Raw genomic sequence first — 144179 nt, 5'->3', positions numbered from 1 at the left:
ATATATATATATATACATATACATACACACACACACACACACACACACAGCTGGATAGCGTAGTGGTTAAACTACACGCCTTTGGATCAGAGGATCGCAAGTTCGATTCCTGCCTGGGGCGTCTGTATCCAGTAAGGGTCCTAAGGCTAGACCCCCTATGCTGAGCAAGCCTACCGCAGACATGAGCGAGACAGATAAATATGAAGGCATGCCGGCTCGGACGTCGCCCGGATCAACAAGGTCCGCGTCAGGTGTTGAGGAACCAGGGCACCCTGACGAAAAGTGGGCTACTGGAACAAGAAGGCATCGGTGGGCAAGGGACGAAAACAGGGCGTTGTTGGAATGCTACTACGCAAGTAACCCCGGCGGAAGGGGCTACATGAATAGGATGAGGGACCTATGGATTCTTCGATACCCAACATCCACAATGACGGCGAAACAACTAGTAGCTCAGTGTTCCAACATTCGAAAGAAGGGACTGCTCTCACAGCTAGAGATTGACGAGGTACAACACAAATGCTACGGCAAGGAGGAGTCAGGACGCCAGGTCAGGGGGGAGATATCATCACCCCCACCCGAGATTGGGTACATAGCCCCAAGTGCGATAGGAGAAGGATCGTTGAGTGCAAGAGGAACTGACCTGAAAAATAGGATCATGGCCAAGCTTGAAACCTGGATCCCCCGTAGCCGGTTACCAAGATTACGTGAAGTACCCTCAGAAGGTCTGCTAGATGATGTTAATGCAGCACTATGGGCAATACCTACAACCACGATTACCGACACTAACAAGCTGATCTACAATACGGCAGCAGTGATCAGTGAGATGCTTGGCTACAAGTTGAACAGCCACAAGGGGCAGTACCCTCCATGGAGAAGGAGGCTAGAGGGCAAGATCAAAGTAGCACGGAGGGAGGTTAGCCAACTAACGGAGTTGCAGAAAGGTGCGACAAATAAGGTGCCTAAGAAATACAGCAAGCTGTCCATACCTGAGGCCTTGGAAACTGCCAAGCAAAGACTCACAGCCTTGGCCAGCCGCTTGAGGAGGTACACCAGAGAGATAGAAGGCAGGAGAATAAACCAGCTGTTCTCCACAGAACCAGCAAAGGTGTACTCTCAGTGGCAAGGGAACAATAAGAGAACAGCACCACCAAGGCTGGAGACGGAGCAATACTGGAAGAGCATATGGGAGAAGGATGCAACCCATAACGGCAATGCTCAGTGGCTAGAGGATCTGAGGGCAGACCACAGCGACCTCCCTGAACAGGGTCCAGTAACCATCACAGTGGCAGATATCCAAGAAAGGGTCTCTAGTATGAAGAGTTGGACAGCACCAGGGCCCGACATGGTTCACGCCTACTGGCTGAAGAAGCTGACTGCACTCCACGAGCGTCTGGCAGCACAAATGAACCAGCTGCTAGTTAACGAAAGACACCCGGAATGGCTAACTGAAGGCCGGACGGTCCTGATCCCCAAGGACCCCAAGAAGGGACCGGTCCCCTCCAACTACCGACCAATAACCTGCCTCAGTACTACATGGAAGCTCCTGTCAGGCATCATATCGGCTAAGATGAACAGGCACATGGGTCAATACATGAGCGGGACACAGAAAGGAATTGGCAAGAATACCAGAGGTGCAAAACACCAGCTACTGGTAGACAGAACAATCAGCCGAGACTGCAAGACCAGACTGACCAACCTGTGCACTGCCTGGATTGATTACAAGAAGGCCTATGACTCAATGCCCCACAGCTGGATACTGGAATGCCTAGAATTGTACAAGATCAATGGGACCCTAAGAGCCTTCATCAGGAACTCAATGGGGATGTGGCGTACAACACTAGAGGCCAACTCCAAGCCCATAGCACAAGTTACCATCAAGTGCGGGATCTACCAAGGAGATGCTCTTTCCCCACTGCTGTTCTGCATAGGCCTGAACCCCCTCAGTGAGATCATTAACAAGACTGGCTACGGATACCAACTACGGAACGGAGCAGTTGTCAGCCACCTCCTGTACATGGATGACATCAAGCTGTATGCCAAGAGTGAACGAGACATCGATTCACTGATCCACACTACCAGGCTATACAGCAATGACATTGGAATGTCGTTCGGACTGGAGAAGTGTAGTCGGATGGTAACAAAGAGAGGGAAGGTAGTCAGAACTGAGGGGATTGAACTACCAGAAGGCAACATTGCAGACATAGAGGACAGTTACAAGTACCTGGGGATCCCGCAGGCAAATGGGAACCATGAAGAGGCCGCTAGAAAGGCTGCAACCACCAAGTACCTGCAGAGGGTCAGGCAAGTCCTGAGGAGTCAGCTGAATGGTAAGAACAAGATCCGGGCCATCAACACATACGCCCTGCCCGTGATCAGGTACCCTGCTGGGGTAATAGGCTGGCCAAAGGAGGAGATAGAAGCCACTGACATAAAGACAAGAAAGCTCCTGACCATGCATGGAGGGTTTCACCCCAAGTCCAGCACCCTGAGGCTGTACGCTAAGCGGAAGGAAGGGGGCCGGGGACTGGTGAGTGTCAGCACCACAGTCCAGGATGAGACAAGGAACATCCAAGAATACATTGGGAAGATGGCCCCAACTGACCGAGTGCTCAGTGAATACCTCAGGCAGCAGAAACCCAAGAAAGAGGAGGGAGACGAGGAACCATCATGGAAGGACAGGCCCCTGCACGGTATGTACCACCGGCAGATAGAGGAGGTGGCTGATATCCAGAAATCCTACCAGTGGCTGGACAAAGCTGGACTGAAAGACAGCACAGAGGCACTAATCATGGCAGCACAAGAACAAGCTCTGAGTACAAGATCCATAGAGGCTGGGGTCTATCACACCAGGCAAGACCCCAGGTGCAGGCTGTGTAAAGATGCCCCAGAAACAATCCAGCACATAACAGCAGGGTGCAAGATGCTAGCAGGCAAGGCATACATGGAACGCCATAACCAAGTGGCCGGCATAGTGTACAGGAACATCTGTGCCGAGTATAACCTAGAAGTCCCGAGGTCAAAATGGGAGATGCCCCCAAGGGTGGTGGAGAATGACCGAGCTAAGATCCTGTGGGACTTCCAGATACAGACGGACAAAATGGTGGTGGCTAACCAACCGGACATAGTGGTGGTAGACAAACAGAAGAAGACGGCCGTAGTGATCGATGTAGCGGTTCCGAATGACAGCAATATCAGGAAGAAGGAACACGAGAAGCTGGAGAAATACCAAGGGCTCAGAGAAGAGCTCGAGAGGATGTGGAGGGTGAAGGTAACGGTGGTCCCCGTGGTAATCGGAGCACTAGGTGCGGTGACTCCCAAGCTAGGCGAGTGGCTCCAGCAGATCCCGGGAACAACATCGGAGATCTCTGTCCAGAAGAGCGCAGTCCTGGGAACAGCTAAGATACTGCGCAGGACCCTCAAGCTCCCAGGCCTCTGGTAGAGGACCCGAGCTTGAAGGATAAACCGCCCGCAGGGGCGTGCTGGGTGTTTTATATATATATATATATATATATATATATATACATATTTATTTATTTATATTTCTTCATACATTCTTATATAGTTCTTCTATATTGTGTATTTTGTTGTACAGTTATTTTATTTTCAACTTTAATTTATATATTTTATCTTATTCTTTCCCAGTTAAATTTACCCTTCATTCTAATTTGTGTTGTACAGTTATTTCATTTTTAACCTTAATTTATATTTTATTCCTTCATAGTTAAATTTACCCTTTTTAATTTTTTATATTTATTTCCTATCTTATTCATAGCCTTTCCTTTTTTTTTCTTTAGGTCACGAGCAGTTGTCTAAGCATTTCACTGCATATCGTACTGTGTATGACTGTGTACGTGACAAGTAACAGGATTACTTTTGGGGGGAAGTAATCAGTAATTAGTTACTGATTACTTTTTTTCAAGTAACTTGACCAACACTGGTCCTCATTAGGATAGGAATTTGTGTTCGTGTGTGGAATTACAAAATTTCCTTAGGGATTAATAAAGTATTCTGATTCTGATCCTGAACTATAGCCCAGAGTAGGATTATATTGTTAACTAGCAATTATGAGACAGTGTGTTTCAGGTCATTTTATGGAGTAAGAAGAAAGTAATATAAATTACTTTCTTTGAATTACTTTCTTTTGAAGTCTAAGTCTTGTAATGTAAGTCTAAACAGATCTTTCAAATCTTGACTCATGTGATGAAGCACATGATACATTTTCAATAAATCTAAAGACGTTTGGCCACTTTATCTCCAAGCCCCTTAGACTACCATGATCATGGTGACTGGGAATACTTCAAAGACACTTGTAGTAGGAAGCACTTTGAGTGCTCAAGTTGTGTAGAAAGGTAACATTTTTATAAGTACCAATATTTTTGGTAGTTACCAAATGAGAAATAACAGCACAAAGACAGAATGACAGATTACAATGCAAAGAATAGTGACTTGGCTCAAAAAATTAAGGCATGGAGAAAAAAGAAAGACTGAGAAAGTAAAAGCTGGGCCTGTGGAGGTGAACTATAGACAAGCCCAATATGATATTTTGTGTTTGTATGCGAGGACAATAGTAAGCAGGGTGTGGTAGGGACAGGAAAGAAACTGTGTATTGTGAATGAAGGAGTGGGTTTCTGTTAACAATATGTGCACTGTGCCTGCCCATCAGGAGGAAACTATCCAGTGATTCAGGATCCAGAATAAGATCCTGAAACTGTTGGGGCTTGAAGGTCATTGTGTGGGTCTACAGAATCCAAATGACCACCTTTTCCCTGCAGTCATGAAAAACAATGGGGTTGACATGGCTCAGTATAAAGGTTGTTTCAGTTCTATGGTGTAAGGTCTAGGTCTGAGATTAAATATGAACTTGAGAGGCAGCCAAGTTTTTAAATTCTGGAGCTGAATGTTAATTGGGGGTGTTTTCAGTCAAATAGAGCAGCCCACATGTTTGATTCTATCGCCTGCAATCTTTTTGTTCCATTTCAAATACACAATTTATTAAAAAGGAAAACTTTCTTAATTTAGATAAATGAGAAATGTTCTCATGAGGACTGTATATTTGACAGGTTTCTAAACATAGGAGGGTATAATGTTTTGATCTTCTGCTGAATACAGAATTTGCTCATTTATGAAGGAATGAACAGTCTGTAATTTTTATGGTTTCATTTTAATAGCGAGAGACTGAATATCAATCCCAAATTTAAGAAAATAGACTGTAGACTGAAAATAGGCTGGAATTGGCAAAAAGATTGGTGACAACTTTCCCTTTGTACTTGACCCTAAAATTCCAGGAAATTTCTCAATATTGTGTCATCAGACACAATATTGTGTCATTCCTCTAGATAGCATTATCTTGGCTTCCAGTCAGGGTTTTAATAGTTTTGCAATTTTCATTAGTTTTTATTTTTATTTAGTTTTGACTTCAGATTTTCAATTTTATATCAGTTTTAATTAGTTTTTACCAATTGTTTGCTACTTTAGTTTAGTTTTTATTTTTTTGAAAATCCTTAGTTTCGATTTAGTTTTGATTAGTTTCAGTTATAGTTTTAGCTGTGTTTGCAATAATTAAGTGTAACAAAAGGTCAACAGGTCGCCTGTCTGTCGCAGGGCTAACACGCAGAGACAGACAACTCACATTTCCACCTATGGGTTCTCAGTGTTGGGGAGTAACGGAATACATGTGCCGCCGTTACGTATTTAAAATACAAAATATGAGTAACTGTATTCCGTTACAGTTACCGTTTAAAAAGGTGGTATTCAGAATACAGTTACTTTGTTGAAATAAATGGATTACACGGCGGTACTTTCCTGTTTCATATTGTCGCGGGTCAGGACTGTTTGGGTTTTGTTTGACAGCTACGTGCTGTTGTTCCAGGCGGCAGCGTTACGGTTGCCATGGTTACAGGGTGACTCTCTCTCTGTGTGTTTCCTGGGTGAGAGAGCGCCTTTTTGTTGTTGTTGTGCTAAGCTAACAGGCAGAATGCTACAAGCATAGCTCTAAAGAATGTAGCATCATGGGCAGTGTAGTCCAGTGTAGCATCACTTTTTGTTTTCTTGCGTGCTCAGTGTGCACAACCTCTGCTATATTTATAGAACCTCTGCTCAATGCAAAAACATGAATAAACTTCCATTTGCACTGCGTCCCCTGGTGGATGTACAAGACATTAACACTGGTTTTCAGAAATGCTGCGAGGGGGCATTAATATTCCTTGTATTGTACAAGTCACAGGTGGGGGATATCATTAAAGTCACAGATCAGCCGGCAATCAGTCAGGAATCCACCAGGCATCTGTCATGGTCCTGTCAGGAATGAGGTGGACATTATAATGTGTGTTATTTATTCTTTTGTATTTATTCTTAATTACACTCTCCGACTCAAAGAACTTAGCAATAGCCAGTTTAGTATCTACTATGTTCTTTTTATTCTTCTTATACTTTATTTATTGTATATGCTGTTGTGAAAAAGACTGCAGTTGAAAAAGGTTTTGTTGTACAAAAATGCAAAATGATAATAAGGAATAAATGATTTTTCTATCTATTTATGTAATTTTTGCAGTTGCTGAATTTGAATATTGAGGTGTTTTTAACAAAACCCCAAGGAGGAGAGTCATCAGCAACGATATTAGAGAAGCAATTGCTCCTGCCCATCAGTGAAGGGGGTTATAAGGTGATTTTCAAGCAATCTGAGGAATGATACAGTGAGAAATATCAGTCACAAGTGGAGAACATTCAAGACAGTTGCCAATCTTCCCATGTGTGGAAGTCTCAGTTATTTTACCTCAAGTTTAAACCGTGGAAGCTGAAGGAAACTGCAAAATATGCAAAGCTACATCTCAGACTTCACAGGCCTCAGTTAGATTTTAAATGTTAAAGTATGATATTAATAGAACTGTGCATAAACAAATGCCCACAAACCTCAATTAACTGAAGCAACATTGTGAATAGTGTGGCCCAATATTTCTCCACAATGATGTGACTGACTGTTAAAGTCATATAGAAAATGGTAACTTTAAGTTATTGCTGGTAAACATGGTTCCACAAGCTACAATGAATCAATTAATGACTCAATCAATGAATCTACGGCGAATCAGATTTTGGCTTAGGTTTTGTTAAATAAACAATGACAGTTTGCTCAAGGCTAGAAGCACACGTACATATTGTTTGGAAAAATGTTAACAGGAATGTACAACTCCTCTCAGAGGTTATATAAAGTAGATTTCTTCATGATTAATGTTATTAACATGATCTAGAGATAGTTGCCAGCAGAGATGGGCAGTAACGCGTTACAAGTAACGCGTTACTGTAATCTGATTACTTTTTTCAAGTAACGAGTAAAGTAAGGGATTACTATTGCAAAATCGGTAATTAGATTACCGTTACTTTCCCGTAGGAACGCTGCGTTACTGCGTTACTAAAACCGTGATTTTTTTTGTGAGAATGTCTCATGACAGTGACGTAAACAAGTGCGACGTTGGTGACAGCAGCTGTGTGCAGATCAACAATGGATAATATATCGAGTGCGGGAGAGAGTATGAGCGTGCAGCGTTTAAAGCGTGGAAGTACTGACCTTACTTTGAGTTTGATTCCATAAAAAGTGACAAAAACATTAGTGTCCATCGTGCGTGGGAAGAAAACTTCTTTTTACAGCGAAAAAAACCCCTAAACTTCCGAGCAAGCACCGAGTAGCTACGACGTGATGGGAAACTCACAGAGACACTCGCGCGGATTCTTCAACTGACCGCAGCACACCTGCACCAGGGTAACCCTCCGCCTACCCTGCTCCTGCTTTACAGGTGAAAATAGAGCAAAAGGACCGCTGAGTCTTTGACTTTATTTATTTTCTGCTGTGTTTTACTTGCATCTGTTTGAAAGAGTGAGTGAAAACACAAAAAATATTTTATTTTATGTGCTGGAATGTGTAGAAAATAGGTTTAAATGTTAAACTAATTTATTCAAGTCAGAGAATGTTGCATATAATTAAATGTTTTGCTTGATGCATAAAGTTAAAAGATTAAAACTAATAAAACAAGTTTTAAAAAGAGACTTTTCCATTTGATTACATTTTGTATGATGGATTATGTAGAAAAAGTAGAATTGGGCTGAGAGATCTATCACTTTATCACCTCTTCAGGTTGTAAATCGTGTTTTTAAAAAGTAACTAAGTAACTAAGTAACTAAGTAATTAATTACTTTTGAAAATAAGTAATCAGTAAAGTAACGGGATTACTTTTTTGGGGGAGTAATCAGTAATTAGTTACTGATTACTTTTTTCAAGTAACTTGACCAACACTGGTTGCCAGTATGCTTAATGATTTGCAGCATATGTAGCAGCCCCTGGCATCAATAATAACAGAAGAGAGTCTCTAATGGGTCTAGCCATTTATTTTCTTCAGCTAACACAGTTCTGAGCAATGTCTGACAGTTCTTTGGACATCGTTTCAACACAGTGAAAACTACAAAATAAAAAATTTATTGCTTCTCATACAGTTTCTGTAGCTGTCACATTAAAATGTAATTATTATGTGATTGCAATGTTCAAAAGTTGGTGTTTAATCTGGTTTCATGTTGTTTTGTCACAACCTACTGGTCGACCTGAGTATGGCGCTTTGTGGTGCTTTGGGGTGATGTGTAATTAAGCGCACATGTTGCCAGAGACTGAGGGCTCGAACCAAATGGGAGTAGGCTGACTTGTGTACAAGGTGAAAATATGGAAAATATGGACCACAATTGCACATGAATGTTGAGTAGAAAGGCGCACACAGTATGTTGGTGCATTTACTTTGTGTGTATGTTTTATTTGAGTTGTAATTTTTATTCTGCTGACATAATATCCGTGTTTTTCATTGATCATTTCAACATAGTTTTTCACGGTGTTTGCTGGTGAAAAGAAGATTAAAATACTGGTTAAACATCAGTTGGAGCATGGCCCTTTATTCTACTTCGAACATGAAAAACCTTCAGGAGCAGTTATAGTCTCTTTAAATTAAGTTGTGAACAATATCACAACATACAAGTATTATACACTCTGTGACTTAAAGCAATACAGGAGTGCAAATAAAGCCTAAAAGATCCAAAAAGAAGTACTCCAGAGTTATTAATGAAGAAAAAATAAAAGGTTTTAAAACTATGTCAAAGTGCATCACAACTTAATTGTGTATGATATGATCATCACGTCACATAGGTCAGAAAGCTAAAATTAGCACATGGATGCATTCAGTGCAAGTACATAAAGAGATTGTTAACAGACATCTTAAAATGCTAACAAAACAACATAACTTATAATATGAACAGAAATAATACTGAATTTTTGTCTTGATCCATGCTCAATCATGCAGGTAAAGTAAGGAAATCCCAAAAAGTTCATTCTGTTCATCTGGACGTAGCCTTTTCAGCATTTCGTCACTCATCCAAGGGACTTCTTCAGTCTCAGTCTGACTGCAGGCTTCCCCCACAGTACCTTTGCGCAATAAATGGTGAACAATGGGCTGTGAGCTCAGTTCCTTGATCATTAATATGCAGATTGTCAAAACCATTGATCAACAAAAACTGATCAAAAACCATTATTCAATGACCATTGATTGTTGATCAGGTGATAAGGTAGTGTGCAAGGTATTTGCATGTCTAATCCAGGGATTATGGTTGTCATGGTATAGTATGTCACGTGGGATTTGCAATTTGTTTGTTGGTCTGTTTAAGAGTGAGTCAGCAAAGCAGTACTCTCCACTTGAGCCTCGTAGTGGCTTAATTGGTATCAAGTCACTACATCTTTGTCAAATAAGTGACATGTTGAAATATTGCAGTTATTTCATTCAGTTTATTTATTATCAGCTCATCTATGTGTCAGTGGATCTCCAACTTCCTAACTGGCAGACCACAGGCAGTAAGGATGGGCGGACATGTCTCAGCCTCCACCACTCTCAGCACTGGAGCCCCCCAGGGGTGTGTTCTGAGCCCCCTGCTGTACTCTTTGTACACATATGACTGTGTGGCCACTACCAGCTCCACCACCATCATCAAGTTTGCTGACGACACCGTCGTGGTGGGCCTGATCTCTGATAACAACAAGACGGCCTACCTGAAGGAGATTAGGAATCTGGAGAACTGGTGCCAGAGGAACAACCTCCTTCTAAACGTCAGTAAGACAAAGGAGCTGATAGTGGACTTCAGCACTAAGCAGGAGAGGAACTACCAGACCCCCGTCATCAACGAGTGCCCAGTGGAGAGAGTGGACAGCTTCAAATACCTCGGAGTTCACATCACGCAGGACCTGTCATGGTCCTGTCACATCAACACCGTGGTGAAAAAGGCCCGACAGCGTCTCTACCACCTCAGACGCTTGAGAGACTTCCAACTGCCCTCCAAGGTGCTCAGGAACTTTTACTCCTGCACCATAGAGAGCATCCTGGCGGGAAACATCTTAACCTGGTTCGGGAACAGCACCATGCAGGACAGACGAGCTCTACAGAGGGTTGTGCGGTCAGCTGAGCGCACCATCCGCTCCGAGCTCCCTGACCTGCACTCAATCTACAGCAGGCGGTGCTGGACCAAGGCCAGGAAGATGGTGAAGGACCTCAGCCATCCCAACAACAGACTGTTCTCTCTGCTGAGGTCAGGAAAGCGATTCCGCTCCCTGAAGACCAACACAGAGAGACTGAGGAGGAGCTTCTTCCCGCAGGCGATACGGTCTCTCAATCACACCACCACACAGTCCTGACCCACACATATGGTTCTTACACACACACTGGACTTTCTGGACTTTGGTTTTGCACAACACTGGTCACTATATTCTTCATTTCCGGTTAATACTTGTACAGCTGCTGTTATTGTGTGTGTGTGTGTATATATATATATATATTTATATATATATATATATATATATATATATATATACATATTTATTTATTTATATTTCTTCATACATTCTTATATAGTTCTTCTATATTGTGTATTTTGTTGTACAGTTATTTTATTTTCAACTTTAATTTATATATTTTATCTTATTCTTTCCCAGTTAAATTTACCCTTCATTCTAATTTGTGTTGTACAGTTATTTCATTTTTAACCTTAATTTATATTTTATTCCTTCCTAGTTAAATTTACCCTTTTTAATTTTTCATATTTATTTCCTATCTTATTCATAGCCTTTCCTTTTTTTTTCTTTAGGTCACGAGCAGTTGTCTAAGCATTTCACTGCATATCGTACTGTGTATGACTGTGTACGTGACAAGTAACAGGATTACTTTTGGGGGGAAGTAATCAGTAATTAGTTACTGATTACTTTTTTTCAAGTAACTTGACCAACACTGGTCCTCATTAGGATAGGAATTTGTGTTCGTGTGTGGAATTACAAAATTTCCTTAGGGATTAATAAAGTATTCTGATTCTGATCCTGAACTATAGCCCAGAGTAGGATTATATTGTTAACTAGCAATTATGAGACAGTGTGTTTCAGGTCATTTTATGGAGTAAGAAGAAAGTAATATAAATTACTTTCTTTGAATTACTTTCTTTTGAAGTCTAAACAGATCTTTCAAATCTTGACTCATGTGATGAAGCACATGATACATTTTCAATAAATCTAAAGACGTTTGGCCACTTTATCTCCAAGCCCCTTAGACTACCATGATCATGGTGACTGGGAATACTTCAAAGACACTTGTAGTAGGAAGCACTTTGAGTGCTCAAGTTGTGTAGAAAGGTAACATTTTTATAAGTACCAATATTTTTGGTAGTTACCAAATGAGAAATAACAGCACAAAGACAGAATGACAGATTACAATGCAAAGAATAGTGACTTGGCTCAAAAAATTAAGGCATGGAGAAAAAAGAAAGACTGAGAAAGTAAAAGCTGGGCCTGTGGAGGTGAACTATAGACAAGCCCAATATGATATTTTGTGTTTGTATGCGAGGACAATAGTAAGCAGGGTGTGGTAGGGACAGGAAAGAAACTGTGTATTGTGAATGAAGGAGTGGGTTTCTGTTAACAATATGTGCACTGTGCCTGCCCATCAGGAGGAAACTATCCAGTGATTCAGGATCCAGAATAAGATCCTGAAACTGTTGGGGCTTGAAGGTCATTGTGTGGGTCTACAGAATCCAAATGACCACCTTTTCCCTGCAGTCATGAAAAACAATGGGGTTGACATGGCTCAGTATAAAGGTTGTTTCAGTTCTATGGTGTAAGGTCTAGGTCTGAGATTAAATATGAACTTGAGAGGCAGCCAAGTTTTTAAATTCTGGAGCTGAATGTTAATTGGGGGTGTTTTCAGTCAAATAGAGCAGCCCACATGTTTGATTCTATCGCCTGCAATCTTTTTGTTCCATTTCAAATACACAATTTATTAAAAAGGAAAACTTTCTTAATTTAGATAAATGAGAAATGTTCTCATGAGGACTGTATATTTGACAGGTTTCTAAACATAGGAGGGTATAATGTTTTGATCTTCTGCTGAATACAGAATTTGCTCATTTATGAAGGAATGAACAGTCTGTAATTTTTATGGTTTCATTTTAATAGCGAGAGACTGAATATCAATCCCAAATTTAAGAAAATAGACTGTAGACTGAAAATAGGCTGGAATTGGCAAAAAGATTGGTGACAACTTTCCCTTTGTACTTGACCCTAAAATTCCAGGAAATTTCTCAATATTGTGTCATCAGACACAATATTGTGTCATTCCTCTAGATAGCATTATCTTGGCTTCCAGTCAGGGTTTTAATAGTTTTGCAATTTTCATTAGTTTTTATTTTTATTTAGTTTTGACTTCAGATTTTCAATTTTATATCAGTTTTAATTAGTTTTTACCAATTGTTTGCTACTTTAGTTTAGTTTTTATTTTTTTGAAAATCCTTAGTTTCGATTTAGTTTTGATTAGTTTCAGTTATAGTTTTAGCTGTGTTTGCAATAATTAAGTGTAACAAAAGGTCAACAGGTCGCCTGTCTGTCGCAGGGCTAACACGCAGAGACAGACAACTCACATTTCCACCTATGGGTTCTCAGTGTTGGGGAGTAACGGAATACATGTGCCGCCGTTACGTATTTAAAATACAAAATATGAGTAACTGTATTCCGTTACAGTTACCGTTTAAAAAGGTGGTATTCAGAATACAGTTACTTTGTTGAAATAAATGGATTACACGGCGGTACTTTCCTGTTTCATATTGTCGCGGGTCAGGACTGTTTGGGTTTTGTTTGACAGCTACGTGCTGTTGTTCCAGGCGGCAGCGTTACGGTTGCCATGGTTACAGGGTGACTCTCTCTCTGTGTGTTTCCTGGGTGAGAGAGCGCCTTTTTGTTGTTGTTGTGCTAAGCTAACAGGCAGAATGCTACAAGCATAGCTCTAAAGAATGTAGCATCATGGGCAGTGTAGTCCGTGCTGCAGGGAGAATGGACTGCCATACACGTTATGTGTCTGTGAGCGAGGAGGGAGAAAAAGGCGAGTGGAAAGGTACGAGTTGTCATCGAGGAAAAACGGGAGCTGGAAGCATGTAAATATAATAATAACCACTGCAGCCAAGAAGAGAGCCTGACGAGCCCAGTTGTAAGTAAGCTATTAAGACTCGACTGTACACCGTGTTCCTGTTTTCCTCCGAAACAATAAGTTCCGTTGGAGCAGCCTTTCAACGCCTCTCTCTGTCAAGAAAAGTTGACCCACACAACAAAGTAAAGCTAGTTTTCGGCTACGGACCCCGCCGTATTAGTCAGAGGTCCCTTTACTACAGTTCGGAGCCGCGGACCTTCAGTAATAGTAATAAATCACACAGCAATAGTACATTCACGTTGTTGTAAAAAGCACGATAATATATTAAGAAATCCAAAGTATTCAGAATACGTTACTGTCATTGAGTAACGTAACGGAATACGTTACAGAATACATTTTGGGGCATGTATTCTGTATTCTGTAACGGAATACATTTTAAAAGTAACCTTCCCAACACCGTGGGTTCTTTAAATAAATAAATAAATACATAAATAAATAAATAAAGGCAGATGAACAACCACTGATACCAGGCAACTTTAAATTTTATATCTTGGCCCCAATGAGACTATTAACTCTTGCAGCACCGGGTGTTCGTAATTTTGGTTCAAGTGAATTGATAAACTTTTTTAAGGCAATTGACTCACACAGTTATGTAGATATCCCCATCCTGTTGTCCCGGGATGCATCACTCTGCCTTGCCTGGGGTTAGCTTCTGTTTTCTGGGAATGCGGGTTGAGTGTGCTCCCTTCTCAAGGTAAGCTAGGTTAGCCTTCTTGTGTGAGCTTTTCAACTGCACTTTAAGGTTTGTGGGATTTTTTCCCTTTAGAAATGTCCCTCATAATTTGTCTCTTTCCACTACAAGACACTTGCTTTATCCAAAACACAGTCATATTCAAAGTAATCCCAAATTGGACTCTGGCGCTTTCTCCCGACTTTCCCTGACATGATTCTGCGCGAGGACGGAGCAGCGACACAGACGACTCGACTAACGTGCTGCCACCTGCTGGCACGATGAGACACAGCAAGAATAAATCTGGAAACTAAACTTCATTTTCACCCTTGACTATTGTAGGACACGCACACATCAATGAAAACTAAACACATTTTTGTTATAAATTCAGTTAATTTTAGTTAGTTTTGTGAACACTCATTACAGTTTTAGTTAGTTTTCCTTTTTTGTTTTTATTTTTATTTCCGTTAACGAAAATGTTTTTTCACTTCTAGTTTTCGTTATTTCGTTAGTTTTCGTTAACGATAATAACCTTGCTTCCAGTAACACTATGAGGAGCCTTGGGGTCATATTTGACCAGGATATGTCCTTCACTGCACAAATTAAGCAAATATGTAGGACTGTGATTTTTAACTTCCATTTATGCAATATCTCTAAAATTGGAAATATCGAATAGAATAGAATAGAATAGAATAGAATAGCATAGAATAATCCTTTAGTTGTCCCACAAGAGAAAATTCACTGTCTCAGAGTGATGGTGAAAAATTATTTTACTGTAATTCCTTATTATCAGGAAGTCCTAAAAACTCGCTGAAAAGCCTTCAGCTGATCCAAAATGCTGCAGCAAGAGTCCTGACAGGGACTAGAAAGAGAGAGCAGATTTCTCCTATATTGGCTTCCCTTCTTTGGCTCCCTGTTAAATTTTGTATGTATGTATTATTGTAGGGTCTACCTTAGAATATAAAGCGCCTTGAGGCGACTGTTGTTGTGATTTGGTGCTGTATAAATAAAATTAAACTGAACTGCACACAAGCAGGCAGCACAGTGACACATTGGTAAGCTCTGTTACTTCTAACAAGACGGTGCTGAGTTCAGTTCCCCCCTCAGGCTGGGTTCTTTCCTCTGTATTTTTTGCATGCAAACCATGTTAGTGTAGGTTTTCTCCAGGTGTTCTAGCTTCTTCCCAGCAGTCCAAAGACATGCATTTAGTGGGGTTAGGTCAGGGGTGAGCTACTCCAGGCCTCGAGGGCCGGTGTCCTGCAGGTTTTAGATGTGTCCTTGATCCAATACAGCTGATTTAAATAGCTAAACGACCTCCTCAACATGTCTTGAAGTTCTCCAGAGGCCTGGTAATGATCTAATCATTTGATAGTTGTGTTGACCCAGGGTGAGATCTAAAATCCCCAGGACACCGGCCCTCGAGGCCTGGAGTTGCCCACCCCTGGATTAGGTTAACTGGAAACTCTAAATTGCCCATAGGTGTGAATGGTTTAAAATGACCATCAATCACTCAGTCTGCAGCTCCGTGCAAGATCATGCCTCATGAGGTAAGGATCAACACAAGAAAGATGGCTGATGAGCCCAAAACTAAACACAAGGAGCTTTTTGATGATCCACTACATCAACACACCTACACCATTACGTATTGGAATTTTGCTGCACCTGCAAGATGTGTACAGGGCCGCCTTATGTTTATAACATCTAAATTATTTAGAGAAAGCTTAGAAGACAATACTGTCATCAAATGAGATCAAAATCATCAATTTGGCATCAGACTGGAAAAGGAGAAATGCTAAACATGAAAGAAAGAACACCATCCCCACTGCCAACCATGGAGGTTGAACTCTGAGGCCATTTTTCTGCTAACGGTACAGGATAACTTTAGTGCATTAAGCACCCAGTAGACTGAGCCATATATTGAAAAATCTTGGATGACAACCTTCTCTAAACCAGAACACTGAATATGGGTTGTAGAGTGAGTGAGTGACAATGACCAACAACAAATAAAAACACGTTTTTCACTCAGTGACATGGAAATCAATTTAGAACTTTTATGTAATGTATTTTTCTGGATTCCTGATTGATATCACCAAATTCAGCAGGAGATCTTGTGCATTTCAGATTCATACAGAGTGTGGGCATGGAGAATTTCAGCTTACCTTGGAGCTTGACTAAGAGTCAGACCAGTTCATGTGCTTTTCTGTGTGTCTATTGTTGACTAGTGGGTAACTGACATTGAGGTGGGGAGCCCACTCACACTTGGAGGTTCTTTGGCATCATGAACCCCTGGGCTCTGTTCTTGGCTCATGCTGTAATGGCCAGCCTCTAGTGGGGTGGCATGCCTGTTGCCTCTAGTTCTTTGGGAATCTTGACCTTTGGCTAAAATGCTTTATCTGGGGCTTCTCTTCTTCTTCTGCTGGGGTGCACAAGCAGTTGTACGGAAAGAAAGTGTTATGAATCTGTACAATATGATCCACATGTGTAAACTAGGATTTCCAAATTTGTATGTAGGATGCATGTTCCCATCACAAAAATTCAAAAGCAATTTGACCACACATAAAATATTCTCTTTCAAAACCCTTTCTGTGCGCACAAATGTCTAAAACTACACGTAACATCCTTCTCACTTACGTGCAAAACCTTAAATGTTGGTGCAACAATCACCTGATAGGTACAGATGTATTTCCTCTGTGCTTCTTATATTTCCTGCTACTCTGTCTTACTTTTCCAGTGTCCTAGCTTGAGTTCCTTGTTCCTAGTTTTTAGTTCAACAAAATTGTTGAACTGTGTGTACAGGGAGTGCAGAATTATTAGGCAAGTTGTATTTTTGAGGAATAATGTTATTATTGAACAACAACCATGTTCTCAATGAACCCAAAAAACTCATTAATATCAAAGCTGAATGTTTGTGGAAGTAGTTTTTAGTTTGTTTTTAGTTTTAGCTATTTTAGGGGGATATCTGTGTGTGCAGGTGACTATTACTGTGCATAATTATTAGGCAACTTAACAAAAAACAAATATATACCCATTTCAATGATTTATTTTTACCAGTGAAACCAATATAACATCTCCACATTCACAAATATACATTTCTGACATTCAAAAACAAAACAAAAACAAATCAGCGACCAATATAGCCACCTTTCTTTGCAAGGACACTCAAAAGCCTGCCATCCATGGATTCTGTCAGTGTTTTGATCTGTTCACCATCAACATTGCGTGCAGCAGCAACCACAGCCTCCCAGACACTGTTCAGAGAGGTGTACTGTTTTCCCTCCTTGTAAATCTCACATTTGATGATGGACCACAGGTTCTCAATGGGGTTCAGATCAGGTGAACAAGGAGGCCATGTCATTAGTTTTTCTTCTTTTATACCCTTTCTTGCCAGCCACGCTGTGGAGTACTTGGACGCGTGTGATGGAGCATTGTCCTGCATGAAAATCATGTTTTTCTTGAAGGATGCAGACTTCTTCCTGTACCACTGCTTGAAGAAGGTGTCTTCCAGAAACTGGCAGTAGGACTGGGAGTTGAGCTTGACTCCATCCTCAACCCGAAAAGGTCCCACAAGCTCATCTTTGATGATACCAGCCCAAACCAGTACTCCACCTCCACCTTGCTGGCGTCTGAGTGGGACTGGAGCTCTCTGCCCTTTACCAATCCAGCCACGGGCCCATCCATCTGGCCCATCAAGACTCACTCTCATTTCATCAGTCCATAAAACCTTAGAAAAACCAGTCTTGAGATATTTCTTGGCCCAGTCTTGACGTTTCAGCTTGTGTGTCTTGTTCAGTGGTGGTCGTCTTTCAGCCTTTCTTACCTTGGCCATGTCTCTGAGTATTGCACACCTTGTGCTTTTGGGCACTCCAGTGATGTTGCAGCTCTGAAATATGGCCAAACTGGTGGCAAGTGGCATCTTGGCAGCTGCACGCTTGACTTTTCTCAGTTCATGGGCAGTTATTTTGCGCCTTGGTTTTTCCACACGCTTCTTGCGACCCTGTTGACTATTTTGAATGAAAAGCTTGATTGTTTGATGATCACGCTTCAGAAGCTTTGCAATTTTGAGACTGCTGCATCCCTCTGCAAGATATCTCACTATTTTTGACTTTTCTGAGCCTGTCAAGTCCTTCTTTTGACCCATTTTGCCAAAGGAAAGGACGTTGCCTAATAATTATGCACACCTGATATAGGGTGTTGGTGTCATTAGACCACACCCCTTCTCATTACAGAGATGCACATCACCTAATATGCTTAATTGGTAGTAGGCTTTCGAGCCTATACAGCTTGGAGTAAGACAACATGCATGAAGAGGATGGTGTGGACAAAATACTCATTTGCCTAATAATTCTGCACTCCCTGTATCTCAGCCTGTTAGAGATGTTTGTTTTATTTCTGAACCTGCACCTCGTAGGGACTGGTTAGCCTCCCCTGCTTGTGAGTTTAGCCACCTGTCTCCACTGCGTGCCCAGGCGTGCCAACCGAGCCTCCTCCATTGCCAGCTGGGAGTTCAGGCAAGTTTATTTTGCCAGCCATGAACTCCACATTGCTGCCTGATAAACGTCCAGAGCAGGCAATGCTGTGCAGCCCCAGCCAATGCATCTTGAGAAAGCTGTGTGCCCTGTGCAGCTCCAGATAACTCCACCAGAGGTCTGCATGTCCAGAGCCTGCATGGCTTGCCAAGTCAGACGTGGCCTGCACGTCCTGCATCTACTAAGCCCCACCGATGCTGGCCATCAATCAGACTACAGCTACGCTAGCGCCAACCACCATCCAAGCCACCTGAAGTTCTCCACCTCTGTCTTCGCCCTTGTCTAGGTCCTGAAGGTTCCTTCTTCACCTCTGCTGTTGACCTCCTGATTTACTGGCTGAGGATCTTCACTGTCTTGGTCAACCTCCATAACTTCTTGCGCCGCCACTTATCACAAGGTCGGCCAACAGAACTGTTGCCACCACCGCTGTCCACGTGGGGGCCCTCCAGAACTGTTTTTTTTTTCTTTGTTGTGGATTTTGTTGTTTGGGTTTTTTGTTTTTTTGTTCTGCATTTGGGTCATCATCCTGCCAGCCACATAGCACCTATGTGACACTCGGTATATTTTGAAGATGGATATGATCCAGGTAATGTGGAATGACAAACTGACACTATCTTACTATTCTCTCATAATAGCAGGCTAACACTAATATTAGCTTGATGGCTTATCCTGAACTCTTTAACAGTTTATTGAAAAATACAGTATATTAAACCTAACAGGCACAATACCTGGGGTGACAAGTTTTTATTTTTTAAATAACCAGAGGAAGCCCAGTGATAGTTTTAAACAGGGACCTGAATGCAAAGTACATTTTTGCAAAGCGGGCAGTGTGAAATTTGTCTGAAAACCTAACGCTGGCATTGGATGTGATCTGTGCGATGGATGTTAAGTGTCGGTTTAGACATTTGTAATAAACAGAAAGGTTTTTGAAAGAGAACATTATTCAATTTGTGAAGCTCAGCTTAATAAATTGTGCGTAAGTAATCATTGTTTATTCAGGCTTTGGTGTATGCATTTGTAAAATACTTTTGCATGTGGTCAAATTGCTTTGCATTGTTGTGTGGATTGGAGCACACATGAGACCTCAAAAGTTACTCACAAATCATTGTACACAATTGTAAATTTTAGTTTACGCTTTTGTATCATTTTGTATGCATTCATAAGATTTCTGAGGCAAATTTCTCTCCATTTCAGTTGTTTTGGGGATGTGTGGCTTCAGGTCTTTAACACTCTTCTTGTACTATTTCCTCTTATTATATTTCTCCTACTTTCTCCCCCTTTCATTTTTCTGTCTGTCTTTTTACCCCTGCCAGTCAGCTCTGACAAGCAGGGGTGACTCAGAAGGTTGATGGTTCAATCCTTGGCTCCAATCTGCATACCTTAGGCAACATACTACCCCCACGTTTCTGTCAATGCATCCATTGTGGTGCAAATATGTATGAATGTTAGAAAGTACTTATGTGGAAAATAAACATAGAAAAAATTGAATGGGTGAATCAGGCAAATTGTACAAAGCGCTCTGAGTGCTCAGCTAGAGTAGAAAAGCACTAAATAAGAATCCATCCACTTACCATATATTTCACATATAACAATAGACCCAGTATGCAGCACTCAGCAGACAGACATGAACTCAAAATTACAGGTTTGTTAGATGTCAAAAGCAGGAGTCAACAAAACAGAAGCAAAAGGCTAACTAACAAAAAAAAAAAGGGGGGGGGGGGGCGAAATTGAACATGACACATGTGTTGTGTATTATGTGAAAAGCTTTTTAATGGTTTAGGAAATCATGAAAAAACAGAAAAGCTGCAACAGGTTAGTGATGATAGAAAACTGACTGAGAAATCTGTCGGTTAGTTGTCCATCAGAGAATTTCTGTACAGTCTGCTTATGACCAAAGAAAAGGAAAAAGGAGATCCAGTGTTCTGCCAGTTCACTTGTGTGGACTTGAGATGTTTTCCTCCTTAATGTCAGAGGTCACTTGCTGCTAAAATTCAAGAAGATCAATCTTCTGAAAATACTGAATTGCCTTGTATTTAAACGTATAAGTATGGTAACAGATGAGAAGCAGAGTGTTCACTAACCCTGTTTCAAAGCAGACTCATAAATAATGCACCCAGGATCAGCTTGCTTTTCTCAGATTACAATACACCTGGTAGTAAGGCTCCAGCCTGTCTGGAACACAGAAAGCACTGCAGTGTCAAAAAGCATATGAATTTAATGAACAAAAAACGAATCTATCCAAGTGACAAACGGCTCCAACCAACAAACTAAACTTGTGTTTAGCTGCTAATCAAACCATGTCTGCATATCAGAATTCTCTCCGAACACTGCAGCAGGTTTTTCTTCTTCAGAAAAGGGTGTCTTTAGCACTAAAGGGATGGGCGCTCCCTTGGGGAAAAGGATAGGCAAGCGTTTCCCTCCTGCAGCAGGAAATGGGCGAAACCTTGCTCGAAATTATGACTACAGCGTTTTGTTGTGTGAAGGAAGTCGCTCCTGATAGCACAGGCTATAGGTTTCCTGTTGTGGACCAGCAGTTTTAGTTTCACCTAGAGTTCTCAAGATAGCTGCAAAATGCTGGGCTAAGAGAAAGCCTTTCAATCTACTACTACCCATGTAAAAGGCTAAAGTGCTACATTTGCAAGTAAAACAATTTTTTTGTTAAGTAGTCCTACTGTTAATTTAAACGTGACTAAATGAATTCATGCAGTCAGTTTCAGATTTAAATGGATATTGGTTTGTAATTGTAGGCCATGTGATTGTTTGAAAAAAATTAACTTAATCACAGAAAAATTAAGAAACAATTACAGCTACAGTGGTGTGAAAAAATCTTTGCCCCCTTCCTGATATAGTATTTCTTTCCTCTGTTTGATATACTTCATGTTTCAGATTGTTTTTAAAGCAGATTTAGATATTAGACAAAGATGACACAAGTAAACGCAAAATGCAGTTTCTAAATGAAGATTATTAAGGGTAAAAAAAATCTAAAGTTTAGACACGCCTTCTTGTTTAATGTTTTTATTTTATTTTCCCTACTTTCTACATTGTAGATAGTCAAAGGAGCTTGCAAAGAAAAGCGTCTGGACTTCTTTAAGTTGCTTGAAGACGTTTCACCTCTCATCCGAGAAGCTTCTTCAGTTCTAAGGTCAAATGGTGGAGAGTCCCAGATATAAACCTAGTGGGAGTTTCCCCCCACAGAGGGACAAAAGGACCCCTGATGATCCCCTAATCGCCTGAGCCAAGGTGTGAAACTGGGTGTGGGTCCCAATCAGCCAGAGTTTCGGGTGAGCTCATTGTCCTACTCCCACTAGGTTTATATCTGGGACTCTCCACCATTTGACCTTAGAACTGAAGAAGCTTCTCGGATGAGAGGTGAAACGTCTTCAAGCAACTTAAAGAAGTCCAGACGCTTTTCTTTGCAAGCTCCTTTGACTACGATGACCTGGATGACTGAGAACCTTCACAGATACATTGTAGATACATACTGAAGACATCAAATATATGAAGCAGGGTATATGGAATTATCTAGCAAAGAAAGATTTGATAAATAACTCTAAATAGATTCCCCAAAGTAGCCACCCTTTGCTTTGTTGACAGCACTGCAAACCCTTGGCCTACTCTCAATAAACCTCATAATGCAGTCACATGAAATGGTTTTCACTTGGTGTGCCTTGTCAGACTTCATTTGTGGAATATCTTGCTCTGTTAATGGGGCTGGAACCATCAGTTGGGTTCTGCAGAAGTCAGGTTTGTACATAGCTGACAGCCCTATCTGACAACTGTTAGCTGATTCTTTATGCCATTATATGAATTCTAAGAAATTTGTTTGGGCCAAGAAACACAAGGAATGGATATTATACCAGTGGAAATCTGTGCTTTGGTCTAATAAGTCCAAATTTGAGATCTTTAAATCCACCCTCTGTCTCTTTGTGCGATGCAGAAAAGGTGAATGGATGGTCTCTACATGGATGGTTCCCATGGAGGAGGAGTTATGGGGGGGGGGGGTGCTTTGCCAGTGACAATGTTGGGGATTTATTCAAAATAGAAGGCAAACTGAACCAGCATGGCTACAGTGACATCCCATCCGCTTTGCGTTTAATTGGACAACCATTTATTTTTCAACAGGACAATGACCCCAAACACACCTCCAGGCTGTGTAAGGGCTATTTGACCAAGAGGGAGAGTGATGGAGTGCTGACCAGATGACCTGGTCTCTACAGTCACCTGAGCTAAACCCAATCAAGATGATTTGAGATGAGACGGGTCGCAGAGTGAAGGGAAAAAAGGCCAACAAGTGCTCAGAACCTCTGGGAACTCCTTCAAGATTGTAGGAAAACCATTTTAGGTGGCTACCTCTCTCATCGAGAAAATAACAACAGAGTGGACAACAGTATTAAAAGCAAAGGCTGAAGAATCAAAAATAAAAAATCCTAAATTTTATTTATAAAGCACCTTTCAAGACACCCAAGGACACTGTACAATAGGATAAAACACACAATAGAACAATGACACAATGAAGCACAATAAAACAAAAGCACAAGATAAAATTAACAAACAGTGGGTTCGCAGTGAATATCCAGATTTGAACAGATGGGTTTTGAGTTGAGATTTAAACTGGGGGAGAGAACCAGTGTTTCTTGTATCTGGAGGTAGACACCCTGGGTTAGCTAAAAGGCTAAAAGCTCTGCTTCCCATGGCGGTGAGGCAGAAGGAAGGCACAGAAAGCTGGATAGAAGAAGAAGATCGAAGTGAGTGGGCAGAAAAGGTAGTGCTTAACAGGTCAGAAAGGTAAGGAGGAGCGAGGTTATGAAGGGCCTTGAAGGTGAGCAGAAGAAGTTTGTATATTATCGGGAACGTCACTGGGAGCCAGTGACGTTCCCGAAGAACAGGTGATGTGCTGGTAGGAGGGGTTCTGGTGATAATGCGAGCAGCAGAGTTCTGAACCAGTTGAAGCTTATGGAGGGATTTTTGGGGGAGACCATGCAGAAGAGAATTGCAGTAGTCAATACGGGAGGTAACAAGACTATGTACAAGAATGGACGTAGACTGGGTGGAAAGAGAAGAACGTAATCTTTTAATGTTGCGTATATGGAAATACGCAGAACGGGTGAGACCAGGGCTGGACTGGGACAAAAAATCAGCCCGGGCATTTTGACTAGAGACCGGCCCACCAGGTATTATAGGAAAAACCATAAAGCCTTTGAATGAAAACAAACGCTGTTGTCACAGTGATGGACACTGTCTTGTTGGTATATATGTATCAGTGTAATAAACTTAAACGGCAATGACTTGTTCACAGAGGTAAATGCATGTTTGGACAAATTAGGGCTGAAATGGGACAATCTGGCAGGTGTAACAACAGATGGTTGTCCAAATCTGACTGGGAAAAATGTACCGGTAGGACTTTTAAAGAGAATGCAGGATAAAGTGACAGAAATTAATCCTGTGCAGAAATTGACATTTTTGCATTGTATTATACATCAGGAAGTGTGAGATAGTGTTAAAGATAGACCACGTTGTTGATGTTGTAACTAAAACAGTTAACTTCATCAGAGCATTAAATCACAGACAATTTATTGCTCTTTTGGAGGAAAATGAGATGGAACATGGGGACATCAGCTACTACCAGATTCAGGATTTCTGTGTGAAGAAAGGACATGCCATCCCAGAGCTTTCAGATGAAGATTGTGTGGCAGACCTCGGGTTTGCTGTGGATGTGACTGCACTAATGAACCAACTAAATGTCAAACTGCAGTGCAGGGGACTTTTTGTGCACGAGATGTACAGTGCAGTAAAGGCTTTCATGAGGAAGTTGCAGCTTATCTCAAGCCAAGTGAAGGACAACTTTCTGACCCACTTGCCAACACTAAAGGAGGCTCTTCCAAATGCCAATCACCTCCACAAGTACTCAGCCATGTTAGAAGCACTGCATGCAGAGTTTTCAAGGTGAATTCAAGATTTCAAAGCTCTTGAAAATGAAATGGACATGGTTTCTTCTCCCTTCACCTGCAGTGTGGATAATGCTTCAAGTGATGTTCAGATGGAACTCATTGGCCTGCAGTCTGACACACTTCTGGCAGAGCACTTCAGGTCAGTCTCACTGCTGGACTTTCATTCCTCCCTCAAAGAAGAGAACTTTCCACACCTGAGGAGTCATGCTCAGAGAATTCTAGTCCTCTTTGGATCGACCTCTGTATGTGAACAGACATTCTCGGTGATGAAGTTCAACAAATCCAAACACGGGTCCTCTGTCACTGAGGACCACCTCTCAGCAGTTCTTCGCATAGCCACCTCAGACATTCAGCCAGATTTCAATGCCCTTGTTCAAACCCAGAACAGGCTGGATTATTCTCACTGAAAAGGAGGAAAACATGACACAAGTCATTGCATTGTTGCATTTCTATAAACATCTTGTTTGTTGAGTTAAACATGTTAAAATAAAATGACATTGATTCGGTGGTTGTTTTTGTTTTATTTGGAATATGCACCACAATTTCACATAGCATAGCCCAATATAAATATTTACTTTATTTTATTTTTATTCTTCTGATTACCAGTACCACCTATTCGTAATATATAATTTAGTGAATTTTACAATTTAAGAAAGTTAAGCAGACTTGGGTTCAAGATGTCGTTGATGTGGCCCTCTGACACAACTTGGGTTTCTCATGTGGCCCCTTGTAAAAATTAATTGCCCACCCCTGGTCTAGGATGACACCAAGGCTCTTAACCTGAGGAGAAGGGAAAACTGAGGCGTTATCGATGGTGAGTGAGAAATGGTTTGCCTTCAAAAGGTTGGATTTGGTGCCAGTAAGGAGGATTTCAGTTTTATCCTCATTGAGCTTTAGAAAATTAGAGCTAAACCAGGATTTTAATTCAGATTCTGTAAGGGAAGAAGGTGGGAGAAGGAATCAAGTCTGCAGGAGAGATATAACTGGGCGTCATCATAAAAACAGTGAAAGTGAAGATCAGATTTGCAGAAAATGGTACTTAGAGGGAGGATGTATATTCTGAAGAGAAAAGGGCCTAAGACTGAACCTTGGGGTACACCAGAAGTGACCGGGAATAGACGAGAGCAGAACGATTTCAGGTGAATAAACTGGGAGCGGTCAAGGAGATATGATTGAAACCAGTCTAGGGGTGTGTCAGAGATGCAGAGAGAGGAAAGTCTGCTTAGAAGGACAGAGTGAGAAATGGTGTCGAAGGCTGAGCTCAGATCCAAAAGGACGAGAATGGTGAGAAGACCAGAGTCAGCTCTGATTAGAGGATCATTAGTGACTGTAAGTAAAGCAGTTTCTGTGCTGTGACATGAGCGAAAACCAGACTGAAACCTCTCATAGATGTTATTATTAACCAGGTGTGAATGAAGATTAACTGCAACTATTTTTTCGAGTATTTTAGAGATGAAGGGTAGATTGGAAATCGGACGGAGGTTGTTAAAGTTGTTAGGATCTAAAGAAGGTTTTTTCAGTATAGGAGTGACTGAAGCAGTCTTGAATAAGGAGGGAACGATACCGGTGGTGAGAGAAGAGTGAATGATAGCAGAGATGAGTGCGAGTAAGGAAGAGAGGCAGGATTTCACAAGCCCTGTAGGCATAGGGTCAAGATGACATGTGGCAGGCTTTGATTTACATATAAACTCAGAAATATCAGATAAATCAGGAAGATGAAACGTGGAAAAGGGCTCAAAATAGAGAAAAGGTTCTGGAGAGGAGGTAGACACAAGATTTGAACTGAGATTGCTGGTGGATGTTATGGATTTTTGTAGAGATGACACTATCTTCTGAGTTATTTCACACTTTTTGCTTCCTACAAATTTCCATATGTGTTCATTCATAGTGTTGATGCCTTCAGTGAGAATCTACAATGTAAATAGTCATGAAAATAAAGAAAAACGAGAAGCTGTGTCCAAACCTTTGACTGGTATAGTGTAGTGGTAATACTACTCGTCTTTGAAACTTGAAATCAGCATTACAGACAATCCCTACTGCGAACACGCCGAAACTAACCACCCAATCTACGCCACTACAGCAGTGATCACATAGATTCTTGGCTATAAGATGAACAGCCCCAAGTAGCAGTACACTCCATGGAGAAGGAGACTAGCGGGCAAGTTAGCTCTCCCTATCGGAGGCCCTGGAATCTGCCAAGCAAAGACTCACAGCCTTGGCCAGTGGCTTAAGGAGGCATAACAGGAGATTAAACCAGGTGTACTCCACTGAACCATCCAAGGTGTACTCTCAGTGGTAGGGGAGAATAACCCCACCAAGGTTGGAGATGACACAATACTGGAAGGATGAAACCCACAACAATTCAATTCAATTTCAATATTTTTATACAGCGCCAAATCACAACAACAGTTGCCTCAAGGTGCTTTATATTGTGAGGTAGACCCTACAATAATACATACAAAACAAAAACCAACAATCATTGACCCCCGATGAGCAAGGAATTTGGCAACAGTGGGAAGGAAAAACTCCTGTTTAACAGGAAGAAACCTCCGGCAGAACCAGGCTCAGGGAGGGGCGGGGCCATCTGCTGCAACCAGTTGGAGTGAAAGAAGGAAGACGGGACAAAAGGCAGGCTGTGGAAGAGAGACAGAGATTAATAACAACACAATGCTCAGTGGCAGTGGATGTAAGAGCAGACCACAGCAACCTCCCTGAACAGGACCCAGTAAGTGTCACAGCGACAGACAGCAAAGATGCTCTACAGTCTGAAGAGTTGGACAGCACCAGGCTACATCATGAGTCACACTTGCTGGCTGAAGAAGCTGACCACACTCCATGAGTCCTGATTCCCAAGGATACCACTAACAGGTTTTTTGCCTCTCTGGTGTTCTCTAAAAAATATATATTCTGATAAAGTTAATAAAGAAATACTTTTTAATCAAGCAGCAGTATCAAGCATCAAGTCAGTTAGAGTCCTGGGATAATTATCTATCCAGTTAAGTAACAAAGGGGTTTGTTAATCAGTTTCAGCTGCTTTGGTGTTAAAGATATTATTACGTTTTTAAAAAGTAAAAAACAAAAAGAAACATCCTGTCTCAGAGTGACGCTGAAAAACTAGTTTGTCTTTTTATTAATTCTCGGCTGGATGACTGTAATTCATTATTATCAGGATTAGGGCTGCACGATATTAGGAAAACCTGCGATGTGCGATAACTGTGATCAATACTGCGATAACGATATGACTTGCGATAAAATAAATAGCAAAACAAACAAACAAAAAAGAATACATAATTTCCGTTTTACTGCAACAGTTTTATTTAAAGAAAGCTGCTGTATTAGCAGTGTAACAACAAACTGCACTTTAACATTGAAACATTGCCCCATAATAAAAAATTCTGAGGCTTGAATCCTGAAAGACATCCTTTCAGAATTCAAGCTTGCCGAACAACCATCCCTATAATTAGTTTTAAATAAACATAACTTAAATTATTCTGCAAATTATCTCAATGCAGCTGTTCATCATTTTACCTCTCACCAAGTAGTTATGATGCCAGTCAAAACTGGAGAGGAAACTTTACTGTAGTGCTGGTGTAGCTTTCAGCTTGGCTCAGTTCAAACCTGACGGTCCAGCGGCATGGTTCGTACATTTGTGGAATGGCGACATGGGAAAAGTCGCTTCGTGAGGGGATGCGGTATCTCCGGTCCACTTTATGTATCAGACTGGTGAAGCCGTCTCTGCTAACTGTAGTTATAGGCATCATGTCTTTGGCCTCTGTTATTTCTTTGTAGCGCTTCGACGTTTTCTCATAAGTTGTTCCACTTGAAAAACTCTGATACAGAGACGGCCGTTGCTGCGGCGCTCTTTGTCTAACATTAGCAACATTAGCTAGCCCGGTCTTTCTGGAACTCTTCAAACAGTTCTCTGTGGTTGTGTTGAAGATGATGGTGGAGTCGTGTTTCCTCTGGTGGTTGCCGAGTGTTCGGCAAGTGTTGCAGAGCACCTGTGTTTGGAGAACGTCGTCTTTACCAAATCCAAAGTACCTCCAAATAAGCGAGGTGCTATTTTTTTTAGCCACGAGTTCATAGTCAGTAGCGTTCTCGTCATGCGTCTCGCTCTCAGCCATTACAACTGTGACTCGTTGCTGCAGCGTTGTTCGCTCCCCACCTGCGTAGGAGGCGGGCCTCTAATCCATTTGATTGGTTAATGCCGTGAAGGGCTCTATTCGACTGGTCTAATGTGTAAAGGGGTTTCTTTGATTGGCAAATTCTTTAAAGCACGTGTGTAAACATTTTAAGGTACTCCATTATCGCAGTTTACGCTGTCTTTTGCGATGGGCCCATCGCGCAGGCTGATATCGTGATGACAATATATTTTCGATTTATTGTGCAGGCCCAATCAGGATGTCCTATAAAACTCCCGCAAAAGCCTTCAGTTGGTCCAAATTGCTGCAGCAAGGTTACTGACAGGGAGAGCATATTTTCCCACACCGACTTTTCTTCACTGATTCCCTATTGAATCCTTAGTTATACTGCAATAGGACTAGGCTAATTTGGGCTTCCCACAATTCACAATTATTTCTTTTTCACTCATACTTTTTTACTCACTATGTGGTTGCAATCTGCATTTAATCATTATTTAATATTAATCTCTGGCTCACTTCCAGTGTGTCTTTTGTCCTGTCTTCCTCCCCTCACCCAAAACAGCTGAGGCAGATAGCCGCCCCTCCCTGAGTCTAATTCTGCCGAAAGTTTCTTCCTTTTAAAATTGAGTTTTTAAGTCCCACTGCCGCCAAAGTGCTTGTTCATTAGAGGTCTTCTGATTGTTGGGACTTTCTCTGTTGTCTCTGTATTATCGTAGGGTCTTTACCTTACAACATAAAGTGCCTTGAGGCAACTGTTGTTTTTATTTGGTGCTATAAATAAAATTGAATTGAACTGAATTTAATTAAAAGGTGAACTAGAGGGGCAATAATTAGACATTTTACAGGTGGAGGCCACTAATAATGCCACGTCAACCAAACCCCCAGACAGTTTTAATTTGTTTGGAATACTAAAAACAAAAAGTTTTATTTCTTGTTATCTATCATCCACCTAGCCCTTACTCAGACTTTTCTAAGGCACATCAACAAATCTACAGCAGAACTGCTGAAAAAGAAGAGGTGTTGAAATGTCCCAGTCAAAGTCAACCTCAACTTGATTGGTATACAATGGTAGAACCTGAACAAATACAATATTAAATGAACCAGACCAAAGTTGTAAAGAGTAATAACCCAAAAATCCTCTACAATGATTTGACAAACTGACAGTTATACAGAAAACAATCACTTGAAGTTATGGTTGGTACAAGTAGTTCCACAAGATATTGAATTATGGTGCAAACTTTGCATTTGAAAAAAAAAACGTGTGCCCCTTCACATTATAGCAGGGTGCAAGATGCCAACAGGCAGGGCCATACATGGAAATATCAACTTCCTCGTTGTATACTACCAATTTTCTGTTCTACAGTTTATCTGAATTATTATGTGAACACTGTTAAACAAAGAGTATACAGAAGGCTTACATGTAAATCAGATATGCATAAGCTCCACTGACAAGTTTGACAGCACTGTTTAGAAGTTTGCCACTGTCAGACAAATGTGCCATGATAGAGGCAATCAGGTTTGGAGCCATTAAATTCCAATAAACAATTGAAAACATTAAAACTACAACTGTTTTTTAATTACCATGAGTACTCAAAGTCACTGAAGTTTTTGGTAGTTCCAAGTTTCAACTATTTATTAACCTGTTTTTAAATAAACGTATGTTTTGTGTTATATTATGCAGTTTATCTTCACATAAGTGTGCGAGGACCTACATTTCCCTGCTTCAAAATATCAGCATCTAAGCTGGTTACTAAGTGAAAAGCTATCAGCATGCCTACCCAGGTCATGTTTTTGCTTTGCTGTACAAATGATTACAAATCAAATTACAGATGAACACGTTTTTGTGATTTTTTTTAACTAAAGTTTCATTTTTAGTGGAATTTTGAATTGAATCCCTGACTTTGGTTTCCACTGACCATTATTATGTCATTTTGTTATCAATGTACAGAAATTTGAATATTTAATTCATCGAGATGCCATAAGTATTAGAGCATATCCTTATTTCTTTGAGTGGGTTAGTTTTAGTCACTAAAGCCTTTTCATAATATTTTCTATGAATACCACAAATACCACATTACAGAAGCAGAAATGTCAGAGATAAAACTGATCAGCCTGATTGGAAACCATGAGAGAAAGAGCCCCGAGCACACATGGTGAATATACTCTGGCTTATGGATCACCTGAATCTGAAAACAAATTAAAAAAAGAGAGAAAACTGTAAAAGGAAGCACTGTGTCAAATAATTTAGGGGTGACTGTCTGGAATGAGTCCAATGCATCGCAGAGTTTGACAGATGAGTGAGTGAACATTTGTCATTGATGCTTTCAAAAAGCAGCAACAAACACACAAACTGTTCAATTCAGGCTAAATGAAACATTCATGAATGTTCATTACAGACACCAAAAGGCCTAAAATAGAACAGGTACTAATGAATTCATGAATGTTTGTTCATCAATAGAAAATATGTCTAATGTTTTTTAAGAAAGATGCTGAAATAGCATTAAAGTTAGTTTGCAGTCTCACACAGATAATATTACACAATTACTTAAGTCAGTTTATCTGTCTTTCACATATTAAACCTGCTTTCATTCATTAATGCAGTCAAAGGGTGAATGTTTCATCTTAGTGATTAAAAACGATCTACCTTGAGTGTAGCCATGGTCAGCTTTACCCTCGGGTAAGCAGCATGTCAGTCTCAAAGTACATACTAGCTTGCTCTTGCCTCCTGTTTCATCACTAATGGAGATCATAATGTACAGACTGAGAAGCTGCAGTCTACAGCTCTCACAGAGATAGCTTGCACAAAAAAGTAACCGAAAATGTTTGGGTTTTTTAGATTAAGTGAATAGCCGGATTTTCAAAAACATTTTAGCCACAACAGCATATAAGAAACATTTTTAATAGATGAAATAAATACTCCATTACATGCATGGTCAAAACACTTGAAAATAATATGGGGAAGTCTGGTAGATAGTGTAAACCCTAGGGCACACACTCACAGCAGCTTTAAAAAAATTCACACACACTGAAAAAAAAATAAAAGCATCTTGACACTCGGCTCACTCTTTCCAATCTCACAAAGCCCATATAATGGAGCAGGTCAGCCAACTATAGGTTCATACTGCGAGGCTACATCCATCATCGAGGCTGGTGTTTTCACTGCAACTGAAAACTGAGGTAAACTTTTCAGGTCTGAAAGCTGCTGTCTGTTGGTGAAAGCACATTGTCTGCTGAGCCCAGTTCATACCCAGAGTGGGTGAAGTGGTCCGTTTTGAGCATGGTTTAAGTTAAGTTACATCCAGCGCAACCTCAAAAACCCTGCAGTGGTTGTTTTAGTGCTTTTCTGCATTCTACACACAAATTTTAACCACAAGAACAGGCCCACACAGTGTTCTTCGGATGTTACTCTACACCTGATGAATAGGGATTAACCCAAAGTGAGTCTCTTTGGTACATGAAACAAGACACTGAACCTACATAGCCCCTTCCTAAACTAATTCACAGAATGGGAGTTGACTGGTGGCAGAGTCCTTGGAGAGGAGCGCTCTCTGAGTGCCTGAGTAAGCAGAGTGCAACCATCGGACACGGCGCACGCCGAGTTACGCAGACGCTCACGGTAGTCTGCCATTTTGGAGCTGCTCTCGGGATGCTGGGCAACATCCCTGAGGCCCTGAGTGAGAAGGACACAGGCAGAAACCACACTCATGGCCCCACCTAACACTGCCGTTTGCACCCCCTTTCCTTCGGCAGAGATGCTCGCAGCTCTTCCCAGGAACTGTGGCTCTGTAGCAAACCCAACAAGGGCGCCGACAGCCTGGACGAGAGCAGCACTGAAGAGGATGCATCGATTCCTGGTCAGCTCACTGGGCTGGGTTTTCACCTCCTTCACACACGCCAGGAAGGCCGTGCCACTTGTGCTCATGCTCTTGACGCTCAGCTTGAACTGCTCTTTTGCAAAGCGATCCCTGGACCTCTCGCTGGCCAGTGATGAGATGTCCGTTAGAGTCTTGAGGTTGGTGGAGATGTTCTGAGAGAGCTCGAGGAGGAGCTGTGGGGTGAGGTCTTGCAGGTGAGTGACTCGGAAAACGCTGCAGCTCTGTTCTACTTCATGTCGACAGCGGGTCACCTTGTAGCGATCCACCAGACCCGGAAGGCATTGTTGAGAGCCAGGCGTCTCCACAGATGCCAGGTAGGCAGCATGAGCTGAGCACTCAGTCAAAGACACCACAAGGTTAGTCATCTCCAGGAGGCGGTCCCCTACTTCCGTGAAGCGACCCATGTTGAGCTGGCTCTGGATGTCATGGGTGAGAATGGAGAGCTCTTTAGTGCGGGCAATGACCGTGTCACGGCACTGGTCGAAGGTGTCAGCCACAGCCACACCTTCAGATGTCATGACAGGCCTGGTCTCACTGGACAGCAGGAGGAGGTCAGCCACGAGCTGCATCTTGCCCTTACATGTGTCACAGATGAAGGAGAGCCGCTTCCTCTGCTGCAAACTGCCACCGGGTGTGCTGGTTGATCCCTCACTTGCTGATTTGCCAGAGCCACCACTAGCCATAATAATGAAGGGAGTCAGAGGAAGGGGGAGAGGGTCAAATGGCTCTTATATAAGGGTTCAGATATCTCGTTTTCTGCTGCTACAATGCATTTTACTGTTTAAGACACTTCTCAAATAAAACTAAACTTTTAAATAAGAACTGGCCAAACAGTCTTCCTTAAGTTCCTTCAGAGTTTAGGTTATTAATTGTAAATTACATGTTAAAACACAAGACACGTACGCTCAGTGTAAACATGCGGAAAGAGCAAAACTCAATTACTACATTTACCCCAAATAGTTAACGCATATGTGTCTGTATAAAAGCCTTAAGAATAGGAGTACATGTGAATATATTCTCAGCATTATCTGCCGTAGTTTGTTAGTAAATCTATTACACAAAACACCCAAGAAAAAGCCCTACAACTTTAAAGTAATCAGTGTAACAAGATATACGCTCTTATTTGGAAATGTTAACTTAAATGCCCTGAACAACATAGTCACTATTCTAAGTATAGTCCCAGATTGTTGTGGAGAAAAGGAATTCACAGGCTTCTAAATTAAAAAATACAAACAAAACACACAAACAGCAGTGCCACCAAGGTGCCTTCTAAACGGGAAAGTACACACTGACAAGCCCCTTGTCATCAAGAACATTCCCAAAGTGAATCTCTGCTGATCAGCAAACGTCAAATTTCCTTCCTTGGTGCTTTTTTTTTTTTCTTTCAAAGAAGACGTCACCTCAGCAATGAACGGGTGCCTTTTGAGTTTTCTCTCTTTCTCGCTCTCTCTGTTTTTTAACTTCAGGATATCATTTTGTGGCCATTCGCGTCACAGCAAATAGCCAGAAAAAGCACCGAGATCTTGGCCGACTTGTTCCCACCGAGTGTGGCGTTCTCATGCTGGTTACAATCGGGGAACCACCCGGCAAGCTGTTCTGGTCAGTGGAAGGACTGGAGTTATCCTCCAACACCATCATTTCACGGGTCCTCCCGAGTAAAATTCACCGAAAATGCCACTGTCCAGGAAGAAGAAGCCTCTCAGTCCACTTTCAACCTCTTCTTTTTCAATCCGAGCGCTGGGTTATAAGATAGCGACTGCTCCGGTCCTCTCGACTCCATATGCATCGTCCGTCAGTCCGCCCTCCACGTCCTCCTCCGCGTCTTAACTCGGGACTCGAGAGTGTGTAGCCCCGCATATCCTCTGTGTGCGCTCACTTTTCATATCCATACCAGCCAGTGTTCTCTGAACATATAAATCACTTGTTTTGTAGGTCCACGACACCGAATCCAAACAGCGCAGCAACAAGAAGTGGCCGTTATTCCCAGCGACTGAAAGTAGAGCTGCGCGCTCCCACTACAGTACTATCAGGAAGCAAGGAGGGTGTGGTCGCTTCTGAACGGCTGCTGGACTGAGCAAACTTGTAGCAACGGAACAATACCGGCAGTCCTCCGCGGTTAAGTAATTTAGCACCGTTTATATTTACTAACCTAATGTAGTTTAACATTAACGGAGTCGCGAAAAAAGTTCGTAGTTATACAGTGACCACAGAGTTCCGCGACCTGTTTTACTCTCAGGACTGGCGACTGCTGCCCTGCCATAAGACACCCCTATAAAGTCAAGTGAGGCGCTAGCGCTAGCATAGCGAGCTTCCGAGACCGGAAGCCTTTTATTAAACAAATAAAAGCACAGCTTTTATGCAACAGCATGCAGCCATGACGGCGAGGCCATGGCGTTTGCACTTGTATGGGATAAATAGCTGATTATTTCCTTTTAAAAAAAAGATGCTTCTTTTATTTTAGTTAAATTACATGTTTTAAGTTGGTTTCAATCAGTGAGTGATTTTAGTTATTTCAATTTATTTCAAGTTATTTTCAATTTTGTATTTAGCATCATTCATCCTAAACACTGAAACTCCTCTGTTGACGCATATTGCTGATTAGTAGAAAGAGGCATTTCACATCTGTTTAATCATAAAAGACAACTGAAAATAAAACATAGCCTCACCAAGGCACAGCAAACTGCACTGAACATATGACAAAAGGCTAATTTCATCATAATGACAAATGCAGACAAACTTTGCTGGGATAGAGAAGGCTCTAAACAAGACGTTTTGAGAAAAATGAACAACATAACTTTTTTAAAAATCAACGATTACAAGGAAACTTTACTGTAAAATTAAGACAGCCTCTGTTGAGGTGCATCGGCCTGTACCTCAACAGCTACAGGCCGATGTCAGAGCCACTGGCCTGTAGCTGTGGAGAGCATCCTCACACAGAACATGACATCGTGGTTTGGGAACAGCTGTGTGAAGGACCAAAAAGCTCTCCAGAGAGTGATCCGTACAGCAGAACGCTGCTGCAGGATTGCTCTCCCCCCGCTTCAGGACACCTACACCAGGAGATGCCGGACTAGAGCAGATACTGAAGGACCCGTCCCATCCTGGCAACAAACTGTTCCAACTTCTGCAATCTGGTAGAAGGTTCCGCATCTTCCGGGCAAGGACAGAGAGACTCAAGAGGAGCTTCTATCCCCAAGCCATCCGTGCCCTAAACACACACACCCGCCCTCTCACATCATCTATAATTGACTGAGACAGGACTCTTCCAGACACTAAACCAAGGCACAATGTACATTTCAATTCCTTTAATTTTAAATATGTTTATATTGTCTATCCTGTAAAATAGTCAGATGTCTATTCATATTAATGTACAGAATTCACCTGCTTGCTGCTACTACTGCACATTCACCCAGTGTATATACTATATGTATATATATATATATATATATTAGGGGTGCAACGATATTCGTATCGATATTGAACCGTTCGATACAGTGCTTTCGGTTCAGTACGCATATGTATCGAACAATACAAAATTTGTAATTTATTTTATCAACTTTCCTTCTGACGATGCTGTCTGTGTTGAGCGCTCAGTGAATCTGTGTTCGACTACTCCGCCTAGGCTGCACTGTCGAGCGCAGATCCACTGAGCGCTCCACACAGACAGCATAGTCAGAAGGAAGAGCGCAGGGCACCTCCCCACCCTCATTCAGATCTGGCGTTTGGAATTATTTTGGTTTTCATGTGACGTATGACCCTGAAGGTAAGCGAGTCATGAACTAAAGTAAAACAGTATGTTGGATGTGCCACGCAATGCTCAATTACATGGGTGGGAACTAGTGTGTTAGCGCAGTTAGCTCGTTAACGTGTTGGCCGTCTAGCCCCATGCACGGGGCGATCGGCGGTAGCTCGTTAACGGAGATTTGCCGTGTTGTGGCGTTAAGGTCATTTCAACGAGATTAACCTGAAAGCACTAGTGGGAACACAACGAATATGACTGCACATTTACTCCGACATCATCCTAGTGCAAAGACAAAAACAACAAGCATGCTACTAACTTTAGCCGAGTCATTTAGACAGCTGTTAGCACATGATTCTCCTTATGCTGCTGAGAATATAGCCCAGAAGAAGCGGATAGTATAGCTTTTATTTTGGAAAGAGACATTTCTCTGTAATAAACTCTCTTTTCCAAAGATGAGTGATTCCTCAATCAGATACAGGGCTCGCAATATCGCTAGCCCGACGTCCTGGGGCTAGCGATTTTTTCAGTCGGGCTACCAAAATCTATCTCTTCCCTGCCCGTCGGGCTATTGTAGGAAGGAAAAATATATGTCAATGCTTTTGCATTCTTTCAGAAATGTAGCTGGGTAATTATGTCATTGGCATCGATGAGCCACTGTCAATATGTGACATATTGAAGTCGCGTTTGAATTTGCGCTTGTTTTTTTGCTTTCACTTTGCAATCGTGTGAACTGTGTATAGAGAGCGACAGCACTGATCTGTGAGTGATGATAATTTGTGCACCAATTCCTCTGACATTGTCTTATTAATCGTTAGCTTACTATGCAAACATGACAAGTGAAATCTCCCGCAGCTTAAACATGTGAGAGGTTGATCGCGCAGAGAATCGCTGAGCTTATGTGAGTCCGTGTGTAAAAGCAGCAGGATATATATTTTAGTTCTGCTGAGCCAAATAAGACAGGTCAGGGTGAAGAAGTGACAGCCAAAGAAAAGCTTACCACAAAACGGAGAAGTTATGACAAATCAGACTATAAGGCAAAAAGAAAGTGCAGCTTTATGGTTTCATGGACAAAAGAATTTCTGTGGCTGCAATATGACGAGCTAAATAACCAGGGCTGCACATAAGTGGTCCGCAGGTGCGCATTCGCTGTCAAAATAAAAAACACGCACAAGGGTTAGGGTTAAATTTAAAAACTGTACTTTTGAGTTAAAATATATATTTATAATTTTAATAAATGACAAATTAAAAATGCATGAACATTTTTTTGTATCGAAAAAATATCGAACCGTGACACCAAAGTATCGAACCGAACCGAACCGTGAATTTTGTGTATCGTTGCACCCCTAATATATATATATATATATATATATATATATATATATATATATATATATAAAATGTTCTTCCTCTACCCCCCCCAATTTTTTGCACATGTCGAGGAGCGTGTCAGGCTACATTTCACTGTGACATGCATGTGACAAATAAAGAACCTTGAACCTTGAAGTCCTTGGGGCGTGAAGTCTTTGGCACTGGTACAACACAGGAGGTTTTCCAGAGCTGTGGGACTCTTCCCAACCTCAGGCTCAGGTTGAAGAGGTGCTCCATCACCCCACACAGTTGGTCTGCGCAGGACCTGACGACCCTTGCGCTGATGCCATCTGGGCCCGCTGCCTTCTTGGCTTTAATCCTCCTCAGTTCCCTCCTAACCTGGGTGGTTGAGAGGGACAGGCTGGAGCCTTGTGTTGAGTGTGTATTGGATGCTGTTGTCGGGGGTGGGGAGGAGTGAGCAGGGTGATTAGAGGAGGTGTAAAGTCTCTGAGGTGTCAGAGGTGGAACAGCAGCAGTGGGGGTGGGTGAGTCTGCAGCCGGTGTTGTAGACTGTCTCATGGATGAATCAAATCTGTTGAAGAAATGATTCAGTTCATTTGCCCACCTCACATCCCTCCCAGGCAGAGAGTTCTGCTGTTTGTGGCCCGAGATGGTTCTGAGGCCTCTCCAGACTTCACCAACGTTGTTTTGCTGAAGCTGGTTCTCCATCTTCTGCCTGTAGCTGTCCTTCCCATTCCTTATCAGTCCCCTCAGCTCTCTCTGCACCCTTTTCAACTCCTCTTTGTCTCCAGATTTGAAGGCCCTCCTCTTCTGCTTCAGGACAGCTTTAATTTCTGGGGTAATCCAAGGTTTGTTGTTGGAGAAACACCGCACAGTCCTAGTAGGTGCGGTGTTATCCACACAGAAATCAATATAGTCAGTAATGCATGTAGTAAGGCTGTCGATGTCCTCTCCGTGGTCGTCACAGATCACCTCCCACACAGTCGACTCAAAACAATCCTTAAGAGCCTCCTCGCTCTCCTCCGACCATCTCTGCACTGTGTCGGTGGCTCCCTGCGCACTAATGTCCTGTCTGGCTGCTTTTGCAATCAGAATTTTGATCTGAATGCATTGTGGTGCCAAATACATTTTTCTTTTGCAAGAACAGCTATGTAGAATCTCTATAGGCTCCTCTTGTTCATGTGAATATTTTATCTGTTTATTTATTAATTTTTATTTGTGTTATTTCAGTTATTACAATATATGTGATATAGTATGACGATGTCTAAGGCAAGACAGGCAAGAGAGAAAAAGGAGGAGATGGGGGATAGACTAAAAGGATGGAGTACAAATAGAAATGCACAAAGTATTGCTAACTCCTGCACCTGTAAGTGACAAAAATCCAAAAACCATACAGCACCTGGAACACAAAACCTTGGATCACAAAAATGTAAAAATACATAAATCAACAATCTTCTTACCGTGTGTGCGTGTGAGAGAATAAGTGAGTGTATGTTTGTGTGAGAATGAATTCATAATAAAGGTGGGAAGCTGCAGCTCACACCGGTAACGGGTAACCGAGGGAGGAGGCCACACCAGTACATCCAGCCACGCACCCCGGGACCAACAAGCAGCCAAGGAGGGGCAAAAGAGTCCAACGTGGAGCGGTGACCATGTCCCAACGGGACCAAGGTCCAGCAAGCATCACACCCAGGCTTGCACACAAACAAGCCATTTGCTCACTTACTCACTCATTAGACACCCATTAGAGCACTTTGCCCTCGGACTGCGGCCTTACTTGTGGTTCCATGAATTTTATTTTTTAAATTTAATTTATTTTTTGCCTCTCCAGCACTGTAACAATCACAATTATTGTCTGATGGCCAAGAAAAATGCCAGACTGATTTATTTTTCCGAGTGGACCATTATGGCTTTGCCATACTGGAAGTGAGGACACACAAGGAACGCAGCTGACACGAATAACCATAACGAGGCAGGGGAAGCAAGACTGAACAGAATGAACATGAAAACACAAGAGCTTCACAATAAAACAGGAAGCATGATGCAGGAGTGGAGCAGAGGCTGACAAGAGGGAGCGAGGGAACACGAGGGAAAGAGCAGACATGACAGGCTGGGGAAACATGGATAAACCACAAGAAGGCAAAACAAGACAAAGTAAATGGCCTGTATTTGTATAGCGCTTTACTAGTCCCTAAGGACCCCAAAGCGCTTTACACAACCTGTCATACACACATTCACACACTGGGGATGGCAGCTACATTGTAGCACAGCATTGTTTTTCTTGTGACATTACCAATAAGTGTGATGTGTCACATGACCCTCTTCCTATTGAGAAAACAAAAGTTGTATCCAAGATGGCCGACTTCTAAATGGCCACCATGGTCACCACCCATCTTGAGGAGTTTGCCCCCTCACATATACTAATGTGCCACAAACAGGACTTTATATCACCAACCATTCCCATGTTATTACGCTGTATCCATATAAATGGTCCACCCTGTAGTTTGGAGCCCAAAGCAGGGTTCAGACGTCATCACCTAAAGACTGGATATCCCAACTGCTTTGACTGTTTTAATGCAGTACAGTTGTTTATTTTACTTTACTTTAATGTCGGTCATATGGGTGGTACTTTAAGAGCCATATATTTTATGTTGTTGTTTTTTGTTTATGTAGCTTTAACTGGTTAGTAAGGAATTTTCCAGATTTAGTACCACATACAACGTTGTCCTAACGCAACCTTTGCATCAGAAATTTTGTTCTCTGGTTAAATATTTCATTTAATTCTAGTTATCGTTTTCTCAGGTTGTTGATTACATGTTCTTGTGTGGCAGCATAGGCAGATTCCAATTATCTTTTGTTCTAGTTCTGATACATTTTTTTTCACATTTTACATCCGTTCTCAAAGTGGTTAACAAAGTGTTAACCATTCTAGAGGGGATGGTGAACTAATATCATCTGAAGACTTTTGTGGTTTTAAAAGGGGATTTATGTGGTCTGAGCCCCATTCTGTTAATGCTGTGAGATAAATTCTTTTTGTGTGTGTGTGTTACGACTTTGAGCCCTTCTAATGTAAACCTATAGTTCATCATAGGCTCATCATCATCACATTCTTATGTAGCGCTTTCCTACTCTCCTGGAGTACTCAAAGCGCTCTATACAACACGCCGCATTTACCCCATACATACAAGCAATATTATCTATACGGTAAGTGCTTTTCTAACTATCATTCATATGCATTCATACTTCGATGGATGCATCGGAGAGCAAGTCGGGATTAGTATCTTGCCCAAGGATATTTGGCATGCAAACTGGGGGACCCAGCGATCGAATCACCAACCTTCCAATCAGCATCTGACCTGCTCTACCTCCTGATCTACAGCCACCCTGCAAATACATAACTTCATATATACCCAACCACTAATGGGTTTCATGATGAAGAGATTATCAGTGTTATTCGCCTCACCTCTAAGTAATCATAATGATGTTCGTGATCTGCATGTAAAAGACAATACTATTCCCTAAAAGAATTAAAAACTGCCCAGATGTAAGCTGCCTTGGCAGAGGTTTGCACTCCCAATACTTATTGTTCCATTTACAGCCATCCTATCTCCTTATTTCTTGTGTGTTGTATGAGAGAAATGCAGACTTCCCTATTACAACAGGGTCACTACTTTCACTGGTCTACCTGGAGGAAAACATGTTTCCTTATAAAGAGAAAAGGGCAGCATGCAGATTGTATGGAGGCTGTTTATTCTGAATGATTCTGAATTACTAACATACACAATGTGATAAGAATAAAGTAGATTCATATTTCAGAATACACATGAAATACAAATCTATCTCCTAAATCTGACAGTATTTTTTGTGCAAACCTATTTTCTTGCATAGGATGAGAAAATTTCCATGCAAGTAGTGGTAATGTTACTCTATTTTCTAATTCTCAAAAACATACATCCAAGAATTAAGAATTGTGTAAACAGAAGACTTAAGTTCCTTTCTGCAACTGTCAACTATTTGTCACCAGAGAAATCCAGAGAACAAATTATATAATTAATAAAGTGGTCGGCTTCTGTAGCTGCAAGAAAAGCCCAAACCATCAACTTTCCCTTATCATATTTGGCAGCTGGTATGGAGTTTGCGCTGACATCCAGTGTTTGACCAAATCTATGATCTGACCTTGGAGTGAACTTCCCAGAATGTCCACTCCTGGGAAGATTGCGGCTTAGTGTTCACACATACCTAAAAATCCTCCCAATCAGCAAAGGGTCAAATCTTCTCTTACAATGGTGGTCACATCAAGTGCATTTGATTAGCAAGACCTTTGATTAACTGCTACTCAGTCTAGTCTAATGCCTATTCAAGGTACTTAAGTTTTTCAGAGAACTTTATGCAGTCCTGTGAAAAGTCTCTTTTGATATGACTATATAGTTTAAATGATGATAAAAATCCTTTATAAAAGCCATCCAAACCTACCTGACCGTATGTGAAAAAAAGTTATACCAAGCTGGTATAAAGTCAACCTCAATCTTTATAAGCTTATTGGTATGGCTCTCGACAACAGTCCTATGACTATGTCCACACATGCACAGGGATTCTTCAGAGTTTATTTTGAAAAACCTCAGTTCACATCGAAATGCAAAAACCAAACCCAAACACTGTCAAAAGCAGCTCACAAACATGGTGCAAATTGACCAAAACAAGTAAATGTGCACACTTTTGACATTGTGTGGCAAAATCTTAGTTTTCCCTGTCCACGTCTAAACACAGGATAGTGTTTTCGAACATCTTTACCCTGGCAGCTCCTTCTCCATCAATTGAAGCACCTCATTTTTAATCCAAAACTCCGTTTACATGTGGATATAAATGTTTGTATCTACATTTACCAAAATACCTGTGTGCATGTGGACATGGCCACAGTTTCTCACGCAGTCCCTTGAGAAAATTACAGTGGAACCCCGGCTTACGAAATTAATTCGTTCCCGAGGGTCTTTCGTAAGTCGAAAGTTTTCCTAAGTCGAAGCACCCATCGCGCCTTTTGACTGAGGCGATGCTGAACGACAGGCTATAGGCTAATTGCTAACTAGAACAACAAAACGTCGTTCAAGTGGAACAGCGAAGCTCAAGTACAGAAGCCAAGGGGTTGTCACATGATTCGGAAGGAATTGTGGGCATTGTAGGCTCAGCCAATCAGAGCCAGCGGATTTCGTTACTCGGGCATTTTGCTGCAACACGGTCAAAAATGTTCAGTGCCTTTGTAACTTGACTTTTTCGTGAAACGGGGTATTCGTAAGTCGGGGTTCCACTGAAATTGTATAGAGGAACATTGGTGCTGCATATTAACCTACTAAGACCCAAACTCTTTCATGGCATGCATTTTCAATTTCTATTTTGCTATTTGGGCTGATTGGAACCTGATGAATGTAAAAACAAAGAATTACGTGATTTTTAAAAAAAATTTTTTTTTACCTGATTTTTGTTTCGGAGAAAAATGAGACTTGCTTTAAATTTGATAGAACAGTTACAGTATAATGTCCTCGTAAGTGGATGTCAGGCCCTTATAGAGCAAGATTTTGTATTTTGGTCTAGACAACCCAAAATATGACGTCCACATATATGGACGCCAGGTCCTAGGAGGTCGATTAGAAGTTCCCAAGACGAAGGTAGTCGAGAAGGTCCCAAAAGTCTTAGATCCTGAGGGACTTCCAGACAGACAGTTTTATACTTGGCACCAGCAGATTACAGGCACATCATCAGATATCTCTGTTCAGAAGAGTGCAGCAGCAGGAACATTTAAGATTCTGAACAAACTGACTGTCATTCAACAACCAGAGGAGTCAGTGCCCCCCCAACTGCCTCTCAACTGCATGTGCCAATGGCTCTGCACATATAAGTGCCACACTATGTTAAAAATGAAACATCTGTACACTTGTACCACTTCACATAACATACTTCCCAAAAACCTTTTACAGGAAAGACATTTTTTCCTTTTATTTGGGTCAATCAGGAGCTAAAGTACTTTCATTTTTCAGAGTCCACCCAGACCGCTCTACACATGTCTCAGTGTATATACTTCAGAAACACCACCACCACTTGTCCTCACCCCCAATTATCTTTACACATGCACTCAGAGGTCACCTTCAGAATAATTACATCAATACAATACCAGATGAAAAGAGATCCCACATGATCATTAACGTGGCAAATCTTAGACATTACCAAATGCATAAAAAACAAAAAAGAAAACATGAAGGGAAAAAATCACATAATCATTATGCCAGCTTTAGTTTTTGTAAATGTGGAAGTAGAAAGGCAGTTCATATTTTAAAAACATGTCACTGTCTTACAGCTCTGCCCTTTAATATTTTTGTCATTTCATTTAAACAATCTTTCTGCAGTTAACTAAAACTGTTCAGTTCCTAAGCTGGCAAGCTGTTAAGGAAAAAAAACTAATTCAGGGCAAACGAATGCATACAAAAAGCTGACTGTCCAATTCCCAAATCAGGCAATATTGGATTTTTGTTTTATTATCACAACTATGTTCATTTCAGCGCTCCTGAAGCTTTAGAAAAATCTCTTCTGGTCGACTGCGTATGTCTTTCCTGCTGGAAGCTTTCGGAAAAATAAACTGTTGCCTCTGCTCATGTTGCCCTGTAATGAAAAGAGGTAGGAAGTGTTAGTAATAGTCAGTTTACACATAGTTTAATTATTTACATAGCACATTTAATTACAACAGGAGCGTTGACCAAAGTGCTGTACAAGAATAAAACATACATAATGCATGACCGAAAGACAGAACTAGAAAAGAACATTTCTGAAGAAATTCTGGGTGATGCTGCTGGGTCAGTTGTCATCAAACAATCCATAGTTTTCAGTCACGTGACTGACTCACTACCCTGGCATCGTGATTGCAAATCAGTCGGTAGTACTTCAGAACAAAGGTGCTGTTTTTCTCACCTTTCTTGGAAAGTAGTTGTAGAAGTTAAATGTGCATTAAAAAGTTGACTAATGACAAAAGAAAATTTGGCCACAAACAAATCTGAAAGCCTTTATTCTTGAAATTACTTGAAGAGTGAAATTATGTGTTTTAAATGTCTAAATTCAAGAATCTCAAATAGAAACAGAACATTTGCAAAATATCTGTTGTGTGTCTGTGACAAAGAAGGGAACTGGCATCAAATGAGCAGAAAAAAATATTTTTAATCCTTAACTGTTATGTAGGTTTTATTTAAAGACTACATGTTAGTGGTAAATGGCCTGTATTTGTATAAGGCTTTACTAGTCCCTAAGGACCCCAAAGTGCTTTACATATCCAGTCATCCACCCATTCACACACACATTCGCACACTGGTGATGGCAGCTACATTGTAGCCACAGCCACCCTGGGGCGCACTGACAGAGGCGAGGCTGCCGGACACTGGCGCCACCGGGCCCTCTGACCACCACCAGTAGGCAACGGGTGAAGTGTCTTGCCCAAGGACACAACGACCGAGACTGTCCAAGCCGGGGCTCGAACCAACAACCTTCCGATTACAAGGCGAACGCCCAACTCTTGAGCCACAATGGCCTAGTGGGGAGATAAAGTGTTAGGACTCCAATTTAAAATAGTGGATGCATATAGGAGAGGGACAGGGAGGAGTCTGTGCTTTGATAGCATTTGTGAGAGAACCATAAATCCCAGCTCAAGAGGAATTACACTGGATGAAAGAGGGCAACAACAGCTACATTTTAAAGTATATATTATACATGTAGACAAAAGGTTTGGGTGGGAAAAAAAGACATATTTTCCAAACTGTTTTTAGAGCAGGTCACATGATCGTGCAGTGGTGGGAAAATTCCATGAAAAATCTAATTTTTCATCAAACTTAAACTGCTCTTGTGGAAAAAAAACATAAAACATATCAAAATATGGCTTTAGTCAATAAAAGTGCAAATTCTTGTGGCCCGTATAATGTTTGAATGACGTCCATGCAGATCCGCACAGAAAGGCCCCGGTGAGATGCTGCAGCCGAACTCAGGACCTTGTTGCTGTGCGGCAACAGTGGTAACTACTAGAGATGGCACGATACCACTTTTTTATGTCCGATACCGATATCATAAATTTGGATATCTGCCGATACCGATATGAATCCGATATAGTGTTTTTTAATAAACAAAACTGTTTTTTAAATATCTTGCTGCATTTTGTATAAGTTCATACTCAAGTTTAAAACAACAACTACACTAAAACTATTCTGTTATACCTGTATACAAAAAAAAAAATTTCATAGTTCAGCAATACTGATCAATCTAATAAACTTAAACCTACACCATCCTCCCTATTCTGGTATTTTAAAGAGTACTTAGCATAAATATTAAGCAACCTAACTAATAGGGTTCCAACTCCCAGCAACAACAAAAATAAATAAATAAAAAATAGGGAACCACCCCTCACGCTCCACCTCATGATGCTTAATCGACGTAATCAACCTTAATTTGATGCAGTGTGAAAAAAAATGCACAGAAATCAATTATTTTTCAAGAAATATTAAATAGATTCAACATCTTTCTTCAACAAAATTGCAGACTGCACAGATGGTACCTTCCCAAAGGAAAAAGTACTATAGCTTACTAGGGTATATTAGACTTAATAGTTACTATATGCAGTAATTGACTTCTATTCATTTTACATCAAATTAAAACTTTGGGTGTCAGATAATTATTTATTAAAAGCTCGACATTTTAAATGAGAATAAGAAAGAAAAGTATGTCTTTGTGCCCCCTTTTCCCTGTTAATGCCCTATCGGCCCCCCTGGCTAAACTTTGCTAGATCCGCCCCTGCACAGTTACCAGCGTCAGCTACGTAGAAAAAGATCCTGGAGTAGAAAGTAATATTAAATAAATTCTAACAACAGCTGATCAAGCTTAAACGTGCTGCTGTTGTTCAGCTGCTGGTTTCCTCTTTCTGGTGCAAAGTGGGCCAAAAACAAACAAGAGAGACGGACTCGCGACAGAAAAGCCGATCAGCTGATCACAGATCAGTTTCATGATTGAAGTAGCAGCAAGAAGAGGCAGTCGCTTGTTAAGCTAAACGCAGGAATGCTTTACAAACATTCAGAGATGGACTTACACACTTGCTTTACTTCTCTCGGGGATAACTTTGTCGGAGATGAAATGCCGGGTTGCTAGCGAAGCTCCACATGCTATCCAGACCACCGACAGGTCCCGCATGCCACAGCCGCTCTATCACGTGATGCATACTGCTCCGACGTGCTAACGTTCTGAGGTGAGTTACAGCGTGTTGCAAGTTTTGTGAGGTGCTTTCGTGATATTTAATGGATCGGATTACATTTTTTATTTTTCTCCGATATCCGATCCAGTAATTTAGGTCAGTATCGGACCGATACCGATACGTAATATCGGATCGGTCCATCTCTAGTGTATACTGCACCATGGTCCATTCCAGTAAGTGCATTGTTGAATAGGCACACTTCATAACATCAAGAGGATAATAAAAAGTGTGCTATTGAATTCAACTGAACTCAGATATTTATACATATATAAATATGCTCTGGCAGAACCAGGCTCAGGGAGTGGCAGCCATCTGTTGGTTGGGGGTGAGGGGAAGAAGACAGGACAAAAGACACGTTTCGGAAGAGACAGAAATTAGTAATAATTAAATGCAGGTGGTGTATAAACACATAAGTAAAAAAAAGTGTAAAGAAGAAGGAAGAAAGAAAAAGAAAACATCAATTTCACAGTGAATTACAGGAAGAGTTTTCACTACTGTGAACGATTCATGTGGCAACGGCAAAGCGGCACAATGTGGAGAGACGTTTCTGAACGTGTCACACAAGCTGCCATGCTAACTACCCGATGGGCAGAAACAGCCCGCGAGTTAAAGGCAGGTTTGAGCAAACAGCAGTCTTTTTTCATGAGAACTGTGAAAAACTCCCAAAAAGCCTCATTTAGAGCTACACATTTCTTAATTAAGAAAAAGAAGGCATTTTTAGACGAGAAGGTTTTCAAAGAAGCAATCATGATAATTGCAAAGACTGTGCTTAAAGAGGAGAAATATGGAACTGATGTAATCTCCATTCTCTCCAATGTCCAACTGGGGGCAACTACAATAGTTAGAAGAGTGTCGGCTATGTCCGGGAACTTGGCTGATCAGCTGGACTGGGATCAGGCAAAGTGCAGGTGGTTTAGCATCCAGTGTAACAGTCTGTGGACAGCAGCAGCACAGCTGATGGTCTTCATCTGGATGGTATTTGACGATTTCTCCACAAAAGAAGAACTTCTGACACTACTGTCACCAAAGACAACTATGAGGTCTATGAGGAGTTGACATCTATAACGCTGTGAAGAAAAAGGTACCGGTGGAAAAGCTGGTATCAGTGACCACCGACAGGGCCCCTGCTATGATCAGCCAACATACAGGATTCATCCCTCACTGAAAAGGTGACACGGAGTTCCTAAACTTTATGCTGGGGTACACCGAGTGGACACTTGACCTTTCATTTTAAAGGACATTACTGGGAAACTGAAAGCTGCAAGGCAAAGGTAAGACTGTTGCTGACATAAGTGCTTTAAATGCATTTAAAGCCCAGAGGGACATTTTTCTCTGTGCATTTACAGAGAAAAAAGGTGCTCCACTTCCTCTCTGTGCTGAAAAGATAATGTTTCTGCATCTGAGACTTTTGACAAAGTTGCAGAAAAGTACTCTTAAGTCATAAACAGGCTTGGACAAGACTTTGAGAACAGGTTTTGGGACCTTGATCAGTTTAAGCCAAGTGTGATGTTCATTTCCAAACCTTTCATGAACGTGGAAACAACGTGCATTGCTCAGTGCGATGCTCAGCTTGGATGCTGGACGGGTGGAAATTGTAACACTGCAAAATGACCTTTACCTCAAAGCCCATCAGGATGAACCAAACTTTCGGTGCCTCGTTGACACAGAAAGTACAGTGGTGTATGCACAGCAGCTGAGAAGGTTGCCAGCCTGTTTGGTTCAACCCATCTTTGTGAATCGTTACTATTGAGCAAATGTTTGAAAGGAGCTGGATTAGTTATATACTTGCCTCTCTGCTAAGATGCATCCAGCAGTCCACCCAGGTGGGATATACTGACGCATAGGGATCTCTGCCTCCAGCAAGCCTAATGAGAAAGTTATAATATGAGTCTGCTTGAATTTAGCAAGTTTGACAGCAGAACATGACGAGCTAACTTACCCACAGTTATTGACAGCCATTATGTTTGACACCAAAACAAAAGGATAGGTGAGCATGCTGGCAAAGAACTGCAAGAAAGAGCATGAACAGCATGAGACTGAGCCACAAACAGCTGCACTGACACTGTCTGTTACACTCACCCCTGTCATCGCCTGAGAGCAGTTCTTGATTTCTCCTGTGTGACTCATCTGTTCAGAAGAAGAGTCACTATTAGTCTGTGTTAGAGCCTCAATTTAAGACTGCTTGACAAAAACCCTCAAGATCTATGTCAGTGCGATACAAAAAAGTAGTTACCTAAACATACAATGAAAAAAATCTAACAAACAAAAGACGGCTGTTGCGTTTTTGCATGCACAAACTTGAATTTCAGGTATTTAGGAAAAAGGTATTTAGATTACAGAAGCCCCTAACTGGAGGACATAGTATACCGAGTCATCAATGGCATATGTATTGATGAGGTGAGCCAGCAGGTTACAAATCCACAGAGAAAGGACATCACCCAGCAGGCGAGGAATCAAACCACTAGGAAAAAGGAAACACAAACAAATAAAGATACACACGCCTTAGATAAAAGAGAAAAAGTAGAGATACTATGATCAAACACTGGGTTGTTTGGAGACTGAAGCCTAACACTGGCTGCAATGATGTTAGCTTAACTCACTCTTTGGCCTGAAGAAAAACAAGAGATACTCAGATATGGTGCTGCAACAATTCACTGAGTATTTCGAATAATTCGACTACAAAAAGTTCTTTGCTTCGATGCGTCGTTAAGGGACCCCTCTGCAGCGCCACTGTTACCATGGAAACTCGAACACGAGCATTTCAGCCACATTTACAACTAAAAACAGACTCAATACAAACGTATTGATTAGCAGTGTGTGACACACTGATACCACAACAGCAGCAGTGATGATGACGACGCTGGCACAGTCTAACAAAGAGCTGGAGTCTGTTTTACACACTGCGAGGAGCAAAGAGCTCAGCTGAAGAGAACGGGTTTCACATATTCAAAAAAGCAGCGTTGTTTGTGTAATCAGAGTCCTGATCAGCAAACTCTGACGTGATAAAAACAAAGAATATGTGTAGCTGCTTCATTCAGCGCCGTTTGTTTCACACAGCGAAAAATCGACTGTAGCCTCCAGAAGTTGCACAAAAACACGCAGATGAACTGTTAGCTTAGTTTCAGTTGTACAACTTTCTGAATGTTGACACCAACCTTCCTATTTTAAATGAAAGCGAGTACAGGTGGCATTATGTAAAATTAAAGCGTCTTTCACAAGCCAGTAAACATGTACATGGGCCAGTAAACTCAGAGCCACTGACCTGAAGGTTGTTAGGTCGTACACCCAATTATCGTTAATATTAATTAATCATAAAATCTTGTTTTCAGCAGCACAATAACTTTACGTCAAAGCACAAGGCAAACTTCAGAATGCTAATGTTTGCTTCACCACATCAGCCTTTAAAAGGAGCCACTGAAACCAATTACAGATGAAACAAAAACACTGCAGTTTCTAAAATGAAAACCAACGAGAAATTCACTGTGAAACCTGTGCTTGATCATTTACTATCGCTCGCTGATAAGACAAAAATATTTCTTAGCCAATTAATCGATAGAATAGTCGATAGATTCATGTAATACAAATCAATACTGAGCTGAATAGTCCTGTGAAACTTTATCCAGTGCTGCCTTTGACTCCTTCAGCTGCTACACAACCTCACACAGCACCGCTGCAAACAGGATGTCACACAACTCTCCCACTTACTGAACAGATGAAGTAGTTAATGTCCAGAACACTTTAGGAAGGATTTAAGCAGCCAGCAAGGATCAAATCTGAATAACAGGAAATATTTCATATTGTATCAAATATGGGATCCAGTATTTTCCAGGGGATCTGTTTTGATTCAATTGGATTTCAAGTTCTAGCACTGTGACAACTGATGATCTGCTAATAAGTAACTGCAACAATATCAAGAATGAATGAGCATTTCAGTGCATATGTTGGGAGCCCCGACTTCAGGAAATGAGGCTCAAGGTGCATCAATGCAACAATTGTTGGAAGATGCACTTACATACAAGTAATTTATGTATATTTATGAGAACAATATTTTTTCAGATTAAAAAAATATATAACAAAAACAGGCTATAGAATAAACCACTATATAAATGTATGGTTAAAGTCTGAATGCCAATTGTCTGATCATAACGGCGATCTTTCATCTCAAGACGTTAATATGCAAACGGTTTTGTTTTTTTATTATGATCAATGAAGAAAGAAGAAAGAGAGAATTGCCCGTGAACCAAGTTCTCCTGAGACTTGGTGCAAGATTCACTGCAGTGCCGAACACCAGCTAGAAGGCAAGCAAAGGTCTGATGGAGCACCTGATGGATCTTTGTTGTTTTTCATCCATGAACTCGCTCCGTACTCCTTCACGTGATTCTTGCGTAGGTGGTAGAAGAGTTTTCTGGTCCATGTCAGACGGACCAGAAAACCGTACTATGCAAATTATTTCATAGCCAGACCCTGTCCATGCTACAGAGGGAGCCCCTCGTCTAGGAATAAGGTCCTCAGTTTGTTTTGACTGGTCTGTTTGAGCCGCCTGCTTCTGCCTCAGTTTTACTGGCCATGGTTGTTCTCTGTGCCTGCATCCACACGGGGACTATAGCACCATTTATAATTACCTCAAAGAAAAAACAGGAATTTGTTTGATGCATATTCTAAAACTTGATGTTGGAGGATGATGTATATTTTCATTATTTCACATTTATTTTTATTGTGAAAAGGTTTATGTGGAAAATAAACACGCGGACGGCGGAACCACACCCTGGGTGTGTTGCTAACAGCAATGCTGTCGCAGTATTTTCAACATAAGAGAAAGAGAGAACTTTTAAGAAATAAATACAGCCATTACACTGACCATCAAAACCATGCAAAAAATATGGCTGTAAACAGTTTCGAGGTTGTCCAGGCAGGCAGCGACAGACACAGAGGCAACAGCTGAAGCTACAGGATACTGATTAACAAAGCTGTCAAGGACGACACAAGCTCTCAGCATGTCTGTGACAGACCGGACAGGATGTATCTGAAAGGAATAACTCAACATGTGGCCAAACCAGCTTCCCCAAACACTGACTCGTCTCTCTGACAGCAAATTTCTAAATCAGTTTTCCACTCAAACCTTCACACGGTTATTATTAATAATATTATTGTGTAACGTCAGATCTACTCAACACATTCCAACTACCAAACAATAATAAGAATTCAAAAATAGGGATTCACATCTGAAATATGTCATTTTCAGTCTGCACCTGCCCGGCATAAGAGTGCATACCTACTGGAAATCTCACCTTCTACAGCAATGTCGTCTATTTTTGTCTAATTTTATTTTATTCAGGACATGAAAACTGAACCTGTTTGGTTCTAGTTATTGAAAGTAAGCTTGGCGTGGTTTGCTCCTTCAACTCAACCAGGTTCACACGTCTACAAGTCCCTAAAGACTGTCGACATCTACACTACAGAACGTTGACAGTACTGTGGGCGAGTTATTACTGGATTTACTAAGAGGAGGGAAAATCAGTATTAACTGTCATCTAAGCAATCCATGCATGTGCCAGGTGCCTTAATGTGGAAAAAGCTCTTTTCACTGCATTTTCAGACAACCTAAAATACTCCAGACTAGAGCTTTAAAAAGCAACAAATGTGAAAGTCAATTTGTGTTATTGGGGAATTCTGTGTGTACAGACGTCCGAAAAGAACTGTGACTAAAACCTGAAAAACTAGAATATATATAACTTTTCAGTTTGTCATACATACACTACTGAAATGTGTAAAAGAAATGAAAATCATCATCTACAGGACAAAGAACAATGTACAGCATAATGTTATTCACATAGCACTTCCCCTGGCATCCCGAATCATGGCTGAGAGAGACAGAGGTGTATATGGAGATACAATCCTGTCACAAACATTTTACTACCAAAAATAACAACTTATTGCCAGCAAGACAAGATTTAGATTTTTCTGTCATTGTTATAAAAAAAAAAGGAGATAATAATATTACTAAATTACTAATAAAACAGTTTCGGCAACTCCCTCTTTGACGACACACTGAAGGAAGCTTCTTTAGTTTCTACTTCTGCAACAATCTTTTTCTCTTATTGCCCAAGTCATCCACTTAATGTCCAACACAAGTGTCTGTTGTCCTAAAGACTAATAGTGTCACACTTACGCAAAGAAGCCCAGAATGCCTTCTTCTCTGTAGACTGTGATGATGGAATCAAACACCCCACTGAGAACACAATTTTGTAAACGCTTAATAAATCTCATGGCTCTTCTCATTTAGTGTCACAACTAAAATACTGAAATTACCTATATTTGGTTTCTCTTCCAATGAACTGCACCATACATCGCAAAGTGATCACTGAAAAACAAGTCAAGAGAAACATTTCAGACTTCCTAAAGGTATGCAGGCATTATACTGTGCTGAACCACGCTGTACCATGGAAGGGATGTGTGACGATGGTGGCACAGGAGCGGGCAACCATCTCCCTGGTTGTCTGTTGAAAACACACAACAAGTCACTAAAGTTCAAGTATTGATGAATTGTACTATTAATGCATCAACAGCACTATAACAATAGTACTGTAAGTGCAGCTTGTTATTATCATGACTAACAGTTTCCATGTAATATCATCTGTACTCAATTGCAACTTAACTGTATTATGTGAAACCTATATTTTCAGTTTAGTCTAAAGCCTTTGTTTTCAAATACAATACGATTTAGCTTCAAAGTACACTTGTAGTGATCCTTTGTTGTTGTGGCCGCAGCTAGAAAAGGAAAGCAGAAATCATTTTTTAAAGATATTTCCTGATGTAAATAATCGACACATCATTTGGTTTGAAACAAATATGGTAACAACCAATCAGCAGTGAGCTCAGGCTAATACTTGACCTTGATCACGCGACTTGCAACACGTGTTTTCACATTTGTACAATGTTGTGTCACCGAAGCATATTTGTTGGAATTGATTGTGATGCATTGGGTAATCTTCAGAACTTCATTCTGCTCAGTGGCGAGTATGAAAGCGTTAGCAAGCTAACGCTGGTTAACATCAGACTAGCAGCATTTAGTGTGTGCAACTTCAAGTGTTTTACGTTGAAGTTGTGTCCATTCTGTGTATAATTAACATTGTTATTGCCTGAGTTGTATTTGAGCTGTAAATAAAATGCTGCATTTTTCAAAACAAGCCTCCACTGAAGGATGGAGATGCCACAGTTCCAGTTGTTGCTGAGGCAACACACGAGGTTGATGAGATTTTGTCAACATCTTTGAAACCGGAGCTTTGTTCCCACATCCATCACTACAGACATTTTCCACTGTGGTTAGGCTGACAAAGCACAGGCAGGGCCACAACGATCAGTCTGTATCAGACATTCATTAACACACTTGACTAAGACAAACTGTATGTGCAAGCCTTTATGTGCACACTGTAACTGCAGCTGTTTTTCACTATTGATAATTACACCTTGGGCTTCTGCTGCTCCCAGTTCTTCTGCTTTTAGCCAAATGAAGTATTCTTTACGCTTATTAATTAAATATAACCAGTCTTACATTATACTGTGTTGACTAACTGTGTGCTCAGTTTCTTAAAGTATTACTAAAATACTTACTTTATCTCTTTTTCCTTAATAACAGTATTTTGTTTGCCCTTATTAGGTAAAGTGCTTAGACCAGACTTGACTGAAGTCAGGCTGTGTAGTGTTGTGATTTAGCTTTGGGATTGCATAGGTCTTACCTCGTTAACAACCTGCTGTAGAGAGCTCTCTTTATCCTTCTGCTGCCCTCCCAGTATCTGGAAATCAGAGAAACCTCAGCGTCACCATCCTGAAAATTATTTTGACACTTTATACCCTTATTAAGAAATCGTGTACAGATGGCCTGAGGAGAGCGATGAGGAGCAACACACAATTCATTTGTTAAGTGGGGTCAGTGTGGGCCAAGGCCAGCATGTTAAAAGTAGCGCTGCATCTGGAGATTATTTTAGTAATAATGTGTTTAACCGATTACTCCAAAGATGAAAAAACAAAACACAGGTCTTTGAAAAATGAACCGTGCATCGGTTTCCATTACAAAATCTGCCAAAACAAACAAAACAAGCCCTGAACCCAGTCATTGAATTTATGTCATAATAAAATTAACGTTTTTGAAGAAAACACTTTCCTAAGTGCAAAAATTGAAAAAAAATCTCAAGTACAGTAATCGTAAAATAAGGTGTGCATGTAAGTTAAACAGAGGTAATAAATAATATTCCCTTTACTCCCTTTAATAGACCCTTTACTGTGTTACTAGGGCGGGGGTCTCTTAAACTCGTAGCATGCAAAAGAGTTGTAACAGCATTGCATCTCCTGATCGAGGTTTGGTGTTTGTTCATGCGTATGTGCTTCGTGTCTTTGCCTGTTTAAGTGCAAATCAGTCAGTTATGCACCTGCGAGCCTTTAAAGGAGTGCAGGGTGGCTGCAATAATGAAAAGCAAGCCTATTCTGAAGCTTGCCTTGGCTTTGATGCAACAGTCTGTGGTTCCTAAAGTGCAGTTTTATTCTTATTAATAATAATAATTAAGGTTCCAGCCTAACAGGTACATTTTTATATTGGTATGCTGAAAATACCAATGTTTATATTTTTGAATATTAACACAATTTTATTAATATCATATAATGTTATTTCACTTTGTATCTGAAAAATGTTACACAAGCCTTACAAATAAATACAGTGCACCCCACACCCCCCTTTAGATTCACCTCTGCTTCTCGTAGGCGTCACCGGCTGGCAGTTACGTTCTTTCTTTAGCGAGTAACGACTCGTCGCAGTGTGTATGGGCAGACGTATGTTAAACTGTGACAGCTTCACTGTCACTTCTGCTGGTGTTATCAGTCTGTTTAAAAGCTGGGGTCTGCATGGGCTTAATGTTGTTGTGCTTTATATTCCTGAATACGATTCTATGGCAGGTCTATTTGTCGTCAGAGATGTGGGTGGACTGCTCACGTTTACATGGTGATGAATACGAGCGGGTCACAAACAAAGTATCAAGACAAAGAATTTTCAACAAGGATATGTTTGAAATAATCGAGTTACTTGAGTTATTCAGTTCATTGCAGCATTTGTTGAAGGCAGCACACATCAACGTAGCGACTCTGCTCTGCCTCAAACGTTTTATTGTAAATTTGTTTTGCTTGTTTTTCTGACAGAATTTTATTTTGAACATGCAAATTTAACTGAAATAACAAAGAGAAAAGAAAAGAACTTAAAAACATCAAGTTTTCATATATATTTCTGTCTGCAGAACGTGTGTGTTTGAAAAGGAGTAGGATGAAGTTTATACTTTTCCTGTTCCTACCCCCTTTTTCAAATGTAATTATTTACACATCAATACTCTGAATTCAACCTTGACTTGACCTCAGCAGCGATGGCGTGCTGTGAGACACCCTGCTTATGCAGTTCAGCAACCTGATCTCGTTCAAAAGAGGAAAACATTTTTGCCATCATAACATTATAACAGTGTGACTGCCTGACAGCGATCCATATGATCCATGTATTCTAATTTTTGCCTCATAACTTTTGCACTGTCCACTTCCTGCTGTGACAAAACAAATTTCCCACATGTGGGACTAATAAAGGTTATCTTATCTTATCTTATCTTATTTTTGCTTAGATTTGGCCTTTTAAAGGCATGTGGACCTAAACCTTTGATCAGCTGTAAAACAGCTTGTTTCAGTTTCAGTGCTGTTGTCAATAAATTGCATGCTCAAAATGTTGTTTTGTCTTACTCCCATTTCCTCTTGTTGCATGTTGAAGCTCTACTTGAAACCTTTTTAAGACCCAACCATGAAAAATATTGTAGGCGCCATCAAGTGGTCAGACTTTTGATTGGGAAAGCATAAAAAAAACAAGAAACATTTAGTGATTTATGGATTTTTCTTGCTATATAATTCCATATATCTTGCTTCATAGATTTGATGTCTTCAGTATGTATCTACAACGTAGAGAGTAGTGAAAATAAAGAGAAACCATTCAATGAGGAGGTGTGTCCAAACCTTTCACTGGTACTGTATATGCATGCCTATGTGCCTGTTCAGAGGTTCTTGGAAAGGACATGTGAGGACTTATCTACATAGTTCAGCTGCTGTATTCCAACCTAACCCCAGCTGTGCATCATTGGGGACATAAATGAACTAGATATGCACATCCCATAGACTCCTAGTATATGGGATGTGCATATCCATAGTGCATTTCTGCTTCTTCAAAATACCAACTGGATTAATTTGTTTCCTTCTGGCCCCCACTGATCAATCCCATCACTTAGTGGAGGGGGTCGGCTGTAGTCTCGTCTCCCATGCTGCCTTGTAGGACATAGAAGCCTACACACCCACTGCCCTGTTTTACATCCACAACTGCACAGAACAACGATGGACAAAGGAGGCAGATGTTATCAGAAGAGACTATGGATGACCAGGGATGTCCGTTTATGAGAGACCGTAACACTGCCCTTATGTTTAGAAGAGAAGGAATTACATTAAATATAGACAGATAGATAATTATACATTATGTATTCTCTTCCTACATAAGTGCTTTCTAACATTCAAACTCCTTTGGATGCATCAGAGAGCAACTTGAGGTTAGTATCTTGCCCACTGACATTTGGCATGCAGACTGGAGCACACAGGGATCGAACCACCAACCTTCAAATTAGTAGGTGACCTGCTCTACCACCTGAGCTACCTGAGCTACAGCCACCCCTGTGCCAAATCCAACCTAAAGAAAGATATCAAGAAAGATATCAGAGGCAAAAGCAGAATATTGGAGGAAGACTGAGGGACATTTCAGAGAGAAAGTCCCAACAGCATCAAGATCTAAAAGTGAGCAGTGATATGCCAACTCTGGGCGTTCTGGCTATCAGTGGTTAGGTGCTATTTCAGGGTGGTTATGTTGCATCCTTGGACAGTCAAACACTGCCATGAGCTGGCACTGAGTCAATCACTTCTCATAGAACTGCAGGCACCTGGTCTACGATGGCATTCAGGTTGTACATACAACATCGAGGCTTTTGATCTTTTATTGCATAACTGTCATGTTAACTTCATCCCCATGTGAATGTGACTTTCTGCATTCACATTTGTTCCATGTCACGTTCAACTTATGTTAACCATACTTAATAGTCACAAATATTTGTATGTATATGACACACTTTTGATCAAGTGACTACTAATATGGAATTAAGACTGAAAAAGATGCGGAAGCCTGGCAGAAACGACCAGTTAAATGTAATGCTTCCAGCTTCCAGTCTGCTCTTTACCTGCCCTTCGTACAGACAGCAAACCTTTAAAATATAAAAGTTTAAACAAACTGGTTAAATGATACATGTTGCTGAAGGCTGATGGCAGCTGTCCTATTTTTACATGGAAACGATACTTTCAGTAAACAGAGGTGAACCATGGGGTGTAGCACGGTATATTAACGTCCCGGGGCTAGCGATATCTCCGGTGGGGGACCAAAATCTATCTCAGCCCCGCCCGTCATGCTATATGACAGCCGGACGGGCGATTTTGCGAGCCCGGTTGAATAGTGCATTCATTAAATTACATTCATATTTAAAAAATAAAAATAAAAGCTTTTTTCACAAGCCAATAAAAATGTGTATCGGCCAGTAAACTCTGAACCACCGACCTGCTGGTTGTTAGGTTGGACACTTAGTTATTATTAATATTAATTAATGTCTGCAGCATCATAAGGCCTGTTTTCAGCAATATAAAAACTTCTTATTAATGTCAGTTAGCCTTCAGAATGACAGTTATGGTAAATATTTTACGCGTTAGTTTAGATTGCGTATATATCTTATTTTATTTGACTTTCACTGTACTTTATTATTATTTATATCGATTATTTATATATTTTTGCATTTGTGAAAACGCATTATTTAAAAAAACAACAACAACAAAACCATATGACATGTAAATACAATCAAAGGGTTTAGTTTTTGTTTAGTGGTGTCTTTTTGACAGATTGCTCATTAATACGGCAAAAGGATTTCTTATCTGATTACTCGATTAATCAATGGAATAATCAATCGATTATTAAATTTACTATATTTTACAAATTTTTCTACCACATTTATTTTCAAAAATAACCTGAAAACAGTATTAGATGCTCTGCTATAAGTGATGCAGGCAATACAGTGCACATTGTCTGTTAAAGTTCTCAGAAGTGAAAGAACAACAGATTTTAACATAGAAATGCAGGAAGTGCTGCTGCACAGGAAAAGGATGAAGGGGCCAAACTGCTGCATTTTACGGGGAGTCAGTGAACTTATCATACTGTGACTACAAACAAGATCAGAAACAAAAACTTACCTGTGGGGTGCCTTGTTCTTGACATTTCTGGAAGAGGATAGAGGTTATCAAGCTGCCAGAATGAACAGTTTCAGTTACACTTACAACACAGATGGCAAGAAACTGAGTCCCAGCACATAGCTCACTTATGAAGGCCATTAGTATGCATCACAAATGATTGAAATAAATGACCACCTAAAAACATTCAAAGAAAAGACTGGACAGAAACTGGCTGTTTGATCACATCTTTCTGTGGCAAACCCATCTATTCAGCTTACCTGTGCAACTTTGCTGTGTACGAGTGTGCCAATGGTGCCTGCACAAAGCCTCGGACCAAGTCCTTTGAAAAGACCAGCTCTTCCATCAATCTTAATGATGTGTTTTGCTGAAACATTTAGTCCAGAGCAGGACACAGTGTAAATAGTGGTAAAACTACAAAGGTAAATATCCACATACAATCGTTCAAAGCACAGTAATACTATTACCAACTCCATTTATAAAAATATCAAGAATCAAACTTGCCATAAGCAAACAGTCCAGGTAGCTGGTAGACTTGTCTTCCAAATAAATTCCTACCCAGGGTGGGACGGAGTGGCTCATGTCCTACCTGATAACACACACAACACCAAAAACAATGAGAGGGTACCATAGGAGGGGGCAAGCATTGACTTTATGTATCCTAGAGAAATACAGCAAAACACCAAAAACACCTGGAAACACTAAAAGCAAGTCGAGTTGCCCGAGGTTCACAGAATTTACAGAAAAATGTTAAATTTTTGTGATTTATATCGTTGTCAGAACGGTAAATATCTTAGACCGTGATATGAGATTATGGTCATAGCGCACAGCCCTGAGCTTGATATCTGCTCTGGTGCCTTTTACCAATACATACAGACTTGGATTATTTGCACAGAGCCAGGAAGGACTGTGTCCAGTACTGAATGGTGCTGTGGAGAGACAGACCATGGAGACAGACAGAACACATCACATGCTTTATAGCAAGAAGACAGACAGACAAATCTTTATTTTTTTACTGATGATGTTGACTTTTGATTCACTTATTTGGTTATTTTTCTTTTACAAAACTATGTTTCCTGAGATCACATAAGTTTGACAGGGCACCAGTGTGTGCGCTGTGCTGCATTCATATATTTAGCACACAGTTGATGATTAGCCGACTGCCACAAATATGGACACGGTATACACAAGGCAGACAACTGTTAGCATCTAGTAAAACTGTCGCTCCGTATGACTCATTCTGTCATTAAGATCAACATGCAGCTATTTCTGGTTTTAAGCAAACGTCCCCGGAGCTCTGCTGGTGCTCGTTATTTTCATGTTTTTCAGGAGGCATCGAGCTAGCAGTATTCGTAACTGAGAAGCAAACAGCATACATTTCTCCCGATGACAAACTTGTGAATATACACGGTGTGTTGAAGACATCAGTGTAAAACACTACGTTGGAGCTAATCAGCTGGCAGCTAACTGGCGGTGATCTCTAGCAGTTCAACAACTTAACGCCGCTGGCTTTCTTGGAAAATAAGCCATGTATGAACTGTGTACAGATTGTTTTTATTCAGTCTGCGCACAGAATATAAATGAAGCAGGGTAACATTGCAGTTAATTATTAACTTTCGATTAACACACGGATTCCGCCTATTGCACAGCAACGAGGAAGCAGAAGGTCACAGGGACAACAGACGGGACAACCATGTGGCTGATCCTATTACTGGGACAGTTCCTGCTATATTCTCAAATAAATAGTTATCAAGACTTATTAATGTCTCTGTGTGTGCTACAAACCTACTAATCTACTGGTAAACGAGGCAATACACTGTGAAAATGAATGACAATTTCCTCTTCTAGTAAGATACTAGCGAGAGTTACAGTATTTACAACGATAAGTACAGAGTGTCTGAATCAGGCCCGGGAAGGAAACGTAACTCTCCCGTCTTACCTGGATCAGGACTTTAATGTACATCAAAGGATGGGAGAGCACAGTAAGCCCTGATCCCAATAACACTTGACCACAAACATCCGCCATTTTTGGAGAGTCGATAGAGACCGGAAGTTCTCCTATTTCGTTTTGCTTCTGAGAGCAGATAACGTCCGTGGAAAAAAACACTGCCATCTAATGTTTATAAGAGGTATGACAACGATGTCCTTCGTTCTGAGACCATGTTCAAGTCTGAGGCAGCCCAGTGTTGCAGCCCAGGTCCGTTGCGTCTGCTATGAAAGTGAGAGTTAATACTTGTACAGCTGCAGTTATAATGGATTGGATTTATATAGCGCTTTTCTAGGCACCCAAAGCGCTTTACAATGCCACTATTCATTCACTCTCACATTCACTGGTGGAGGCAGCTACAGTTGTAGCCACAGCTGCCCTGGGGCAGACTGACAGAAGCGAGGCTGTCATATCGCGCCATCGGCCCCTCTGGCCAACACCAGTAGGCGGTAGGTGAAGCGTCTTGCCCAAGGACACAACGACCAGGACAGAGAGCCCAGGGATCGAACCGGCGACCTTCCGGTTACAGATGCGATTCCCAACCCCCTGAGCCACGGTCGCCCACGGTTATTGTGTGTGTGTGTGTGTGTATGTATATGTATATATATATATATATATTTTTTAATTTATTTATTTATATTTACCCTTTTTAATTTTTCATATTTATTTCCTATCTTATTCATAGCCTTTTTCGTACTGTGTATGACTGTGTACGTGACAAATAAAATTTGAATTTCTATAGACGTGTGTAAAACTGGCTGGTGACGATGAGAGAACGTGAAATTCATGTTTGTAGAGCAGTGGGAAGGCTCAAAAAAATACTGGGAAGCCCCCACTGGAGGTAGAAAAAAAGCACACCAAGCCCAGTGTGTTTTTACCCAGCTCTGTCCTAACTTTGCTATCAAAATAAAGGCCCTAAAAATACATACATAAATAATTTTGTAATGTGGAGCTGAAGGGAAATTGCTACACATTAATTCATTTTGCTGTCCCGGGTGCCTGGGACAGTAGAAAACAAAATCACGAGGGTACAGCATTAAACAACATACAAAATATACAAAGAATATAAGATATACATTTCAACCATGGAGATCTCTCATGAATGTACTCATCATATACTTTTCAACAGTATTAATAACAGTCTGTCCACTTATGGGTCATTAACGGGGTCTAGACTGCTCTTTATCACACTCACTTGTCAATAGCTGACTATGGACAGGGACATTTGGATATACATTTCTGCATTCACCATTTGTGCTAGAAAAAAGGAATTTCTTATACTCACTATAACACACTACCAGTCAAAAGTTTGGACACACCTTCTCATACAATGTTTTTACTACTTTCTACATTACAGGTACATACTGAAGACATCAAATATATGAAGTAAGATATATATAGAATGTAGCAAAGAAAACATTGATAAACAACTCTAAATATATCTTATATTCCTAACAGTAGCCCCCCTTTGCTTTGTTGACAGAACTGCAAACCCTCGGCGTTCTCTCGGTGAGCTTTATGATGTAGTCACCTGAAATGGCTTTCACTTCACAGGTGCAAAGCCCGATTTGACAACTGTTACAATTCATATTTATGGCAAGAACCAATCAGCTACGTAAAGAGAAATGACAGTCCATCATTACTTTAAGAACTGAAGGTCAGTCAGTCTGGAAATTGCTAAAACTTTGAATGTGTCCCCAAGTGCAGTAGCAAAAACCATCAAGCGCTATGACAAAAGTGCCTCACATGAGGACCGCCCCAGGAAAGAAAGACCAAGTGTCACCTCTGGTGCTGAGGATAAATTCATCCAAATCACCAGCACCTCTGGTTAAAGTCCAGATACAGTGGGGCAAAAAAGTATTTAGTCAGCCACCGACTGTGCAAGTTCCCCCACCTAAAATGATGACAGAGGTCAGTAATTTGCACCAGAGGTACACTTCAACTGTGAGAGACAGAATGTGGAAAAAAAAAAATCCATGAATCCACATGGTAGGATTTGTAAAGAATTTATTGGTAAATCAGGGTGGAAAATAAGTATTTGGTCACCTCAAACAAGGAAAATCTCTGACTCGGAGTCAATCATACAGTAAATGCAGTAGCAGACAGATCTTTGCATTAACTGTTCAGAGGAGACTGTGCGAATCAGACCTTTATTGACAAATAGCTGGTAAAAAACACTACTAAGGAAAACCAACAAGCAGAAGACGTGCACATTATTCATTTTAGGGAAATATTGCAATTGAAAATGCAAGTACTGTGGAGATAATCACAAAATAGAGCATGTTATATTACCCTTTCAGAAGTATGACTAAGAAAGAAGACAAAACCTAAATAGAATTAAACTGAAAGTAGATTTAATTGATTTACTTAGAAATAACTCAAGAAGTAACAGTTATCAGGCAAATTTTAATAACGTTAGGCAAGCACATTTATATGACAACATGTAATCCTTAAGTGACATTCTGGTTCAACCACAAATAATTACCACTGGTTTAGCTCAGTGGAGTGAGAAGGCAACAAGCTTCAGTCATATGGTGCACGGCTGAGAGCACCATATGACCCACGTCACTTTGCTGAAAAAGGCTGATAAAAAATAAAAACAGTGAGAAGAAGCACCTGGGTACAGTGGCACAACAGCACAAGCTTCAGCATGAGGGGTTATTGTTGGCATTGCTGTGATTCTTATACATGGTACACTCTTATGCAAACTGTTTTTGTGCCTTCTTGCAGTTTAATTCGAGGTTTATAAACTGTCTTGCTAGTGTTAACCTAGCTTTCGTATCCCTGATGCTCTGTGTGCATAATGCTCCCTTTCGAACCCTGTTGTTTAAAAAAATAAACCCTACAGCTTTAAAACCCTATAAAAGTCTCTCAGTGAAATTTACTGTTGCTGGTTTGAAATGGAAAAGTGACAAGAAGTGCATTTTCTGGAAGTTGCCGCCTTGTTGCCACTGTTAGGTGGTGTTGTGTTCTTCTTTAGAGAGAGAAGATGAATATGCTCAAATTATAAGTTTTCACAATTTATTATCAAACATTTTCAAATTAGTTTTAGATGGCACCATGGACCGCCACCTTTCAGAAACATGAGACAAAGGATGCCTCATGCAAGCAGTAAACACTTTTATTGTATGTGGTGAAATACAGAATCCCAAAGGGTTGACTCTGTTCATCTGGACGTAGCGTTTTAAGTGGGAGAAACATTTTGTCACTCATGCAAGTGACTTCTTCGGTCTCAGCTGACTGAACATGTACATGGAAGAAATGGAGGCTATGTGGGCTTCATGGCGACATCATGATGGGTGAAAATCAAATCTCAGGACGTACCGCAATTAACGGATCACATTAACTAGGAGGACCAACACATCAAATTCACCAGGGATGATATGAAAAGTTGCAGTTTGCCTTCTTAGACTGTGAGATTTTCCATTTAAATGTTAATGTATACCATAAACCTATACACATACAGATACATACATACATACAGTATTTAAGGTTTGAGTGTAAACATCCACTGGAGCACAAACTGGGTGTCATCAAGATGCTACAACATAGAGCGAACACCATCCCCATTACATCGAGAAGGCCCTGAGTAAATGTGGTTATCCCAACTGAGCTAAACCGGCGCCCTCTGTGGCATTTAAACTCCAAAACACCATGAGTGCCATGTTTTATACATCAGGGAAACCAAATAACCTCTGGCTAAGGGGATGGTGCAACACAGAAGAGCTAACTTGTCAGGCCAGGACTTTGAAAGCCTGTGGAGACGCTTTCAGTGATGAGGATGTAACATCCAGGACAGGGAGGAACACTGGTTTGAGTGGGGAGTCAAGGAGGCCAGTTATGTGAAAAGGGAAAGACCATCTCTGAATCGATGAGGGGGCCTAAGGGTTCATCTGTCACCATCTTACAATGCTGTGATTGCAGCCATTCCCCAACACTCTGTGAATGGGACTCATGGCCATTGATCAGTGGTCTTTGATCAATGGTTGTTGATCAGTGGTCATGACAATTTGCATATTAATGGTCAAGGAACTGACATCACACCTCATTGTTCCTTCAGTGTGCTGTTTATAAGTTTGGGGAAACCTGCAGTCAGCTGAGACTGAAGAAGGCAGAGTGACGAAACGTTTCTCCCACTGAAAAGTTACGTTCAGATGAACAGAATCAACCTATTGGGATTTACTTGGATTACTGAGCATTCATGAAGACATAAAATACACAATGTTAATGTGATTGGTCAGAAAGTTGGGTGAAAACCGCAGTTTCCCTTATTTGGTTTGAAATAAATCCATAACCCAGCTGAAAGCCTCTTGCTGCTCCTTGGTATCCTTCACAGGTGTGATGCTGGACCAAAAAGGTCTTTCTCCCTTAGACCTGTTTCACGGGTCCCAAAAAGTTGATAATATTCTCCCATGTCTCTAATAATAGTAGTTACTGGATGTTACAGGCCATTAGCCTTAGGTCAGTGGTCAACTGGAAATGATGACGCAATTGTTACAGAGGGAAAGAAAACAAAAAAACCTTTTAACCCATGGGAGGAAATCTCCTATGTCAATATCCTCCCTCCAGTTTCTTTGATCTCATCCTCACTTTCCAGGACCCCCACCATACTCCAACAATGGCATCTGAAGTTGTGTATTTAAGAATGAAAGTAGAGCACAAAATACCAAATACTGAACAAAAACTTCCCCTCAGGAGCATGTCTAAGAACTTCCTATTCTATATCACCATCAGTGATGTGCCATATGTGCCTTATCATGTTCCTCTTTTGCTTTTTAATGTAGGACCTTTATTGCGTCATTATTTAGGAGTTGTGCTCCTGGGATATGTGGAGACCAATCCTCCTTTTCCCCACATCTTCCAGACGTAATCCAATGTTTTTCTAATTTTCCCCTTTTCTCCTTAATAGTAATTGAGAAACTTTCTGGCAGAAACTTGGTCTTGTTAGGAGAGATGTCATCCATTTCTAGAAATCTGGTTAAATTTATTAATCCCTCCAAAACGGGACTATTCAAAGTTGAGACCAGGAAGCAGATGTTCAGTCTTACATGCCTCTCTGCAGCTTCTCTCCTCCTGTTATCCCCCAAAAGCACCATCCCATTAGAAACATACAAAAAACAAACTAAAAACCAGCAAAAAAAAAAGTGTCTTAAACATAAAAAAATCACAAAGAACAATACAGCATCCCCAGCGGCACCAAAGCGTAAAACAGTGAAATGTGATTTATTAAACATTAAGTCTCTCTCTTCCAAGTCTCTGTTAGCACAGGAATTAAAAATTGATCAACAAATCAATTTACTCTGCCATACAGAAATCTGGTTACAGCAGGATGATTATGTTAGCTTAAATGGATCAAGACCCCTGAGTCACACTATCAGAATCCCCAAAGCAGAAGCTGAGGGGGTGGTGTGGCACCAATATTCCACACCAACTTATTAATCAACCAAAGACCCAGACAGACTTCATTCATTTGAAAGCCTCTACCACCACCCTAGCTGCCACCTATCATCCACCTGGGCCTTACGCGGAGTTTCTGTCTGATTTCCGTCCACCTTCTTATGCCTCCACTCATCCTCCTTCATGTTTGTGTTCATGTTTGCTGTTTAGTAGTTTAGTTTGTCCCAGTATAGAGTCGTTTTTGTTCCATTTTGCTTTACTCTACAATAAACCACCTTCACATCTCAGCAAGTGCCTGCATTTGGATCCTCATTTATTTTCTCCACACGGCTCATCCCATTCGCTGTGACAGTGACGGTGTTTTCAGATCCAGTAACAGTATGCAGTACAGTGCAGCCATCTGAAAAGAGGTATCAGAGAGGCCAAGGCAGTGCACAAGAGGAATATTGAAGACCACTTAACAACAATTTGCGACAGGTATGGCAGGGAATTTAGCACCTAACAAACTACAAGCCTGGCAAAACCATGATGACTGAGGGCAACATGGCACTTGCGGAGGAGCTGCACAACTTCTTTGCACACTTAGAGGTGAAGGAATCAGAGGCAGCCGTAGCTCAAACATCGAACGGCAGCAGCAGCCCAAGCCTCGTGGTGCAGGAATATGAGGTGAGGTGCACACTGAGGGCTGTGAACGCATGGAGTTTTCTCCAAGCATGACATCCCGGTGTATTTCAGACCCAGCAACACACTCAGACACAAACTGGTTCACCCGAAAGACAAAACGCCAAAACACAGACTTAACAATGTGGTGTATGCTGTACAGTGCAGCGAGGAATGCCCAGACCTCTACATCGGAGAGACCAAACAGCCACTTCACAAGCGCATGGCACAACATAGAAGAGCCACCTCCACAGGACAAGACTCAGCAGTCCATCTGCATCTTAAGGTCAAAGGTCACTCTTTCGAGGATGCCAATGTTCACATTTTGGACAGAGAGGACAGATGGTTTGAAAGAGGAGTGAAAGAAGCATCTATGTCCACTGTGAGCGACCATCTTTGAACAGAGGCGGGGTTTACGACACCAACTCTCTGCCATCTATAATCCAGTTTTGAGATCCTTCCCAGACGCCTTAACGCCCACTCACATCCTGGGCCATCTGACCTCAGGAATTCGCATGATAAGGTGGGGCCAGGTTTCACAATGAACACACCCGAAACTCTGGCTGATTGGGACCCACACCCAGTTTCACACCTTGGCTCAGGCGATTAGAGGATCATCAGGGGGTCCTTTTGTCCCTCTGTGGGGGGATACTCCCACTAGGTTTATATCTGGGACTCTCCACCATTTGACCTTAGAACTGAAGAAGCTTCTCGGATGAGAGGTGAAACGTCTTCAAGCAACTTAAAGAAGTCCAGACGCTTTTCTTTCCAAGCTCCTTTGACCAGCCTGATTAATATAAATGTCACTGACAGTTGCTAATATATTGGAAAACCAAAATACTTACCACTGAGTTGATGTCTTTCTGTCCAACAGCAGGAGTGCTGGTCCCGATACTCAAAGACTGTCATGGATCGCTGCGTGGCAGGCGGGAGGAGGACCCAATCGCAAGATTCACAAACACGGGGATGAACTCAAAAGCAGCTTTATTGCTGACAGGCAGAACATAGGAAATACAGAACTCAACTAAACTGGGAATCAATAAACTAACACTCGTAGGGAGACACAGGGAATCCACACAGCAATGAGGGAGAACGCGACGCCGAACAGAGGGAGACGCAGACAGAAATACACAGAGGGTTAACGAGGAAAGTGGGAACACACGGGGAACACAGCTGACACAGATAACCATAACGAGACAGGGCGGGGTGAACATAACACTGACGGGAGACGGGCAGAGTCAAACAGGAAGTACAGAGGTTCGGACAGGAGGAGAGAGAGCATGGGGAAAACACAGACATAACGGGCTGGGGAAACATGGAACAACCACAAAGGGAGACGAGGGCTCATAAATACACAGAGGGCACACAGGGGGGAGAGAGAGCACGGGGAGAACTTAGACATAATGGGCAGGGGAAACATGGAATAAAACATAAGGAGAGACGAGGGCTCACAGATACACAGAGGGGCACACAGGGGGTAAAAACCACGAAGGGAAAACACTTAGGGAACAACACAACAGGGCAACTCAGGAAACATGGCCTAAATAGGGAACAAAATACAAACATACAAGAAAACTAAGAATACTGGGCCAACATGGCCCAGGACCATGACAAAGACAGTAAGAAGCAAGCAGAGGGAGAAAAAACAGAATTTTTTTATAAGCTGATTTGATCCTTAATGTCTGTGAAATCATAATAACTTACAACACAGAAGGTCAATGTAGACCCCATACAACCAAATTAGACGAACACAGGGGTGGGCAATTCCAGGCTTCGAGGGCCGGTGTCCTGCAGGTTTTAGATCTCACCTTGGGTCAACACACCTGAATCACATGATTAGTTCATTACCAGGCCTCTGGAGAACTTCAGGACATGTTGAGGAGCTAATTTAGCCATTTAAATCAGCTGTGTTGGTTCAAGGACACATCTAAACCTGCAGGCACACCGGCCCTCGAGGCCCGGAGTAGCCCACCCCTGGACTAACACATATAGTATTAAAAACACCATCTACTACTGTGTCTGAATGTGCGGTATTAACACTGTCAGTTTAGGCCTAAAGAGATATGTGTTTAAAAAAAGACCACCTAATTTAAATATAATCATTACATGCTTGTTAAAAGCTAACTTCCAATATATAAGGTTTCTCATAAGCAAAATGACCAGATCTAACATATGGCAGGGTTTATATGTAACATCTGGGGCGATCGTGGCTCAAGAGTTGGGTGTTCGTCTTGTTTCCTTGGGCAAGACACTTCACCTACCGCCTACTGGTGTTCTGTCAGTCTGCCCCAGGGCAGCTGTGGCTACAACTATAGCTGCCTCCACCAGTGTGTGAATGTGAGAGTGAATGTAAAGCGCTTTGAGGGGTCCCGAAAAGCGCTATATAAATGCAATCCATTAACATAATGTTTCTAGTCACTCCCGATACATGCTCGATAAAATGGGAGGAGCAAAAACACATCCCGGAATTTTTCGCGTTCTCGGCTTCATGTATACTTTGAATTGAAACAGTAGGTCTCCGACGTATCACAAGTCCATGAGAACACAAGTACAAGTACAAGTACAACAATTATACGCATACACAGGCTCCGACAACTGCGATCCTACTTTTCCCCAGATTACCCTTTCTGGGTCACAAAATAAACTTTTAAGATATTTTCAGGCAAGAACGTAGCTGTGTAATGCTCAAATATCTACTTAATTTATCAAAATGTGGCTCAGGAAACAGATTTTATGTGGTACACGGCGCTCAGCAATCTGTCAAAAAATGTTTTGGTACGACTTTGGTAAGCGACGGAGCTGCAGCGCTTGATGGATTGTTGGAGCATTACGGCTACTGTAGTCTGGAGCCTCGCAGAGTAACACGTACTCTGCTTCAACGTAATATTACCGTACTGTGTGTATAAGGACCACAAATGGCACCTGTTCAGAGACACGGTTACGAAGCAGATTTCAAACTCCAGGCTGTCAGTCACACAGTGGAACTTGGGAACAGAGCAGCTGTGAAATCTGTCTCTTTGTTATTATGCTCAGCGTCTGTTAGTTTACATTTTGACTGCACAATTGTGAGCTTTTTGTTATGCACAAAAACAACATTGTTTTCTTTTATTTATGGAGCATTATTATGTAATAAATGCTGATAATTTATTTCTGAGTAATGTTTTCATGTACATCTACGCTGTATGTTAATAAAAGTGCCTGTGTGAGATCTGGGACACAGCTTTGACTAAGAACTCTCTTAGTGACGTGGCATTTTCAAAACACATCTTTCATCCTTCTGCACTGAGAAGCTAAATTTCGAGCTTACTTGGTTTTTCTAAGTTAAGACAACTCAAATAAATTGAGCTGATCAGTGTTTTTGCATAAAAAGTACTGGTAACTTATTCAAATTGAGTTCTAATAACAAATTGATAAAAAAAATTGAGTTCAGCCTATTTAATATTTTTAATTAAACACAATATTAGATTTTACAGTGTAGGTGGAGTTTGCATGTTCTCCCCGTGTTTGCGTGGGTTTTCCCTGAGTAATAATATCAAAGTGCAATAAACAGTCACTCTTTATTTATTTATTTATTAAGTCATTCCTTTACCTTTCTTTTTTGCTCATACATTTCTTCCACTTAAAAAAAATCCCCTTTAACTTACTGTGTTGTTTTGTTAGTGTGTTGTGTTGTGTTTTGTGGCGTTTAGTTGTGCATATTGCTGACGCGGGACAGTTTCCAAGTTTATTGTACTATTGTACTGGGTATGACTGTGCAATGACAATAAAGAGTTATCTTATCTTGAAGGGTAAAGTGTAGTTATGGTCAGTAAGACTAGAACATTGCAGTATAATGCAGTTGATAAGGGCGACATGGGCAGTTGCCCAGGGCGGCATTGTGGTGGGGGCGGCATCACGGGAATCGGCAAAAAACAAAAAGTTGCTCGTACTCATGCTGCCCCGACAACATGCCAGCGCATTTGGGGGATATCATAGGCACCGATTGGTTTTCTATCGCCCATTTGCTGGGAGTAAGGGCGCCCTCCATCCAAATTTAGATAAGGTGCAGTTTTTTAAAATTGTGCATGAAGTCGCAGGACTTTGTGATCACGGGTGAGGTGCGCCTGCTGCTTGCGGCACAGGGAGGAGAGGGGCAGGATGACGGGGGATTCTCTGGATGGCTGAAGCGGCATCCAATAACCAACTCGTGAAATAAAACAAAATAAAAACGAACCAACAAACACGAAAACACCAGACATTATGATACACACTTATAATTTGCACTAATGTTTTTTCAAATTCTATACGCGAAAAGAGAGCATGAGAGCCCTCGGTGCGCCTGCTCGCTGCTGTGCTGAAATCAAAGTAAACTTTATTGTCATCTCTGCTATATACTGCTATATTGGGGTCATCTGAAAGCAATTGTCTATGGTGTGAAGATACGAGATGTGCAGCACCTGAAACTACACATACTGGATGCCTGTGCTGGCATTTCTCCTGCGGTGTTGCTATCAGTGTGTGAAGAGTGGGAGAAGAGGGTTGCATTGACAATCCAACACAATGGGCAGCACATTGAACACATTTTATAAGTGGTCAGAAACTTGTAAATAACTCATGAAAGAATAAAGTTACATTGAAACCAAGCACAGCATTGTTTTTCTTGTGACATTACCAATAAGTCTGATGTGTCACATGGCCCTCTTCCTATTGAAAAAACAAAAGTTGTATCCAAGATGGCCGACTTCTAAATGGCCACCATGGTCACCACCCATCTTGAGGAGTTTGCCCCCTCACATATACTAATGTGCCACAAACAGGACTTTAATATCACCAACCATTCCCATGTTATTACGCTGTATCCATATAAATGGCCCACCCTGTCTGTCTGTCTGTCTGTCTTGCCTATATATATATATATATATATATATATATATATATATATATATATATATATATATATATATATATATATATATATATAGGCAAGAATACCAGAGGCGAAAAACACCAGCTACTGGTAGACAGAACAGTCAGCCGAGACTGCAAGACCAGACTGACCAACCTGTGCACTGCCTGGATTGATTACAAGAAGGCCTATGACTCAATGCCCCACAGCTGGATACTGGAATGCCTAGAATTGTACAAGATCAATGGGACCCTAAGAGCCTTCATCAGGAACTCAATGGGGATGTGGCGTACAACACTAGAGGCCAACTCCAAGCCCATAGCACAAGTCACCATCAAGTGCGGGATCTACCAAGGAGATGCTCTGTCCCCACTGCTGTTCTGCATAGGCCTGAACCCCCTCAGTGAGATCATTAACAAGACTGGCTACGGATACCGACTACGGAACGGAGCAGTTGTCAGCCACCTCCTGTACATGGATGACATCAAGCTGTATGCCAAGAGTGAACGAGACATCGATTCACTGATCCACACTACCAGGCTATACAGCAATGACATTGGAATGTCGTTCGGACTGGAGAAGTGTAGCCGGATGGTAACAAAGAGAGGGAAGGTAGTCAGAACTGAGGGGATTGAACTACCAGAAGGCAACATTGCAGACATAGAGGACAGTTACAAGTACCTGGGGATCCCGCAGGCAAATGGGAACCATGAAGAGGCCGCTAGAAAAGCTGCAACCACCAAGTACCTGCAGAGGGTCAGGCAAGTCCTGAGGAGTCAGCTGAACGGTAAGAACAAGATCCGGGCCATCAACACCTACGCCCTGCCCGTGATCAGGTACCCTGCTGGGGTAATAGGCTGGCCAAAGGAGGAGATAGAAGCCACTGACATAAAGACAAGAAAGCTCCTTACCATGCATGGAGGGTTTCACCCCAAGTCCAGCACCCTGAGGCTGTACGCTAAGCGGAAGGAAGGGGGCCGGGGACTGGTGAGTGTCAGCACCACAGTCCAGGATGAGACAACGAACATCCAAGAATACATTGGGAAGATGGCCCCAACTGACCGAGTGCTCAGTGAATACCTCAGGCAGCAGAAACCCAAGAAAGAGGAGGGAGACGAGGAACCATCATGGAAGGACAGGCCCCTGCACGGTATGTACCACCGGCAGATAGAGGAGGTGGCTGATATCCAGAAATCCTACCAGTGGCTGGACAAAGCTGGACTGAAAGACAGCACAGAGGCACTAATCATGGCAGCACAAGAACAAGCTCTGAGTACAAGATCCATAGAGGCTGGGGTCTATCACACCAGGCAAGACCCCAGGTGCAGGCTGTGTAAAGATGCCCCAGAGACAATCCAGCACATAACAGCAGGGTGCAAGATGCTAGCAGGCAAGGCATACATGGAACGCCATAACCAAGTGGCCGGCATAGTGTACAGGAACATCTGTGCCGAGTATAACCTGGAAGTCCCGAGGTCAAAATGGGAGATGCCCCCAAGGGTGGTGGAGAATGACCGAGCTAAGATCCTGTGGGACTTCCAGATACAGACGGACAAAATGGTGGTGGCTAACCAACCGGACATAGTGGTGGTAGACAAACAGAAGAAGACGGCCGTAGTGATCGATGTAGCGGTTCCGAATGACAGCAATATCAGGAAGAAGGAACACGAGAAGCTGGAGACATACCAAGGGCTCAGAGAAGAGCTCGAGAGGATGTGGAGGGTGAAGGTAACGGTGGTCCCCGTGGTAATCGGAGCACTAGGTGCGGTGACTCCCAAGCTAGGCGAGTGGCTCCAGCAGATCCCGGGAATAACATCGGAGATCTCTGTCCAGAAGAGCGCAGTCCTGGGAACAGCTAAGATACTGCGCAGGACCCTCAAGCTCCCAGGCCTCTGGTAGAGGACCCGAGCTTGAAGGATAAACCGCCCGCAGGGGCGTGCTGGGTGTTTTATATATATGGACCAGCTGCTTCCAAATAGAGCCCATTTCATTCATAATGTTATGAATGAAATGGGCTCTAATCAGCTAATCAGAAGGTCGGTGGTTCGATCCCAGGCTGCATCCTGGCTGCATGACAAATATCCTTGGGCTAAGATACTAACCCCATGTTTGCCTACTGGTGGTGGTCAGAGGGCCTGGTGGCGCCAGTGTCCGGCAGCCTCGCCTCTGTCAGTGCGCCTCAGGGTGGCTGTGGCTACAATGTAGCTTGCTATCGCCAGTGTGTGAATGTGTGTGTGAATGGGTGAATGACTGAATGTAGTGTAAAGCGCTTTGGGGTCCTATGGACTAGAAAAGCGCTATACAAATGCAGGCCATTTACCATTTACCAATGTTATAAATCCAAGCCCATAATGTATTCATGATTTGAATCCTGGGTTGTGTGAAATCCCAGAAATAAACCCTTAACAAAGCAAATCTGTGAACTAAGGTTTAGATTTATAAGGTCATGTTGTGGTGATCCTCGGGTTGTGGGATGGGTGTTCATACTGGAGTGTAAAATTAAAACCAATGGAAAATGGACAAGAAAAGTTCAAAGCCATCAGGTTCTCAGTTTAGAAAAAAGAGAAAAGAAGAGGAGGAGAAACGAGCAAAAGATACAGGTAAGCAGATGTGTCATTGGATAATGGCAGGTCATCTATCCTGAAACAATCAGAATCAGAATCGGAATACTTTATTAATCCCTAAGGAAATTATGTGGGTTACAATTACTCCAAGAAGAAATTGTAGAAATAGCAACAGTAACAGACTAAACTCCAAACAATACATTATGTTACAGATTTTACACATTTAAGAAATAGCACTAATATATACAGATCACTCAATTATAAATATCAAGGATTAACAGAGGTGATTATAAATAAATATCAAGAAAATTTACAAGAATATTACAGAATAGAAAAGAACGTGTATAAAAAGTGTATCTTTTGCAGTGTTTACAGTGCATTAGATGGAGGAGTGGTACAGGGAGATGGCCACGGGCAGGAATGATTTCCTGTGTCGGTCAGTGGTGCTTTTTGGTAATCTCAGTCTCTCACTGGACGTGCTCCTGTGAGTAGCCAAGCCTTCATGGAATGGGTGGGAGGTATTATCCATGATTATCCTTATCGTGGACAACATTCGCCTCTCAGACACCACCCTAACAGAGTCCAGCTCCATCCCCACAACATTACCGGCATTGTGGATCAGTTTATTTAGTCTGTTGGCATCTGTGACCCTCAACCTGCTGCCCCAGCATGCAACAACATAGAGGATAGCACTGGCCACAACAGGGATACAAGAAGATAACATTAATTAGTAGTGATAGTGAAAAAAAAAAATTAGTAGTGATAGTGAAAACTTTTGTTTACGTTTGTTTGCCACTTTCCTTTGTAGCTTACTGAATCTTTTGGACTGTGTTCAGCACAATATTAATTAGTCAGTGTCAATTGTTGATTTGTCCTATTCTCATTGTATGATGAATTATGATGGCTGTTTGTTAGTCGTTTGCTGTTTGTTATGGGGGGGGCAGAGAGAGTGCTCGCCCAGGTCGCCAAACAGCCTTGGACCGCCACTGAATGCATTCCATTCATTTGTGGATCAGGTGTGACTCTTCACCTTCTGTAGTAACTGAAAAATCTTGAAGGTGGTTTGGCTAGAGTGCGTCTATTGCCCACTCCAACGCAGTAGGTGGCGGTAAAGCACTGTAACACTGGTTGTCACATGACATATATAAAAAAACAAGCAGGAAGAGGAGGTCTTTCGAAGGGTAAACATCCGTTGTAGTGGACAGTATATGTTGTTTTGTTTTTCAACGCCGCAAGCTTGTGATTTAAGAAAAAATAGAAAATCCCGATAAAGAGGAGACGACATGGCAACTACCATCAGCACCCAGAGGGGACAGGTAGCGACCTCGGTGTTTGTCTAGTTTGTTCGCACTGGCACGCACACAGCTAGGCGTTGCTCTGGATTGTAGTTCTGGTTCATTAAATGATCAAGAAAGAGTTGCACAGCACGGACACTAGCTTAGCATTCAATACCCCTCATTCAAAACGTCGACGAAAGTAATTAACGGATAAGCGTTAGCTTAGGTAGCTAATAGCAACTCAAGGATTAAGCTGCCAGGATAGCAACACTGACGTGTTCCGTGTTACACAACAAACGATAAAGAACAGTTTCACTCCCGTGCTTCAGATCTGGGAAGCTGAATTCCAGTTTCTGTGTTGCTGCTTAGAGGACCCCGGATGTTTTGTGATTACAAAGAGTCAGAAAAAATTAAGCCTTTGATTTGTGGTGAGCTGATCTAATGATTACTCAGAAACCGACTAATTACAAGTTAATGAAGTTCTGAGACTTGAGCAAAACGGTGTTCACGTCCAATATTTTCCACGTGCTAGCATTACGTTAAAATGTTGGAAGAAAGGCTAGATAAACATATTAAAGGCATGGTTTACGTCTTTTAAACTCACAAAATCCTAAAAAGTCCTGCTCTTAGCGACAATAAGTTTCGCATCATTTTCTGTGTTTATTCGGGTAGATGAAGACAAACTGATTTACCCCACTATGTCTTGCAGTTTTTTAATGCTACATTCTTTGCTCCTTCTCTCTTGTACAGTTTCACTCGTGGAAGACAGAAAGTGAGAGATATAGTCGGCTGTAATGACTGGGGAAAAAGACTCATGCTTGAACACTGCTAGCAGCATTTGCACCCACTGAGTGAATTCATTTGGATTGGTCAGAGCAGTAAAAAGATCCGTCATTATATAGTTAGAATTTGTTGGACAAAGTTTTCTGTCTGTAAACCACCACATTGGATTTTAAATCGGACAATATGTGATCAGAATGCATACCTTAAGTTTTAATTCTGGAGTTTTTACCAAAAATTTTGGAATTAATTGTTTAGACAGGTTAAATGGGTCCTGTTGCATTGTTATTACGTGACAAATAAAGCAGCCATGATATCTGAAGTTGATTCAGAGTGAAGAATTTTGTATTCTGTAACTTTTCACTGTAATTGTGAATATGAAACCCAAGAGATGTCAGATGACAGCAAGGAAGGCTGTCACGAGGCTATTATTCAGAACAAACAAACTAAAGCATGTGGTGATGTTTGTGACATCACGCATGTCATTGATTGTCATTCATTGATTGAAAGGATTTTCAACTGTAGTGGTCTAGATAACTACAAAAACTGAGTCTCTCTACAACAAGTGATGGACCTAAGTGTAGCTAACTAAAATTCAGCAGCATCACCAAGATGTCTTCCAAGTGAGCCATACATATAAATCAACACCTCTCAAACAATTTCAACAAAAGTTAAAAAAAACCCCAAACCAAACCAAAAAACCAAAAGTCTCATCATGACTCACTTAATTGACTGTAGGTTGTACCTGCTAGTTAGAGTTCAAATTAGCATGCTGATATGTAAAACACGATTAAGTCCACCAACCCTCATTTGAATACGGGTGTCTAAGAATGTAACGTTAACCGAAGTCCTGCTTGTAGACGGGACTCTTGCAGTAACCTAGAAATACCTCTGGGGACTTTTTCGGGTAGTACTTTTGAAGCATTATCTAAATTAACTTACGTTTCTGTCGTCACTAGTACATCACCAGTCAAATAAGATAAAAACTGCTTCAAATATTTATTGACTTTGCCCCAAAATAAGGTTACAGTACCATATTTACCGCACTATAAGGCGCACCAGATTATAAAGCGCACTGTTGAAGACTGGCTCTGTTTTCATACATAAGGCGCATCGTATTATATGACGCATTAAGACAAACAAAACAGTCAGATAACTTGACCTTTATTAAGCTCATTCACAGTAACTCTTAACACTGTTAAGCTGTAACACATTAAATATTGAAAAATACACTTACTTTTTCCAGTACATTCAACTTCCACAATTCCCTCAAACTCTTCACCTTCCGTGTCTGAGTTACGGTAAACAGCTGGGCAATTTCAGCATCAAGCATGCCCGGATCCCTCTCATTATTGTCTGAATCAGTCTTGTTGCTGTTACTTAGCTGTTCAGTGATTATTCCAGCCTTCGTGAAAGCTCGGACGACACTTGAGACTGATGTTTTGTGTATTTTATGTTCAATAAAGGTATTTGTTGTGCCTGAAAATGAACAAATAAATGAATGAATGAATGAATGATACCTTAGCCCAAGCATCCACGATCCATTGGCAGGTAGCGGCGTAACTTGCTCGGCGTTGCCTCCCTGTTTTGGTGAATGTGTGTTCGCCTTCTGTCATCCAATGCTCCCACGCAGCTCGTAATTTAACTTTGAACAACCAATATCTAGTGGTTGGAGTTCTTTGGTTAATCCACCCGGAATGACGGCAAGCTCCGAATTAGTTTGCTTCACTTGGGTTTTGACAGCCTCGGTGAGATGGGCGCGCATGGAGTCGTAGATCAAAAGAGACGGAGATTTGTGGAAAAAGCCACCCGGTCTCTTGACATGAACTCAAACACTCGCTCATCTTCTCCTCGTCCATCCAGCCCTTTGAGTTAGCCTTGACGATGACGCCGGCCGGAAACTTTTCTTTTGGTAAAGTCTTCCTCTTGAAAATGACCATGGGTGGTAGTTTCTGGCCATTAGCTTGGCAGCCCAGAACTACAGTGAAGGATGACTTCTCGTTCCCTGTGGTGCATATAGATACCGTACTGGTCCCTGTTTTCTCAACAGTACGGTTCACGGGGATGTCAAAGGTGAGGAGGACCTCGTCCATGCTAGTGATGTGTTCTGGCCGGATCTTCTTTTCAGTGATCTCATTCTGGCAGTAGGTGCTGAAAATGGCCAACTTTTCTTTGTAATCGTTTGGCAGTTGCTGTGAGACTTTAGTTCTTGTGCGGATTGAGAGATTATGCCTTTTCATCAAACGGAAGCACCAAGAAGGTCCCCCTCGAAAGTCGCTGATCTGCATGTCATGTGCTGCCGCTGTTGCCTTGAGTCGAATAGAGACTGTAGAGACACTTCTGCCTGCTGTTCTCTGTTCAATAACCCACTGTTCAATTTTGTCCTCTAACTGCGGCCATCGCGCCGTGTTCCCTCGGAAACTCCTTTTGGTCTTCTTTACTTGTTTTAGGTCATCTTCTTGCTTCCTCCACTTGCGCACCATCGACTCATTAATGCCGAATTATGTCACAGCTGCTCTATTTCCATTTTCTTCTGCATAACTAATTGCTCGAAGGTTAAAATACGCTTAAATATGCCATTTTGGAGTCGTTATACACACACACAACACGGGAATGTTGTGTTGAAGCACAGTACGTATTACTCTGCGAGGCTCCTGGCAACGGTCCTCTAAAAAAAATTTTGACAGATTTTTGAGCACAGTGTGCCACATAAAACCGGTTCAAGGTCAGTAAGCACAAACCAAAATTCATCCATAAGGCGCACCAGATTATAAGGCGCACTGTCGATTTTTGTGAAGATTTAAGGATTTTACGTGCGCCTTATAGTGCGGTAAATACGGTATATATATTTTTTACATTTACATACAAAGACCTGAATGAATATACTCTATAAAGACCTCATAATACTATATTTTCTCAATAGAGCACTTTCCTCTCCTTATTTGTGGTTCTGAGAGATTTCAAAAGTAGAAATGGGGGAGAGCTTCTAGCTTACTTGACCCTCTCCTGTGGAACCAGCTCTGAGTTTGTAGTCAGGGTTGGATCACCCTGCTAGAGGACTTCATTTGTTTTCCACTTGTTCTCCTCTTCGCCTTCATCTTAGTTTCAATAAGCACTTCATTTATCCCATATTTAAGTTATATGGCAATACTACATACTGCATGTCAGTAACTTTTGGTTTCTCTCTTCCATAGATTGTATTTTGTTCTTTTCTCTCTCTCAAAAAATACATACAATGTTAAATAATTTGCATGAATTAGTATCTCTCTTAGTACAGCACCAAGCAATCCTCTCTTCCTCCAGCCCCCTTTATGCTGGTTTTTCTGGGTAAAACTTAAACCAGTTTTTTGCTTTCAGGTGTATATTGGGGAGCTTCCACAGGATTTTCTGCGAATCACTCCCACTCAGCAGCAGCAGCAGGTCCAGCTGGATGCGCAGGCAGCCAGGCAGCTGCAGTATGGAGGCTCCATAAGCACTGTAGGACGACTTAGCATTACAGTGGTCCAGGTGAGCACAGCTTCACTATTAGAAGTACAACTGGATGTCATTTCAGTATTTGTACCATTGTGGATAAAATATACACACCAACAGCTTGTTCTTTTATGTTACACATAAAAGCTTCTTGTTTAGTTTGTTAAGTTCTAAATTTTAACTGAAAAGTCATTATAGCAAAAGTGCCACAAATTCTTTATAACTAGGGATGGGTATTGATAAGATTTTAACGATTCCGATTCCATTTTCGATTCTGTTTAACGATTCGATTCTTTATCGATTCTCTTATCGATTCTTATTTTTAAAAAAGGAGAACACTAAAGTCAATTAGCTTAGAACTTTGTTTTATATCTTCTCTTTGAACAAGAGACAAATTTAGGAGTAACATGGCCTTACAAACCCAACAGTGAGGTCTTAAGAGATCCAGCCTACGGCTCTTCAATGGGGTGTCACAGGGTCCCCAGGAAAAAAAATGTAAATGTAAAATAATAAAATCAATATTCTTCTGTAGCAATAACAAAGTGTAACATAAATTATTCTGCAGCAATTACACAAGAATATCCAGTAATGTCCCTGCCTACAATTAAACACATTCACTTACTGAAAATCATCTTCTGTGGCAAACGGGTGCAAGCCTTTGACCACAAACTGAGTCACTGCTCGGTGACATTCGTCTATCCTGGCCTGAAAGGAGACGCTACCGGTAGACTGCAGCGACAACTGCCAGCATCTGAGCCAGACTCTGTCTCATCATGGTCACTAAATGCACAGTAATGGCAGGTTTGTAATAAGGCAGATTGCGCTAACATAATATGCACTGTTAGTTGATTATTTACGTGCCGCATTAACGGGAGAGGACGTGCAAACGTTACCGCTGCTGCTGGGTTGAGATTCACGAGTCCGGAGCGGAATTAAAAACACGACATTCCTTTAAGGTCATCGTGTGTTTTGTGAGCAAATGCTTTTGCATATTCGTAGTGTTTCCTCCCTTAAATGAAATATCTACTTTGCAAGTATTGCAAGTTGCCCTGTTGTCATCCGTTCTCGTAAAGTATAACCAAGCTTTTGAGCATTTGAGCCGCTGGCGCCGTGTTTCCTGCCGGGTAAATGACGCTCCGCGACGTGGTGACGTCATTCGGGGCGACTGGAATCGATAAGGGAATCGTTTGCAAAAATGGCAAACAATTCCAAGGATTTGAAACAGTGGGAACCGGTTCTCAACAAGAACCGGTTTTCGATACCCATCCCTATTTATAACAAACTGTTATTTTTTTGGATCTTCATCCATATTCTATGTGCTAGTTAACAGACAGGTTTATTTTGTTTCCTCCTTGTTGAACTAGTCTAATGCAGAGGTCAGTTCACTAACCCAGTGGTGGCGTGGAAATCTTTTTTGTCTTTCATGTAGTTCATGTTTTATGTCTGAAAAACCTTTTGGTTAAAAAGTTCCTCAGACCCCAGGAAGAGTAGCTTCTGCTATTACAGGAGCTAATGGGGATCTTGATAAACTAAACTAAGTTTTAGTTAGTGTTTATGTTTTTGTGTGTAACTTAGATTAAACACAGGAGTACACGTGCTAGCTATACTGTAATACACAAATCTTAAATTAATCAGTTAATTGAAGCCACCTGTCTTGTTTTATTGTGTAGGCCAAACTGGCTAAAAACTATGGTATGACCCGAATGGATCCATACTGTAGGATCAGACTGGGCTATGCTGTCTATGAGACACCAACTGCTCATAATGGAGCCAAAAACCCACGCTGGAACAAGGTGATCCAGTGCACGGTGCCTCCTGGGGTTGACTCTTTCTACTTGGAGATCTTTGATGAGGTGAGGAGGTCACAGAGCTTCTCTTCTGAATGGTTAGACATGGGCACAGCTTTTCAAAGATTAGCTCTATAGGGTCTTCTTCTTTGTTTTCTTCTTTTTTTTCATTTTATCTATTTGTCTGTTTCATTTTAACATTATCATATTGTGCAAGTAAGTGGACTGGTTCTTATATAGCACTTTTCTACTCTACCTGAGTACTCAAAGCGGTTTAAAACATGTTTCTATTCATCCGTTCATAGAAGCACTTTTTTAATCTTAAGTGCTTTGTAACAGTCACACTCTGATGTGGGTGTGACTGTTACAAACTGTTACAAACTGTTACAAACTGTTACATTGGAGGGCAACTTGCGGTTAGTATCTTGCCCAAGGATATTTGCCATGCAGATTGGAGCAGCTAGGGATTAAACCACCAACCTTTCAGGTTAGTAGATGAGCCAAGCATACATACCTGGTATGCTCAGGCTGTTAACCTAGTCTGACCCTGCTTAGCTTCCGAGATCAGATGAGATTGGGCATGCTCAAGGTAGTATGGCCAAAAGCTGTGAAATATGGCAATAACAGAGCTGACAGTCAGAGGAAAAAAACAAAAGGACAGAAAGAAAAAAGAAGCGGGGAGAAAATAGGAGGAATATAAGAAGAAGATGGAACACAATTAGAACAACATAATGGGTCGGGCATCGGTTTAGCTCACTGGAATGAGCAGGGGAGCATATGCAGCAAAGCTGGGAGCGGCCAGACCAGGTTCGAGTCCGACCTGAGACCCTCTGCTGCATGTCTTCCCCTCTCTCTTTCCCTCATTGTCCCTATCAAACCTAAAGCCATATATATATATATATATATATATATATATATATATATATATATATATATATATATATATATATATATGTATGTATGTGTGTATATATATAAGATCAAAGTAGCACGGAGGGAGGTTAGCCAACTAACGGAGTTGCAGCAAGGTGCGACAAATAAGGTGCCTAAGAAATACAGCAAGCTGTCCATACCTGAGGCCTTGGAAACTGCCAAGCAAAGACTCACAGCCTTGGCCAGCCGCTTGAGGAGGTACACCAGAGAGATAGAAGGCAGGAGAATAAACCAGCTGTTCTCCACAGAACCAGCAAAGGTGTACTCTCAGTGGCAAGGGAACAATAAGAGAACAGCACCACCAAGGCTGGAGACGGAGCAATACTGGAAGAGCATATGGGAGAAGGATGCAACCCATAACGGCAATGCTCAGTGGCTAGAGGATCTGAGGGCAGACCACAGCGACCTCCCTGAACAGGGTCCAGTAACCATCACAGTGGCAGATATCCAAGAAAGGGTCTCCAGTATGAAGAGTTGGACAGCACCAGGGCCCGACATGGTTCACGCCTACTGGCTGAAGAAGCTGACTGCACTCCACGAGCGTCTGGCAGCACAAATGAACCAGCTGCTAGTTAACGAGAGACACCCGGAATGGCTAACCGAAGGTCGGACGGTCCTGATCCCCAAGGACCCCAAGAAGGGACCGGTCCCCTTCAACTACCGACCAATAACCTGCCTCAGTACTACATGGAAGCTCCTGTCAGGCATCATATCGGCTAAGATGAACAGGCACATGGGTCAATACATGAGCGGGACACAGAAAGGAATTGGCAAGAATACCAGAGGCGCAAAACACCAGCTACTGGTAGACAGAACAATCAGCCGAGACTGCAAGACCAGACTGACCAACCTGTGCACTGCCTGGATTGATTACAAGAAGGCCTATGACTCAATGCCCCACAGCTGGATACTGGAATGCCTAGAATTGTACAAGATCAATGGGACCCTAAGAGCCTTCATCAGGAACTCAATGGGGATGTGGCGTACAACACTAGAGGCCAACTCCAAGCCCATAGCACAAGTCACCATCAAGTGCGGGATCTACCAAGGAGATGCTCTGTCCCCACTGCTGTTCTGCATAGGCCTGAACCCCCTCAGTGAGATCATTAACAAGACTGGCTACGGATACCGACTACGGAACGGAGCAGTTGTCAGCCACCTCCTGTACATGGATGACATCAAGCTGTATGCCAAGAGTGAACGAGACATCGATTCACTGATCCACACTACCAGGATATACAGCAATGACATTGGAATGTCGTTCGGACTGGAGAAGTGTAGTCGGATGGTAACAAAGAGAGGGAAGGTAGTCAGAACTGAGGGGATTGAACTACCAGAAGGCAACATTGCAGACATGGAGGACAGTTACAAGTACCTGGGGATCCCGCAGGCAAATGGGAACCATGAAGAGGCCGCTAGAAAAGCTGCAACCACCAAGTACCTGCAGAGGGTCAGGCAAGTCCTGAGGAGTCAGCTGAATGGTAAGAACAAGATCCGGGCCATCAACACGTACGCCCTACCCGTGATCAGGTACCCTGCTGGGGTAATAGGCTGGCCAAAGGAGGAGATAGAAGCCACTGACATAAAGACAAGAAAGCTCCTTACCATGCATGGAGGGTTTCACCCCAAGTCCAGCACCCTGAGGCTGTACGCTAAGCGGAAGGAAGGGGGCCGGGGACTGGTGAGTGTCAGCACCACAGTCCAGGATGAGACAACGAACATCCAAGAATACATTGGGAAGATGGCCCCAACTGACCGAGTGCTCAGTGAATACCTCAGGCAGCAGAAACCCAAGAAAGAGGAGGGAGACGAGGAACCATCATGGAAGGACAGGCCCCTGCACGGTATGTACCACCGGCAGATAGAGGAGGTGGCTGATATCCAGAAATCCTACCAGTGGCTGGACAAAGCTGGACTGAAAGACAGCACAGAGGCACTAATCATGGCAGCACAAGAACAAGCTCTGAGCACAAGATCCATAGAGGCTGGGGTCTATCACACCAGGCAAGACCCCAGGTGCAGTCTGTGTAAAGATGCCCCAGAGACAATCCAGCACATAACAGCAGGGTGCAAGATGCTAGCAGGCAAGGCATACATGGAACGCCATAACCAAGTGGCCGGCATAGTGTACAGGAACATCTGTGCCGAGTATAACCTGGAAGTCCCGAGGTCAAAATGGGAGATGCCCCCAAGGGTGGTGGAGAATGACCGAGCTAAGATCCTGTGGGACTTCCAGATACAGACGGACAAAATGGTGGTGGCTAACCAACCGGACATAGTGGTGGTAGACAAACAGAAGAAGACGGCCGTAGTGATCGATGTAGCGGTTCCGAATGACAGCAATATCAGGAAGAAGGAACACGAGAAGCTGGAGAAATACCAAGGGCTCAGAGAAGAGCTCGAGAGGATGTGGAGGGTGAAGGTAACGGTGGTCCCCGTGGTAATCGGAGCACTAGGTGCGGTGACTCCCAAGCTAGGCGAGTGGCTCCAGCAGATCCCGGGAACAACATCGGAGATCTCTGTCCAGAAGAGCGCAGTCCTGGGAACAGCTAAGATACTGCGCAGGACCCTCAAGCTCCCAGGCCTCTGGTAGAGGACCCGAGCTTGAAGGATAAACCGCCCGCAGGGGCGTGCTGGGTGTTTTACTTTTTTTATAAGAAAAACATAATAGGTCATCCACTGGTGCACCTGTACGGTATCATCCAAAAAACAAACTGCATTTGTAAGAGAAAATCCAATGCAATGCGATTTAAAAACACCTACTTCAACATCCTCCAATAAAGCACAGTACTATACAAAATATGCAAGAAAACTCTTCCTTCTAAAGGTGAAAAGAAATTGTTTGTCTTTTACCACTTGGAGGCAGAAACACATTGTTGAGTACGAGCAGGCTACAAAGGTGGAGGTTAGCAGTTGGTAATGTGCTAGCCAAGTAAACACAGCTCTGTGGAGGTTACAGGAATACTCCTCTAGCTCTACGTATGTCAGGGGGGTGAAATGGTGGATGGAAATTACTTTTGAATAACCCTAATATTTTTTTCAGTTTTATTATGTGACAGTATTGTGAACGCTACTAAAAAGTTACAAGGTTATTTGTTAAGCAGTAATTTTTTTACTTAAGATTTCCAGGGGAAAACTATCTGGGCTGCTTTTATGCTTAGATTTTATTTGCATAGTATTCCTGGACATAATGCCGTGTCAGTGCTATTACAATTCTCCTAGCTCCTTGTTTCTGTAGTTTCACCCTTCAAATGAGGAAATGTGTTGTCAAGGATGGACAAAGTAAATGAAACTACAGTTGAAACTATGTTTTCTTACATTCTGTCTCTATCAACAGTGCATATTTATTGATGATATAGGGTGTAATCATAAGGTTCAGGGAAAAGGCCTACAAAATCTAAAGATCCTGTTCTAATGCGCCTCTGGACCATCTTCAGCATGACTCTTACCTTTTAGATCTCTCGGGGGAAGTCCTGTTATGTCCCTTTGTACTTGTTCTTGTACTTCTTTTTTTGTTCTTCTGAAATACGTGCTGGATGTTCTCCAAACTGCTTGGCACTAACAAGAGACCCCACTCTCACCGCCAGTTATGATCCATTATCACAAAATGTAGTCAATTTGAAACAGAAGTTGAAAGTTTATCTGCTTGAGGTTGAGGTCTATGGTGAAATTACATCAGCTCATCAGTGACTGGCAGTTTTTCTTTTAATTAATTAATTTTTTAACGATGGCTGCCCCTCACTGAGCCTAGTTCTGCTGGAGGTTTCTTTGTGTTAAAAGGGAGTTTTTCCTTCACCAAGGAAAAACCAAGTGCTCGCTCATAAGCGGTTGTCTAGTCGTTGGGTTTTCTTGTAGGGTCTTTACCTTACAGCAGGGGTGCCCAATCCCGGTCCTCGAGAGCTACCGTCCTGCAGCTTTTAGATGCATCCTTGTTCCCACACACCTGAATCAAATGAATGGCTTGTTATCAGGCCTTTGCCAAACACGATGGCATGCTGAAGAGGTAATCAAACCATTTGATTCAGCTGTGTTGGAGTAGGGATGCATCTAAAAGCTGCAGGATAGTAGCTCTCGAAGACTGGGATTGGGCAGCCCTGCCTTACAGTATAAGGTGCCTTAAACTGTTGTTGATATTTGGTGCCAAACAAGCTTGAAGGAGAGACGGCTAAATTTAAATCAGGCAAGCTGTTTGTTATGGGCCTCTTCCCAGAACGTTTTGGTCACATCTTATATTCTGAGCTGAACTGTTGTGTGAATTGTTTTCATACTCTGGTAATTTCCTTGTCTTAAAGCCTTACAAATGAAGAAACCGTTGAATTTGAACTCTGCTGTTAATGATCCAGCAGTATACATTTGCATTTATCCACTGACCTGATAATTGTTTCCATGTGTTGATGTACAGAGAGCATTTTCTATGGATGACAGGATAGCATGGACACATGTCACCATCCCTGAAGGCCTAAGGGAGGGCAGAGTGGTGGATGAGTGGTTCAGCCTGAGTGGACGGCAGGGTGACGACAAGGAGGGCATGATCAACCTGGTTATGTCTTTTGCTGTGAGGACATTTACGCGCACCCTTCATCAGATAAGATGGAAAGTGCATCACACGTCTGTGTGTTAAATCACAGATTGAGTTTTGGTTATGCTGTTACTATGGATCCACAGTCGGTTTATTATTCCCGGAAGTATTTGGACAATGACAAAGTTTCCATAAATTGTTTTGTATAGTGTAACAAAACTAATCTTGAAAGCTTGGAACATGATAGCCTGTAATATCTATTATTCATTTTGATTTAGTTTTAAGGAAAAGGCTTTCAAAATGATCAAGTGTTGCTTCACTGTCAGGAAATATCTTGAAAACCATCTTTCATTTCTGTTTCATTTATTTCCATGAAGTGAAATTGTTAACCCTGTCTTTGTGCCAGTCTTTACCAGCAGGAATGATGACTCAGCCTGTCGTCTTTATGCCATCTGTATATCAACAAGGAGTAGGATACGTGCCCATCACAGGTCAGTCAGTGAAACCTTGTATCTAATAAGTTAAAAGCTGGTTCTTGTATAAGCAGTGTCATCTGTGTTCCTAGGAGTTCCTGCGGTCTACAACCAGGGCATGATGCCTATGGCAGTGCCAACTACCATGCCAGCAATTGGGAACCAGGGCCTACCATGCACTGAGCAGGACCTTAAGGCTCTGCAGGACATGTTCCCCAACCTGGATAAAGAGGTGGTTCGCACTGTACTGGACGCACAGCAAGGCAACAAGGATGCTGCCATCAACTCTCTGCTGCAGATGGCTGAGGAGCTCTAACTATACAAGACAGTCTGATACCAGACATGCTAACAGATGCATGCATTCACAGTGAAAGTAGTGTATATACAGAGCTCCACCCCTTCTCTTATAGACATGTTTATAGTCCTCCCACAGTAATATACTCTCACACACTGCAGCAGCAGTTCAAATAAGGTCCCTAGAGCTTAAACACAACTCTGCTCCCAAGTTCTGACAGTCATTTTGGTATAGCCACTCAGTGGGTGTTCTACCCTCTAATCACAGGATTGGATTTTCACAGTGCACCAAATATTTCTGTTGATGCTTTTGTAAACAGTTTGTTTTGCACCTGCCATAACTGCAGCAAATCACAACCTCCTGTATTATTGGTATCTGTAAAGTGTGTAGTGCATTTCAAATTATTCATTGTGTATATATAGAGAAATGTATGCAGTAATAATAATGAGTGAATGACTACCCTGGTTAGAAGAACTCTTTTGTCCACTGTGAGTCATTTCTAACAAAGTTAATATAGGTTTACCATCACTAAGTCAGGACATGAAGGTTTTATGTGCAGTTACCTTCCAAATGAGTTTGAAGATGTCACTTTGCTACTGATATCTGAATGGAGGACAACAGTATGACATCTGCAGAGGTTTTAAGACCCACAATGCTCCTTGGTGACTGTATATTCTAATCTTAAGTCTTCTATTCACACCTGTAACCTGCCAACATTTTGTCTGCCAAAGTTCTTCTCCATGAGACTGTCAGTCTGCAAAACTCTTAATGTTGAAAGTGCAGTGGTGTCATGTGATTCTGTTATCTCAGTGTAATACACATCTTTCAGTCCAGGAACTTTGGTATTCCATTGGTGTTTACTGATTTCAGAATATTCAGAATATTTATGATTCAGCATGAATTGCAGTCACATGTCACTAGACAAGAACAAGTAGTGCACATGTTTTTGCTACCTATGAAGCGCCTTGAGGCGACCTTTGTTGTGATTCGGCGCTATATAAATAAAATTGAATTGAACTGAATGTTTTTAAGTGAGAAGGTGATTTAGAAGCCAGCCGATAGCAGATGTAATGGAAATGGAATATAACATTTCTGTAAGATTGTTCCCTTCGCAATGTCAAATTTGTCTTCAAAAAGTCTTAAACCTCCATGTTTTTCAAACTTTTATGTTCAATCCCCACAAAGACTTGGTGTAAATGTTCATGTTGCAGAAAGACTTTAATGTTCATCACCAAGAAAAGACAGTTTACATCACAGTGGTATGTTGTGATACAGAAAAGGAGCATTTGTTTAACCAGAGATAAGAAAATGAGGCACACTCAGTGTCGAGGTGGTCGAGCCATTGTAAAGCATTTAAGTTACTGATGATCAGCGTCTCCTGCGGCGCTGTGGTTTGGGCGTTGTCCCTTCCACGCATTCTGTTTTGCTGCACTGGCATGACTGAACCATGGTGTAGCTGTGCTGCAGCTTAGACCCATCAGCACAGGTAAGCTCCACCTGCTCCACACTTGTGGTGGCTTCTTGGCAGCACTCGCAATTGTGTACCATTGTGTTGGCTTCCATAGAGTACCTGAACACACACACAGAGAAAGACCAGTTAATGAAGTCTGCACTAGTTACAGTAACTAATCAACAGAAAAATCTGAATGTTCTGTACAATGCCTAATCCTGAGTGGGTGATGTTTAAAGATGATCATTACTTTATTGTTGCACTCATATATACTAGTTCTTATTCATTATTCATGAGTTTACCTACAGCAGATAAATAATAGTGTATTCTTTGGTATGCAATGAAAACAGTGAACATGTAGCAGCCAGTTAAGGGAAATGAAGGCGCTCTCGGTTAAATTTCAAATAATAGACTCACATGGAGAAACTGTCACAGTGTCCAGCGCAATATGTGATGTTAACTGGCTGTGCGCTCTTGCAGTTGTTCAGTTCAAGGATTCTCTGCTCCTTCTGGGTCTTACACAGACTTATATTGCCTGGAACATATAACAACAGTTGCACACTCACGTGAGGCACATTTTTAAACTTTGTTCTTAACATGTATTTAGTTATTTAGTTTGATGGCTTACAGGTTGGGCAGCACCCACTGGCATCTGTTGTTTCAGTGCCCTGGAGGAGGAAGACATTTCATGTTGTGTGAAATATTCAGCAGTAAAATGCAAAATCCACCAATCTGATCTGTAAAAGTCTAATAAACTCACAGGTTCACAGTCCAAGGGGTTAAAGGGAGGACAAGTAGCCTTGGTTTCCTTGGTAACAAGCTGTCCGTTGAGCTTCTCACAGGTATATTGCACACATTTGTCATTAGGAGGTGTGTAAGAGCTGTTGACCTGTAAAACCATGTAAAACAGCAATTCTGGCTCAAAACACAGGGTACCTGTGTGTCATCTCATTTCAAAAAGACTTTTTTGGCTTTGAATTTATAAGCTTTTGTTTTTTAGGTCCTAAATTGCTGATTAGTTTTTAAGAACGAAAAAGAAAGGAGTCCTGCTGTGGTGCTTCTAATGCTAGCATTTATTCGCTGTTGGCTGCAGTACTGACCTCAATAACATGCACCGTCACGTTGTCAGGTGTGGTGAAAATACAGTCCATCTGAACACATGTTCCACAACACTTTCCTGGTTCAGTCTGATATTCATAACCCTGCGAAAGAGTGAGATATGAAGAGTGAGAGAGCTTTGTAAGGAAAGAAGTATGTGTGTGTTTGTGTAGACCTGGGGATGCTGGAATATGCTTCACTGTGGCTGAATTAAAACATGTCTGCATGTGAAGGACCACTTATCACAAATACTTGAATACAGTTGTTGCTAAGGGGGCACAGCCAGTTAGTAGGTTGAAGGGCCAATGACTTTTTAGCATCGTCAGGCATTCTTTTCTTTTCATTATTGAAAAACTGTATTTAATATTTACTTAAGTTATTTTTATCTAATTTAAAAATGTATTTGACTACCTTAAACATCTAAGTGTGACAAGTATGTAAAAACCTAAGAAATCAGTAAAGGGCTAAAAAGGTTTCATCATTACTATTTGCACAACAAAATGAAAGAAGAAAGCCAGTATATAAAGGATAAGTTAAACACTTATGTACTTAGAGGCTAACTTATTTGTTAATGATGCCTTCATAAAGTTCTTAAAGAGTAGCGTTTCAAAATCCACAGTGCTTAATAACATTTAGTTCATTATCTGAAACGTACTTTTAATTCTTCTCTCACCTTAAAGGTATAAAGGCCAACTTTCTATTGGACGGCTCCACCTCATTAAGAAAACATTTAAACAACAGACGGGTGGTGTTTCTATGTGCCCAGTAAACGTTGTGCACCTGAGTGATATTAGTGATATCCAATGTCAGTGACATCATAGCGAGTTACTACTAAAATAAATAGCAGAAATGCTGTTTAGAGAAGTCTGAAGGATTGCGTGTGCATACATATGTGGCCTCATTATTTGAAGCTACAGTTGTGTTTAATGTAACATAGCAACACCATTTCAGCAATGAACATTATTTTCTATTGCAGAAAATAAGAATAGCTCTGCTTCAGTGTTTTGTTTTGGAGTTTTTTTAACCAAGTTTCACAAAGCTGTTCATTTCAATTCACATCTAAGGTTCTAGTTTTTTGGTGCTATTGTTCTGGACCTTATACTGCGATTTGCTCAGGCTGGCTTGCTGGTGTGAAGTGTGGGGCGTTGATTCCTCTTTATGATGTAATGAATGTGCCGTGCGAGTTGGCATGTGAATGAGCTTACAGCAGAACAGTTTTCGTTGCAGACGACAGGTTTGCAGATAACGATGTTCAGCTTGGTGACAGGATCCATTTCGGGGCCACAGTAACATTCCTGGCAGGGCCCGGGTGTAAACGACTCTGACGTTGTTGATATTTCTCCAGCTCCTGATGGTGTTGTTGTTGTTACTGATGCTTGTTCTACAATTGATTGTGCTTCTGGTGCTTCCAGCGGGGGTTCTGATAGTGTGTCTGGTGTTGGGATCTTGGTACCAGGCTAAAGAATTGTATGTTATATATTATATTAATTGCTTCAAGGAATATTTCATACCTCTATATCTATTTTAAGCCTTATCGTAATGATGAGTATAAAACAAAGTTCAGCACAGAGAGAGTTAGCTGGCTTGACAAAATCTAAAACACCAGTCAAAGATAACATATATAAGGGGGTGTTTTACATGTCAACTGAGCACTCCCTAGTCCAATCAAAGATCGTATCAGTGAAGTGAGTAATAGAGATCTATAAAGAACATAAAAATTGACATAAAAAAAACACTTTTCCAACAAATAGGAGAGACTGGTGATTTCATCGCCACAAGTGCGGTAAAATTAACTCAAGCTATAAGCACTTCATGCGGTCTCCGTGCTGCTGTTTATTTCTACCTGCACATTAGAACCCTATCACTTTGAACTGCAGAGCTGAATACACGTTAAAGCTACTTGGTGTGTTCAGCTGTGACACGTGAAGTTTTGCCTACAAATGTAACTGATTTACTTGCTTTCCAATAGCTGCGATTGAAATGAAGACCTAACCATCCATCTGAATACATACATTCCAGCGAAAGAGCCTCACACAATTTTCACTGTTGTAACTTTACAGCTGGGCTTCATTCAGTTTTCAGTCAGGCACAGTTTAAAAAGTTGAATATACTGATGTAAGTCATACATACATCAAGTGCAGGATGCTGCACTTTGTTATGTGTATAATTCAGGACAACAGATGGTTCTTGTTTAGTGTATTAGGGAAAACCACTTCTTGTTTCCAGAGTTTGAACTGTGTGCTTACCTTGTATTCAGTCATGTTATAGACACATACACCTTTAGGAACTGCAGACACAAAGAGACATGGGTTTAGTTAACATTCACACATATGCATTGATGATCTGTTGTAGTTTACATTGTACTAGACTCCATCCATTTATTCATTCACTTCCATTCACAGGCTGATGGATTAGAGTGACATACCACAGTTGTAGGATAGGCAACAGGTGCCATTGGTAATGCTCAGTTGGAAGCCCAGCAAGCACGTGGGAGGAGGAGGACACAGGTTTACGTTGCATTCTGTTGCAAAAGGAACGAGAACTTGTCAGAATGTGATGATGAAGATTTGCACAACTTTCCATTTGATAACAATAACTTGAAGAACCAGGAAAGCAACTGTTTACATGATTTAGTACAAGCTGGGAAGGGACTTTGCTGAGCCAAGCTCTCTTTTAATTTAATTCAATGAAATGAAATTACATTTTATTTATATAGCTCCAAAACACAAAAACAGTTGCCCCAGGGCACTTTATGTTGCAAGGGTAAGACTTTACAATATTGCAAGGTCTTACCCCAACAGTCAGATAACCCCTATGAGCAAGCACTTTGCTGACAGTGGGAGGAAAAACTTCCTTTTAACAGGAAGAAGAACCAGCCTCAGGGAAGGGCTTATATCTGCTGTGACTAGCTGCGGGTGAGAGGAGAAAGACAGGACCAAACACAAGCTGTACAAGAGACCCAAAGATTAATAATAACTAATGATTAAATGTAAAGTGGTGTATGAAAGTGTATACCTTCCATTTAACTTTTAAATATCTTACGAACAACAAGTAAGCCAGCAGTCTGAGAGTGAAGGACTGTGTTGACCTGTATTGACCTTAGTACTGTGACCTCAGTACAGTACCTTGGTACTGTGAGGTCCACACATACTCATATGTGCCATTGCCAGAAGGTTGGTTGTGTATTCCAGCACAGTGGAAGGGCTGGACAGGGCCATAGAAGGTCCTTAACCCACGAGTAGGACCGGTATCTTCTACTCAAGACTTATGATGACACCCGGACTGCCGGACTAGCATTGGGATGAAATCCTTGGATCTATTATCAGACCCTGGTGCACAACGATGAACAGGCTCATGTGGATGCAGATAGTTCCTCAAGGATAAAGGAATTAATATCATTGAATGGCTTCTAGGATTACCTGACTAAGTCCCATATAACGCCTCTACAACATTACGCTTTGGTCCATCCAACACCACCAGGTTGCACTTTAGACTGTCCAAGAACTCAGTTATACCCTAATACAGACCTGGGAGGAGTCCCTCAGGACACAGTCGGTGATCCACTACCCTGCACCGTTAAGTGCTTGGCATTTCCCATCATGGTGTCCCCCAGGAGATCCCACAGGAGACCATCTATATATCTGACATTGCCAGATTTAAGCACATGGGCAAACAACTAAATATCATTTTGAGTTGCTGCTAAGAAATTTTACAAAATGGACTAGCCTGCCACATATTTTTTTCACTTTGATTTTTGGGGTGTCTTTGAATTAAGCCCTATGTAGGTTGATAATCTCCATTTTCATCAAATAATATGACACGCTTTTAGTCCTAGAACATTCATCTATATCAGTTGAGAAAAGCAGCGTGATCGTTGTCCCTGAGATCTGATGTTTGTTCCAAAACATTGTAATCAACAGATTAATGTGAATGTAGTCTTTTTTTTTCTAAACAACCATGTGATGATTTCAAAGAACAGCAATAAGTACATTGGCACAAGCTCTACCGATCTTGATTTTTCTGTGATTTTGAGTTTTCGTTTTCATTATTATTCACTGACTGAGATGGAGATTTCAATCACACAGAACCAAGCTGCCTCTGAAAAGCAAACAGAAATGCAAATGTGCATATTTTCCATTAAGCTAAATAACTACGTTATGAATGTGCCAGGCATGAGACTACCTCCAGGTGTTATCTGGCATATTAGGCTCAGAAGGTGGAGTGGGTTGTCCACGAACCAGAAGGTTGTTGGATTGATACCTTACTCTTCTAGTTTGAGTATTCAAGTATCCTAAGTTGCCGCTGATGCATCCAATGGAGTGTGTGTGTAAATGTCAGAAAGCACAGAGGGATGAAAGTGCTGCGTGAATAATGTCTGTGATCGACTGGACGAGTCTTGTAACAAAAACGCTTTGAGATGAAATTTGAGCATAAAGACAGTACTAGTCCCAGGAAAGGCAATTTTCATCAGTGTCAGTCATCCATTTGTGTGATATCAACGGCAAGACATTGTTTAAAGCTAGTTCAAAGACACTAAAACTGACCACATGACTGTGTTGTGCAGCAGTTCACTGTATTGTTGACCAGTTGCTGGCCAGGCTCGCTGCAGTTAGGACTTTGTACAGACTGGCACTGAACAGGCTCACACTGGACGCTCATGGAGTCCTTGTCACAAACACAGGTTTGACAGTCACTTGTCCAAGTCTCGCCCAGCTGTTTAAAAGAAACACACCGATTCAGATTCACACATCTTATTCATTGTTAAGAAGGCATGAACATAAGAGCAGAGTTCTCACCTGTTTGGGTTTTCCATCAGGTCCAACACAGGCTGAAAGGCAATCACAGACAGTAGCAGGTGATGTTTGGGAGAAAAATATTTCAAAGCCCAGCAAAATAGCGTTCTGCAGAATCTGGTCTTACCACAGGTGTCAACACATATGTCATGTACTGTGTTGAATAATGTGGTACCATGAGGACAGAAACAACCTTCCTTAGTGTTGTTACTGGATGCCACTGTTTGGTATGCCGTGTTGTATCTGATGAGAGAAAATGAATTAGCCCATCAAAAATAGAGATTGGGCTAATCTTGATTAAATATATATATATATTTAATTAATCCTACTATCAAAATATTCCATATCCCCCCCAGAAAATACACATCACTAAATTCATCAGGGTCATTAAACAAACAAAAGTTCTTCACACTGATATGGTTTACGCTACCCGTTGTTGCATGTAGGCTCTACGGATGGACCACAGGGCATGTACACTTTGTTGCTTGGACACTTGTGCTCTGAAAGATGGAAGTATGTTAAGAGCACATTGTTCAGAACTGCAAAAACCAAATAACCAAAAAATCAACTGTATGGATATAATATGTATATCTCACCACAGAGCCCATTGGTAGCATTTCTCCAATCGATACAGATTCCTTCATTAGAACATTCAGTGGCATAAGCCTCCAGACTGCAGCAGCTGTTTTTGCCAAGATTGCAAGTGTCAAAGACACATGATGTCACAAATGGTCCTGGAGGTACAACTTTGTGGCATGGTGCAAATAAACTAGAAGACATACAAGCCAGAGTGTATCAGGAAAATGATTATTCACAAAATGTGTACAAACATTCATACATCATACAATGACTAAAAACGTCCATATATGTAATAGGCCAGTTACTTGTCTCAGTGCTATCGCTTAGCTTATAAACTTCGTACAAAAAGTGAAGAAACTAGTGTTCGGTCAATTATTTCTTTGTTTTTGTTTTTGGTAAAAGGACTGGATAGTGCTTTTACCGAAACAAAAACAAAATTGGTGAGTGGAATGGACAGTGCTTGTCTACTCTACCTAAGCACTCGTGCCTCATAATGTACAACACCCCTCATCCAGACAAGCACTTTTCTTCCTATGTGTGTTAAGTGTTTTCAATCTAACATTCACATGGATCTGATGGATGCATCAGTGAGCAACTTGAGGTCAATATCTTACCCGAGGATATTTGGCATAGAGACTGGAGGAGCCAGGGATCAAACCACCTAACTTTCAATTAGGAGTTGACCTGCTCTACCTCCTGAGCTACAACCACCCAGACTGCTGCTCTGCCCACAAATGTGGGCTCTTTACAAATGTGGTACCATTTTATAAAGCTTGGCCTTCAATTTGGAGACGGTACTAAACCTCTACAAACCACTGTAGCAGGGTCCATGCTCACAGTTGTTTTTGATCAAGCACCAATAAGGTAACCAGAAGCTGAAAACCAGTCAATAGAGTTTGCTGTAAGGCATTTGTAGAGAAGATTTGGCAAGTTTTTCATGGGCGCATACACTAAAGTCAGTGGCTCCATTTAAGGAGAAATAAACAGGCTCTAAAACATTATGATTTATACCATACCATCTATATTTATAAAGCACTTTAACATAAAACCAGAGTTCACAAAGTGCTGTACATATGCAAATAGCATAAGCAAAGTAAAAATAAAATTAAAATACGATAAAATGAAATAAATAACTAAAATAAAATAAAACATGTTCAAACAAATTGAGTCAATCCCCTTAAACAAAGGCTTCAGTGAATAAAAATGTTTTGAGAAGAGTCTTAAACTTTATTTATTGGCAAGAAGCACTGTTACGACAAAGAAATACCATGTCCTTCCTTTTTGTGTTAATTTCAGTTATATCAATAACCAGTTATAGATTATAAAAGCTCCTCCCATTAAATTTTCTTCTTTTTATTTTTTATAAGTATTTCCCTAATGCTGTTAAACAGAGTAAGGCAGCTTTTCCAAATATCCTGGTTTAATTTTTGATGCTGACATTATTTTATGTGCACACAGAAACAAAATATGGTAAGAGTTATTTCATCTAGAATTGATGAATTTGTGGAACTTTTTTAGAGAGTGAGGAAGGTAACTGAAGAAGAAATACACAGTGCATCATGGGAATCCCCGGCAGCCTACATCTATTGCAGCATAACTAAGGGAGGATTCAGGGTCACCTGGTCCAGCCCTAACTATATGCTTTAGCAAAAAGGAAAGTTTGAAGCCTAATCTTGAAAGTAGAGATAGTGTCTGTCTCCTGAATCCAAACTGGAAGCTGGTTCCACAGAAGAGGGGCCTGAAAACTGAAGGCTCTGCCTCCCATTCTACTTTTAAATACTCTAGGAACAACAAGTAGGCCTGCAGAGCGAGAGCGAAGTGCTCTAATAGGGTGATATGGTACTACAAGGTCATTAAGATAAGATGGGGCCTGATTATTTAAGACCTTGTATGTGAGGAGCAGGATTTTGAATTCTGGATTTAACAGGAAGCCAAAACAGGAGAAATCTGCTCTCTCTTTCTAGTCCCTGTCAGGACTCTTGCTGCAGTATTTTGGATCAGCTGAAGGCTTTTCAGGGAGTTTTTTGGACTTCCTGATAATAATGAATTACAGTCGTCCAGCCTGGAAGTAATAAATGCATGAACTAGTGTTTCAGCGTCACTCTGAGGCAAATTGTACCTATTTAATAGATCAGATTGGAATGGATGACTGGAGAACTGTTTACTAGGAACAGAACTTGGCTAAGTCATTCAGTACTGTCTCAGTTTCGTCTTCATCTGTATGCTCTGCCACTTTATGATACATACTATTGATTTAGGATATTTGCAGCGCTCCTTCACAGGCTGTCAACTTGACAATCAAACTGGAAAGAAAATACCATTATACCACATTCCCCAAATCATTCTGTTCTACATGTGCAGAATAAGTACATTTTTCTATCTACCAAAATGAAAAGTATAACGAGTTTGCTGAACAGTTTGTGGTTCTCTTTACCTGGTAGTTAGTAGATCACAGACAGCAGGTTCACAAACAGGTGGTGTTGAGTGTGAGGGCTTTGATGTGGTTCTGGGTGTTGGTGGGGTTGTGGGGATAACGCAGGGTGTATGTGGGACCTGCCACTCGCCTGCAGTGTCTGAGCAACTTCCCACCTGGCCATTTGGAGAACGGCATTCATTGCTCTGGGAGTTGTCACAGGTACCTAGTAAAGGAAAAGCAGCAGAATGAAGCCTGAGCAGTAGCCTAAGAAAGAAACTTATTATATGATCAATATCAAAGTTATGTAGGCATACCTGCATACTTACATACTTCTTTTTCTTATCTAAGCTTCACTCTAATTAAATTTACAGTTTGTTCAAGACATGTACAGATATTTCTTTAAATGGGAAATTAGTTAACATTTCAGTACAAACATAATTTTTAGCGGCAATCAAAATGTTTTATACCCACTACAGATCAAACGTTTTAGAACACCCCAATTTTTCCAGTTTTTTATTGAAAATTATGCAGTTTAATGTCTCACTGCACTCTGAAATTAAAGCATAGTACAAAATGACCAAAATGTACTAAACTTTTGTCCAGTCAGAACAGCTGGACACCCCTGTGGCACTCTTTCTACAATAGAAATCAAATATTGTTCAGAAGTTCTTCCCATATCTGTTGCAGAAGTTCCCATAAATGAGGCACTGCTTGGTTGCTTTGCTTTGTCTCTTCTGTCCAGTTCATCCCAAACCAGCTCGATGGGGTTTAAGTCTGGAGACTGTGGTGTATGCTCAACAGCATACAAAGATGCTGCATGATGAACCAAAGATTTCAAATTTGGATTCATCAGTCCAAAATACCTTCTTCCAGTCTTCAGTGGTCCAACAGCAGTTGTTAATGGCCCAGACAAGCCTCTTTGTCTTATTCTGGCATCTTAGCGATGGCTTTCTTGCTGCAAGCTCAAAGTCTTCTCTTCACAGTTGAAACTGGGACTTCCTTACCACGACCACTATTAGGCTGTGCTTGAAGCTGTTGTCCTGCGAGCCACCAATCACACAAGCTGTTAACTCTCCAAAACTCTGATTCATTTGTGGCTTTGGGTCTGCCAGACCTCTTCCTGCCAGAGTTTGTTTCTGAGTGCCTTTTGATGGTGAAGGAAACTGTACTCACTGACACCTTGACATTCTTCCTAATTTCTCTGTAGATAAAAGACCTAACCTTTTTAGTGTTAAGATGGTCTGTCTCTTCCATTGTTAATTGCATTTTTTGTAGCAACCCACTACTTTCTGCAGTACAATATTGTTCAACTGATGCTGACGAGGGTATCGTACCACAGTGTATTCCAACACTGCTTTTATGCAGACAGAGGGGGTTGTAAGCATTCCAGAAAAGTTGGAACACCTGTAGCAATTAGTAGCACCAGCTTTGCAGAACAGCTTTAAATTGTTAACTCATGTTCTGTTCCCTGAAAAGGGCCTTTTTGGATAATTCTGAAATGGACGTCATTTTTCAGTTTTGAGTAACCTTATGTTTTTTTAACCTCTGGCAGTTCACCACTTACCTTTGTACCATTTCAAGCAATTCATTGGACCTGAATGACATGAATTGCAATAAAAAACTGGAAAAATTGGGGTTTCTAAAACTTTTTTTTTTAAGTATATAACTTTGTTTGTGTTGCATTTTTAATTTCTCTTGGTATTTGGGATTAGTTAGATGTGTGAAGTTTAAAAAAATCATGACTCTCAGCTGGAACTGCAGTAAAACAAGGTGAGGAGTTTAATGATATGCAGCAGGAATTACAAAACTATAGCTATAACGGGCTTCAGTATACCAGAGAATTGGTATTGGTCTGAAACTGAAGCTTAGTTCCAGACTTAGTTCAACTAAGGCCCGAGGGCGCGATACGGCAAGCCTCGCCTCTGTCAGTCTGTCCCAGGGCAGCTGTGGCTACAACTGTAGCCTCCACCAGTGTGTGAATGTGAGAGTGAATAGTGGAACTGTAAAGTGCTTTGAGGGCGTTGAAAAGCGCTATATAAATGCAGTCCATTATTATTATTATTAACCAAAGTGTGCTGAGGCTGTCTCACCTTCTAGATTGAATATGGATTAGAGTTAAATTTGATTGCAAGTGGCCGAGGAATCTTTTCTATTATTAATATTTGGCTTATTAATGGTCATTGTTTAGACCTGGGTTAAAGATTGGGAGAAGTATTCTCTAACTCACCACATTGTCCCTCTGTGTTTCCTTCAAAGAGGGAGTAGGGAAGGTCAATGCTGAATGAAGAGCCTGAATAGACTATTTTTGCACTGATGTCTTGTAACTCCAATGTGGTGATTATATCTGTGCTAGTAATGCGCAGGACAGAATTGCTATAGGCAGGATAGATCTTTTGCTGATTGACAAACACCTGTAGGTAACAACACAATTTACATTAAAAAATAGTGTGAAACAAGCATCATACTCATTTGAAAGATTAACCATTAGATCAGCTTTCGCTTGGTCAAATTGAATTATTGCTTACCACATTAGTTGGTATTCCTGAAGACATCAGCTGAGTCAAAACCACTTTGAAAGATTTATATGTAACAGTAAGAACCTTGGGACAGAATGTACTGCTTGATGGATCACAATCACGGTTCACTACAACAGTCAGGTTATATTTAGCAATAATCTCTTTGACCAGGTAGTAAGAGCAATTCTCATTGAAATTGTAGGATTCTCCATCAAATGTTAAGTAGTGGGATCCACACCAGACACTGCACACACCTGCAGGGTGAAAAGAATCATGTATAGAAATGTCAAGTAATAACTGGAACAGGAAAAATAGACAAGCGTCATAAGTTAACAAAAGACCATAGATCTGCCTAAACAGTCAGAATGCAGGCTGATCCCAGATGTATTTATAAAGAACATTTAATACAAGGTTGGCCAAAGTGCTGTAGATAAAACAGAGTATTGCACAGTAATGTAAAAACTTCACTATATGGACACGTGCCCACTCACAACAATAAATATGCCACAAAAAGACGATAGACAATAACAGCCTAAATAACTAGCAACAACATGAAGGGTATTCATGGCCATTGATCAGCGGTGGCTTTTCATGTATTTACAAGCCTCAAGGCTCTGACACAAGATTATCTGCAGTATATCAAAGAGACAGATTTCATATTGTGTATTTATATACACCATAAGTACAGTGTATATTTTGCTGTGTATTTATAATATACATTATTAAGCTTACATCGACATTCATAGTGAGGGCAGCATCCGTCATCATCAGAGATCTTAGCAGCACTGCGTCCATTGGTGCAGATGGGCTGCTGCATAGTAGGACAGACTGTTGGCATCGTTATAATCTTCCCATTAATGCACGTAGCTGTGGTGCAGTTGCCGGCATCCCAGGACTCTCCATTCTGAACAAGTATTGACAAACAAAAGATGATTTAGGAGATCATGGGTTTGTTTAAAATACACTGTCTTTCAAGTAAATTGTCATAATCTCATTTAGGTTTATAATTATTCTTATCCCAGACATATGCTCTTTTATTTAGTAATTTATTGCATTTTGCACATATCTAAAATATATGTTTATTTATTTTTGGAAGTTTTTGATCCACTTTTTACATTTGTAAATCTGTGAAGTAACAGTAAAGCTGAAGTCACCAGATTATTATTAATATGTGAAAGAACCCCCACAGGTACAGAACATGCTAACAAAGAGCCCCAAGTTGTTGTCAAACCAGAAACATTCATCCTGTGAAGCAGCTGTGCTAACCACTGCTCCATTCAGCCACTGTGTTTCATTTCTGCATTATATGTTTTTTTCAGCTTAGAGCAGTGGTTCCCAAACTGTTTTTGCTGGGCCCCCCTTTGTTTTAGAAGAAAAATGTTGCCCCCCCCCCCCAACACGCAAACACATCCTCCCACCACACAGACTCATATTTTGCTTTCAAACTCCATTGCTGTTTATTTCACATCTCGACTCTGGTCCGATTTCACATACTAACTCTTTTACGCTATGTCCACACCTACACGGTCATTTTTGAAAACGCAGCTGTTTCTATGCGTTTGGGCTTTTCGTCCACACGTAAATGGCGTTTCAAATCACCGAAAACTGCGATTTTTTAACTTTTAACTCCATTTTTGTTCGTCACGCAACGTCAAAGGTATGCGCCTTTTTTCACATCAGGCTGTGCGCAACGTTATTGTTTACATGAGATGAATTGCAGAATGATAGAGACAAAATACTGTTAATCTGACTGTCTGCAGGTTTTACACGCAGTTGCTGTCCCTCCATTTACAAAGGCAGAGGCGTCACGGTGTGATTATTTTACATGTAGTTGTTTTTTTCCTGTGTAATAATGTTCAACATTGCTGTCAATACATTTTTCAAAAAATGCCTCTCTGTGGAAAATGGGTTCAAAAACATAAACAGCTGTGGGATCCTGTTTGTCTGTGATTTGAACCGAGGGGAATAAATCATGGCAGGATCAGCCTGATGTTATTTGCATCCCACTGTAACTTTATAAAGAGCAAAATGTCAGGAGTAGTTAATCATTATAAGAAGTGTTTGTAAACTAAAAATCAAGAATGTAGGATACTGTTTGTCCGTGATTTGGAGAGCCCAACGCGCGGGGAGATCTACCTCGGCACTTGTGCAGGTGAAGCCAAAGAGAAGATATGCTTCACCATGTTTTCTAGTTTTTGGCTTGGAAGGGAGTTGGTTTGGAAACATATTTGGCGATGTTTCATCTCCTGCTTTGTGTTTGTATGGAAGCCCCGTTAAAAACCTGTCAATTATGCTAGCAGTATCCAAACGTTCTTTTTTTTTCTCTCTTTTCATACCGCGCCCCCCCTGCAATGGCTCTGTGCCCCCCCCTAGGGGGTGGGCCCCACACTTTGGGAACCTCTGGCTTAGAGCATGGCTGTACACAGTGGTGCACTAAGGTAGGCCTATTATCAGCAAATCAACACCATGGACTTGGAATTACTAAATGGTCTATTGTGGATCTACACTCTACAGCCTCTCAACTGGTATTCACCAAGGCATCACAGTGGTAAATGACAAAAATAGATATAGCTATTATTGCAGTCAGGTTCAGGGTGTCACACCAGCACCAAAGTGGTATTTAACAAAAAGCCCATACATTGCCCTCACTCAATAAATAATAAAAACATATGTAATCATGTCACACCTGTCTCGGTGGATACACATCATTGCAGACATTTTGAGTAGATGAAGTTATTGATGTACTTGAAGTAAAGGAGGCAGGACTAGTTGTTGTCAGAGGTACTGAGCTGGAAATTGTGGCCTTTGTAGTAGTGCTGAATACTGTAGTTGTAGAGTGTGCAGTAGTGGGCACACTTGGTGTCACAGGACAAGGACTGGACTGTGTCTCAATTTCACAAGATGCATTGCAAAATGCAGCATAACACCACCCTAACCCATCAGTGACATTGTACACAAACTCCCCTGTGAAAAAACAAACAAAAACAAAACACAGATAATTAAACAAGCGCTGTACTGGTATCCAACTGGACAGGCTGGATGCGTATGTGTGTGTCAAATTAACAGTTTTTGTTATGTCCATTTCTAACTAAAGACTGATATGCTTTTTCTTCATGAACAGCTCTGGGATTTAGAACAATATGCATTCAAATAAGAACTTCAGATGAGAATATAAAACTCTAAATTTGAGGTAAGATAATGGATGAAAACAACATTAAGGGACTTAATGACCTATATACAGTGACATACTGTGCAGAAAGTTCCCCAATTCCCTATGAAACCCATGTTGGTTTTTGTGGAGACCATTCAGAAAGCCAGACATGCAGTAACATGCAGCTGAAGTTACAATGTCACCTGCTCTGGCCCCAGGAATAGAATTATCTATAGTAGTTGGGGTTTACCATCACGACTCTAAAAATAGTTAGAAATAACCTAATTTTTTCCTTGAAAAGACTGTTGCCAAGTGGGTAAGGTAAAGGTGTACCAAGGGTTATGTTTTGGACTACACATCTTCCTCACAATCAACTGTTTTCCTGGATGCTTTGGGAGAACCTGCTATACGACGGCTAACTGGGTCTAAACTTGAAATTTAAAACAAGAACAAAGGTGTCCTAACAACATGTGTTCAGAATTAAAGAAAAATAAAATGATAACAAAAATGAAAGAGAAACCTACCAGCATGATGCGAAGCTCCATTGACAATGCATACACATCGTGTCGAGGTTGTATTAAGGGGTGATGAAGAAGCAGCTGTGGTTGTGGTTACACTGGGGCTTACACTAGTTGCGTAAACAGTCGTGCTGCCTGGAACAGTCTCTGTTGTAGGAGTAAAAGAAGTTGTACCTCTAGATGTTGAGGGTAAAATAGTTGTGTTTAAAACAGAAGGATTTGAAATTGCAGTTGAAGAAAACGATGATCCTGTTATGACAACTAAGGTTGATGCAGCTGTGGTAGAGGATGTTGTTGGTCCCGATGTAACTATTTTTGGTGTTTTTGTTGTCATAACTGTGGCTGTTGTGGATTCAAATGCTGTTGTCTCTGTGGGTGTTGTAGCTGTTCCTTCAGTGGTAGTGAAAGGCCCAGATGTAATTTCAGTACTCACAGATGGTTTTGATGTAACCGTTGTGGATCCTTGACCTGTTGTTTCAACATGTGGAGTTGTGGTCGTGGTTTCAACAACAGCTGTGGTAGAGGATGTTGTTGGTCCCGATGTGACTATTTTTGGTGTTTTTGTTGTCATAACTGTGGCTGTTGTGGATTCAAATGCTGTTGTCTCTGTGGGTGTTGTAGCTGTTCCTTCAGTGGTAGTGAAAGGCCCAGATGTAATTTCAGTACTCACAGATGGTTTTGATGTAACCGTGGTGGATCCTTGACCTGTTGTTTCAACATATGGAGTTGTGGTCGTGGTTTCAACAACAGCTGTGGTAGAGGATGTTGTTGGTCCCGATGTGACTATTTTTGGTGTTTTTGTTGTCATAACTGTGGCTGTTGTGGATTCAAATGCTGTTGTCTCTGCAGGTGTTGTAGCTGTTCCTTTAGTGGTAGTGAAAGGCCCAGATGTAATTTCAGTACTCACAGATGGTTTTGATGTAACCGTGGTGGATCCTTGACCTGTTGTTTCAACATGTGGACTTGTGGTCGTGGTTTCAACAACAGCTGTGGTAGAGGATGTTGTTGGTCCCGATGTGACTATTTTTGGTGTTTTTGTTGTCATAACTGTGGCTGTTGTGGATTCAAATGCTGTTGTCTCTGCAGGTGTTGTAGCTGTTCCTTTAGTGGTAGTGAAAGGCCCAGATGTAATTTCAGTACTCACAGATGGTTTTGATGTAACCGTTGTGGATCCTTGACCTGTTGTTTCAACATATGGAGTTGTGGTCGTGGTTTCAACAACAGCTGTGGTAGAGGATGTTGTTGGTCCCGATGTGACTATTTTTGGTGTTTTTGTTGTCATAACTGTGGCTGTTGTGGATTCAAATGCTGTTGTCTCTGCAGGTGTTGTAGCTGTTCCTTCAGTGGTAGTGAAAGGCCCAGATGTAATTTCAGTACTCACAGATGGTTTTGATGTAACCGTGGTGGATCCTTGACCTGTTGTTTCAACATATGGACTTGTGGTCATGGTTTCAACAACAGCTGTGGTAGAGGATGTTGTTGGTCCCGATGTAACTATTTTTGGCGTTTTTGTTGTCATAACTGTGGCTGTTGTGGATTCAAATGCTGTTGTCTCTGCAGGTGTTGTAGCTGTTCCTTCAGTGGTAGTGAAAGGCCCAGATGTAATTTCAGTACTCACAGATGGTTTTGATGTAACCGTGGTGGATCCTTGACCTGTTGTTTCAACATATGGACTTGTGGTCATGGTTTCAACAACAGCTGTGGTAGAGGATGTTGTTGGTCCCGATGTAACTATTTTTGGCGTTTTTGTTGTCATAATTGTGGCTGTTGTGGATTCAAATGCTGTTGTCTCTGTGGGTGTTGTAGCTGTTCCTTCAGTGGTAGTGAAAGGCCCAGATGTAATTTCAGTACTCACAGATGGTTTTGATGTAACTATGGTGGATCCTTGACCTGTTGTTTCAACATGTGGACTTGTGGTTGTGGTTTCAACAACAGCTGTGGTAGAGGATGTTGTTGGTCCCGATGTGACTATTTTTGGTGTTTTTGTTGTCATAACTGTGGCTGTTGTGGATTCAAATGCTGTTGTCTCTGCAGGTGTTGTAGCTGTTCCTTCAGTGGTAGTGAAAGGCCCAGATGTAATTTCAGTACTCACAGATGGTTTTGATGTAACCGTGGTGGATCCTTGACCTGTTGTTTCAACATATGGAGTTGTGGTCGTGGTTTCAACAACAGCTGTGGTAGAGGATGTTGTTGGTCCCGATGTGACTATTTTTGGTGTTTTTGTTGTCATAACTGTGGCTGTTGTGGATTCAAATGCTGTTGTCTCTGCAGGTGTTGTAGCTGTTCCTTCAGTGGTAGTGAAAGGCCCAGATGTAATTTCAGTACTCACAGATGGTTTTGATGTAACCGTGGTGGATCCTTGACCTGTTGTTTCAACATGTGGAGTTGTGGTTTTGGTTTCAACAACAGCTGTGGTAGAGGATGTTGTTGGTCCCGATGTAACTATTTTTGGTGTTTTTGTTGTCATAACTGTGGCTGTTGTGGATTCAAATGCTGTTGTCTCTGTGGGTGTTGTAGCTGTTCCTTCAGTGGTAGTGAAAGGCCCAGATGTAATTTCAGTACTCACAGATGGTTTTGATGTAACTATGGTAGATCCTTGACCTGTTGTTTCAACATATGGAGTTGTGGTCGTGGTTTCAACAACAGCTGTGGTAGAGGATGTTGTTGGTCCCGATGTAACTATTTTTGGTGTTTTTGTTGTCATAACTGTGGCTGTTGTGGATTCAAATGCTGTTGTCTCTGCAGGTGTTGTAGCTGTTCCTTGAGTGGTAGTGAAAGGCCCAGATGTAATTTCAGTACTCACAGATGGTTTTGATGTAACCGTGGTGGATCCTTGACCTGTTGTTTCAACATATGGAGTTGTGGTCGTGGTTTCAACAACAGCTGTGGTAGAGGATGTTGTTGGTCCCGATGTAACTATTTTTGGTGTTTTTGTTGTCATAACTGTGGCTGTTGTGGATTCAAATGCTGTTGTCTCTGCAGGTGTTGTAGCTGTTCCTTCAGTGGTAGTGAAAGGCCCAGATGTAATTTCAGTACTCACAGATGGTTTTGATGTAACTATGGTGGATCCTTGACCTGTTGTTTCAACATGTGGACTTGTGGTTGTGGTTTCAACAACAGCTGTGGTAGAGGATGTTGTTGGTCCCGATGTGACTATTTTTGGTGTTTTTGTTGTCATAACTGTGGCTGTTGTGGATTCAAATGCTGTTGTCTCTGCAGGTGTTGTAGCTGTTCCTTTAGTGGTAGTGAAAGGCCCAGATGTAATTTCAGTACTCACAGATGGTTTTGATGTAACCGCTGTGGATCCTTGACCTGTTGTTTCAACATATGGAGTTGTGGTCGTGGTTTCAACAACAGCTGTGGTAGAGGATGTTGTTGGTCCCGATGTGACTATTTTTGGTGTTTTTGTTGTCATAACTGTGGCTGTTGTGGATTCAAATGCTGTTGTCTCTGCAGGTGTTGTAGCTGTTCCTTTAGTGGTAGTGAAAGGCCCAGATGTAATTTCAGTACTCACAGATGGTTTTGATGTAACCGTGGTGGATCCTTGACCTGTTGTTTCAACATATGGAGTTGTGGTCGTGGTTTCAACAACAGCTGTGGTAGAGGATGTTGTTGGTCCCGATGTGACTATTTTTGGTGTTTTTGTTGTCATAACTGTGGCTGTTGTGGATTCAAATGCTGTTGTCTCTGCAGGTGTTGTAGCTGTTCCTTCAGTGGTAGTGAAAGGCCCAGATGTAATTTCAGTACTCACAGATGGTTTTGATGTAACCGTGGTGGATCCTTGACCTGTTGTTTCAACATGTGGAGTTGTGGTTTTGGTTTCAACAACAGCTGTGGTAGAGGATGTTGTTGGTCCCGATGTAACTATTTTTGGTGTTTTTGTTGTCATAACTGTGGCTGTTGTGGATTCAAATGCTGTTGTCTCTGCAGGTGTTGTAGCTGTTCCTTCAGTGGTAGTGAAAGGCCCAGATGTAATTTCAGTACTCACAGATGGTTTTGATGTAACTATGGTGGATCCTTGACCTGTTGTTTCAACATGTGGAGTTGTGGTCGTGGTTTCAACAACAGCTGTGGTAGAGGATGTTGTTGGTCCCGATGTGACTATTTTTGGTGTTTTTGTTGTCATAACTGTGGCTGTTGTGGATTCAAATGCTGTTGTCTCTGCAGGTGTTGTAGCTGTTCCTTCAGTGGTAGTGAAAGGCCCAGATGTAATTTCAGTACTCACAGATGGTTTTGATGTAACCGTGGTGGATCCTTGACCTGTTGTTTCAACATGTGGAGTTGTGGTTTTGGTTTCAACAACAGCTGTGGTAGAGGATGTTGTTGGTCCCGATGTAACTATTTTTGGTGTTTTTGTTGTCATAACTGTGGCTGTTGTGGATTCAAATGCTGTTGTCTCTGCTGGTGTTGTAGCTGTTCCTTCAGTGGTAGTGAAAGGCCCAGATGTAATTTCAGTACTCACAGATGGTTTTGATGTAACCGTTGTGGATCCTTGACCTGTTGTTTCAACATATGGAGTTGTGGTCGTGGTTTCAACAACAGCTGTGGTAGAGGATGTTGTTGGTCCCGATGTGACTATTTTTGGTGTTTTTGTTGTCATAACTGTGGCTGTTGTGGATTCAAATGCTGTTGTCTCTGCAGGTGTTGTAGCTGTTCCTTCAGTGGTAGTGAAAGGCCCAGATGTAATTTCAGTACTCACAGATGGTTTTGATGTAACTATGGTGGATCCTTGACCTGTTGTTTCAACATGTGGACTTGTGGTCGTGGTTTCAACAACAGCTGTGGTAGAGGATGTTGTTGGTCCCGATGTGACTATTTTTGGTGTTTTTGTTGTCATAACTGTGGCTGTTGTGGATTCAAATGCTGTTGTCTCTGCAGGTGTTGTAGCTGTTCCTTTAGTGGTAGTGAAAGGCCCAGATGTAATTTCAGTACTCACAGATGGTTTTGATGTAACCGTTGTGGATCCTTGACCTGTTGTTTCAACATATGGAGTTGTGGTCGTGGTTTCAACAACAGCTGTGGTAGAGGATGTTGTTGGTCCCGATGTGACTATTTTTGGTGTTTTTGTTGTCATAACTGTGGCTGTTGTGGATTCAAATGCTGTTGTCTCTGCAGGTGTTGTAGCTGTTCCTTTAGTGGTAGTGAAAGGCCCAGATGTAATTTCAGTACTCACAGATGGTTTTGATGTAACCGTTGTGGATCCTTGACCTGTTGTTTCAACATATGGAGTTGTGGTCGTGGTTTCAACAACAGCTGTGGTAGAGGATGTTGTTGGTCCCGATGTGACTATTTTTGGTGTTTTTGTTGTCATAACTGTGGCTGTTGTGGATTCAAATGCTGTTGTCTCTGCAGGTGTTGTAGCTGTTCCTTCAGTGGTAGTGAAAGGCCCAGATGTAATTTCAGTACTCACAGATGGTTTTGATGTAACCGTGGTGGATCCTTGACCTGTTGTTTCAACATATGGACTTGTGGTCATGGTTTCAACAACAGCTGTGGTAGAGGATGTTGTTGGTCCCGATGTAACTATTTTTGGTGTTTTTGTTGTCATAATTGTGGCTGTTGTGGATTCAAATGCTGTTGTCTCTGTGGGTGTTGTAGCTGTTCCTTCAGTGGTAGTGAAAGGCCCAGATGTAATTTCAGTACTCACAGATGGTTTTGATGTAACTATGGTGGATCCTTGACCTGTTGTTTCAACATGTGGACTTGTGGTTGTGGTTTCAACAACAGCTGTGGTAGAGGATGTTGTTGGTCCCGATGTGACTATTTTTGGTGTTTTTGTTGTCATAACTGTGGCTGTTGTGGATTCAAATGCTGTTGTCTCTGCAGGTGTTGTAGCTGTTCCTTCAGTGGTAGTGAAAGGCCCAGATGTAATTTCAGTACTCACAGATGGTTTTGATGTAACCGTTGTGGATCCTTGACCTGTTGTTTCAACATGTGGACTTGTGGTTGTGGTTTCAACAACAGCTGTGGTAGAGGATGTTGTTGGTCCCGATGTGACTATTTTTGGTGTTTTTGTTGTCATAACTGTGGCTGTTGTGGATTCAAATGCTGTTGTCTCTGCAGGTGTTGTAGCTGTTCCTTGAGTGGTAGTGAAAGGCCCAGATGTAATTTCAGTACTCACAGATGGTTTTGATGTAACCGTGGTGGATCCTTGACCTGTTGTTTCAACATATGGAGTTGTGGTCGTGGTTTCAACAACAGCTGTGGTAGAGGATGTTGTTGGTCCCGATGTGACTATTTTTGGTGTTTTTGTTGTCATAACTGTGGCTGTTGTGGATTCAAATGCTGTTGTCTCTGCAGGTGTTGTAGCTGTTCCTTCAGTGGTAGTGAAAGGCCCAGATGTAATTTCAGTACTCACAGATGGTTTTGATGTAACCGTGGTGGATCCTTGACCTGTTGTTTCAACATGTGGAGTTGTGGTCGTGGTTTCAACAACAGCTGTGGTAGAGGATGTTGTTGGTCCCGATGTAACTATTTTTGGTGTTTTTGTTGTCATAACTGTGGCTGTTGTGGATTCAAATGCTGTTGTCTCTGTGGGTGTTGTAGCTGTTCCTTCAGTGGTAGTGAAAGGCCCAGATGTAATTTCAGTACTCACAGATGGTTTTGATGTAACTATGGTGGATCCTTGACCTGTTGTTTCAACATATGGAGTTGTGGTCGTGGTTTCAACAACAGTTGTGGTAGAGGATGTTGTTGGTCCCGATGTAACTATTTTTGGTGTTTTTGTTGTCATAACTGTGGCTGTTGTGGATTCAAATGCTGTTGTCTCTGCAGGTGTTGTAGCTGTTCCTTGAGTGGTAGTGAAAGGCCCAGATGTAATTTCAGTACTCACAGATGGTTTTGATGTAACCGTGGTGGATCCTTGACCTGTTGTTTCAACATATGGAGTTGTGGTCGTGGTTTCAACAACAGCTGTGGTAGAGGATGTTGTTGGTCCCGATGTAACTATTTTTGGTGTTTTTGTTGTCATAACTGTGGCTGTTGTGGATTCAAATGCTGTTGTCTCTGCAGGTGTTGTAGCTGTTCCTTCAGTGGTAGTGAAAGGCCCAGATGTAATTTCAGTACTCACAGATGGTTTTGATGTAACTATGGTGGATCCTTGACCTGTTGTTTCAACATGTGGACTTGTGGTTGTGGTTTCAACAACAGCTGTGGTAGAGGATGTTGTTGGTCCCGATGTGACTATTTTTGGTGTTTTTGTTGTCATAACTGTGGCTGTTGTGGATTCAAATGCTGTTGTCTCTGCAGGTGTTGTAGCTGTTCCTTTAGTGGTAGTGAAAGGCCCAGATGTAATTTCAGTACTCACAGATGGTTTTGATGTAACCGCTGTGGATCCTTGACCTGTTGTTTCAACATATGGAGTTGTGGTCGTGGTTTCAACAACAGCTGTGGTAGAGGATGTTGTTGGTCCCGATGTGACTATTTTTGGTGTTTTTGTTGTCATAACTGTGGCTGTTGTGGATTCAAATGCTGTTGTCTCTGCAGGTGTTGTAGCTGTTCCTTTAGTGGTAGTGAAAGGCCCAGATGTAATTTCAGTACTCACAGATGGTTTTGATGTAACCGTGGTGGATCCTTGACCTGTTGTTTCAACATATGGAGTTGTGGTCGTGGTTTCAACAACAGCTGTGGTAGAGGATGTTGTTGGTCCCGATGTGACTATTTTTGGTGTTTTTGTTGTCATAACTGTGGCTGTTGTGGATTCAAATGCTGTTGTCTCTGCAGGTGTTGTAGCTGTTCCTTCAGTGGTAGTGAAAGGCCCAGATGTAATTTCAGTACTCACAGATGGTTTTGATGTAACCATGGTGGATCCTTGACCTGTTGTTTCAACATGTGGAGTTGTGGTTTTGGTTTCAACAACAGCTGTGGTAGAGGATGTTGTTGGTCCCGATGTAACTATTTTTGGTGTTTTTGTTGTCATAACTGTGGCTGTTGTGGATTCAAATGCTGTTGTCTCTGCAGGTGTTGTAGCTGTTCCTTCAGTGGTAGTGAAAGGCCCAGATGTAATTTCAGTACTCACAGATGGTTTTGATGTAACCGTGGTGGATCCTTGACCTGTTGTTTCAACATGTGGAGTTGTGGTTTTGGTTTCAACAACAGCTGTGGTAGAGGATGTTGTTGGTCCCGATGTAACTATTTTTGGTGTTTTTGTTGTCATAACTGTGGCTGTTGTGGATTCAAATGCTGTTGTCTCTGCAGGTGTTGTAGCTGTTCCTTCAGTGGTAGTGAAAGGCCCAGATGTAATTTCAGTACTCACAGATGGTTTTGATGTAACTATGGTGGATCCTTGACCTGTTGTTTCAACATGTGGAGTTGTGGTCGTGGTTTCAACAACAGCTGTGGTAGAGGATGTTGTTGGTCCCGATGTGACTATTTTTGGTGTTTTTGTTGTCATAACTGTGGCTGTTGTGGATTCAAATGCTGTTGTCTCTGCAGGTGTTGTAGCTGTTCCTTCAGTGGTAGTGAAAGGCCCAGATGTAATTTCAGTACTCACAGATGGTTTTGATGTAACCGTGGTGGATCCTTGACCTGTTGTTTCAACATGTGGACTTGTGGTCGTGGTTTCAACAACAGCTGTGGTAGAGGATGTTGTTGGTCCCGATGTAACTATTTTTGGTGTTTTTGTTGTCATAACTGTGGCTGTTGTGGATTCAAATGCTGTTGTCTCTGCAGGTGTTGTAGCTGTTCCTTCAGTGGTAGTGAAAGGCCCAGATGTAATTTCAGTACTCACAGATGGTTTTGATGTAACCGTGGTGGATCCTTGACCTGTTGTTTCAACATGTGGACTTGTGGTCGTGGTTTCAACAACAGCTGTGGTAGAGGATGTTGTTGGTCCCGATGTGACTATTTTTGGTGTTTTTGTTGTCATAACTGTGGCTGTTGTGGATTCAAATGCTGTTGTCTCTGCAGGTGTTGTAGCTGTTCCTTCAGTGGTAGTGAAAGGCCCAGATGTAATTTCAGTACTCACAGATGGTTTTGATGTAGCCGTGGTGGATCCTTGACCTGTTGTTTCAACATGTGGACTTGTGGTCGTGGTTTCAACAACAGCTGTGGTAGAGGATGTTGTTGGTCCCGATGTAACTATTTTTGGTGTTTTTGTTGTCATAACTGTGGCTGTTGTGGATTCAAATGCTGTTGTCTCTGCAGGTGTTGTAGCTGTTCCTTCAGTGGTAGTGAAAGGCCCAGATGTAATTTCAGTACTCACAGATGGTTTTGATGTAACCGTGGTGGATCCTTGACCTGTTGTTTCAACATGTGGACTTGTGGTCGTGGTTTCAACAACAGCTGTGGTAGAGGATGTTGTTGGTCCCGATGTGACTATTTTTGGTGTTTTTGTTGTCATAACTGTGGCTGTTGTGGATTCAAATGCTGTTGTCTCTGCAGGTGTTGTAGCTGTTCCTTCAGTGGTAGTGAAAGGCCCAGATGTAATTTCAGTACTCACAGATGGTTTTGATGTAACCGTGGTGGATCCTTGACCTGTTGTTTCAACATGTGGACTTGTGGTCGTGGTTTCAACAACAGCTGTGGTAGAGGATGTTGTTGGTCCCGATGTGACTATTTTTGGTGTTTTTGTTGTCATAACTGTGGCTGTTGTGGATTCAAATGCTGTTGTCTCTGCAGGTGTTGTAGCTGTTCCTTGAGTGGTAGTGAAAGGCCCAGATGTAATTTCAGTACTCACAGATGGTTTTGATGTAACCGTGGTGGATCCTTGACCTGTTGTTTCAACATGTGGAGTTGTGGTCGTGGTTTCAACAACAGCTGTGGTAGAGGATGTTGTTGGTCCCGATGTGACTATTTTTGGTGTTTTTGTTGTCATAACTGTGGCTGTTGTGGATTCAAATGCTGTTGTCTCTGCAGGTGTTGTAGCTGTTCCTTCAGTGGTAGTGAAAGGCCCAGATGTAATTTCAGTACTCACAGATGGTTTTGATGTAACCGTGGTGGATCCTTGACCTGTTGTTTCAACATATGGAGTTGTGGTCGTGGTTTCAACAACAGCTGTGGTAGAGGATGTTGTTGGTCCCGATGTGACTATTTTTGGTGTTTTTGTTGTCATAACTGTGGCTGTTGTGGATTCAAATGCTGTTGTCTCTGCAGGTGTTGTAGCTGTTCCTTCAGTGGTAGTGAAAGGCCCAGATGTAATTTCAGTACTCACAGATGGTTTTGATGTAACCGTGGTGGATCCTTGACCTGTTGTTTCAACATGTGGAGTTGTGGTTTTGGTTTCAACAACAGCTGTGGTAGAGGATGTTGTTGGTCCCGATGTAACTATTTTTGGTGTTTTTGTTGTCATAACTGTGGCTGTTGTGGATTCAAATGCTGTTGTCTCTGCAGGTGTTGTAGCTGTTCCTTCAGTGGTAGTGAAAGGCCCAGATGTAATTTCAGTACTCACAGATGGTTTTGATGTAACCGTGGTGGATCCTTGACCTGTTGTTTCAACATGTGGACTTGTGGTCGTGGTTTCAACAACAGCTGTGGTAGAGGATGTTGTTGGTCCCGATGTGACTATTTTTGGTGTTTTTGTTGTCATAACTGTGGCTGTTGTGGATTCAAATGCTGTTGTCTCTGCAGGTGTTGTAGCTGTTCCTTCAGTGGTAGTGAAAGGCCCAGATGTAATTTCAGTACTCACAGATGGTTTTGATGTAGCCGTGGTGGATCCTTGACCTGTTGTTTCAACATGTGGACTTGTGGTCGTGGTTTCAACAACAGCTGTGGTAGAGGATGTTGTTGGTCCCGATGTAACTATTTTTGGTGTTTTTGTTGTCATAACTGTGGCTGTTGTGGATTCAAATGCTGTTGTCTCTGCAGGTGTTGTAGCTGTTCCTTGAGTGGTAGTGAAAGGCCCAGATGTAATTTCAGTACTCACAGATGGTTTTGATGTAACCGTGGTGGATCCTTGACCTGTTGTTTCAACATGTGGACTTGTGGTCGTGGTTTCAACAACAGCTGTGGTAGAGGATGTTGTTGGTCCCGATGTAACTATTTTTGGTGTTTTTGTTGTCATAACTGTGGCTGTTGTGGATTCAAATGCTGTTGTCTCTGCAGGTGTTGTAGCTGTTCCTTCAGTGGTAGTGAAAGGCCCAGATGTAATTTCAGTACTCACAGATGGTTTTGATGTAACCGTGGTGGATCCTTGACCTGTTGTTTCAACATGTGGAGTTGTGGTTTTGGTTTCAACAACAGCTGTGGTAGAGGATGTTGTTGGTCCCGATGTAACTATTTTTGGTGTTTTTGTTGTCATAACTGTGGCTGTTGTGGATTCAAATGCTGTTGTCTCTGCAGGTGTTGTAGCTGTTCCTTCAGTGGTAGTGAAAGGCCCAGATGTAATTTCAGTACTCACAGATGGTTTTGATGTAACCGTGGTGAATCCTTGACCTGTTGTTTCAACATGTGGAGTTGTGGTTTTGGTTTCAACAACAGCTGTGGTAGAGGATGTTGTTGGTCCCGATGTAACTATTTTTGGTGTTTTTGTTGTCATAACTGTGGCTGTTGTGGATTCAAATGCTGTTGTCTCTGCAGGTGTTGTAGCTGTTCCTTCAGTGGTAGTGAAAGGCCCAGATGTAATTTCAGTACTCACAGATGGTTTTGATGTAGCCGTGGTGGATCCTTGACCTGTTGTTTCAACATGTGGACTTGTGGTCGTGGTTTCAACAACAGCTGTGGTAGAGGATGTTGTTGGTCCCGATGTGACTATTTTTGGTGTTTTTGTTGTCATAACTGTGGCTGTTGTGGATTCAAATGCTGTTGTCTCTGCAGGTGTTGTAGCTGTTCCTTCAGTGGTAGTGAAAGGCCCAGATGTAATTTCAGTACTCACAGATGGTTTTGATGTAGCCGTTGTGGATCCTTGACCTGTTGTTTCAACATATGGAGTTGTGGTTTTGGTTTCAACAACAGCTGTGGTAGAGGATGTTGTTGGTCCCGATGTAACTATTTTTGGTGTTTTTGTTGTCATAACTGTGGCTGTTGTGGATTCAAATGCTGTTGTCTCTGCAGGTGTTGTAGCTGTTCCTTCAGTGGTAGTGAAAGGCCCAGATGTAATTTCAGTACTCACAGATGGTTTTGATGTAACCGTGGTGGATCCTTGACCTGTTGTTTCAACATGTGGACTTGTGGTCGTGGTTTCAACAACAGCTGTGGTAGAGGATGTTGTTGGTCCCGATGTGACTATTTTTGGTGTTTTTGTTGTCATAACTGTGGCTGTTGTGGATTCAAATGCTGTTGTCTCTGCAGGTGTTGTAGCTGTTCCTTTAGTGGTAGTGAAAGGCCCAGATGTAATTTCAGTACTCACAGATGGTTTTGATGTAACTATGGTGGATCCTTGACCTGTTGTTTCAACATGTGGACTTGTGGTCGTGGTTTCAACAACAGCTGTGGTAGAGGATGTTGTTGGTCCCGATGTGACTATTTTTGGTGTTTTTGTTGTCATAACTGTGGCTGTTGTGGATTCAAATGCTGTTGTCTCTGCAGGTGTTGTGGCTGCTCCTTTAGTGGTAGTGAAAGGCCCAGATGTAATTTCAGTACTCACAGATGGTTTTGATGTAACCGTGGTGGATCCTTGACCTGTTGTTTCAACATGTGGACTTGTGGTCGTGGTTTCAACAACAGCTGTGGTAGAGGATGTTGTTGGTCCCGATGTGACTATTTTTGGTGTTTTTGTTGTCATAACTGTGGCTGTTGTGGATTCAAATGCTGTTGTCTCTGCAGGTGTTGTAGCTGTTCCTTCAGTGGTAGTGAAAGGCCCAGATGTAATTTCAGTACTCACAGATGGTTTTGATGTAACCGTTGTGGATCCTTGACCTGTTGTTTCAACATGTGGACTTGTGGTCGTGGTTTCAACAACAGCTGTGGTAGAGGATGTTGTTGGTCCCGATGTGACTATTTTTGGTGTTTTTGTTGTCATAACTGTGGCTGTTGTGGATTCAAATGCTGTTGTCTCTGTGGGTGTTGTAGCTGTTCCTTCAGTGGTAGTGAAAGGCCCAGATGTAATTTCAGTACTCACAGATGGTTTTGATGTAACCGTGGTGGATCCTTGACCTGTTGTTTCAGCATATGGACTTGTGGTCGTGGTTTCAACAACAGCTGTGGTAGAGGATGTTGTTGGTCCCGATGTAACTATTTTTGGTGTTTTTGTTGTCATAACTGTGGCTGTTGTGGATTCAAATGCTGTTGTCTCTGCAGGTGTTGTAGCTGTTCCTTCAGTGGTAGTGAAAGGCCCAGATGTAATTTCAGTACTCACAGATGGTTTTGATGTAACCGTGGTGGATCCTTGACCTGTTGTTTCAACATATGGAGTTGTGGTCGTGGTTTCAACAACAATTGTGGTAGAGGATGTTGTTGGTCCCGATGTGACTATTTTTGGTGTTTTTGTTGTCATAACTGTGGCTGTTGTGGATTCAAATGCTGTTGTCTCTGCAGGTGTTGTAGCTGTTCCTTCAGTGGTAGTGAAAGGCCCAGATGTAATTTCAGTACTCACAGATGGTTTTGATGTAACTATGGTGGATCCTTGACCTGTTGTTTCAACATGTGGACTTGTGGTCGTGGTTTCAACAACAGCTGTGGTAGAGGATGTTGTTGGTCCCGATGTGACTATTTTTGGTGTTTTTGTTGTCATAACTGTGGCTGTTGTGGATTCAAATGCTGTTGTCTCTGCAGGTGTTGTAGCTGTTCCTTCAGTGGTAGTGAAAGGCCCAGATGTAATTTCAGTACTCACAGATGGTTTTGATGTAACTATGGTGGATCCTTGACCTGTTGTTTCAACATGTGGACTTGTGGTCGTGGTTTCAACAACAGCTGTGGTAGAGGATGTTGTTGGTCCCGATGTGACTATTTTTGGTGTTTTTGTTGTCATAACTGTGGCTGTTGTGGATTCAAATGCTGTTGTCTCTGCAGGTGTTGTAGCTGTTCCTTCAGTGGTAGTGAAAGGCCCAGATGTAATTTCAGTACTCACAGATGGTTTTGATGTAACCGTGGTGGATCCTTGACCTGTTGTTTCAACATGTGGAGTTGTGGTTTTGGTTTCAACAACAGTTGTGGTAGAGGATGTTGTTGGTCCCGATGTGACTATTTTTGGTGTTTTTGTTGTCATAACTGTGGCTGTTGTGGATTCAAATGCTGTTGTCTCTGCAGGTGTTGTAGCTGTTCCTTCAGTGGTAGTGAAAGGCCCAGATGTAATTTCAGTACTCACAGATGGTTTTGATGTAACCGTGGTGGATCCTTGACCTGTTGTTTCAACATATGGACTTGTGGTCGTGGTTTCAACAACAGCTGTGGTAGAGGATGTTGTTGGTCCCGATGTAACTATTTTTGGTGTTTTTGTTGTCATAACTGTGGCTGTTGTGGATTCAAATGCTGTTGTCTCTGCAGGTGTTGTAGCTGTTCCTTCAGTGGTAGTGAAAGGCCCAGATGTAATTTCAGTACTCACAGATGGTTTTGATGTAACCATGGTGGATCCTTGACCTGTTGTTTCAACATGTGGACTTGTGGTCGTGGTTTCAACAACAGTTGTGGTAGAGGATGCTGTTGTTCCCAATGTGGTTTTGGTCACACTGGGGTTTACACTTGTTGCGTAAACAGTCGTGCTGCCTGGAAGTGTCTCTGTTATGGGAGCAATAGAAGTTGAACCTCTAGATGTTGAAGGTGAAATAGTTGTGTTTAAAACAGAAGGATTTGTAATTACAGTTGAGGAAAATGATGATCCAGTTACAACAACTGAGGTTGATGCAGATGTGGTAGAGGATGTTGTTGGTCCCGATGTGACTATTTTTGGTGTTTTTGTTGTCATAACTGTGGCTGTTGTGGATTCAAATGCTGTTGTCTCTGCAGGTGTTGTAGCTGTTCCTTCAGTGGTAGTGAAAGGCCCAGATGTAATTTCAGTGCTCACAGATGGTTTTGATGTAACTATGGTGGATCCTTGACCTGTTGTTTCAACATATGGAGTTGTGGTCATGGTTTCAACAACAGTTGTGGTAGAGGATGTTGTTGGTCCCGATGTGACTATTTTTGGTGTTTTTGTTGTCATAACTGTGGCTGTTGTGGATTCAAATGCTGTTGTCTCTTCAGGTGTTGTAGTTGTTCCTTCAGTGGTAGTGAAAGGCCCAGATGTAATTTCTGTTATTTCTGGTTTGGTCAGTTTTGCCGATGTGGTTTCACATTCAAATGTAGTATTTAATGGAGATGTAGTACTAATAACTGTGACAAAATACAATGACATGACATTAAAACATGCATATACTTCCATAATACAATTCAATTTTCTCAATATTTCTCAATACTCTATCTATATCTTTTAGAAATCATCAGTTTAATACCTGAAGTGGTGTTTAGTATTGTACTAAACGTAAATGGAGTTGTTGTTGGCCCAGCTGTTGTGGTAATAAAGCAGGGGTATATGCTCCTTGTTACAATTCCATTCTCTGCACACTCAGCTGTGATGCAGTTTCCTAGGCCATCAGTTGTGTTGTAGATATTGTCCCCATAGTTGTACATTTTTCCATTAATGATGCATGTACAATCTACAAGTAAAACATTTTGTCTTTTTGTAAATACAAATTAATTCATATACATTTATTATATTATATATAATAAATTAAATTTGAAAATAAATATTTTTTTCAATTTGCCAAGCAATAGATTTATAGCATAGCTTTACAAGCTTATAGTATACTTACAGTTAACACTGTAGTTACATTGTATCCCCGACATTGTACATAAGCTTGAAAGAAAACAACGTTGTGGTTATTTCATTTGTGTCTGGTTATACACTCACTGTGGCATGTTAAACATCACATTTACTTCTCAATAACTGTATATTTCACATACAGTGCCATGAGAAAGTTTTTGCCTTCTTTCTACTTCCTTTTTTTCAGATCATTGAAATAATAGAGTAATAAAATATTTACATTTACCTAGTCCTTTGCCCCTGTCAAAGTGCAGCAGGTTAAATGATCTTAAAAAGTGATTCATCAGGCCAAAATCTGAAGAATTACCTGAGAAACAACTTTATCATATACAATTCTAAAAAGGGTTACAAAGCCACTATGACAGCCCTTATCCATACACAATGAAAACTTGAACCAGCAGTGAACCTTCCCGGGAGTATAGAGGATTTTTGTTTCACACAAACAGTTTGTCCCTAAAGTTATGTGAAAGACTCCAGTAAAAGGAATCGGAAAGTGGGCAAATACTTTTTAATGGCACCGTGTATTATATTTTATATACTTACATCAAAAGACCACATGTTGAATTCTACGTGCATCATTATGTACTGTGTGCTAAAATGGATGGAATGATGAATCTTGTGTGAGACATACCAGGTGTAGCAGTTCTCTGATGGAACCTTTTCACCAATGTTGTAATGGTTGCCTTGGTCATCATAGCATCCACACTGGTCCCCGGAAACGCACTTCATAGTGTCTTCATCAAAGTAGGGTTGGTTCGGGGGACACTGTGGATAGCAGCCTACGATGTTTTAAAATAGTGGTTAACTTGAGTAAATTTACAAGTACAATACATGCAAAGCTTTTTTGTAAACATTTCACAATTTGCCTCTCCTTCACCTATCATGCTCCAATCCTGGGTAAACGATGCGGGACAGACATGTTCACACTTTTCAGTACACTTCTTTATTGCAGCTGTTGACTTACGCACGTGGCTGCAGCTTTTCAGCTACAGCCTACACACAACAACAACAACAACCACAACCACAAAAGGACTTAGTTCATTCTGTTTTAAGCCGGAACACCAGCAAGGTGTGATTGCTGCTCATATACATCCGCCTCCCCCGCAGCCATGCCGCAGACCACGCCCTGCCACAGCTCTGCAGTCAAAAACAGGCTTACTACAGCCACTAAGAGTGAATAGTATTGAACCCTCACTAAATTATATATTTTTCATCTCTGTTCACAAGTCTCTGGATTTCTTTTTTATAAGACTAAGACTGGACTGTATTTTTCCATGTTTGGCAATGTTCACATTCTGTTTAACTTGTTGCTTTTTTGAAGAAGTGGTGTAGACTAAGGAAGCTGTCTCGTGACAAAAGTTACAAATAGTTGTTTGAAATGAAAGTTGCTTGTTTAAAACAAAAATTACTGAAGGATTCATTGTGAATGAGTTCATTATCTAAATACAGTTGCAGGTAGGCTTTTCTGTCATTGTTTTGTTTAGATGGGATGTGAAAATATTCCTTCCTGCCATGTGGGGAATGATGTAAAAAGCTTGTGAACCACTGTGTCATAGGCAGGGATACGGTCTGTTGTTCTGTTGACTTAAGCTCCACATTTAAAACAAAAATAAAGAGTCCACAAAGTGGCATATCAATACTGTGCCTAATGTACCTTCCAGGTTGGTGATGAGTGACGAGCAGTTTCCACATGGATTCCTACATGTTTTCATGCAATTAGCTCCACAAGGCTTATAGTGCCACTCACATTCACCAGGTGAATTATAGTAGTCACAGAAAATAGCTGCAAGAAACAAAACCATTGCTTATTAGACTTGTAGAGTATTGATGATGTTTTTCCTTCCCACTGTCACCAAAGTGCTTGCTCATAGGGGGTCATAAGATTGTTGGGTTTTTCTCTGTATCTATTATTGTACGATCTACTGTACAATATAAAGCGCCTTGAGGCGACTGTTGTTGTGATTTGGCGCTATATAAATAAAGTTGAATTGAATTGAATTACATTAATCAGACTTACGACAAAACTTTGGAGTCCTCCATGCAATGCAGGTCCCAGCTTCATTACAGGCTTTAGCATATGCAGCCACCGCAGTACAGAGACATTCGCAGTCCCCACCAGTGTCACAAGCACAGGAGTCTCTCACACAGGAATCAAAATATGGACCAGGGTCAACCTAGAACACATACAGTAATACACTACCAGTCAGTTTCACAGAACCCCACTTCCAGTTTTTTTATTGAAATTCAGACAGTTCAATTATTCCTTTTACTCTGTAAGCATAGAACAAATAAACAATTCAAGTTAAAAAAGAATCATGCAATCCATTTTTAACCACAATGTATTCAGGGGTACAGATTGAGGAACTGTCCTTTTGCCTCCTCAATACTGTACAAAGATCATAGACTTCGGATTTTGATTCATTACTCCATAACACCTTCTTCCAGTTTTCATTAGTCCATTGGCAATGTTTCACAGCTCAGGTAAACCTCTTTAAACCTCTTTTTCTTATTCTGAAATCTTAGCATTGGTTCTGTTGCTGCAACTTGACCAGTGTTGGTCAATTACTTGAAAAAAGTAATCAGTAACTAATTACTGATTACTTCCCCAAAAAAGTAATCCTGTTACTTTACTGATTACTTATTTTCAAAAGTAATTAATTACTTAGTTACTTAGTTACTTTTTAAAAACACGATTTACAACCTGAGTAGGTGATAAAGTGATAGATCTTTCAGCCCAATTCTACTTTTTCTGCATAATCCATCATACAAAATGTAATCAAATGGAAAAGTCTCTTTTTAAAACTTGTTTTATTAGATTTAATCTTTTAACTTTATGCATCAAGAAAAAAATTTAATTATATGCAACATTCTCTGACTTGAATAAATTAGTTTAACATTTAAACCTATTTTCTACACATTCCAGCTCATAAAATAAAATATTTTTTGTGTTTACACTCAGTCTTTCAAATAGATGCAAGTAAAACACAGCAGAAAATAAATAAAGTCAAAGACTCAGCGGTCCTGTTGCTCTATTTTCACCTGTAAAGCAGGAGTGGGGTAGGCGGAGGTTTACCCTGGTGCAGGTGTGCCGCGGTCAGTGGAAGAAGCCGTGAGTTTCTCTGTGAGTTTCCCATTACGTCGTAGCTACTCGGTGCTTGTTTGGAAGTTTAGGGGTTTTTTTCGCTGTAAAAAGAAGTTTTCTTCCCACGCACAGCGGACACTAATGTTTTTGTCACTTTTTATGGAATCAAACTCAAAGTAAGGTCAGTACTTCCACGCTTTAAACGCTGCACGCTCATACTCTCTCTGCACTCCATATGTGATCCATTGTTGATCTGCACACAGCTGTTGTCACCAACGTCGCACTCGCTTACGTCACTGTCGTGAGACATTCTCGCAAAAAATCACGGTTTTAGTAACGCAGTAACGCAGCGTTCCTACGGGAAAGTAACAGTAATCTAATTACCGTTTTTGCAATAGTAATCCCTTACTTTACTCGTTACTTGACAAAAGTAATCAGATTACAGTAACGCGTTACTGCCCATCTCTGAACTTGACCTGTCAGTTGAAGTTGAGGCTTGCTTACTATGACCACAATTAAGCTCTGCTTCTAGCTCAGAAACTTGTCTTCTGACTCTGTTGAGGTTTTGGCTCTAGTAGACTTTTCCCCTGTTTCTGATTGCCTTTTGAAGATGAAGGACACTTGGCATCTTAATTTCTTTGTAGGAAAGATTTACACCTTTTCTCACCATTTTTATAGCAACACACAACTTTCTGCCCAAATCCTGAGGGTGTGGTACCACAATGTGCTCCAACACTACCTTTATGTAGACATACGCAGGTTTAAGTTATCGCCCACTACTCTGGATTATTCCCACAGTCTAAAGACATGTAATTAGTGGGATTAGGTTAACTGGTGATAGGTGGGGTAGGTTCCAGGCCCCCCACGACCTTGAATAGATAAGTGGAAGAGAATGCATGGGCGGATGGATATCACATATCGTGTCTATTAGGTAAACATTCCTAAATGCCAGACATTAAGATAAAAGAACAAAGAGCTCATAGGGGAAATTAAAGTGCATATTCTTTTGTGCATTTTTGTGTGTGTGTATCCATTTCTGTATATTTGCTACCACCAAACATACTGACCTTTGAATGACAGCTCTGGAAGGTGACACTTGTGATGATACTGCACTGTTTTTGAGACCAGGCTGCCCGGTAGCGATTTGAGGCACAGGGATCACTGATTAGCTCTGCACTGGGGCAACTAGATGAAACTTTCCAGCTGTTACCAAATTGTAGAACATCTGCTACTATTTCCTGGGAGCGTGTGGTGAAGTCATTCTTACTGTTACCATCATAGTTTCCACACAGACCACAGACCTGACCCTAAGAGGAAAGGAAGCAGTGGTACAAATTAAAGCCCTCGTTTTAATGCTTTTTTTTAATTACAGTGATATCACAATTATTAATACGTATGAGTATCAATAATTGTGTAATTGTATTTCTATTTGTACTGACTACTAAATTTCTGTTATTGTGAAATTCTTAATATTAACTTTCTTAAGCAATTATACTTCAACAGTAAAAAGAAGTAACTGTCAATCCAGATGTGCAGAAGTTATTTCTTTTACCTGGAACTGTGGACTGATTGTAATGAAAAGACTGGTCTTCTGGTCCCACATGAGAACAAGTCCAGGCTTGATTGTCACCACTATGTAAATGCCCATTTTTTGTACCTGAAGCGCCTGGATAGTGCCCTTTACCACTTGTAAATTGTCATCTTTAAGCTGGAATTCATTATCCTGTGGGTTACAGCAGCAATGAATAAAACAGGAATTTTATTTTTGTAGAATTTAAGCTACCTGGAAACCATATATGTGCAACAAACCTGAAAAGCTGAAAGCTCTTTTGTTTTTTCAAAAGATTTCAAAAAATTGAATCTAAAAACAGTTAAATGATACAACCTTTAATTGATTCTGTAGTTTCTTTTTCTAGTATTAATTGTGCAATTTTAATATTGTTGGTGAAGAGTTCTTAAAACATTTTACTCTACATTCACTCTACATTTTGCAGTCATTATTTTTGAAAATGAGCACAACTGAAGGATTTTGTGTTTACCCCCAAGAAGATCTTGATGGTCTTAGAACAGGTGGTTCCTGTTGTTCCACATGGAACATTTTCAGTAATAATTCTGAAGCTTCCATTGCCATTATAGGTGCCACAGAAGTCCTGAGCAAAGCACAGTGCATGCAATTACTGGATACCAGTGTTAAAGTTAGAATCCTTAAGAGTTGCATAAAATCGATTTACTGATAAAAATGTTGATGTGCCTCTTTCTGTTCTGGTAAAGTAGTATACAAGAAACAGTAGCCAGAGTGAGCTTTACAATGAAGAGCTGCAGAAGAAAGATGGTACAACAGTGTGTTGCCAAATCTACCAAGGCTACAAAGTTTTCATTTTTAACTTTTAGCAACCTTACTTGTAGAAGTGTGTATTCGCACTGTCCACTGAAGTCGAACCTCTTATCGTCAAAGGTGACGTAGTGACCATCTCCATAGATTCCACAAACAGCATCACACGTCTCGTTGGTACATGTGAACTTCCTTCCACTGCAGGAACTGGGGAGAAACACATACAGCCGACAAAAACTATTAAATTAATTTCAAAATATTTGTAATATCTGTGTAATCAAGAATACAAAATACAAAAAAAAAAAAAAAACCCCACAAAAAAACCCGCTGGTGATTAATTAACTACCTACCTTTATGTTTTTACAAATATAATTAAAACAACTTTTTCTATTCAAACATTTGAAAAGTACAGTGTATTTGGTGAAAACACTGCCAAATTGTATCATTTAAACCCTGATTATTCCTGAATTAGTGTTATTTTACAAGATGGGGGGAAACTTCTCACTTGTATTGGCCAAACAAGTATAAGTGCAATGACAAAATTAGTAGAGACATAACAGCAAATATAGCTGAATAGTGAAAATATAGTGACGTTTTTATTTAGTAAACAAGTTTTATAATAGAAACCCAACTCCCAAAAAGTTGGGACACCTTGCAAACGTAAATAAAATGTAAATAAAAATGATTTGCAAATCTCAGAAAGTCATACCTTTTTCACAGTAGACCATAGAAAACATGAAATGTTTGAATAAATGAAAAGGTCATTTTAAATTTGATGGCAGCAACACGTTGCACAAAAGCTTGGACAGAGTGTTGTTTACTACTGTGTATCATCCATCCCCTCTTCTTTTAAAAGCAATTTGCAAATGTCTGGGAACCAAGACCATCCCTTGGACTTTTGGAGGACGAATGTCTGATATTGAATTCTAGCAGTTCAACAATCTTGGATTTTCTTTGTCATATTTTTCATTCATGTTTTCAAGTGTAATTTCTGGAATGCACGCAGGCTAGACCCGTAGCCAGAGCCTCCTACTACAGAGCTATACTGTTGTTCCAGATGCAGTATAAGGTTTAGCATTGTTTTGCTGAAATATGCAAGGTCTTGCTGAAAAAGACATCTTTTTGTTTTTTTGTTTTTTAAGAGATGAAGGCATTTGGACTGAGTCCTGATAACTTAGTTGCCTCTAGTGTGAAGAAGACAGTAGCCATTTTATTTTGTGGAAAACAAAAGAATTGGAAGTTTTGATTTATCAGACAACAGAACAGTTTTCCACTTTTGTAGTTTCTTATTATTCATTTTAAGCATGTTAGTGACATGTTGCCAATTAAACTACCTAATTGCAAAATGTTTCTCCAGCTGTTATTTTAGTACAACTTACTTTTTCAGTCTTGCATTGCCTTATCACACAAACATTCATGCAGTGCTTTTTATTTATATCCAAACTCATTTAACACACCCTCAGCTGAATGCACTGGGGGCAACTTTGGGTTTTTTCCCAAAGATTCTTTGATTGGATTGATCTCCAGATATTTTGATTGGTAGAAAACCTGCTCTGACACGTGAGCCTTGGCAGCAGTGGCGGCTGTGTCTCAAACAAGTACTATGAGAAACAAGTCACCTATTTAACTGACGTTCTTTATTGTAGTGGAAATATGTATAAATTCTTCTTATAACCTATATACTGCTGTTGAATATTTAAATATACATCTTTGTATGCTTGTAAAGAAATGTACAAACCAGGTATTGCAATCCACTGTCAGTGTCTCTCCAGGCTGGTAGACTTGTCCATTGTGCACACATGGACAGCTGGTCTCATTGACGCAGCCTCCTGCTCCATCTGACAACAGCCCATCTGGGCATATGCAGCCTGATGTACAGCCTGTGTGGATCTGTATCCAACCAGAGTGAAAAATGAAAGGAGAGAGTAAGTCAAGCAAGACCTGTGCATGTACTGCACATTTAAGCACACAGCCAAACTGGCACAACTGTGCTGTACTTACACAAGCCATGTCAGCGGTGCTGCAGCTCTTTTGACATTCAGTGCCAGTAGCCCCAGGTTGAGCAGTGGAGCAGTCAAAGTACACCATGGGATATTCGCATTGTGGTGAACCTAATGGTAAACCTGGGAACAAAATATAACAGCTTCACATTCATAGTTTTATTGTCATTGTGAATTTATTTACAGTTCACTGAGTGAAAACTTCATAATATGAAAGAGAACTGAAGATGTTTGGCTACTAATTTTATCAAACAAATTAACGACAATAGCATTTAATCTGTGTGCATAATGTTAATTACGGTGCCTACTTAGTAGCTGTGTTCCTCCAGAGCAGCTGAGAATGCCTTGTCTGCAGACACTGTGAGAACAATTATGAGGGAACATGAGAAATACTTTTATATGACATAATATCCTCAGTCATTCTTTAACCGTGTAGTTTCTTATTATTCTTTTTGTTATTTAAAATGTTCATGGGCAAAAAACATCCTAGTTGTACTGGTGCATTCACAGCATGAATTTATAGAATGGAACAACATTTTTCCTCTAACTTGCAAGTCAATGCTTTGTAGTTGGTATATATACAGAATACGGCTTCCAGCATCCTGTGTTCCCCAGTTCAAAATTCGTTTAATCCTCCTGTTTTGTTCGGCGCAAACACGTCCCTGCCATTAACACGTGTCATATTGAGTGAATACAAATCTATTAGCTGAGCTTCACTTTGTTTTTACAGCAAATTAACTTTAGCAAATGAACATTTTAGGTTGGTGATGGTAAACATAAAAATCCAAGAAAGTTGATTCTGTTCTAGCACCGCTGATTAAGAATGGTCAGTTGGTCAATTTCATGGTCATTATGATGCAAAATCTCATGACCATGGCCATGAGTACTATCCATAGAGAGTTGGGGACTGGAAAAAACATAAATAGCACATTTGCATTATGACTAAAAGTAGCAAACATTGCTAAACCTGCAGTCAGCTGAGACTGAAGAAGTTACTCGGATGAGTGACAAAATAGTTCTTCCACTGAAAACATGTCCAGAAGAACAGAATCAACCTTTGAAAATTTCCTTACCTGAATGATTCAGCATGAATTAAGAAAAATTAGTTGGCGTTATTTACCATGTGCTGCCATCTTTACTGATAGTCTGTCCAGGAGGAACAATAATGCCTTCAGCATAGCAGGGACAGGATTCACGGGCTACACACTGGCCTTCCTCATTCATGTAAGTTCCTTCAGAACAGCCACAGCCATCCACTGTGGTGAAGTTGACCTGACAAGAGTAGTCAGTCTGGCCGAGGGAACGGCAGGTACGCCCACAGCTGGTCATGTTGTAGTTATACACAGTTTCTGCTGCACATGATGTGCTGAATGTCTCTGTTATGAGAGATATGAGATGTTTATACAATGAGCCAACAGTTCAGTTCAATTTAATTCAATTCAAATGTTGCAAAAATGAATCAAACACAGATGATTTAGTAAGATTTGTTGTATTCAAATGACCTGCTACTTCTGCCATTATTTAAAATAGATACCAAAATATGTGCCATAGCTGTGGTACTGGAGACAAGAACTGTTCATGTAGTACGAATGGCATGGAAAGATGTCTGGTGGGTTAACACCATAACACAGACATGGTGTCAGCAGCTGACCCATGCTGACAATGTGATGGTAATAATAACATTTATATTAACCCAAATAATTTAGAGTTTCCTCAAATTGTGACTGCTGCTGCTGACTTTAATTTACAGGGGCTCTGACACATTTAATTGTCATGGTCATCGAGGTACAATATTCCTGTGAGTTTAGCACTAACGTTGTTGATTTAGCACAGATTATTCAATTATTTTACATACAAGTGTACTCCAATTGCAGTATGAATGCTGAAAACTGAATTGTTTGAGTTGAATTGTTGTAACTGCTCAATCTTTGCTGAAATCGTTGAAGCTGGCAGGCTGACCGTTTTTAGATGAGCTGAAAGCTGAAGAATATATCCAAATAAGCTGACAAATAATGAATGTTTATCTGAAATTGATGCGAAAACTGATACATTGCATTATTACATTTAAGAAGTGAATTTAAAAAAACTGTAGATGACTTAATGATTAGACTCAAGGATCTTAAATGAAAAGCCAGCATATTTTCACATGTTTGAGGGTTTTTATTTTTTAAAAAGCTCTTTATTTGATGTGCTTGAAATGATATTTAAACAAAAATTTAAAGACAAGGACTGATTAAAGTAAGTTTTAAAAAATTTCTAATGATCCAGTCAATGAAGAGCTCATTCAAATTTCATGAAATTCGAATCCACAAATGAAAAATAGACCTAAAGTGTAATCAACAAATCAGAATGACCTATTATTCTCATACATTGATTGCTGGTATAGAATCAGTCTGTGGGAAATTGCTGTTAAATTTCCCTTTTTGAACCTGTCGATAAACTGCTTCCAAATACAAAACCAGAACTCATATCATAATACTTTTTTAAAAATAAGGACCAAGGACTTCTTCGACATGACAGTGGGTCTCTCCGCATTTAATCATTAGTAATCATCAATCTCTGCTGCTCTACCACAGCATGTCTTTTGTCCGGTCTTCCTCCCCTCACCTCAGCCAGTCACGGCGGATGGCCCCGCCCCTCCCTGACCCTGGTTCTGTTGGAGGTTTCTTCCTATTAAAAGGGAGTTTTTCCCTCCCACTGTCGCCAAAGCATTTGCCCATAGGGGGTCGTGTGATTGTTATTTTGTCCTCTGTTGTATTATTGTAGGATTTTCATTTCCAATCCGGTCTACCTTACAATAAAAAGCACTTGAGGTGACTCTTGTTGTGATTTGGCACTTACAATATAAAACTGAATTGAATTAAATTGAATTAAAAATTGGGCCGTGGGGCCAATCTAAAAACAAAAGGGTTCAGTCCTGTTGTCGAGAAAACCCCCTCACTAAAAACACAATGTGCTTCAGCGAGCATTGGCACATCATGTCAAGAAGAAGAAGACAAATGGTCCTATGTTTTGAATGTAAAATCATGCCTGTGGACACAGCAGCAGTTGAAAGAGAACATGTTCAGATAAATTTGTTGTTTGAACCCGTGTTTCTCTTTTCAAGGATGCTTAGTGTTTTACTTACCACAGATGGTTTTCCTCCAGCCACTGATGTGGACTCCTGCTGCTGAGCAGGCATAGACATATGAGGAAACTGCAGCACACATGCAGTCCTCACTTTTTTCACAGTTACAGGTGTCATACATACAGTTCTGTCAAAAGAGTATTCATGAAACGATTAACAAGAGTTCAGCTGCAAAGTTCTCATTAAAACTTTGCATGTACAGACCTACATCTTTATATGTGCTGGGGCTAACAACAGCGTGGCAGGGAGCAAATACTCCCTCGGGATCAGTTAATTTGGAGCACCAGAAATCAGCATATTTCTCTAAAACACAGAAACATTCAGAATTAAACTTGTTATATATCATCTGTTGTTCAATAAAATCTTGAAAAACAGCAAGGAAGTATGGTATTTTTCATATAACATAATAACTTTTATAAGATAAAACATAATAATACAGGAGTTTTATCTGTACCTGTGAGGATGTTGTTGTTACAAGGGTCTCCAAAATGTGATATAATGTCTGGGCAGCTGGCTCTGGTTTTCCATGCATTTGCAAATGCAGCAGCAGTGCCTTCCACCAGCCCACTTGTCACTCTAAAGTCGTCACTCATGATGTCGTTGAAGTTTCCACATAAACCTTTCAAATAAGAAGTTCCACAGTTACACAGATTCCAGACGTTCCAGACACTAACAATAATGTGGAGACATACCAGAGGTGGTTCCTGTGAGGGACCTGTCAGCTGAAATGAACAGCTGCATTATGGGAGACAGCTGAATCATCAGTTGTATGCCCACTGTGGTGCTTACAAGGATGTAGAAGGAAGATGGCTTAAAGACTCTCAGATCAGCTGTAGAGGTCAGAAGACATGAAAAATGTAGCAATTAATTCAAACACAAACATACAAACGTCAATGACGCAGATAAATAAATACAACTAATGAGTGTGGTGCTTTTGTTCCAATTCTTTATTACATATTTTGTAGTGAGTTGAACAAAATTCTTTTGCAAATACTAATTTTGCTGGCCCTTAGCTTATGTAAATTGAAAGTCACGTTCAAGCACGTTCAATTTACCTGTGATAAATTGTCAAGTAAGACAAATTGAATGTCACATAAAACAAAAGCAAACAAAGAATGCATTAAATGATTATATAAGTACTTGGATTTCTAATAAACCTATAGTGAGGGTGCGTTGGGACTGCCTGACAGAAGGCTCTGTCTGTGAGGTGGCAGCTTTCCAAGGTAGGCTGAGAACATTGAGTCTGAATCAACAATGTTCAGCATCTCCATTGTTGAGGCTGCTGCAAAAAGTTGCAGCTGCGAGGTGGTGCCTGTCATGGTGGTAATCCTTTAGCCAGACTGTAGACACCTGAGCAAAGGGAGCTTTCAAGCTGAAGGTGTCCACAGGTTAGCCTGTGGGGACTTTGGAGGAAGCAGAGCGAAGCGGGCTGCCGCTGCAGTACACCGGTCTTTCGTGGTGAAGAGAGAGCTTAGTGTGAAAGCAAAGCTGCCGATTTACTGGTTGATCTATGTCCCTACCCTCACCCGTAGTCACCAGCTTTGGGTAGTGAACAAAAGAATGTGACTGCAGATAGAATTTGCTTTCTCCAAAGAGTGGCTGGGCTCCCTACTGGCAGGAGGCTGATGGGGTAGGCACACTGGAGAGATTACATTTGTCTGCTGGCCCAGGAACACCTTGGCGTTCCTTTAGATAGGTTGGAGAAGGGGGATAGGGAGAAGGAGGCCTAGGTTTCTCTGCTTAGGCTGGAAAACCCTCAACCCGGGGTCAGAAGAAGGCAGGAGGCAGAAGAAAACGGATGGATGAATGGGTGTTTTTTTAAAAACATTTATTACTGAGGAAAATGTGCATACATAGACTATGATCATTATATTAAGAAGATGTGTTTACTATATGTGGACAGTGAAATGTGAGATAACTTACCTGTAAACAGTGGAGGCTGAGAATGAATCTGGTTCACATAGACCTGCCCAGATGCCTGAACTTTAACAACCTGTCATTTTGCAGAAAGACGCATTTTAGACACACCAGGATTTGCAAATTCTTATTGGTGAGAAAAAGCACAAGATTTTGTGAGATCTGGATTTTTTTCAGACACAAGGAGTAATGATGATGTTTTTATGCCTGCAGCTTACCACAGAATTGCTGCCTAAGGCCAAAGTTACAGTTCTGAGGCAAGTCTTTGTGTCACTTAGCCCGCACTTGACCAGATCCACCAGCACAGTGTAGGACAAACCATTACTGTCCTGCAGAGCACATCAAAACAAAACATGTAATCAGTCACCAAAAAAAAAAACATTACACTACACATGTATGTACTCAAATCATATTATTATATTAGCATATTATTTTCTGATGGTGCATCCGGTTTAAGATGCTGCTGTTATGTGTATGTGGAGAAGGACTAGCAGTGAGTATCACCTTAGCTAGAACATAGGAGCAATCGCCATGAAATGTGTAGACTTTTCCATCAAAGGTGTTAACATGAGCTCCTCCTTTGACAGAACAGATTCCTGGACAGTTTGTCTCTGTACAACTCCACTGACCGCTTTCACATACACTGTCAAGACACACACACATTTCATTTATGTATTAAAAATTATTAATATGGTCAAATATTCATATAACTGCTTTAGTAACACACTGCATTACATTTTCTACTATGTCTTAAAATAAACTCACTAACGTTTGTAAAACTTTAAAAAGGTAAAAATGTCACATAAATGTACAAACTGTAAATGTGAGGAGACTGCTAAAACATTCTTACTTGCAGTACCTCCGACGTACACAATAATTTTGTGGGAGATTGTAATTGTGTAACTTAGAAATGGCTTTAACACTTAATCATCCTATCAAAGGTACTCTTAGATTCATGTCTTTACCATTTCTAGTATCACATACACAATAAAAATGTTTTATTTTCATTTTTTTAACTCTGCAACAAAGTGGCACAAATTCATTTTACCAGGATCCACAGTGGTGCGAGTAGGACTCTCCTGGCTTGTAGATTTCGTTGTTGTGCAGACATGGACACTGAGAGACTGCGATACATCCGCTGTTACCAATATCATCAAAGACCATCCCTGAGAAAGAGACGCAAAAAATATATATTTATATATATATATATATCCATAGGTCCCTCATCCTATTCACGTAACCCCTTCCACCAGGGTTACTTGCGTAGTAGCATTCCAACAACGCCCTGTTTTCGTCTCTTGCCCACCGATGCCTTCTTGTTCCAGTAGCCCACTTCTCGTCAGGGTGCCCTGGTTCCTCAACACCTGACGCGGACCTTGTTGATCCGGGCGACGTCCGAGCCAGCATGCCTTCATATTTATCTATTTAAAACAGGCCTGGCCCGGATCCGGCATCAAGCTGGCACTTCTGACTGAGTGGTGTCATGGCAGGGTGTATGTCAACCAGATGTGCGCCAGGTCTGGCAACGACGTCACTCTTTATGTGATGGCATGCCATATCTGGCCCGATTATGGTTTGGTTTATGTGGCCCAGGCCCATAGAAAACAGCTCTGGCCGGGATCCGGCATCAAGCTGGCACTTCTGACCGATGGTTGTTATGGCAGGGAGTATGTCAACCAGATGTGGGCCAGGTCTGGCAATGATGCACTACTTATGTTTCTGTTTTCCTATTTTAGTTAGAAGACCCAAATGCCATGTTGCAATACTATACTACTATGGTAGCTGACGTTTCAAATGCAGGTCTGACAGATTTGTGAGTTTACACTTTATTTTTTTCTACTGTTGTCATCCCTTTCTCTCTTCTGGTCCACTTGTCAACCAATCAACATTTGGCAGAATGCAAAGTAGTGTGTGGTCGAAACTCTCTCCCCTCTCTGTCCTACTGAAATCGTGTCTGCCGATGGACACAATTGTGGGACCATAAAACAATCTTTATCTGTTGGATATGTGTGGTACATTGTGTTTCAAGTTCCCAGTCAGAATATTTATCTGGAATGCCACCTCAACTCAGAAAATCCAAAAACTCAAAACAAAGAAATAAAAAAATAAAAAAATTGGAGCAACCCTACCAACCCTAAGTTAAAAATCAAAGATGGTGGCAGTGAACATAAACAGTGGTGAAACTTTTAATCTGTACTGCCACTGGTATCTAATTGTGACTTGCTAAATAATCCATACACAGAGTGCTTATCAGGTTCTATCATAAATGTGATACCATGGTGTTTTTAAGCACAAAAGAGGTATTATGCTATATTGCTAGTGATGCATGAATGGCTCAATCCAAGAAGCAAAACAAACCCTGCTTTTTTTTATCTTCTGACTTCATTAAAGGGATGTGCTGACTCAGGAGCGACGTGGCTCCCGAGTTCCGACATCTGAGATCCGAATTATGCAGTTTTAGTTTTGTGTGAACAACCTGGCTGCGACTGCCCAGAATACTTTGCAATTGTTTTCTCTCTGAGAGACAGAAAGCAAGAAATGGAGTGCAAAAGGAGTGTGGATATACCAGCAGGGCAGCTGCAGCCATCATGACAATGGCTGTCACATGTCTGGCTGGCCTGAGGGGTGGAACAGCTGTCAGGACATGAACTGCTGCATTCCAAGAACACCATGTTGTATGGACATTTCTTGTCTGTGGACAAAAGTTTTTCAATGTCAATTAAAGAATTTTGCAAAGTATAAGGAAAAAACACTGCCTATGATGGAGACCCAGAACTGTAAATGTTGCACCCTTACAGCAAAATGTATCGTTCCTCCATTCTTGGGGTTTGCCACCTGCATGGATGCACTGTCTGGAGAACTCTGAAAGTGTTTTGCAGAGGACAAAAGTAGTGTTGTCTGTAGAGTTGCACGTGTCCACCATACAGGCTTTACTAAAGGATTCCACGTCAAGAATGTTTTGGCAATCAACAAAGGGATCACTGGAGAAAGTCTGGTCACAGAATTGCTGAAAAAGAAGTCAGTCAGTTAAAAAAATACATACTGCCAATCATTTTTAGAAGCCTACAGTTTGAACCCTCAAGGTAGCAAGGTAACATCTGTTTGAGTTTACAATAACAGTGCGTTGAAAAAGTGTTCATACCCCTTGAACTTTTTCACATTTTTGTTACAACCACAAACATGTCACAGTTTTCAGATTTTAATTTGCTTAAAATTTTGAAAACCGTGCATCATTTCCATACCACTGCACAATTATGAGATTCTCTGTATTGGTCTATCACAGAAAATCTTAATGAAAACATTTTGGTTTGTGGTTGTAAGGTGACAACATTTCCAAGAGTTTAAGGGGTATGAGTACTATAATACTATATATATATATACTATATACTATAATACTATTAAGAGAGCAGTGCAAATCAGTGCAAATCAATAATATAAATGCATTATAACACAGTATAAATCTAAGAACAATAGCTGCATTAAAGACATTTGTGTGTTATCATATGCCTGACAGATGTTGTCACCTGGCACAGAATGAAGAGTTATTATACAGGTTTATGAAGGATTGTAAAAATTATTTCGTGGGTTGAATTAGTCTGTGGGAGAAGGTCTGCTGGGTTAGGGTTAAATAAACACACTCTTACTACTATACTCCGCACGTCTGAGGCAGCTGCAGTGCAATATTAAATAGTCTCTGTATTACTGCTACTGTTTTGCTTTTACATTTTTACTTTTCTTTGTATTTTTAATCACAGGTGTATATATAACATGTTGCAATGTTTCACAGTGGCACTTTAACCTTGTTGTTTATTTGTTGTTTTCTGTAGACTGTATAAATAGTATAACTACTTGTCATCACAGTAACAGTTTTAGTGAAGATAGCATTAGTTAAACTACAAGAATGTCTTTAAGATATAAAGAACTTAATGACCTCTAATTTCCTGCTTCTCAATTCAGATAGAAACTAGTTCACGCACAGTGCAGTAAGAGTTCTGACAGGGTAAAGGCTCCGGTCCATTCGCACCAGAACCTCTCGCCATAAGAACAGTTTCTTCCCCTCTGCTGTTGGACACATGAACAATAACCGTATGACTGTTCCCACCACTAACACATGACCCTACGCTGTGTTGACTGCATCATTCCATGTTTGGCACTGATCACCACCTGCACTCATGTATATATCATGTATATATCTATCTACTTAGCACTTTTAATTCTTATTCTCATTTTTATTTTCATGTCCATTTAAGCTTAATTTATAACAGTATTTATAACAGCATGTTTGCACTGAAGCACCGCAGCAATTTCCTAATGTTGTAAACCCGCTCAACATTTGGCAATAAAACCCTTTCTGATTCTGATTCTGATTCTGATTCTAAAGAATCAGATAACATATTTCTCCAATACCAGCTTATCTTCATTGGCTCCCTGTTAAATCCAGAGTCAAAGTTAAAATTGAATCTTCCCTTTGCTATCCTGCTTTGGGCCTAGGCTGCTGGTGGCTTTCCATGATACACTGTTTCCGCATTCACCTCTTTTACCCATTATGTTTTTATAATAATAATGGATTGCATTTATATAGCGCTTTTCGGGGCCCTCAAAGCGCTTTACAATGCCACTATTCATTCACTCTCACATTCATACACTGGTGGAGGCAGCTACAGTTGTAGCCACAGCTGCCCTGGGGCAGACTGACAGAAGCGAAGCTGCCGTATCGCGCCATCGACCCCTCTGGTCATCACCAGTAGGCGGTAGGGTAAAGTGTGTTGCCCAAGGACACAACGACCAGGACAGAGAGCATGGGGATTGAGCCGGCGACCTTCTGGTTACAGATGCGCTACCCAACCCCCTGAGCCCTCTTACACAGTGTGTCTTTATGTCGTCTTCTGCCCCTCACCCCTGAGGTGAGGCCGGATGACTGACCCTGCTAATGGTTTCTTCCTGTTAAAAAGGGAGCTTTTTCTTCTCACTGTCACCAAGTACTTGCTCTCAGGCAGTCATCTGATTATTGGAGTTTCTCCATATTACTGAAGGCTCTTAAACTTACAATATAAAGCACCTATTGATTTTGTATAATTAAAACTGAATTTAATTTAACAGTGTTGAAAATGAGAAATAGTGAAGACTCACCTTATCACCACAGCTCGGGACTGGGTTGATGTCAGTCTCCTCACAGTACTCTGTGGGGCCATTTATCTTCCAGGTCTCAGCATAGTCCACCACAGACACTGGGGTTCCTGTAGTACAGCACAGTCACAATAAAATGATCATGAAGCTTATTGGGGGGCTTCTTCATTACGTATTCTATTTCATAATGAACCAAAAAGGTCACAGGTCTGCATCTAGACTTTCAGTACAGAACTATGCTATTTAAAAATGGGGAAAATTATGCTAATTGAATGACAGTATATGTTGCTCCAAATCTAATAAATATAAGTCAGTATTATAGGGGCCCTCGTAGATGTGTAAGCTAAGACGTTTCCAATGTGCACTAACCCCCATGTAGATTTTTTCAAAAAGAAATTCACTTTTTTTTTTCATCAAACCAAAGCATTTCAGGATCCTTTAAAATTGCATTTATGGATGCAGCAACTAATGGTGGTCAATGACAAATGGTTTTGAAAACCTATGCAATCATTTCTGCTACACAATTATGCCTATTTTCAGTGTGCACGCTTTTGAAAAGGGGCTGAAGATCGCAACTATTCAATATTGTTGACTGTGATTTGTGCACAGAGAATTGTTGAACTATTTGCCTTTGTAGTCTTTCATAGAGTGGAGCTCCTCCCTGTCTTTACTTCTGAATGACTGTGAACCTTTTTGAAAAGTTGCTGCTAACATTAAAAGAAACCAGTGGTGTTCTCTCAGGACAAGCAAGGTGAACAGTGACTGACTTGTCAAATCTAGAGATCATTAAAAGGGACAAAAAAAGGCTATTTCTCTCCTCTCTCTCAGCTTATTCCATGCTCACAAAGTGTAACGTCTCTGCCTTATGAGCATGTCCATCTTGCTTAAGGATACTTGATCTCCACAACTTGAGAGTGGGGCAACGTTTTCCCCCCTTGTGTTTTCTCACATCCACATTGTGGATAGACAGTAACATTTTAGAACATTTTAGAACATTTTAGAACACGGTCTGCGAATAAGGCTTAAGTACCCTGTAATTACGTGCAATTTGCAGGCAACAAGTCATTCTTTCTGCAGGAAACAATGACACAATTATAGACTGTAAGACCTGCGACTAAAGTGCGGGTAACCTGTAGGAAATGTGTTAATCAATACTTAATACTTATTTTATTAGTCTTTCTTTAGTCACCTAAATACAATAAAAAATATACAAAAATTGGCATTCACGTGTATTTACAGTTTTTGTATTTATAAGAACAGTTTATTCAAACAACACCTTAAAATAAATGCATAAAAAGCATAAAAATAAATGTTCCACCTAGGTTATTTACTTTATTTCAAAAAGGTTATGTGTTCATTTTTAGGTGTGTAGAAATGACAACCATGTCATTTATATATATTTTTATGTAATACTAGTGTAATTTCCCAATGCAACACAGTATTTTATTTTATTTCATATAGTATGTTGTTTTATTTTATTTTATCTTATTCCATGCTATTGTTTTTCTTATTTTTTGCTGTAACTTTGTACTGTCCCCTTTCTGCCATGACCAAACAAAAAGTGTGGGACTAATAAAGGTTTATCTTATCTTATCCTATATGTCACCCTAATCACTCTTTCCAAAAAAAAGATTTTCTTGTTTTATTTTATTTTCTTGTTTGGTTTTCTCTCAAAATGTTTTCCTCCTGATTATTTCATTGTAGGATCTGGAAAGAACCGTGAAGCAGAACAGCGGCGTTATCAGTAGGTGTGGTTTTCCTAGCTAATGGTCTGCAATGTTTTTCCCCTGTTTGTAAAATGCTAAAACTTTATGTACATGTCTTTGCTTTGTTTAAAAAATGATAATAATTGGACCTTAACTATACTCAGACATTTCAACGCAGCTTTAAACAGACTGAATGTGTTTATTTTGTCTTTCTTCTTTTAGAGACTGCCCTTGATCACTTAATGCACAGGTACAAATGTATTATGAAAAGACACCAGAAGCTGTGAAACTGTTCAAGAGACACTTAAGTATGACAGTGTGAACAGGACAACCCTGTCACATATCACTGTTGAGGTACAGTGTGTGCAATGCATTAAAAATATATATATTTAGGAAGTTATTGCACTATCTGTCTTGCTGTCTTGTAAAATATTATACACAAAAGCCATGTCCACACTTTTAATTTTTAACAGTCTGAGGTCATTTTGGACATTTGTTCACAAAGAAAAAAAACTTGCAAATATCATGTGTTTCAGGGTGTAAGTATTGTTTTGTCTGCTAATGTATTTCTAAAGCTAATATTTTAAGGGTTAAGGAATAGTTTCATGTCCTTGTTTTTAATTAAAGTTTAATGAAAACAACTCACATTGTTTCCATCATTATAGGCACAGATGAGCCTATGATATGACTGTAAATATCAATGTATGATTTCAAATAAGAAATGAAGAAAAGTGTTTATCTATGTATCATTTTATATGTAATATATAAAGAGTTGAATACTGAAACATCCATTAGGCACAAAATTAGTTATGTAATCAGTACTTACTGAGTAAGTAATACTTACTCAGTATTTACTTAGCAGGATTCTTAAAATTACTTACAGTACAATTTACACCTCTTTCCCTGTAAAATACCTAGAAGTTAGACGAGATTAAGCGACTCCACAATACACCCCGCTCCCCAGAAAGTACAGGGTACGGTGTAATTGTAAAAAAAAAAAAAATCTGCAAAACCCTGACTTGTTGCCTGCAAACTGCACGTAATTACAGGGTACATGCACGTTATTTGCAGTTTGTGTTATAATAACTACAGACTACATTAGACTACCTCCTGAAATATTACAATTATCTTACCATCATTCAGGAATTCATTGGATATGCCATCAAAGTTTCCACACAGTCCACATGTCTGAGTTCGATATTTCTCATCTATTTCAATCTGTGAAGATAATCAATTACACAATAGGTAACTGGCAAAATCACAAGACAGGACAATATTAATTGAACTCCAATATATGGCATTCTTTCCTTGTAATCCATTAAAAGGTTAAAGTAGGACATTCACATGACAATTTGTCTGCATTCTGAGCTCATCTGAATAGCAGGATGAAAACCAGAACAAACAGCTTGTAGAACTAAGGGGTCATATATAGATAAGAATCGGAAGGAGCATATTTGGAGGCGACGTCCCTCTCCTCACATCCTGATAATTTATCTCCAATAAACAGCCAGTCAGATAATTTATTTTTGTATGTGAGAGAAGGCTTCATACATCAAGGGAGTCGTCCAGGTTCCAGATTGCCTTTATTCCCAGATTAGCTTCAACAGAGATACTAGATGCGGTCCCCTTGACAGTCACTCCTGATTTACTGAATGGAAGAGATTCCCTGGTGCAAACAAAGAGTGATATTTTAAAAATGAGTGTAAAAATTAAAACAAATTCACATTACCCTTGTACTGCTGCTCTTTAGTTATACAAATCAGTCATTAACAGACCAGACAGACCCCTAACCCCACTGCCACAGAATATTGCTAGGGCTTTGTTTGAGCATTTGAAAGGACAAGATAGTGTCCTATGGAGGGATATTGTAGATTTGCAGGTTGCAGCGGATGCTTACATTTAGGTTGAGTGCTGCTGTCATTAAAGCAGAATAAATCTCATATTAAGATGGTACAATGCTGAAAATGTAAACAGATACAATTGGACCTACGTTTGATATTGGATTCTGACTCCTGCACCCCCCTGAATATATAGTAGTTAAAGTTACTGAAATATTCTTGGAAAAATGTCAGTACAGTTGATAGGTCTTTCCCGAACTTACATCTTGCCATTGACAAGCACTGAGTTGTTAGAGAGCTCCACCTCAGATCCTTCCAGCATCATGATGATTTTGCTGATTGTGGGGATGTTGTTGACTAAGCACCGCCGCATCTGGATATTAAAGTTTTCATAGCTGTCCTTGCATTGTATTGCAAGGACATGGTTACAACTCGAATTCAGCTGGAAGAAATCGCCATCAAAGGTTTTGAAGTGATAGTTTCCCCAAGTTGTGCACACTCGGCCAATGTGGGATGCATTAGCTATAAAATTAATAAATTAATAAATTACAAATTCTTTTTGAGAAATCGTTTTAAATTTACATGAAGACCTGAAGAAAAAATAACCATATTGGACATTTGCAAACTTACCTGAAGTCATGGTCAGTGTGTTTGTAGAAGGAGCAGTGGTCACTGTAGTAAAGACAAAAAAAGGTATTTATTAATTTAGATGTAGGAAATTAGAAATTATCAACTGACAATTCACTGATATGAAACTCAAATACTCAAACTGAAGATTGCCAAGACAGTTAACTGTTGCAGATATCCCAGAACCGTATGTACTCTTTAACACCAGAAATGGCTTCAGTAGATTTAACCAAGATTGTCTGCAGCAAACTGCATTACAGTTTCTAATTAATGTGTTGAAGCTATGAAATAAATTCTATATAAACCAACCCAAGCATGATATAATGTATCTAAATTTACATCATCAGTTGGGATTCACATGAATGATCAAAGTAAATATGACTCTCTGTCCTCTTCCCAATATCTTATAGCACATCCATTGAGTGTGAAATTCTAATATTTCCAGCACATCATTTACCATTCTGAGTAAATGAGTCGACTATCAGCGTCAGATAGATGAGCCATGATATCAATTCAAGCCCTTTGGCCCCCATGTTGGTCAGGAGGACTAACACTACAGACGATAGGATTCACCTGGGGAACAAGCTCCTTTATAATGCGCCTCTGAAGGTGGAGCTACATTGCATCATATTTCATATTGAAGCAAATCATCAAGTATGTTTACTCAGCAAACATCATCCCCACCACCATACCGAGCAGCTTCTTCACTCTATATACTTCCAACTAACTATATAAAAACAGGAGGTTCTGATGGTTACAGTCCTGGCATTGCTTGACTCTCAGTGCACTAAGACATGAACAAGCCAGAAAACAGAGGGGAAACCGAATTGGTCTAACAGTTTAAATAGTTTATCTGTGCTATTTGGTTAACAACTAAAATAATTATCTGGTATTGAAAAAGTCAGTCCTGACATGAAACAAGTTAAACTAAGCTTAACAACACCTGGAATACAATACTGATCTACGCTTTGCTCCTGACATTAACCCAATCACCCAAACATCTAACACAGAATATACATTGTAAACTGCATAATGCAGATGCACCTTTTTTAGAAGTAGTAGCATTCTCGCTAATACAACTGTTTTTGGAACGTCTGTAGATAAAAATTTAATTACTGGTGCCACACATTTTGGCATCATATACAGCTCGGTCCATATCTTTCGAAAATGACTCATTTTAGTCATTTTTGTCTCTGGACACCACCGAGAATTTGAATCAGACAATAAAGCTACGACTAAAGTACAGACCTTAAATCAAGTGAAGGTTGTTCGAGAATTATTTGGACAGATAAAATCAAGGGTAGGAAGAGAAAACTATGGAAAAGAAAAAGCACAGCTTATAATCTTAAATCTACCACATCAGTTTTCAAAACATAGTGAAGGTAAAATTAAGGCACAGACATGTGGAACTGCATCATTGGTCTCTATTGATGATTTGAGTGCTGTTAGAAGTAGGAGGGTGAAATCTCCGCTCAGATTCAGCCAAATGCTCCAAGACCGATTGGGCAGTGCTTCATAGTGCAAAACATGTTCCCAACATATATTCCAAAAGTAACCCAAAAGTTCTTAAAGCAAATAAATAGGATATGCTTCAACAGAAAATGCAGAGATGAGTTCTTTATGGTACTTTCTGCACTAGTGTGTGCAAGTAAACATTTAGCTCAGCTAACAGTGGAAGATAAAGGTAAGTCCTTCGCTAGTAATGAAAGCTAGAAGACTGCACCACATTTTGCTTTATGATAAATCGGCACACAGTTTTGTCATGGATATACAACATGTCAACTGACCCCTGGACAGCTGGTTGTCCACATACGTCTGATTCAT

General features: G+C 41.0%; 6 protein-coding genes, 1 long non-coding RNA gene and 1 pseudogene across 7 annotated transcripts; 3 read left to right on the top strand and 5 right to left on the bottom strand.

Moving 5' to 3' along the window:
• Positions 1–23421: 23421 nt before the first annotated feature.
• On the top strand, positions 23422–25073 carry LOC143419881 (general transcription factor II-I repeat domain-containing protein 2A-like; annotated as a pseudogene).
• A 6631-nt stretch (positions 25074–31704) lies between these two features.
• Positions 31705–35023, bottom strand: tlnrd1 (talin rod domain containing 1). Its single transcript, XM_004568703.2, has one exon. The coding sequence runs from the start codon at positions 33377–33379 to the stop codon at positions 32315–32317; it is 1065 nt and encodes a 354-aa protein (XP_004568760.1). The 5' UTR covers positions 33380–35023; the 3' UTR covers positions 31705–32314.
• Positions 35024–43728: 8705 nt separating this feature from the next.
• Positions 43729–61469, bottom strand: mtch2 (mitochondrial carrier homolog 2). Its single transcript, XM_004568702.3, has 13 exons — positions 61317–61469; positions 59882–59966; positions 59638–59744; positions 59381–59407; positions 54772–54828; positions 53475–53532; positions 53345–53396; positions 53205–53264; positions 49403–49496; positions 49115–49162; positions 48975–49042; positions 48825–48900; positions 43729–44415 (listed from the first exon to the last, which is right to left on the bottom strand). Exons 1-13 carry the CDS (start codon positions 61401–61403, stop codon positions 44329–44331), a joined length of 906 nt encoding a protein of 301 aa, XP_004568759.1. The 5' UTR covers positions 61404–61469; the 3' UTR covers positions 43729–44328.
• Positions 61470–76048: 14579 nt separating this feature from the next.
• On the top strand, positions 76049–89427 carry tollip (toll interacting protein). Its single transcript, XM_004568701.6, has 6 exons — positions 76049–76186; positions 80285–80434; positions 82069–82251; positions 87521–87673; positions 88044–88128; positions 88203–89427. Exons 1-6 carry the CDS (start codon positions 76154–76156, stop codon positions 88424–88426), a joined length of 828 nt encoding a protein of 275 aa, XP_004568758.1. The 5' UTR covers positions 76049–76153; the 3' UTR covers positions 88427–89427.
• On the top strand, positions 76201–77254 carry LOC143419793 (uncharacterized). Its single transcript, XR_013099801.1, has 2 exons — positions 76201–76575; positions 76898–77254. It is a non-coding gene; the product is annotated as an uncharacterized LOC143419793 (long non-coding RNA).
• A 177-nt stretch (positions 89428–89604) lies between the features above and the next one.
• LOC101483848 (intestinal mucin-like protein) lies at positions 89605–106087 on the bottom strand. Its single transcript, XM_024800967.2, has 19 exons — positions 104933–106087; positions 103944–104221; positions 101990–102161; positions 101267–101511; positions 100969–101152; positions 98760–98964; positions 96343–96515; positions 96177–96246; positions 95874–95989; positions 95750–95781; positions 95498–95666; positions 93379–93474; positions 93200–93240; positions 92159–92410; positions 90956–91057; positions 90616–90744; positions 90484–90523; positions 90273–90390; positions 89605–89975 (listed from the first exon to the last, which is right to left on the bottom strand). The coding sequence occupies exons 1-19, from the start codon at positions 105969–105971 to the stop codon at positions 89774–89776; spliced, it is 3663 nt and encodes a 1220-aa protein (XP_024656735.2). The 5' UTR covers positions 105972–106087; the 3' UTR covers positions 89605–89773.
• A 4956-nt stretch (positions 106088–111043) lies between these two features.
• LOC143419879 (uncharacterized) lies at positions 111044–116525 on the bottom strand. The gene is made up of 2 exons (XM_076887651.1): positions 111285–116525; positions 111044–111082 (listed from the first exon to the last, which is right to left on the bottom strand). Exons 1-2 carry the CDS (start codon positions 116397–116399, stop codon positions 111044–111046), a joined length of 5154 nt encoding a protein of 1717 aa, XP_076743766.1. The 5' UTR covers positions 116400–116525.
• A 701-nt stretch (positions 116526–117226) lies between these two features.
• LOC101483544 (mucin-2-like) lies at positions 117227–142238 on the bottom strand. Its single transcript, XM_076887649.1, has 29 exons — positions 141992–142238; positions 141442–141556; positions 141024–141108; positions 138188–138294; positions 135854–136064; positions 135624–135749; positions 134106–134223; positions 133562–133700; positions 133276–133386; positions 133064–133133; positions 131833–131970; positions 131595–131759; positions 131349–131443; positions 131141–131267; positions 129134–129389; positions 128322–128371; positions 128015–128136; positions 127752–127903; positions 126082–126220; positions 125721–125831; positions 125234–125404; positions 124749–124988; positions 122617–122773; positions 122254–122382; positions 121231–121378; positions 120589–120632; positions 120229–120432; positions 118158–120109; positions 117227–117244 (listed from the first exon to the last, which is right to left on the bottom strand). Exons 1-29 carry the CDS (start codon positions 142099–142101, stop codon positions 117227–117229), a joined length of 5610 nt encoding a protein of 1869 aa, XP_076743764.1. The 5' UTR covers positions 142102–142238.
• Between the last annotated feature and the right edge of the window lie 1941 nt (positions 142239–144179).

The sequence above is a fragment of the Maylandia zebra genome, linkage group LG1 (assembly GCF_041146795.1).
Source record: "Maylandia zebra isolate NMK-2024a linkage group LG1, Mzebra_GT3a, whole genome shotgun sequence".
In the NCBI taxonomy this organism is placed as follows: Eukaryota; Metazoa; Chordata; class Actinopteri; order Cichliformes; family Cichlidae; genus Maylandia; species Maylandia zebra.
This window is presented reverse-complemented; position numbering and strand designations above follow the sequence as displayed.

Excerpts from the sequence above, each read along its gene's own strand:
- tlnrd1 (XM_004568703.2), bottom strand. The coding sequence starts at position 33,379 with ATGGCTAGTGGTGGCTCTGGCAAATCAGCAAGTGAGGGATCAACCAGC.
- mtch2 (XM_004568702.3), bottom strand. The coding sequence starts at position 61,403 with ATGGCGGATGTTTGTGGTCAAGTGTTATTGGGATCAGGGCTTACTGTG. Across the intron at positions 49,497-53,204 it reads GGCATTCTGGGCTTCTTTGC|TGGTTTGATTCCTCGCCTGC; the intron begins GTAAGTGTGACA and ends CCTTTTTCCTAG. Across the intron at positions 48,901-48,974 it reads ATGGCTGTCAATAACTGTGG|GCTTGCTGGAGGCAGAGATC; the intron begins GTAAGTTAGCTC and ends CTTTCTCATTAG.
- tollip (XM_004568701.6), top strand. The coding sequence starts at position 76,154 with ATGGCAACTACCATCAGCACCCAGAGGGGACAG. Across the intron at positions 76,187-80,284 it reads TCAGCACCCAGAGGGGACAG|GTGTATATTGGGGAGCTTCC; the intron begins GTAGCGACCTCG and ends TTTTGCTTTCAG. Across the intron at positions 87,674-88,043 it reads ACCTGGTTATGTCTTTTGCT|TCTTTACCAGCAGGAATGAT; the intron begins GTGAGGACATTT and ends TCTTTGTGCCAG.
- LOC101483848 (XM_024800967.2), bottom strand. The coding sequence starts at position 105,971 with ATGACAACAAAAACACCAAAAATAGTCACATCGGGACCAACAACATCC. Across the intron at positions 95,990-96,176 it reads GAGCCTACATGCAACAACGG|ATACAACACGGCATACCAAA; the intron begins GTAGCGTAAACC and ends TTCTCTCATCAG. Across the intron at positions 91,058-92,158 it reads GCAACGAAAACTGTTCTGCT|GGTTATGAATATCAGACTGA; the intron begins GTAAGCTCATTC and ends ACTCTTTCGCAG.
- LOC143419879 (XM_076887651.1), bottom strand. The coding sequence starts at position 116,399 with ATGACAACAAAAACACCAAAAATAGTTACATCGGGACCAACAACATCC. Across the intron at positions 111,083-111,284 it reads CGGTTACATCAAAACCATCT|GTCAAGGATCCACCACGGTT; the intron begins GTGAGTACTGAA and ends TTGAAACAACAG.
- LOC101483544 (XM_076887649.1), bottom strand. The coding sequence starts at position 142,101 with ATGCGGCGGTGCTTAGTCAACAACATCCCCACAATCAGCAAAATCATC. Across the intron at positions 138,295-141,023 it reads CAATGAATTCCTGAATGATG|GAACCCCAGTGTCTGTGGTG; the intron begins GTAAGATAATTG and ends GCTGTACTACAG. Across the intron at positions 128,137-128,321 it reads TGGAGGAACACAGCTACTAA|GTTTACCATTAGGTTCACCA; the intron begins GTAGGCACCGTA and ends TTTTGTTCCCAG.